The 144,179-nt window shown below is 43.1% G+C and overlaps 2 protein-coding genes and 1 long non-coding RNA gene across 8 annotated transcripts in view; all 3 read right to left on the bottom strand.

Moving 5' to 3' along the window:
- Positions 1–2,464, bottom strand: part of FOXJ1 (forkhead box J1) — a 6,364-nt gene extending 3,900 nt beyond the window's left edge. Inside the window, exons 1-2 of the mRNA XM_063425411.1 lie at positions 2,371–2,464; positions 1–315 (exon numbers count right to left, since the gene is read on the bottom strand). The exon at positions 1–315 is cut by the window's left edge and continues 229 nt beyond it. Coding sequence (XP_063281481.1) covers positions 1–284 — 284 coding nt within the window. The 5' untranslated portion in view covers positions 285–315; positions 2,371–2,464. The remainder of the gene's footprint in view (positions 316–2,370) is intronic.
- Positions 2,465–80,529: 78,065 nt separating this feature from the next.
- RNF157 (ring finger protein 157) lies at positions 80,530–135,678 on the bottom strand. 6 transcript variants are annotated; one of them, XM_063459019.1, is made up of 21 exons: positions 130,704–130,874; positions 130,365–130,538; positions 121,496–121,614; positions 111,161–111,249; positions 109,774–109,920; positions 105,691–105,808; positions 103,113–103,179; positions 96,442–96,485; positions 96,138–96,185; positions 95,983–96,054; positions 94,160–94,319; positions 93,376–93,488; positions 91,370–91,602; positions 90,847–90,952; positions 90,416–90,527; positions 88,429–88,619; positions 88,284–88,349; positions 87,810–87,855; positions 87,351–87,449; positions 82,768–82,808; positions 82,370–82,421 (listed from the first exon to the last, which is right to left on the bottom strand). In XM_063459019.1, exons 2-20 carry the CDS (start codon positions 130,450–130,452, stop codon positions 82,768–82,770), a joined length of 1,959 nt encoding a protein of 652 aa, XP_063315089.1. In that variant the 5' UTR covers positions 130,453–130,538; positions 130,704–130,874; the 3' UTR covers positions 82,370–82,421. The 6 variants fall into 6 exon arrangements, with proteins under 6 accessions (XP_063315087.1, XP_063315088.1, XP_063315086.1 ...); XM_063459017.1 differs by lacking the exons at positions 82,768–82,808; positions 130,704–130,874 and adding an exon at positions 135,616–135,678 and having other exon boundaries at positions 80,530–82,421; XM_063459018.1 differs by lacking the exons at positions 82,768–82,808; positions 130,704–130,874 and adding an exon at positions 135,625–135,647 and having other exon boundaries at positions 80,530–82,421.
- LOC134565764 (uncharacterized) lies at positions 131,908–133,042 on the bottom strand. Its single transcript, XR_010083970.1, has 3 exons — positions 132,992–133,042; positions 132,287–132,355; positions 131,908–131,952 (listed from the first exon to the last, which is right to left on the bottom strand). It is a non-coding gene; the product is annotated as an uncharacterized LOC134565764 (long non-coding RNA).
- Positions 135,679–144,179: the final 8,501 nt, after the last annotated feature.

The following is a 144,179-nucleotide window of genomic DNA, read 5'->3' as shown; positions in this document are numbered from 1 at the left end:
GGAGTGTGAGGCATCCCCAGGCATGCAGGATCAGCGGCCAATGGGGAGCAAGGGGCTCCGGAGCCTGATGTGTTTCTGTACCCCTGTGATTCCCCAGCTGATGAAGGTGTCCTGCCAACATTGGCATTCATAATAGAGAACTCTTGTAGCCATTGAAGGCTTGTAAGGCTGTCATCAAGGTTGATTGAACTGGAATGGGAGTCTTGCCCAAGCTCTCCCTCGGTCTGAAAGGCTGCCCAGCTGTCTTCCATTTCTAAGGGGCTTGAAGTTGACAGGTCAAACATTCAGGAAGCTTCAGTGGTCCGTAGACTGGTCCTATGATATGGTTCAAAAGACATTTATTAGAACAATGAAAATTAAAGAGCCCACCAGAATTCATTAATTACATTTTTGTCAATGCTCATTTTAAAAATTTGAATGTCAAAACTGGGCGCAAATATAATTATCATGAATTCCAAAATAATGGAAGATGATGATTACTCCAGGTTGATCGTTGAATGTCTTCAGGTGGAACCACTGGATACCGCTCTATATTAGCAAAAACTATGGTAGCCCCAAATATGTCAACTGGAAAAAAACATTGCCAATGAATACTGTTCTACCTAATTCCTCACTAACTGCTCAGTTCCTGCAATGAACAAAAATATATTAAAATTCTCCTTGCTATAAACTGAACCCTGTTTATTGTTGCACAATAGATATGGGGGGCCAGTAACTATTGCGAAACGTCTTAAAGAATGGGTTGCAGCAATATACAATAGGGTTTATTATGCAGTGTAAAAGGGGGCCTCTTGGCAGCAAATGCGGAGAGCTGAGTCATTGAGATGAAGAGGCCACATGTCTACCAACTTTCTGACATCGAACTCTTTCTATATTCTCATCCTCTCTAATGGGCAATTATTCACTCTGAAATAATCAAGACCCCCTGGGACACATACAATTCTCCTAGACCAACACTACAAAATAGTATAGACCTGTAATAAACGAGACTCTAAAAGATAACCATGGCACAAGTGCATAACATAGAAATAAACTTCATACTTGTGATGCAACACTCAAATACACAAAGGTTTCTTCACCAAACAGGGAACTATGCCAAACGAAATAGCAAATTCTCAAAATCTAGGCCACCTATGGGCTATTTGAGAAGTTCTGACGTAAGTGACGCAAGTGTAGATTTCCATTTACCAAAATGTACTATTTATTAAATGAACCCCACATTAATTGAAACTACTCTCTGTAAAGTTAATGAACCAATCGATTGAAGTCACAATTTTCAGTTTTCTGGTGGGAATTATTTCGGTCAATGTGTAGGTGGTAACATTCCTAGTGGTCTGTTCCCTGCTGTCATAAAAAAAAAAAAAAAAAACTACTTTTTTTTTTTTTTTTTTAATGGTGTCTTGGTGTTTCACAAGCATAAAGTCAAGGTTGGCTAGACTGCCCACCTCCCACAGACCCCCACTAAGCCACTATGCAAAGAACATGAAGAATTATTTCCATGTCTTGAAAATAATTAAATGCAAAGGTCAATACACGCACCCTTTTGTAGTTTTTGTAATACATCAAGCCCTGATTTATCACTGGCCTGCTCTTTTTTTCCTCCTGTGTGCAACAGATTAAGCACCAGTACAGTTCATGGCAATATTAATTCCCAGCAACTTTAAAAATCCACTTGCAGCTCAGTACAATCTGAAATCAAGCTCCATAGTCTACATGTCACCACAAATCACAGACATCTGATTCTAGAAAAGGTAGAAAGACTAAAAGATGGGCAATGGGAAATTACATAACCATGTAAAACATGCCAGAAATCCTGGTAAGCCACAATCAGAATTGGAAAAAATACAAAACTCCAAACTAAGGGGGCTCAAAGAAGGGGGATGATAAAGTAAACAACAATTGAGGGAAATCCTGTTTAAAATGCACCTCACAACCCACCACCCAACATACTCCCCTCCAATTTTGCAGCTCAATGCCCAGCAGAAGGACTTGAATGTCCATTTATTCTGTTCACCAGCCACAGCCTTCTTAAAAATATAGTGAGAAATACATTTCCATTAAAAAAAAAAAATAATATCAAAAATAAAATAATAATAATAATAACAAAAACAAAATAATGAAAAAGTGAAATAAACTAAGAAAATAAAATAATAAAATTCTAAAATAGATAAAGTAATTGCAGTGAAACAAGCTCACTGCTTAACGGTCAGCAGCAGCCAGACAGTGCAGTGACCCATTGAATTATAATAAATATTAGGTGGTGAGTACCCCCAGACCCTGGCTGGCACCCCCCAGCAGGTGGTCTCAGTAAGGACCCTTTCCAGGTGAGGGGGGTCAGGCAGGGAGCTCAGTGCCCCCCATTATTTGTACCTGGAGAATAGGAGCTCAGGACAGGAAGGTTCTGGAAGCAGCAGCAGTGGAGGGGTTGGTGCTGGAGTCCAAGATGAGTTATTGCCCTGCCAGGCTCTCCTCTTATCTAACCCCCTGCCTGCCCTGCCAGCCATTTAAGTAGCAGAGGTTCTGAGAGGCTTCCCAAAGCACCATGACGACGCCCCGCCTACGTAAACAGCTTTCGGCGCGCCGATTGGCTGCAGGGTCTCCATGGAGAATGCAGCTGGCACGCCCCCCGTGCTCCCTCCCCTCGTGGCTGCGCTGTGTGCAGGCTGCAGCCATCAATGGGATGGGAAGTCACAGTGTGTGGGCATAGATAGAGGAGCTGGGCAGGTTCATGGTGCAGGTATAGTGGGTGCAGGTATAGGATTCAGGTATATAGTGGGCAGGTATAGTGTGTGCAAGTATAGGGTACAGGTACAGTGTGTAGGTATAGTGTGCAGGTATAATGGGCAGGTATTTAGTGGGCAGGTACAGTAAGCAGGTATAGTGTGTGCAAGTATAGGGTGCAGGTATAATGTGTGCAGGTACAGGGTGCAGGTATATTGTGGGTAGGTATGTATAGTGGGCAGGTATATTGTGGGTAGGTATGTATAGTGGGCAGGTATATTGTGTGCAGGTATATGGTGCAGGTATATTGTGGGCAGGTATAGTGTGTGCAAGTATAGGGTACAGGTACAGTGTGTAGGTATAGTGTGCAGGTATAATGGGCAGGTATTTAGTGGGCAGGTACAGTAAGCAGGTATTGTGTGTGCAAGTATAGGGTGCAGGTATAATGTGTGCAGGTACAGGGTGCAGGTATATTGTGGGTAGGTATGTATAGTGGGCAGGTATATTGTGGGTAGGTATGTATAGTGGGCAGGTATATTGTGTGCAGGTATATGGTGCAGGTATATTGTGGGCAGGTATAGTGTGTGCAAGTATAGTGGGCAGGTATAGTGTGTGCAAGTATAGTGGGCAGGTATATTGTGTGCAGGTACAGGGTTCAGGTATAATGTGGGAAGGTATAGTGTGTGCAAGTATAGTGGGCAGGTATATTGTGTGCAGGTACAGGGTTCAGGTATAATGTGGGAAGGTATAGTGTGTGCAAGTATAGTGGGCAGGTATAGTGTGTGCAAGTATAGTGGGCAGGTATAGGGTGCAGGTATATTGTGTGCAGGTACAGTGGGCAGGTATAGGGTTCAGGTATATTGTGGGAAGGTATAGTGTGTGCAAGTTTAGTGGGCAGGTATAGGGTGCAGGTATGGAGTGTGCAGGTATAGTAGGTAGATTTAGGGTGCAGGTATAGGGTGGAGGTAGAGAGTGCAGGTATAGGGTCCAGGTATCTCATTGACAGCTCTACTGGACTCTTATTATTGTGGGGATACAGCTTATACATAGAGAGTGGAATGGCAAATAATGATATTTTTTGGGGACTCTACACCCTCTTTTATTTCATATAAAAGATTGATTTATCAGTAGCTAGATAGGCAGACAGACACACAGACATAGGTAAAGAGATAGATAGATAGATAGATAGATAAATAGATGGATGGATAGATAGATATGTAGAGAGATATTTTTTGTTTTGTTTTATTTTAGTGTCAGCAGAGTTTCCTTGTCAGTTTTGTTTTGAGGTTAGTATTTTTTTAATATTCACATATCTGATCCAGAAATGTATTAAAAATAAAATGTCAGAAGTTGTACATGAGAAGTCATAGAATGAGGAATTATATTATAATTTTCCCGCAGAGCTGTAATCTAAAAAAATCAGACTATACCAGGGTTTAGGCGTTATTATTAATTTTGGATATTTTATAATAGTGATCAGGCGGTAGTGTAAGTAGAAAGACTAAAATGCATACAAATGTGCATTACTTTTTTGGGGGGTATTGTAGCCTAGTCTGTGGTTGCTAACAGGGATCTTGATCATATGTATAGAAAAAACTAGCTTAGTGACCCATTATTTAGTTGTTATATAATTTATAACAAAATACATTAAGCAAAACATTGAACTGGGCAAGGCGAATACTTTAATGTGTGCTGATGTCTAGTATCTTATTAATATAAAAGGCCTTTTGCAGCCATTCAGGAGTTACCGATATAGAATGGGGACCCAATTTTGGGTGCCAACCCAGGGATTAAAAAAAAAAAAAAAAAAAATACTAACAAACTACTGGTATAAATATATCAAACCATTTCTCATCTCACCATAACTCCCTGTTTATTTGCACAGGAAGAGGACTCAGCAACAAAAAACACCTGTATTTGTCACTAGGGACTTCATTTATACTATACTGTATTAACTCTAGAGACTATGACTTAAAAAGGACATAATGTAGAGAAAGACTATGCCCAATTACTGAGGCCCTTTTTTGAATTCCAACAAAACATATAAAGAAAGACTTTAACACCTTAACGTGAAGTGTGAAGGCGATAAGGAAGTAAAACATATAATAGAACCTTTTTAAGACATTAAGTGAATATATAAAAGAAGTTGCAGAACTAGAGGGTATGGTTTGAAAGGGAAAGGTGTCACGTGGGAAAATACTGCTCTCAAGAAAAGGTAGTAGATACCTGGGATAGCCTTCTGGTAGATGTGGTAGCTGCTAACAAAACTGAGATATGCAATGTGCACGATCCATTTCATATTTTCTAATAGACAGATTTGACTACTTCCTAATTGCCGTCACATTATATGTGCTTTTATATTTTGTTCCCTGCTTTACAATTTATTCTGTGTGGGAAGAGGTTAAATACACAGACATCATGAGTGCAATGACTGTACCCCAATAACACAATTGCCGCTGATGAACTTATTGGCCTCTATTCTGTCTTGCAGAGGCAGTGCCCGCCCCTCTCCTTCTTTTGGTTACAGCCTTGTCCCTCTTTCTTGGGGCAGAGCAAAGGACCCATTCATTGGGGATTTTTCCCATAGGCAAAATCTGGGATCTGAAAAGATCCCCCAAAATACTACAAGAGGAGGAGGAGGAGGGCAGCGGTGGCTGGCACTGTGCCACAGACATGGCATCTATTAGCATAAGAAAGGGAGTCTGGCAAAGGTACCTGCTTAACCCATTCATTGATGTAGACACAACAGCTTTAATCGGTTAACCTTATCTGTGCCAAGCAAAATAAAAAACTTTAATTTTCCATTTGGCATTATTCACTAAATAGTTAATTGCGGCGATTTACAAGGGATTTAGGGCATTTTAGGCCCCTCCCAAAATACAAAACAAAATATGGAAATTCTCCAAGTTTGCTGTTTTCCAGTGTAGCCATTTTGACTTACAATTTGCACTCTCCTTATCAATTCGCCATAATTCACAGTTTATTAAACCCAAATTGCTTTATAAAGGGATGATAGAGAGGGCATCATAATGAGCATTTCATTTTGAGAGAGATTTCATATATCACTGGAAGCGTGTCTGACAGAGCGTTAATGACTATCAAACCATGAACAACTAATTAATTTTCTGCCTTTAAATGTGCGTGGTATCATATACGCCAACATTATAGGAAATATAAGTTCAAAGTTCATTGTACAGATTAAGATTTTTTTTGATCTGACCTCCTCTCATCTCTTAAAAGTCTTTTTGATCATATAAGACTTGTGTAAATGTATATGTGGCCTTGCTTGTTAATTTTCTATAGTCAAGAGATATATTTGCACCATTTGCACCAGATCCAATTTCTAATATCTGGCTATTTCATTAATGATATAACAGTTATCATTTTTGCAGTTTTATTCCTAGTTAAATGACACTGCAGAAGAATTCATTAAAGGAACACTTCAAACACTATAACTACTACAGCACAGTGTGGTGGTTATGGGGCCAGGAAAGCCCTAATGCTCCCCCAATGTGAGTAATCACACTGTTTTAAAACGGCCAGATGTCGCCCCCCCCCCAACTCTACTACATCTGACAGAGATTTGGTGGTGCAGGGCTTAGCTCATTGGCTGAGAGAGATCAGCTGACGCTGTAGCCATTGAGCTAAGTCCTGCACTACAGCTTTACTGTTTGAGTAAAAAAAAAAAAACTACACGTAATAGTCTAGTTTTCGGACTAAGGTCTCAATTCAATATTTTTGGATAAGGCTTCCAAATGATTTCATATATTTGAATAAACTTTAAAAAAAAATAGCAACATTAAAAATATCAAACAATTTTTCATACATTAAAAAAAATATACATTTTTCAAAAAAATCACAATATTACAACATTAAAATGTTTCTCAAAATATTAAATCATTTAAAAAGTTTGTCCAAAAATACTAAATCATTGGGAAAGCTTATCCAACAATATTTTATAATCGAGGCCGTAATAAGTTTCAAATTGTACTTTAGAAAATCATATTCTCAAAATGGTGTCAGACTGCGAGTATTCCCAATAATATTGCTCACAATCTTGTCTTGTCCTTTACCACCATTTGCAGTTTGAGGCTATGGGGATCTCCCCTGAGCTTAAAGAGGCAGATTTTATGATATCATTGTCTGTAAAGTGGTGTCTAAACAGGGATTAAAGGGACATCAATGATTTCCACACTTGCAAGAGATGTTATCAGATAACAGATTAACTGTTTTTTATTGTTGTCTAAGAGTTATCTAAGAGTTTATCTCGATAATTTTTTATTAGATATATAAGTGTAGTGCCACAGCATGCATCAGGATTTAGCTTTACGTCTGGAACTAGAGATGTTCTTTTTGGTAATGTTGCCAGACACACTACAAGGGTCTTCAAAAACCATGATTATGCATGTATTGTTAACAGCTAAATTATACATAGCACTACAGTGGAAGTAGGCCATCTCACACATTCTCTCCAATGTAATCAAGACCCTTAATACAACTAAACTGTATGAAGCTATGACGAAAAGGCTGATGTGTACACTCCATAAGAGGGACCGGGTGAGGCATGACCCTATAGAAAACTCAGTTTCCCTAGGGTGACCCTGTGAAACCCCACAGCATGGTGTTCTTACCATCTCTGGTTGATAAGATTCTGACATGTGCATAGTCGCTTATCCGGCATCGTTGCTAAACCACTTATCCTGACTCCATAAAGACACAGACACAGGTTCATAGTGTTGGAAACATTATTTGTCTACAGCTTCATTAACATATACAATAAATATAACAACTAGAGTCATTGCCAACAAATTCATCACAACATTTAAAACTACAATCCCCCCGGACATAAGATACCCCTGGCAATGACCCAACACAGATAACAATATGTAACAATATAAATAACACATGTCACTCCAAATGGCCCCATTTCCAACTGATTAAACGAGAGGGGTATACTGAGACACCCCTACAACCCCAGGTTCGGAGCCACCAAAGAGCTTGAACCTACCAACCAAGTATAACACTGCTGCCTAAACCACCCTACATTCTTGAGGCCCACATTTTTGTCTGTCATATGCCAGCTGTCCTGAGGTTTAAAATGTGTATGATACTTTGATACCCTATACTTTACCTTACAATGTATATCATGATTAACAACTGATATGTGATGCACTCTTAAGTTTTCTGCTCACTGTTTTGAAAACTCTCAATTAAGCTTTTTTTTTTTCAAATAAAGTAAAAAAGCTAGAGGTGAAAAAACTAGAGGTGTTAAGGAGTAGTTTTAATTTTTTCTTGGCATGTTTTATCATTTCTATTAATCAGATACACTCATGTAGTTGTATACAGTAAAACTGCACAAACATCACTCCTACTGTGTATTAAGTCCTTTGGGAAGATTTAGCCATTTGTGAGTTCAGTGCTCCGTAAAGCGCACGTTGAAGACTGAAATGCCCTTTTAGTCATCTATATTCCTGTATTTAAAAGAAAAGTTTTTGATAAATCTCCAAAGACATGGACATCTATTATGCAGCCTAGATTGCCAATGACACAGAGAGGGCAATGCACCATAGTCGTACAAGGACTCTGCGTGACTCTGAAAATCACGGCACTTAATTATCATTTTTGTTTGGTCCATGCATCTATCCAATGTTTTTTTTTTTTTTGGGAACTAGCCTTTCATTGAACACTTGAAAGCTACCTGACTGTAAACGTGCACTAAAGTTCAACCCAAGCCGTGAGCAAAGAGCTGCTATTGGTTAGAGTTTTGGCTCTAGTTTGTCACTATTTCCCACCAAATGGAGACTTCTGAAGAGCTTCCAGCCAATTCCCTTTAAGTCTCATTTCTAACTATCTCTGAGCATCCTCAGTACAAAAGTTACAATCAGGGCAGTTCTCTTTCTTATCTCCCGCTGGATCTGCGTTCTCTTCCCTCTCTCTCTTTGGTGGATCCAGTCTTATAAAAAAAAACAAAAAAAACCACAAAAAGCTTTTGTGTGTAGCCTTTCATCCCCCTTCCCCTGGGAATGTCCAGTGCTTCCCTCTACTTTCTTTGATCATACACAGATCAGGTAAATGATATAGTACCAGACATGGGGAAAGTGATGTCTGGTCCAAAACCATATTTAGGGATTGCCCACAAATAAAAATGTATTAAAAATACAGAAAAAAATATTTCACATTCTGATTTATATGAGTTTCTAGGGAAACCTCGCAAAACGTAGTCAGTTTTGAGAGCTTGTTTTCTTAGTCAAAACTTTATCCGTTTATTCCTGCCTTACAGGGTTTTATATTTTTTAGTCTTTGATAAATATTTGCCATAGAGCTGGATTTTAAAGTGTTCTGTTCTAAAATGTAATCTAAAGCACTTCATCCTGAGCTGGCGAAAATTGGTGAGAGTAACACCTGTAAGAGAAGGGATGAGTTATTATTATTATTATTTTATTATTTATATAGCGCCATCAGATTCCGTAGCGCTGTACAATGGGGTTAAAGGGAAACTTACACTACTCAGGATTTTTAATATTATGTGTACCCAACCAATATATTTAACAAAAATGTACTTATGAGGCGTGAAAAATAAAATTAAATATAGAAATCCACACATGTTTTCCTGTTACTGGGAGCCTCCATCTTAGCTCCCTGTCGGCCATGGTTATAAGCAGTCAACACAGAGAAAGCATATAGGGAACAGAACAAATGAAACGATGTTTCCATTTCTCCACTCCTCTTCATTTTCTATATTTGCCCTTGGCTTTACCTTGTCTGAAATGGATGATGAGATTATTTACTAGATATTTAAGGTAAATTTAAAAGAAAAAAGATGCATCTCAAAGAAAAAAAGTTAATACAAATTACCTTTAATGTTTTATTAAATTATGTAAATTTTAGCAAAGTGACAGTTCCACTCTCTTTCACTTTATTCATGGGCAGGATGGGTGTTGTAGATCAGGGGTCGTCACGCGACAATCTCTGGCATGCAGGGTGCCTTTGTATGATATGCAAAATAGATTGCTGAACCAAAATGCCAGACAGGTAAATCAGAGAATCTACTGAGCCAACCTAGTGGGCACTAGCACACCGATTGCAAGGAAGCCAGTGGTGTTCACCAACAGTGTATGCAGAAACTACAGGGGGCTCTTCCTCGTAATTTGGTGCTACTCAATAAGTCAGAGCATTGCCACGCGTTATCATTGAAATGTTCCGACACTTGTAAAGTGCTGTAACTGAGTGAAGATGCTGATTGGGAGTTGCAGCCAGTGGTGTATCCTGGTTGTGTGCTGCCCTAGGCAGGACAAAACTCAGGCGCCCCCTCCCGCCCGCACCACCCCCAACCAACCCTTCCCCCGCCACCCCCACCCAACCCTTCCCCCGCCTTCTAAATACACACACACACATTCGCTGACAGATACGCATACACTAGCTAACAGAAACACACACTCGCTAACAGACACACACACTAACAGACACACACACTAACAGACACACACACACTAACACACACACACACTAACACACACACACACACACTAACACACACACACACTAACACACACACACACACACACACTAACAGACATACATACACACACTAACAGACATACATACACACTAACAGACACACACACTGACACACACACACTAACAGACACACACACTAACAAACAGACACACACACACACTAACAGACATACATACACACACTAACAGACATACACACACACACACACTAACAGACATACACACACTAACAGACACACACACTAACAGACATACATACACACTAACAGACACACACACACACTAACAGACACACATACACACACTAACACACACACTAACAGACATACATACACACTAGCAGACACACACACTAACAGACATACACACACACTAACAGACATACATACACACACACTAACAGACACACACACACTAACAGACATACATACACACACTAACAGACATACACACACTAACAGACATACATACACACACTAATAGACATACATACACACACTAACAGACACACACACTAACAGACATACATACACACACTAACAGACATACACACACACACACACACACTAGCAGACACACACACACACACTAACAGACACACACACACACTAACAGACACACACACACTAACAGACATACACACACACACATATTTGTTTTTTAAATGTAACCCCCCCAGCCTCCTTACCTTTGGAAATGCTGGGGGGGGGGGGTTCTCTTCCTCCCTGGTGGTCCAGTGGCTGCTGGGTGGGCAGCATTGGCGGGCGGGCGGCTGGCGAGGGAGCACTTCCCCTGAGCTGTCTGCTCAGCTCCCTCGCGCGCCTCAGAGTGAGGCTGGGAGCCGGAATATGACGTCATATTCCGGCTCCCAGCCTCACTCTGCGGCACGCGAGGGAGCTGAGCAGACAGCTCTGAGGAAGTGCTCCCTCGCCAGCCGCCCACCAGCGCCGCCTGCCCAGCCTAGCAGCCCGCCGGCATGTCTGTTAGCCGCAAGGCTAACAAGACATTTGCCCTGGGCATTTGGGGGCGGCTTTTTTTGCCGCCCCCTGGAAAATGCCACCCAAGGCAAATGCCTTGTTTGCCTCGCGGCTAATACGCCCCTGGTTGCAGCACTGGACCACCAGGGACTAATGAGGATTCATGCCCCCCTCCCTGGCCAAAGGTAGGCAAGAGGGAGTGGGGGCAAGTTTGTTTTTAGTAAAGAGCCCCCAAAATCACTACAAACACACAATATACACAAAGCACTAGAGAACCCCCCCACACTCAAAGCACCACAGATAGCCACTGACACATACCCAGTACTACAAGCAACACGCATGCACACACTTAACATACCAGACAGCCCACACATACAGTACTACAAAGCGCACTTACACACACATTCTGCAAGCAACTTACATACACACAATTATCAGAGAAAGCACACGCAGGTACTTCAGAAAAGGTAATTCACGCATCTGGCAGCCCCCACACACACAAATTCCACAGTCTACATACACATGCTTAATACCATAGACAGCGACATATACATACAACAAACAGGGCAGATACATACATAACACAAAGAGGTAGCCTACACCCACTATACCACAAACAACCAACGCAAACAACAACTTCACAAACAGCTGCTGCCACACACATGCACACAATACCAAAAAACAGCCCAGACTCACACACAAAAATCTACAAGCTAACCTCTACACACACACACACACACACACACAATATCACAAACAACAATGCATACACAACACTACATGGAGCCCATATACACACTTACATAACACCACAGACACCCCACGCACAAACGTAGCACACAAAATAAATACAGCCCACACACACATACAACTTCACAAAGTATCCGCCGCACTCATACGTAAATACTGAATTCCCCAATATACATAAACGTTATTATGAAAGAAAGAGTGCTGGCATCCTAAGGTACTTAAAAATGTTATTTTGGCACCGCACCTTTTTGTGCTGTCATATATTTTAAAACGTTAACATCATGCTAATGAGAGCAGTTGGTGAAATTGTGGCTGATGGTGATGCTGTGTGATTATTAATTCTATATATTTGCCAATATTACCCATTTGGTCATTGCTTTTCATGAATTTTGTTAATACTCTACTACTCTGTTTGGGAAGCCACCACATTCATGGTAAGCTTGCCCCAGCTGATTTTCAGAGGCGCCTCTAGCGACTGTCAATGAGACAGCCACTAGAGGCTGGATTAACCCTATTGTAAACATAGCAGCTTCTCTGAAACTGCTATGTTTACAGCAGGCAGGGTTAACCCTAGCTGGACCTGGCACCCAGACCACTTGATTGCGCTGAAGTGGTCTGGGTGCCTATAGTGGTCCTTTAAGGCATGATTGGAAAGAATTGTAAGACATTGAAAGTACTCGGATTAAGCTGGATATATTATGTTCTGACTTCAGTTAGGCTATGGGGGAAAATTATCAAAAGTTCATAGAAAGTGAGTAAAATTCACAGTTCTACATGTATGGATAGAAACTATATAGAATACAAAATATCAATGGCACTTCACATTGTGTATATTTCCTTGACAATTGGCTAGCACAAATAAAAGAAAATGCTAGATCACGCTGTATTGTCATTTATGGCAACATTTAGGTGCGTGCAACTCTATTCTCTCTCAGTGACATATCAATGTGACATTGACATAAGAGGGGAAGACATTGAATTGTGATACATAGGCCTGCTGTGCTGAAGCAAAGGACCAGAAAGATTAATGAAATCACCACACAGTTTGCGTAATGGCAAGCGTTGAAAAACAAACACAAATCAATAAAGGAAACTCAGAATCACCCAAGCAAAGCTAATGAAACTCTATTTACAAATATTCCAAGCAGCTGGTTTCATAGCCTCATATTTACTAAGCTGTCAGTGTGCTAGGGATACAAAGAATCAGAAAATGTTAGAAGAGAAAAATGTAAGATGTTTCAGATCTTAAATTATAGGGTAATTATACTCACCAAAACAACTTTAGCTTAAAGGAACACAATAGTCACCTAAACAACTTTAGCTTAATGAAGCCGTTTTAGTGTATATACCATGCCTCTTAGGTTTTATTGCTCAATTCTCTGCCATTTAGGAGTTAAATCACTTTGTTTCTGTTTCTGCAGCTCTTGCCACACCGCCCCTAGCTATGATTGACAGAGCCTGCATGAAAAAAAACAAAAACTGGTTTCACTTTCAATCAGATGTACTTTACCTTAAACAATGTTATCTCTTGCTCTGTAAATTTAACTTTAATCACATACAGGAGGCTCTTGCAGGGTCTAGTTGGCTATTAACATAGCAGGGGGTAAGGAAATCAAAATTTAACAGAACTTGCACTAAAGAAAGGATAAACCTTAGATTACTTTTTACAGGAAGTGTTTAGGAAGGCTGTGCAAGTCACATGCAGGGAGGTGTGAATAAGGTTCATAAAGAAAGTGGTTTAACTCCTAAATGGCAGAGAATTGAGCAGTGAGGCTGCAGGGACATGATCTATACACCAAAACTGCTTCATTAAGCTAAAATAGTTTTGGTGACTATAGTGTCCCTTTAATGAAACAGTTTTTGTATATATATATCTAGAGACGTCCCGAACAGTTCGCCGGGAACTGTTCGCCGGCGAACACAGCTTGTTCGCGGTCGTCGCGGCGGGCGAACATATGCGATGTTCGGTCCGCCTCCTATTCGTCATGGAGGTGGGAGGGTCTGGGAGGGAGGGTCTGCTGCTGATTGGCTGGAATGTGTCTGCTGACTGTGAGGTACAGGGTCAAAGTTTACTCAATGATGACGAATAGGGGGCGGACCGAACATCGCATATGTTCGCCCGCCGCGGCGACCGCGAACAAGCTATGTTCGCCGGCGAACAGTTCCCGGCGAACTGTTCGGGACATCTCTATATATATCACACCCCTGCAGTCTCACTGCTCAATTCACTGCCGTTTAGAGTTAAATTACTTTTGTTTCTATTTATGAAGCCCTAGCAACAGCTCACCTGGCTGTAACTCACATAGTCTGCATGAAAAAAAGTTACATTTTCAATCAGATGTTACTTACTTTAGTGCACGGATAGGGAACCTTTGGCCCTCCAGATGTTTTGGACTACATCTGCGCTGGGAAAAGTTAGGTATATAAAGATTTTTTTTTTCATTCTTTATTTTGCTGTAGCAAATGCCACAGTTTTTTTTTTTTTCATCTTATAAAACAAATCAAATATGTATGCAAAACAAATATCTATGCATAGGCAAAGTATAAGGCACTTAGAAGGGGTTCATAAATCCCACAGTAGGGGGATAGCTTTGGGAGTTCTGTGCCAATCTAGTTTGTAGTAGCAATAGTATTATGATTTATATGTCCACTAAGGTAGGACTAAAAACTGGCATACAGGCTCCTGTTGAATGTGGTAAGTCCTACGGAGGATCTTGTTGTTGCCAACGGTATGCAACTTCTGCTATCTGGTTTCTGGGCACCTGCGTCTCCCCAGGAGCGTTGACAGCGGAGGTCAATATTCCCTTCTGTTTGTCGGGAGTGATAGGTGGTAGCCGGAGGCCCTTTAAAAACTGTGACTGGTCTTCTGCGGCCGACAACACGTGGACAGTATCCCCTCTTGGTAGTATCAGGGTTCCCAGGGCCCCCAAATCTGTACCTAACTCCGTGTTCTCTCACGATTCTGGTCACGGGCATAAACCTGTGTCTGTCCATCAGTACAGAAGAAGGTAGGTCATCGAATACAGAGATCTTGTATCTGTCCACTACAAAGCTGGGGTACTTTCTGAAGTGGGCTATCACGGCTGCCTTCACAGCTGCATTCCGGGTGACAGCTATAATATCCCTGGGTGCATCCGGAAGGGCAGTAGCTGCCTTCCTAATCCTGAAGCTGACACTATGGGCCTTGATTCGCCCTCCCCGGTCACCTTCATCGCCTGCATCACTCTGTGGAGGAATTCCATCAGGGCTTCGCAGACTACAGTTTCTGGAGTTCCGCGGATCCTGACATTTCTCCGTGGGTGTAGTGCAGTGCTAGGCAAAAGGCTTACCCGTACAGTATAGGGCGTTTCTCATATATAACCGGAAAAATAAAAGACAGAGAAATACAGGATAGTGCAATTTTGTTATACACAATTGGTCAATAAATTAAACGTTTATCTAGAGCCTTTTGGATGCTATGGCTCTGAACGTATGCGCTTTCTGTGCCTTTAAGGTAGCAACAGTATCCTTTAGTTTCCCCCTTCACTGGTTCAGATGGAATGGGTGTACATGGAAAACATAACCAGGCGGCAAAAACATAGTGTAGATGGTAATGAACTTTATAAAGTGTCACTTGAAGAATAAAGTGACTGGCTCCAAGTTTGTATGCTTACTTGTCAATTTGAGGAGTGACAAGGAACTCCCTTTACATCAGCATGGAACAGATTGTCCAAGAGAAAAATGTATATAATAAAAATGTATTTATTACAGAAAATTTTAAAAATCCTCCACTAAGGAGATAAAAGTAATTTACAGAAAATATAAACGTGCAAAAGTCCTCTTGGTGTCCGAGACGCGTTTCGCCCGTTGTGCAGGCTTTCTCAATCGGCATACTGTGTCCATCTTTAGTTCCATGTATATAGTGCAAGTTCGGCACTCCGTCATCCAATCAGTGATCCGTTCGGCAAGAGGAGGCGGTCTCTCCTCAGCTGATTCGTATAATCCTTCCTTAATACGGATCCTGAAACTGGCCAAATTAGCAGTAAACACAAAGTAATTCCTGTTAGTCTATGCGAACAGCTGGGAGAAATAACCTAAAACTTTCGCCCACCCCTCTGCCCGCACAGACAGAACAGGCTATCCTTCTTATCACCACATGCATTTTCATAATATATAAATATTGCAAAGCATAAATATAATATCCTCCAAATGACAATGGGAATACATCATTGTATACATATTGGGGGGAGGGGAAAGGAGAAAGGTGAGGGGGCACATATGTTTGTTAACCCCTAGAATAACTCACTGGTTAGCATTTCACTCTCCCAGCAGTGGGGGAGACGGCAGGTAGGAGCAGAGGGGAAAAAAATATTAAAAATAAGATTCAGAATATTAGTATTAAAATTTAGAAGACATATCGTTACGCTCTTTTTTTTTATGTATTTATTTAGTTGGTTCTATAGCAAAATATATTACAGGTATTCATTAATTAGCGATAGTGGAATTTTTAAAAAAAAATTAAAAAATGTATACAAAAAAAGCCTTTTAGAAAATATAAATGTTCCAGTAAATAAAAATCTCTTACTATTGGTTACCCTATAAAATATAAAGTGGAATTTAGAAAAATTTGAAATAATGATAAATAAATACAATTTATAAAAAATGACATAATTCAAAATCCACATTGAGTCCATGAGGGGTAATTGTATTAATATAAAAAATCCACCTCATCTCAGCTCTACCTAATTCTTTTGCTTTATTCGTGCAAACTTTTTGAATCCCCCAAAATTCCAGTGATTGTGGGTTATTATTGTGGTGTATCTTATAGTGTAGTGAAACATTGTGTTTTTCATACCCTTTTTTTATGTTTCTTTTTATGTTCCTCTATTCTAGCGTGGAGGGGACATTTGGTTCTCACTATATACACAAGGTTGCACGGGCATCTGAGGGCATAAACTAAATTTTTTGTGTGACACGTGATTAATTCCTTAATAGTATATTTCTATGTTCGTGAGGGTTTTTAAACTCTGTTACATGCACACTGCCAGCGGCCTGAGTCGTCTCCCTTCGTCCTGGTAGTAATCTGTGTCGCTGGAGTCATGCAGCTTCTCAGTGTTTCGGGCCTGTATTGGTGATCTCTCGAAGGATCTTCGGATATCAGAAAGAATTGTGTTTTCAGAACTGGCTGATTTTTTTGTGTTTTCGCCCCATCTCTCTGTGAGGGGGGTGCCAGGGTGTCTTTTGTCGTCAAAGTATGTGGTGGTAATAAGGTATATTTGCTGTATATGAAGCCGACACGCCCCCCTATATAAAGGGTTTTTAGCCTTGTATTTACTTGGGCAGGGGGGTGCGAGGGAGGAGGCAGAGGGAGCTATGTCTTCCTGGCACTTATAGTATCCCTTTAAGCTCAGTTGTTATCTCTGCACAAAAAAATAATCAGAATATTATGTTTTTTATTACTTATTTAGATTTTTTTAAATGTATTCTTTTTTTTTATTTTTATTTTTAAAAGATTTGTTATTTGTTTTTTTTACATTTATAAATGGGTCCCATGTTAATTTGAACACAACTTGGATTTTTGTTAAGATGTTTATGAACAGCTGGTGTTACCACAAAGCTTCTGGTCCCAATAACTAAATTAGGCTCCATAGCATGTTTTCTTCACTCCATTCCAAGTGTATGTCACAAATCCAGAACATCAGAGATTTAGATATATTTGTTAAATAACTCTCCGAAATGAATACTTAGAACCTTGTGTATAATATAATTCTTAAAATTAATCTTTTTACTTTGTGTAATGTTTCTGAAGAGTTATTTTTGATTGTGCTAGAATTTCCTTGAAATTGCAATGCAATCAATATATTATAAATGAAACAAAGTATGGACTTTTTTTTCCTGATGCAATTGCCATTCTTTGGCAAAAGATGACGATTCTGCCACCATTACCAATCAGCCATTAGTTGCGTTAGCCAAGAGAAACAGGCATCATGTTGCACAATATCCAATAGATGTTTATGGCACCTTATGGCACATGTGAAAATGTTTTTAGTTTGAGATGGGCATGACGTATGGCAGCAAGAAGATGGTGGACTTGAAAGGGATTCTGTAAGAACCAAAACAACTTAATCTTTAAGAAGCTGTTTTGTTGTATAGATAATTCTCCAGCAGTCTCACTGTTCAAGTATCTCCCATTAACCCCTTAAGGACGGCGGGCGTATTTGGGGACCAAGCTCTTAACGCCGGCGGGTGGCATAGCACGTCCTTGCAAGGACCTCCTGATCACGTGGATGGAATAGCTGTCCATAGCAGTGCCAGCAGGGGGAGTGCCTGGAATGACAAGCAGTCCACCTGCTGCCTAAAAAAAAAGTAAAATAAAGTTTTAAAACAGTGTAAAATAAAATAATATATAATTAGATAATATATATAGGTATTATATTATATTTATATGATCTAAGTGTATATATATATATATAGATAGATAGATAGATAGATAGATAGATAGATAAAATGAAGAGAGGTCCAGGCACTCCTTGGTTCAAGACATGCACTTTATTTGGAACCACAACAGCAACGTTTCAACCCAAAGGTCTTTGTCAAGCTAACACATGCACCTATCATTGCAGAATATATAGCAAAATCTAAACAATCACGAATATTCAGCACACATGTGAAAAGGAATCTTAGAACATATAGTAAGCAGCTGGAAATCGTCTACTAATTATTTGCAATAATTGATTGATAATAGCAATTGATAAACATCACAAGATTCACTAACCATTTAAATAAACCGCCAAGTTGATACATCTGTAGCTGTCATAATGGAACGCAACTTGCGTCTCACCATACACTTCCGGGTACATACGTATGGTTTCCGGAAGTGTTCACGCATGCGCACAAACAGGGTGCAGAATGCATCTCAAGACAAACTTGAGCGCATGTCCGGAAAGCACCCGCACATTCACACAAGCCTAGTACAGTGTGCATACTAAATAAGGTTCGGGCGCATGCCCGAGATAACTCGCCAGATAACTTACTATTTGGGAATCTGGTGTTTGGTTCCGGTACAGCAAGCAACCTGGTTCAGACTGATGGGAGTGAGTGCAGTTCTACACATATTACAAAAGTATATATATATATATATATATATATATATATATATATATATATATATATACACATACATACACATTCACTGTCTAAGTGTATTTTAATATTACTATATATATATATATATATATATAATTATATATATATATATATTTTAATATCAAAATAAACGTAGGATGATATTAATTAAATATATATATATATATATATATATATATAATATAAAATAAATAAATATATAAATACGTTAAAAATGGAAAATAAAAAAATAATACAAAAAAGAATAATTCAAATATATATATATATATATATATGTGTAATTTCGTGCTAACTGTATTTTGATATTAATATATATATATATATTGATATCAAAATACTTAGAACTAAATAATATATATATATCTATATACATTTATTAGTAACATTGATCCTGAGGAAAGTCCAGTTTGGTAGACTGAAACGTCGATCGTGTTTTTTTTTTAATATGAATTAATAAAGATTAGAACTTTTAAAGTCCGTGGGTGCTGCTACCTCTTTTGGATACCTGGATAATTAAGCCCTGGCTTAGCAACCGGCACACAAGGGATAATATAGCGTGAGTGAGAATTTTTTCTTTTTCTTTATATACATAAATATATATTTATATATCACTATATATATACCTATATATAAATAAAAATTATTTTAAAAATTATATATATATATATATATATATATATATATATGTAGAATTAAAATATATATGTTTATATATACATATAATGTGTTTATATATACATATGTATATATAAATATATTTTCATTCTACATAGATATTTATGTAATATTTGTACATAATTAAGTCATTTCATTCATTACAATTTGCGGGACCTGCCTGTTTAATCTAGGCAGAAAGTCCAGGGAATTTAATTTGCTAGCACTATATTTAACCCTGTAACTTTCTATGACACTCTAAAGCCTGTACATGAGGGTACTGTTATACTCAGGAGACTTCACTGAACACAAATATTAGTGTTTCAAAACAGTAAAGCATATCACAGAGATGATATTGTCAGTGAAAGTGACGTTTTGGGCATTTTTCACACACAAACAGCACTCTCTTTCGATGATATAATTGTTGTGATACGTTTTACAGTTTTGAAACACTAATATTTGTGTTCAGCGAAGTCTCCCGAGTATAACAGTACCCCCCATGTACAGGTTTTATGGTGTTTTCAAAAGATACAGAGTCAAATATAACACTTGCCTTTTAGTTTTCTCACATTGAAATTTGCCAGATTGGTTAAGTTGCCTTTGGCCAGTGTTTGTGACTAAGTGGCTATTAATAAAGATTGGACATACCCCATTTGCAATACCTTGGGTTGTCTATTATTGCAAACGGTATGCCATCATGGGGGTAATTCTCTTTCCTGGGCTACCATACAGTCTCAAAAGCAACATAACCAATCTGGCGAATTTCAATGTGAAAAAACTGAAAAATGTAACATGCTATATTTGACCCTGTAAATTCCAAAAACATCATAAAACCTGTACATAGGGGGTACTGTTTTACACGTGAGACATCGCTGAATACAAATATGTGTATTTTATTGCAGTAAAAGCAAACAGTATTATGACAGTTAAAATGTCATGCAGAACTAAAAAAAATAAATGTCTTAATTTCTCAATTTTTTTATATTTTAGTCATATTAAATTATGTTTCATAGCTAAATATTTGATGTTAAATGAAAGCCCTATTTCTTCTGAATAAAATTATATACAATAAGTGTGGATGCACGAGGTGAATTGTGGTTGAACAGACATATAGTCAAATACCAAGTTTTGTTTACGTTTTATTTTGATCAAAACGTGTACATTTGGCTCAGTCCGTAAGTGGTTAAGGAGCTAAATAATTTTTGTTTCTGTTTACGCAGCTCTAGCCACACCTTCCCTGTCTGTGATTGACACAACCTCCCTGATTTCATTTTCAATCGGATGTTTTTAATTTCTGTTCTATTGATTGAATTTGAATCTCTTGCGGGCTCTAGCAGGCTATCGACAGACCATGAGATACATTCTAAATTAAATGTAATGTGTAAACATCAAATCTCTCTGTACAGGAAATGTGTAGGGAGACTGTGTAGGTCACATGGCGGGAGGTGTGGCTAGTGCTGCAAAAACAAATTGATTTAACTCATAAATGGCAGAGAATTGAGCAGAGAGACTGCAGGGGCATGATCTCTAAACAAAAACTGCTTCATTAAGCTAAAGTTATTTTGGTGCTTATAGTGTCCCTTTGTGGTAGGAACATCTCCCATATTATTCCCCCCACACTTGGATATGCAAGACCCCAAAATGTTGAAATTCAAATTATAATTTATATTACAAGATTACAGAAAGGTGACAAAGTTCCAGCGGGCAGTGCCGTTTTTTTTTTTTTTTGCCCAGTGCAAACAAAGGGCTGTCGAATGCACTTTCTTCAATGTGACAATGTTTCCCAAGTTCATGTTTGTATGAACAGACCCCTAACAGTACTGCAAACAGCCTGCTAATAATAATAATAATGTGAGTTGGCCTCTAACAATACATGGAATAAACCTCTAACAGCAGTACAGAGTCCCCAAGTCATCATGACTTCACAATGGTCAGTGTAGGCCGAAACATTATCACCTCTTGCTTGCTTTTTGCATAAAAAAAAGCACTTACTTTGTTACTTTGTGGCATTTGGGGAATTGCCAACCTTGAGATCAGGTGTACCCACTCCTTTATTGTGTGGTACAGAGGACACCATAAATGCAGCCTCTCCTGTTTGTGCGTGAAACTAAACATACTGCAAACAGACCGCTACCAGTACTTTCAATTGACATATATTGTGATTGATGGGTGGAAGAGGCCTATGACTCAAAATCTTGTTGCCCTTCTACATTTATTCAAACACGAAGACCACCTATTCCTGCTAATTGGAATTACCTGTTACTATTAATTGTCAGGCCCAAGCTTGATATTGGAAAGTCCTGACATAGCCAAGACTTGAGATCACTTAATTCCTTTATTCCTTTCTTAGTCAAATCACAATAAGTTAGTGTTAGAATGTTTTTGTACTAATGAACATGGGACAGTACCCCCTGGGACTAGTTTCACCACCTACCAGTCAAGCTCCAATCAGGTGTCTACTTTCACAGCTAGAATTGGTACCATTCAACGTTCAACAAGCAAACAGTTCTAACGAGGCTTGCTGAGTGTTAATTAAATGCAGCCATGCAAACCTGAAACAGGTAAGTTGTCCCAAGACACTCTCCTCCCCAGTAGCTGGATTAGAATGGAGAATTAAAAAGAGGTGGCACGGGAATCCATTATTTACCTCAGTTTGTACTTGTAAGAATAATACTAACAGGAAAAGTTTGGAATTAGAAGTATATACATTGTAATCCTTTGATACAACCTATAACAGTTTATTCTAATCGTAATCAAACAAGAAGCATCAGCAACAAAATGTTATACAAGCTTACTACTGTTCTTTTTTTTTTAAAATAAAAATATAACAGTGACTATTATAATTTTCTAACGATACCACCGACACCTGTGTTTGTTTACCCCATTAAGCAGTATATATATATATATTATGTGTTCTGTCCTGATTACATTTTCCAATCTTGTTCTCCTCTGTTGATGATGTCACAACATGCACTAACAATATTGAAATAGTTTAAGGAACAGCACACACCAAAATCCACATATTGCTATAAGCACTCAGACCACTACAGCTCAATGAAGTGGTCTGGGTGCCAGGTCCCTGCTGAGAGTTAATCCAGCCTCTAGTGGCTGTCTCACTGACAGCCGCTAGAGGCACTTCCGCGATTCTCACTGTGAAAATCACAGTAAGAAGACGCTGGACGTCCATAGGAAAGCACATTGAGTAATGCTTTCCTATGGGCAGATTGAATGCGCGCGTGGCTCTTGCTGCGCATACGCATTCGGAGCTGACGTCGGCAGGGGGAGGAGAGGTCACCAGGATTAAGGTGAGTGGCTGAAGGGGGGCCCAGAGGGTAGAGTGGGGGGGGGGGGGGGGGGACCTAATAACCCTATAGTGCCAGGAGAACAAGTTTGTTTTCCTGGCACTATAGTGCTCCTTTAAGTAGCCTTATAAAATGTAACATTTTATATTTGTGTGTAGTTCCTTAATCTGTATTATGTATACATTTTGGTTTCTACAGCAGCACTATTAAAATTTATGTTTTGGGTGTGCCCCAAATTATTTTTTGTCTTTGTTAAAAACATTAAAAGGCACACTCCAAAAACCATAACCCCTACAATGTGCCATGATGAACCCCCCCCCCTCCAGGGTGCAGCTCCCCACCTCCACTACATCCACCAGAGAGTCGAAAAACACCTGCTTAGAAGTTTCTAGTAGAGCTCATCGGCTGTGAGAATTAGTTGCTCTCTATTAAGCAACGAGCTAATTCCTGGTTTAGCTCACACATAGAGTTTTTGCCTCACTGCCCAATCTATTGGAATTGGGATCAGTGCCTGGAGTCAGAGTGGTTTGACTACTTACAATGAGGGCGTGCCAGGGCAGCATACTGTAGTGGTTATGGTGTTTGCACAATGCAACTGGCACTGTACAGTGCAGACCCCTTAATCTCAGTGCAGTGACAGGACATAGATTTCCATGTAAGCCTAAGACTAGTGTGAACTACACTTCTGATAGCATCTCCTGTCATTTTCTCTTAATTGATACGCCAGAAGAGGAACTGAGAAGACAAAGAGAGTGTGATTCTCTTTCCTCAGCTCCTCTTCCAACATGTCGCTGACTCGCTGTAGAAATAGATTTTTTTTTTCAGAGTGCTAAGCGGCAGTATATCAATGCTATATAAAAGGTTACTACAGTTGGATTGAGGTTAGGTTTGGGGTATCACTAGGGTAAAGGGTAGCTGAGGGAAGAGTTGCGGTGACTTAGGGTTAGAGTTATGGGCCCAGCTGGTTTATATAAAGAGAATTGGGTTGAGATAATTAAGGGGATTTGTTTGCATTTGGCCATTTGTGAATATCCAAATTACCAGACATTTAAAGAAAATCATTTGATTTTACCACCTATCCAAATGACTGTCATATTATATTTATTTCCTCATTTATAAAATATTTTACCAGGAAGGATACCTTAAAGGACCACTATAGGCACCCAGACCACTTCAGCTTAATGAAGTGGTCTGGGTGCCTGGTCTATCTAGGATTAACCCTTTTTTCTATAAACATAGCAGTTTCAGAGAAACTGCTATGTTTATATAAGGTTTAATCCAGCCTCTAGTAGCTGTCTCATTGACAGCCGCTAGAGGCGCTTGCGTGCTTCACACTGTGAAGACGCCAGCGTCCATAGTAAATGCTTTCCTATGAGACTGGCTGAATGCGCGCGCGGCTCTTGCCGCGCATGCGCATTCAGCCGAGGAGAGGACGCGGAGAACTCCCCGCCCGGCGCTGGAGAAAGAGGTAAGTTTAACCCCTTCCTCCCGCTAGAGGGCACTATAGTGCCAGGAAAACGAGTAGATTTCTCCCATTTTCAAGTATGTCCTGGGTATATATATAATAAGCGACATGAATTCATTTTCCTTTTACAAATAGCAGAATGGGTTTCAAAATGCAAACTTTTGATTCCATTTGGCTGCAGTTCTGTGCTTATCGAATAGGCCTCAAAGATATGATTTATTAAAATCTGGAAAGGGAAGCCTAGGGCAATGGGAAGGGTTCTAAGATAAAAAAAAAAAACTAGAGAGGTTGTTTTATCAAATTCAGTAGAAGTCTTTAAACAACTATTTTAAAAATGTGTTCATTGTTAGTTTTGTTTGTTAGGAAATTACAAATCTAGAAAACTCTTTATTTTAAATAGTTTACTCCTTCCCTTGCTTTTTCTGTGAATCAAAAACAGCCGAAAACACATGTCCCAAAAGAGATGTATAAATGCATATTGAAACTCTGAGATGTTTAGATGTATATAGAAATTCCTCCAAACGCACTATTTTAGATATCAACTATTTGCAGTTTTTTACAGAAGAGCTGAGCAGTTATTGTTATATAGGTAATGAAGTTCCTGTTATGATTTATTACGACACAATGCGAGGACAGGGAACAAGTTGATGTTAAAGGAAGCCCTGCCTCACATTGAAAAATTATAAATATTTTTTTTGTTTGTTTTACAAATCATATACAACAATTTGAGGATGATATTCTAAGTCAATCCAATTAAATATTGTCCAAAAAAATCACTTCTTATGGGATATTTGAGCATCTTCACTTATAGATTGGGTAGAACAGCAAATCGGTCTAATTCACATATCAAGTCTCAAAAAATGAGTTCAAGTGTATATTATTTCAAGAATAGATATTAATTCCTTGCCATAAGGTGAAATAATATATCCCTGCACTTGCCTATTCACTAAATTCAACAGTTTTTGTTAATTCTTATGCAAAAGCCTTGTATATCCGTCAAATATTAATTCTGACCCAGCTGAGCTCACTGAGTGTGGTGTGGTCTTTCACCATCTTATATTAGGACTAGCTTACTAGCGATAGGTTTATTCACTATTGAAAAAAATAGCGGTTTCTGGGGATTTTTCTAAGTTGGCCTTTTTGTCTTCTGTCATTTTTAATTTATTATCAGTTCATTACAGTTTATTGTTGGATAAATATACATTGTGTCCTGTGAGCTCCCCAGTGTCAGTAGGACTCTATTTTCGTGCTTGGTGGTTGATGGATTTACTAAATAGCCATGTGCATGAGAAGAATTTTAATTTAGTTCAGTTTGTTTCAAAATGTATTGGTTTAGGGTACGACCGAACGAAATTTGCCGACGTGTCTATTCGTTTGGGCCAAAATTGAATAAATGTTTTAGTTGATTACCAAATTTTGATTGAACTGCTGCAGCGGTTTTAAACTACCTAAAAATTAAAAACTACTACTGAGATTAATTCTCTCCAATCTCTTCTAAGTCTACTAGCTCTGTCAAAACACAACCTGAGCCAACTCAACCAGCACGATGATGCTAGTTCACTGTCTAATACCCAGTGACATTCAGTATTAGATTGGTCTAATTTTACAGGAAATTGACAAATGATTGGCTAACACAACATTCCCTAGCACCGCGTGATGATTGGTCCCTGATTGTGCACTGTCCCTGGCTACAGCTTCACGTTCATAAACACGAGAATACTAATTAAATCGAAAAGAAAATTCAGAACCAAATGTTTGTTCAGACAAAATGACCAAAAACTGACATTTTCACTCACTTTAACATTCATTTGAAAAGGAATGCACGTCTAGTGAATAATCCTAATTTTAACTGAGACCAGATCACGTTTTAAAGGAGCAGTCTAAGTAACAGAACCAGTACAGCCCAATGTAGTGGTTCCTCTGCCAGTAGGCAATGGGCGTTCGCTGTTTTTCCTCAAACTGTTGTATGAGTGGTTTGACAACCTAATGCTCTCAACCCTTTTATTAGTGTATGAGTTGGATGAAACTTATATTTATAATGCAGAAGTGTGAATTCCTTATTATCAATTTAACTGAAGAGACGGCAGGCCACGTGTCCTAGCAGTGCCCCACTTTTTCTCAAACCTATCTAAAACAGAAGGACGACAACTATAGCTGCTAACCTAATGCTCAGACTGTGCCTTTAACTACTGTGTTAGAGTGTAGTCCATTATATGCTTTCCTTCAGCAAAGCTATATTTTCAAGTTTTCAAGTATAATCGAAGCTTAATTACAGGGACGAGACGGGCTCAATTGCAAGCTCTCGAACTCAGGTGAATACTAGAGTTGTGCATGTAAAAAAAAAAATAGGTTTGTCTTAATTCATTTGTAAAAAAAAAATGAATAGATTTGGTTTACAAAGACATTTCGTCCATGTGATATTTTTACTTCGATGAATTTCGTTCGTGTGATTGTTTCGGGAAAAATATAAATATAATCATTGTACATAAAATATAAATAATATATATATATATTTTGCAGTACACTAATAGGCGCATTGTTGGGCCATTTGGTTCACAGTTCAAGTGAGAAAAAGTGTCAATAGAGAAAAAGAAAGGAGGAGCATTATTAAAAAAATCTACATTTATATATTTGTTATTAAATATATAATATGTAAATAAATAAATATAATGTTTTATCATTTTTTTAACTGCATTTCCTTTTCTCTCCTTCTATTGGTGACTCACTTGATTTGTGAATAAGATCAACATTTATTGGCTGTCCTCTAACCATCAGTGTTTCTTTTTTTTTTTTTTTTTTTTGGTGGCACGGACAGCTTTCAAATCACGAAACAAACAAAATGGCGGATCAACTGCTCCCATTACTTGTTTTGTTTGTTTTGTAATTCAACCATATGGCGATTCAGGGTTGCTGAATTGTTTATCGGACGAGTCGCGATTCATTTGAAGCCAAATGCACAAGTCTAGTGAATACTGTAACTAGAAGAGCCATCTACCAGACACGTTTCTGGCTCTGAAACGATTCAATTGCATAAATCTTTGCATTTATGTTTCCAGCACTAAGGATGGCAACAAGGCAGTTTTAGAGCTTGGTTGCCTTAATATAAGTACTTCCATTAGGAGGGCAGAAATTTCCCCAAATCCACTAAACCAGAAGGATTAGGGATTAGACTGCTAATTAAGCACTAATAGTTCTATGCATAATTAGCAGGTAATACATTACAATCCGCAGACAAATACTTGGACTGTTGTAACACACAAATAATCTGCCTTTACAGAGCCATCCGCTGGATACACGGAGCATTGACGTTGCATTAGCATTTCAATAGGAAACACACAGGCCTAAACACTGAGTCCATTGTTGATCTATGCAAAGGGTTAACTACGTTGTTCTTTCTGTGCCCCTGAGTGGCAATGAAACTGTCACCTCTGTGATGTCACTTGTCACATCCTCTTTAGAGGATGACTGCCACAAGACAAATAAACGCACAGAGTTGTGTAAGGGGAAATTGGATGGAGCTGCCCATTGGAAGTAAACAGAATATACTAGAAAAAGACAGACAATTCCGGCTGTGGGACGTATATCTGGGCCTGACAGCTTGGTCTTTTAAAACCTCTAATGTAAATTCTACATGCTACTAGCTGGCACAGGACAAGGATATTCCCACGAATAAGGAATTTAAAAGGATTCCTTACATCATCAGCCAGACACTGAACATTGGTATTCGTTATTCCCCATAATTCCAAATATGCTAATGGTTTATATATTTCTGGGTACCCATTGTTCTGCACTAGGTAGTATTATTTCAAGTTTTGATTATGGAAACGCAAACGCCAAGATGGCACGTTTGGAATGTTGATTAATGCTGAGCTGCCTGAATATAGTATAGGTTCCATTTTAGCACCATTGATATTAAGGCCATTTGGGTCACTGAAGGGTGTAGGGTTATGGGAGTTTTGCAGTCCACAGCATTTATTCTTGCTTAGAGATAGTCAGTCAGTTATTGTAGAAAACTTACCTGCTCCATGTGCCCGTGCCGCTCTCCTCGTTGGGCCGCACAAGCGGAACACATCACGATAAATGTCAACAAGATTTGTTAAAGAGGAACTGTTGCAGTTCCTTGTTAATTCACTCCGGTAGATAATATTTCACCATTTACCATAGTGAACAAAGCAGACTAGTAGGTAAGTTAAAAAAATTGTATATGTACATGTATATATTCTTTTAAAGGGACTCTCCAGGCAGAGGACTTTACTCACCTGGTTCCAGCGCCGGGAGCCTCGTGAAGCCGCGCCCCCTATTTCGTCAAAATGACGAAATAGGCGGGCGCGAGCAGGGAGCAATCAGACGCTTCCATTTGGAAGCGTCATTGCTCCCTTGTGCGCATGCGCGGCTTCGCCGCACATCCGCACATACTTCAGAGGGCGGCATGCCTCTGAAGTCCTGAGCGCACCTACCGCGCATGCGCGCGGTGTGCACGGCCGTGAGCTGAGTTAACTGACAGCTCAGCTCGCGGTCTTTGCCCGCCCCCCTCCTCTGCTGACAGGCTGGAGAGAGAAGGCGCGCAAACAGTGCCTTCTCTCTCCTGCACACGTCAGATGTATTTTAATACGTCTGACGTGTACAGGGCCTTTTAAGGGCCCTGCATTATAGGAAGTCCCTCTGGTGGCCGTCTGAGTGACGGCCACTGGAGGTATTCCTATCAATCAATGTAAACACTGTATTTTCTCTGAAAATACAGTGTTTACATTAGATTGCCTGCAGGGAGCTATAGATAATACCTGAACAACTACATTAAGCTGTAGTTGTTTAGGTGACTATAGTGTCCCTTTAAAGGAGACAACCTAAGGTATTAAACTTGGGGTATTTTGACTCTTTTCATGCTCTTTTCATGCAACCATTTTACCACCAATCTATGCCAAATTTAAAAAAATAAAAATAATTAATGATTTTTTTTTACACACATAGCAATTTAAGAATACATGTACTGAGAACTTTAAGGGTTACTACCAAAGAACACCCCAATGTGTGTTCAGCAACATCTCCTGAGTACAGTGATACCAACCATGTATAGGTGTGTCAAGTTCTCTGGGGGGCTAAAAGACCTTATTTGGACAGTGCGCGTTCCAGTTTTCCAACTTGGAATTTTCACAGCTGGTCATCATGCACCCATGTCCTATTTAGGACATTTTTGAAGAGGGCCAATGTAATTTACCCCCATCAAACCATATATTTTTAAAAAGTAGACACCCTAGGGTATTTCAAATGGTGGTATTTTAACACTTTCCATGCATTCTATTACTGGTCTTTGTCAAACATATGGGTAGTCATTTTTTGTGTGTTATTTTTCTCTCACATAGTACTTCTTTAGACATGGATTCTCAGTTCCTGTTATTTGTTACTGACAAAAAACACTGCAATATTGTTCAGCAAAATCTCCTGAGTACAGTGATACAACCTATGCATAGGTTTGTTGGGTTGTTTGGGGGGTGCAATGCCAAACTTCTGACTTGTGTTTTTCAAATTTGACATATCTTCTTTGCCTATCTTCTTTTTGGGGGCCTTTTTTACACATCCCAATTCATTTTCTTGCCATGAGCGTGCATATATTTGAAAAGTTAACACACCAAGGTATTGTATATGGAGTTTTTTGATGCCTTTGATGCAACCGTTTTAGCCAAAAAAAATTGTAGAAAAAAAATAAATTAAAAACAGACCAATGTGTGATATTGCTTGAAGCAGTCCCCAATGCAGAGTCCAGGCTGTCCAGGGCAATCAGGACAGTAAAAGATGGTGTCCTTTCTCTGCCCCCTCTTGAAACAGACTCTGCATCTTTTTTGAGGATTCCACAGTAGGGGGGATTTTAAAAATAAAGTGGGTAGCCCCAACTCTGCTCTCTTCCATCACCACCCGGGGAGAAGGTGCATTTGGGACAAAATCCACTAAATGATCTGGAGCTGAAACTGTAAAAAAGTCAGTTTCATTCCAGGGTTTGCTTTTTTGAAGAACAAAAAAGCGTTGTGGGTTGCAATCTGCATTAAGTAAATTGCAACCTTTTTGTACCAGGCCCTTGTCTTGCATATAATTAGTTAGGGCTGCAGCAGCTGATCTGCCAGATCAACCCCACCCATAGGCCGTGCAATGGAGCTCTCAAAACCCCTGGCTGGGTACCTCCGCCAAGGACTGCTTCCTAGTTGGAACAGTAGACAAACCGCAGCACTTCTGCCCACAGTCACCATGGCTTGACTGGGCTCCTGGAACCGCTCCCTCCTGGAGCCAAATGGGGAACTCGCTCTATCCACCCCCTGGCACTGGACAACACTCAGTCCTGGGAGCTCTAGTCCTTACAAGGACTTTCCCTGTTGAATCCACCACACTGGAACAGTGATTAGTGATTAGCCCTTTCCCCTCCCAGTAACCAGACGACACAAAGTTCTGGAGTACAAGCTGGAATGTTTTAATCTGGACACATGGCCTGCTTTTATACAATATCAGACACAGTTAAGCATGCCCCTGACACTCCCACACAAACAGGATAATCCCTCACATGGAACTGAAAGGGGACTAGTTATAAATTACAAACTCCTCCTCTGTGACTGAGAGATAATTGAGTCAGGAACTGAACTAACTCAACTAACTCCAGGCACAGAAAAACATACAATTAATATTACAACACCCTAAAATACCTTTAAACCACATAAAAAACCCCACAAAATGTACCCCTTGATAGCCCTGATCTGGTTGACCAACATATCCAAAAATCACCCAGATTGGTTCAGGGGTTCGGAATTTTCATGGAAGTCATAATTTTGACCGACCGTGCACATGTTCCTAAGCCCCAAACAGTTCCAGGTCAAGTTTGGTAGTCTTTTACAGGTTTCCCTGTAAGGCCCATAGTCTTTAGGGCAGGAGGCTGTCAAGCAGGCTCCTCCAGGAGCTTGTGGCAAACTCACATGGGAAGGGGTGTTTGTCACATGCCGGTTATAGGCCTTGATGCACACTGGCTTCCTTGTGCTCTCAGCTCTGCCACGTACAGAATCCTCCACAGTCCTCTCAGTGTGGATGGTGGTAAGAAGGTACACATCCTTCTTGTCTCTGTACTTAACTTCCAACAGCTCCACTTGGTGCAAAGCTGAGATCTCCCCCCTTCGTAGCCGGGTGCGTGCAAGTTGTCCTGGGAAACCTGCGTGGTTCTTTTTTATTGTACCGCAAGCTACTGTATCAAAACAATACAGTAGCTTGAACAAAGGGACACTTGTATAAAAAATAGTTTATATACAAGTGGTACCCTTTGTTTATCAGGGGAAATATCAGGCCCCAGACAATCTTGCCAATGGTTCCCATATGTTCTGGGCAACCTGGAGGGTCAAGGTGGGTATCCTTTCACTCGTAAACCCGAAAGGCCTGAGTATACCCAGTCTTGCTCTCACAGAGCTTATACACCTTTACACCATACCTGGAGCGCTTGAAAGGAATATACTGCTTGAATCCCAGCCTTCCCTTATACTTCATCGGGGATTTATCCACACATATATTCCTGCCAGGTGTAAAAGCCTCTGCAAACCTGGCAGCAAACTGGGTAATCAGGGGGCGGATTTTATACAGCCTGTCAAACTGGAGATGCTCCCTAGGGGGGGCACAGGCTGTTGTTGCTGAAGTGCATGAAATGTAGAATAATTTCATACCTCTTCCTCGACATACACTGGGAGTAAATAGGGGGTAGAGCAGATGGGGCTACTGCTCCAGTAGGAGTGGATGGAGGGCTTCTTTATGATGCTCATCAGCATAGTGAATGCCAAGAATTTTTTTAATTCTGGCACATCGATGGGGGCCCATTGCTGCTTTGCCAAAAAAGATTCAGGCTTTGAAGCACCGAACTGATGGGCATACAAATTAGTTTGGGCGACAATGTTCCCCAATACATCATCACCAGAAACACTTCCATTGTTGGGGACTAAATCCTGCAACATTCACATTGTTGCCAGGATTTGCGGTGAAGGGTGAGAGATTAATACATTTATTTTAATAATTTTTTAAAATTGATTTGACTTAAGTCTTCATTGAGTGCCTCGCCTCCTTGAGGCACTCAGCACACAGGCAGAGCATCGGAAGCATGCCCAATGACTTCCGATGCTTTGCTACACAGTCGGGCACCACGTGGGGCAACCCGGAAGTAATCGCTCCTGGGGAGCAATCACTCGGTGGCCTGGCAGTCAGGAGAGGCATCGCTGCAATACCCTTATAGTGACTGAAAGCCTTCACGATTGCTTCCAGCTCTCATATTTGCCGTGGACGTGTTAGGTACGTCCGCAGTCCTTAAGGAACGTTTTTTGTCAGATGTACCTAGTACGTCCGCTGTCCTTAAGGGGTTAAGATATGTCATCCATGTTATAACTGAGAAATTCTGGGACTAAGTCTCTCGATTGAGCCAGAAGTTTATGAGAAGATTTTGTTTGATTGAATTTTTTACCAGAAGTGCTTGGAGTGCACATATTTTTCCATTGTGATTCTTGGAAATATATAAGTAAACAAGAGCGATAGAAGACAAATGATTGGCACTGCCCCTTGTGTATCGGTTAGGAGGGCAATCATTAACATCAACCAAAGTATATACATTTTGATGAAATCCCATACAAAATAGGGTTAAACCAAATCTTGTCACTCAGTAGATGTTACTCTGTGCTGCAGTCCCTAGTTTCTTAACCCGTGGTATGTGTACTTCGAGGGTATGCTTACCACAGGAAGGGGGTCCACCAAGAGCTTACTGGCTGGCCACATTAACATCCCCAAGGAGGCAGCAAGGGAGCTGTAATCTCTGTACTCTTACAGCACTGCTCCCTTTTGCACCCAAATGAGATGCCAGGAGCTAGGTTATGACGTCATTTCGGTGAGTGTGTGTGTGAGAGAATGTGTACAGTTGTGCTCAAAGGTTTGCATACCTTGGCAGAAATTGTGAAATGTTGGCATTAATTGTAAAAATATGACTGATCATGCAAACATTTTTATTTTATTGAAGGATAGGGATAATATGAAGCCATTTATGATCACATAGTTGTTTGGCTCCTTTTTACACATAATGATAACAGGAATCACCCAAATGGCCCTGTTTAAAGTTTACATACCCTTGAATGTTTGACACAAGGTGACACACACAGGTTAAAGTGTCAATTAAAGGTTAATTTCCCCCACCTGTGTGTTTTTAAATTCCAATGAGTGTCTGTGTATAAATAGACATTGAGTTTGTTAGCTCTCGTGTAGATGCACTAAGCAGGCTAGATACTGATCCATGGGGAGCAGAAAATACCTGTCAAAAGACCTGCGTCACAAGAAAATGGAACTTTATAAAGATCAAAAAGGATATAAAAAGTTTTCCAAAGCCTTGAAAATGCCAGTCCGACTGTTCAATCACTTATTAAGAAGTGGAAAATTCAGGGATCTCTTGATACCAAGCCAAGGTCAGGTAGACCAAGAAAGATTTCAGCCACAACTACCAGAAGAATTGTTTGGGATAGAAAGAAAACCCCACAGGTAACCTCAGGAGACATACAGGCTGCTCTGGAAAAAGACGGTGTGGTTGTTTCAAGGAGCACAATACGACGATACTTGAACAAAAAACAGGTGCATGGTTGAGTTGCCGGAAAGAAGCCTTTACTGCGCCGATGCCACAAATATGTCCGGTTACAATATGCCCGACAACACCCTGACACGCCTGACAGCTTCTGGCACACTGTAATTTGGAGTGATGTTACCAAAATAGAGCTTTATGGTCACAACCATAAGCGCTATGTTTGGCAAGGGGTCAACAAGGCCTATAGTGAAAATAATACCATCTCCAATGTGAAGCATGCTGGTGGCTAACTGATGTTTTGAGGGGGGGGAGGGGAGAGGAGTGAGCTCTAAAGCACGGGGAATCTTGTGCAAATTGATGGCAAGATGAATGCAGCATGTTATCATAAAATACTGGCAGACAATTTTGCATTCTTCTGCACGAAGGCTGCGCATGGGACGCTCTTGGACTTTCCAGCATGACAATTACCCTTAGCACAAGACCAAGTGGACCCTTCAGTAGTTACAGCAGAAAAAGGTGAAGGTTCTGGAGTGGCCATCACATCTCCTGACCTTAATATCATCGAGCCACTATGGGGAGATCTCAAACATGCGGTTAATGCATGATGACCAAAGAGTTTGCATGACCTGGAGGCATTTTGCCAAGACGAATGGGCAACTATACCACCTGCAAGAATTAGGCGCCTCATAGACAATTATTGTTAAAGGGGGCAATACACAGTATTAAGAACTAAGGGTATGCAGACTTTTGAACAGGGGACATTTCATTTGTTTCTGTGTTGCCATGTTTTGTTTTATGATTGTGCAATTCTGTTATACCTACAGTTGAATATGCATCCCATAAAAAAAGAAATGTGTTTTGCCTGCTCACTCATGTTTTCATAGAAAATGGTACATATATTACCAATGCTCCAATGCTGCAAACTTTTCAGCACAACTGTATGTGCCTGTCAATGAGTGTCTTGTCTATGTTTTAGTGTATATGCCATTTTTCTCTGTGTGTGCCAATGTGTGTGTCAGTGTGATCTGTGTGTGTGTCAGTGATAGTGATGTCACGAACACAAAATTTTCGGTTCGCGAACGGCGGACGCGAACTTCCGCAAACGTTCGCGAACCGGCGAACCGGGCGAACCGCCATTGACTTTTAAAACCCACAAATTTTAAAACCCACAGGGACTCTTTCTGGCCACAATAGTGATGGAAAAGTTGTTTCAAGGGGACTAACACCTGGACTGTGGCATGCCGGAGGGGGATCCATGGCAAAACTCCCATGGAAAATTACACAGTTGATGCAGAGTCTGGTTTTAATCCATAAAGGGCATAAATCACCTAACATTACTAAATCACAATGGATATGGATTGACACCTGACATATGACATATTGACACCTTGACATATGGATTGACACCTGTCCTCAGAGACCCTGATACACACTGACACAGAGCAGAATAGGGACTGTTACCCCTACATAGGGTCACTTGGCAGATATGGATTGACACCTGTCCTCAGAGACCCTGATACACACTGACACAGAGCAGAATAGGGACTGTTCCCCCTACATAGGGTCTCTTGGCAGATATGGATTGACACATATCCTAATGATCCCTGATACACACTGACACAGAGCAGAATAGGGACTGTTCCCCCTACATAGGGTCACTTGGCAGATATGGATTGACACCTATCCTAATGATCCCTGATACACACTGACACAGAGCAGAATAGGGACTGTTCCCCCTACATAGGGTCACTTGGCAGATATGGATTGACACCTGTCCTCAGGGACCCTGATGCACACTGACACAGAGCAGAATAGGGACTGTTCCCCCTACATAGGGTCACTTGGCAGATATGGATTGACACCTATCCTAATGATCCCTGATACACACTGACACAGAGCAGAATAGGGACTGTTCCCCCTACATAGGGTCACTTGGCAGATATGGATTGACACCTATCCTAATGATCCCTGATACACACTGACACAGAGCAGAATAGGGACTGTTCCCCCTACATAGGGTCACTTGGCAGATATGGATTAACACCTATCCTAATGATCCCTGATACACACTGACACAGAGCAGAATAGGGACTGTTCCCCCTGCATAGGGTCACTTGGCAGATATGGATTGACACCTGTCCTCAGGGACCCTGATACACACTGACACAGAGCAGAATAGGGACTGTTCCCCCTACATAGGGTCACTTGGCAGATATGGATTAACACCTATCCTAATGATCCCTGATACACACTGACACAGAGCAGAATAGGGACTGTTCCCCCTGCATAGGGTCACTTGGCAGATATGGATTGACACCTGTCCTCAGGGACCCTGATACACACTGACACAGAGCAGAATAGGGACTGTTCCTCCTACATAGGGTCACCATTTTTAGCCCAAGGCAGCTCATTTCATCAGGCCTTTTTAGTCGAATTTATCGCCCACTGTCAGTCCCTTCGGGATCCATCCCTCATTCATCTTAATAAAGGTGAGGTAATCTAGACTTTTTTGACCTAGGCGACTTCTCTTCTCAGTGACAATACCTCCTGCTGCACTGAAGGTAAAGGACACTTGAAGCGGGGCAGGCCAGAAGTTCTATCGCAAATTGGGATAGCTCAGGCCACAGGTCAAGCCTGCACACCCAGTAGTCAAGGGGTTCATCGCTCCTCAGAGTGTCGATATCTGCAGTTAAGGCGAGGTAGTCTGCTACGTGTCGGTCGAGTCGTTCTCTGAGGGTGGATCCCGAAGGGCTGTGGCGATGCGTAGGACTTAAAAAGCTCCGCATATCCTCCATCAACAACACATCTTTAAAGCGTCCTGTCCTTACCGGCGTGGTCGTGGGAGGAGGAGGATGACTTTCACCTCTTCCCCTGTTAGATTCCTGTTGTGCTGTGACATCACCCTTATACGCTGTGTAAAGCATACTTTTTAATTTATTTAGCAAATGCTGCATCCTTTCCGACTTGTTGTAATTTGGTAACATTTCTGCCACTTTCTGCTTATACCGGGGGTCTAGTAGCATGGACACCCAGTACAGGTCGTTCTCCTTCAGCCTTTTTATACGAGGGTCCCGACAGCACGACATGCACGACAGCATGAAAGACCCCATTTGCACAAGGTTGGATGCCGAGCTACTCATTTCCCGTTCCTCCTCCTCAGTGATCTCAATGAAGGTATGTTCTTCCCCCCAGCCACGTACAACACCACGGGTACCAGATAGGTGACAACGAGCACCCTGTTGTGGTTGGTCTTCCTCCTCCTCCTCAAAGCCACATTCCACCTCTGACTCCTCTTCCTCACAATCCTCTTCGTTGCCGCAGGTCCAGCAAGGTGGCCACATTCCACCTCTGACTCCTCTTCCTCACAATCCCTGCATTGCCGCAGGTCCAGCAAGCGATGCTGATAAGGCTGTTTCAGGTGGTGATGGTGACCACAACTCTTCCTCTTCCTCTTCACGCTCATCTACGGCCTGATCCAGCACTCTTCGCAGGGCACGCTCCAGGAAGAAAACAAATGGTATGATGTCGCTGATGGTGCCTTCGGTGCGACTGACTAGGTTTGTCACCTCCTCAAAAGGATACATGAGCCTACAGGCATTGCGCATGAGCGTCCAGTAACGTGGCAAAAAAATTCCCAGCTCTCCAGAGGCTGTCCTAGCACCCCGGTCATACAAATATTCATTAACGGCTTTTTCTTGTTGGAGCAGGCGGTCGAACATTAGGAGTGTTGAATTCCAACGTGTCGGGCTGTCGCAAATCAAGCGCCTCACTTGCATGTTGTTTCGCCACTGGATATCTGCAAAGTGCGCCATGGCCGTGTAGGAACGCCTGAAATGGCCACACACCTTCCTGGCCTGCTTCAGGACGTCCTGTAAGCCTGTGTACTTATGCACAAAGCGTTGTACGATCAGATTACACACATGTGCCATGCACCGCACATGTGTCAACTTGCCCAACTTCAATGCCGCCAACAAATTTGTTCCGTTGTCACAAACCACTTTGCCGATATCCAGTTGCTGCGGAGTCAGCCACTTTTCCACCTGTGCATTCAGGGCGGACAGGAGTGCTTGTCCGGTGTGATTCTCTGCTTTCAAGCAAGTCAAACCCAAGACGGCGTGACACTGCCATATCCGGGACGTGGAACAGTACCTGGGGAGCTGGGGGGGTGCCGTTGATGTGGAGCAAGACGCAGCAGCAGAAGAGGACTCAGCCGAGGAGGTTATGGAAGAGGATGGAGTAGGAGGAGTAGAGGAAGTGGCAGCAGGCCTGCCTGCAAGTCGTGGTGGTGTCACCAACTCCTCTGCAGAGCCACGCATTCCATGCTTGGCAGCCGTCAGCAGGTTTACCCAATGCGCAGTGTAGGTGATATACCTGCCCTGACCATGCTTTGCAGACCAGGTATCAGTGGTCAGATGGACCCTTGCCCCAACACTGTGTGCCAGACATGCCATTACTTCCTTTTGCACAATCGAGTACAGGTTGGGGATTGCCTTTTGTGCAAAGAAATTTCGTCCGGGTACCTTCCACTGCGGTATCCCAATAGCCACAAATTGTTTGAACGCCTCAGACTCCACCAGCTTGTATGGTAAAAGCTGGCGGGCTAATAGTTCAGACAAGACAGCTGTCAGACGCTGGGCAAGGGGGTGACTTTCTGACATTGGCTTCTTACGCTCAAACATGTCCTTGACAGACACCTGACTGTGGGCAGATGAGCGGGAACTGCTCAAGGCGAGAGACGGAGTGGCGGATGTTTGAGAGGGGGCAAGGAGGACAGCAGTGGTTGACGTGGCTGAAGATGCTGGACCAGGAGGAGGATGGCGGCTTTGAGTTTGTGTGCTGCTTGTACTCATGTGTTGATCCCATAGGCGTTTGTGATGTGCGATCATGTGCCTACGCAAAGCAGTTGTACATAGGTGGGTGTTGGACTTCCCACGACTCAGTTTCTTTTGGCACAGGTTGCAAATGGCATCGCTGTTGTCAGAGGCAAAAAAAATGCCACACTGCTGAGCTCTGCAATGACGGCATTCTGGTGGTGGACACAGCATGCGTTGATTGGCGTGCTGTCGGGCTGACCCCGGGTGCCGATGCATGCTGTCTGACTGTGCCACTAGCTCCTTGCGACGACCTCCCCCTGCTTCCAACTCGTCTCCTCTTCCTCCTCTCAGTCTCCCCATCTGAACTTTCGCCCTGTTCTTCTTCTTGCCGAGCAGGCACCCACGTGACATCCATGGACGCATCGTCATCATCAACCGCTTCACTTGTATCTGACAACTCAGCAAAGGAAACAGCAGCGGGTAGAACATCATCATCATCACACCGTACGTCCATGTGTGTAATGCTGCCTGCCTGAGACATATCCCTGTTATCTACATCCTCTGGCAATAATGGTTGCGCATCACTCATTTCTTCAAACGGATGTGTAAATAACTCCTCTGACATACCAAGTGAAGTGGCTGTGGTGCTAGTGTTGGTGGTGGTGGCAGGCGGGTGAGTGGTATCTTGAGAGGTGCCCGAAGCTAAGCTGGAGGAGGATGGTGCGTCAAGGTTCTGAGCGGAAGCTGTAGAAGTTTGGGTGTCCTGTGTTAGCCAGTCAACTATGTCTTCAGAACTTTTCAAGTTCAAGGTATGTGGCCTCTGAAAACTGGGCATTATTCTAGGGCAAAAGGGAATCACAGCACCACGACCATGATGGCCCCTGCGGGGTGGCCTGCCTCTGCCTGTCTTTTTTTTTTGGATTAGTGGTACTATGCGTGCAAGCTACTGTGAGACCAGATATGAGTGGCAATGTGCACTGGCAGAGGTTGGCAGAGTACACGCTGTAGGCCTGACACCCGCTTGAAGACAACTAAGGCAATCTATAACACACGCTATGTTCGCCGGGAACTATTCGGGAGCAAGTCAGTGAATGTGTGTGTCGAATCAGTGAGAGTGTGTCTGTCAGTGATTGTGTTCTCTGTGTGTAAGTGTGTATGTGTCAGTGTCCTCTGTGTGTAAGTGTGTGTGTCGGTGTCCACTGTGTGTAAATGTGTGTGTTGGTGTCCTCTGTGTGTTACTCTATGTGACCGTGTCCTATGTGTGTAACTGTGTCATTGTCCTCTGTGTGTAACTATTATGTGTGTATAATGTTTTTCATTTGGTGACTTTTATACTGCAGATTAATAGTTCATACACTCCTCATTATATACACAATATTCACATTATGCCATTTATTTAAAAAGTATTCTTTACTACATTTAATCAGGCTTGTTCCCCAACATGGGATTAAGTTTAATATTTGAAACCACGGAGCAACGCAGGGAGAAGTGGGCCTTGACAGAGCCAGGAGTAGGCAGGTGAAGTTTAGGTCAAGGGGATTGTCCTAAGGATTGTGCTAGGGGGCGTGGATTAGAAGGGATGTTAAATAGCGGCCATTTTAGGGTAAGTTCATTCTAATTTGAGCCTTTCTTACCTGTAAATTGTTGCAGGTCGGCTAGGCTCTTCTCTTCTTCTTTTTCAGGTGCAGCATGGCTTCTTTAGAAGAAATTTTGTCGGGTGTGCGGTCCGTGGTGAAGGAGAAGGGTATGGCGTGGCTGCAGGAGCAGTTGGGGGTTCCGAGCACGTCTGCTCCCCCCCATGCGGTTCCGGATCGGAGGCCGGAGAGGAGAGCCAGGCCGCCTCAACGGCTGAGTCCTGGAGCGGGTCCGGCAGCATGATGGAGGAGGAGCTCAGCGGGTAGCAGTGTGAGGCAGACCGTGTTAACAGCCGGAAAGCAAGGACGGGGAGCTAGCCGTCGGCCGGGACCGCCAGCTAGGCGCAACACCGGGGCGGTGAGGTTGCAGGCCAGGAGGAGGCCTCCCTTGTCGAGCGCCCCCTGCCGGATGGAGGCGGGGGGCAGGCCAGTGCTGGAGTGGACGGAGAGGATTCGGCGGACGGGTCCGGTAGCAGCCCAAGACGTCCCGGTGAGTCGCCCCCTGGGGGCAGCGCTGAGGGGCAGGGGGGATTGTGTGGTACTGGCAGTGACAGGGCAGCGGTCTCACACAACTTGGAGGGGGACCAGGTCAGCAGGGCGCAGCAGGCAGCGGCTGGAGCTAGGGGCAAGAGGGATGGCGCTGCAGATTTAAAGGAACGGAGGAGCATGACCAGGAGCATAGGAAGGAGGGGAGACGGACACAGCAGCGGTGTAGCAGGGGTCTCTAGTGAAGCAAGGAGCGGCAGTGTGGAGCGCAGTGGAGAAAGGAGTGCAGGTGTGCAGGCGGGGATGAAGACAGGCGCAGTGGCCACCGGGCGGTGGGTGGCTGGCCGGGAGGACGGTGGCACCCAGGACAGCAGCGGGCGGGAGGCCATTTGGGGTCGCTCCCAGGATCAGCGGGATAGGAGGAGCGCCAGCAGTGGGAACAGCGGAGGACGTCAGCGTGGAGGAGCAGATTGGAGGGACAGCGGGCGGAGTTCTGAAGACAGACGGAGGGAATCGGAACAGGGGGAGGAGGTCCGTTTCCAAGGACAGGTGGCCGAGGCGCAGACACAGTGAGTCGGGATCGTCAGAGAGGAGCTATGCCACACGGAGGAGGAGGAGAAGCGAGCAGGAGGGACGTTACAGGCGTGGGAGTGGGGATGTCAGGTCTGCTCACAGGGATGAAGGGCGGGTGGGACTGCAGTCGGACAGATCACCCAGGCTGTATTCTCCTTGCAGGTCGATGTGTAGGAAGCCCACGGGAGCGAAGCACGAACAGGCGGGCAAGAGTCGGCGTCCACTGGTTCCTTCTGGGTCGGTTGATGCTGTGGACGAGATGGCGCCCCCGCGGCCAGCAGCGGCCGGGGGCTCGAGCGGTGAGTCTCCAACTGCACCACACTCGGGGAATTTACTGGGGTGTTTACGATCACTGTTAGAATCATGGTCGGGGGACGGGGGGTCACCGACACAGTTTGAGAAGGTGTGGGTTGCGGATGGCGGTCGGGAGGCGGGGTCGAAGGCTGCAGCGTCCGCAGCGCCGAAAGGGGGTGAGGGCACCACAAGACCGGGTCTGGGAGCGACAGGTGGGGAAGGAGATCAAGTCGATCTCTGCGGGGAGGTGACGGATGCGGCACGGCAGAATGTCCATGTGTCTTTTGCGGGGCCGCTGGGGTGCCACTTAAAGGTGGAGACTAAGGATAAGATCTGGAGAGGGGAGTTTGTGGAAATATTTTCCCTGCGTCCCCGGGAGGAGTTTTTAGATTTGAAAGAGGAGGATAAGAAGGATGCGAAAAAGGAGGAGGAGGAAAAGAGGCGGAGGTATCGGAAGATACCCAAGTCCTTTGGCAACTGGTTGAGAGCTTTTTGTATTTTGGCGAGCGTGATCGGGGAGAAATACCCTGATCGCTGTTCGCAGCTTTTTTGTTATTTAGACGGGATTGGGGATGCGTATCGAACCTACGGGGGTTTAGCGTGGTGGAAGTATGACGAACAATATCGTCAACGCTTAGCGGCTAATCCGTCCATGCGGTGGGACCAGATGGACCTGCCTTTGTGGATGAGGCTGATGATGGCACAGAAGAGTGCCCCCTTTCTCGGAACAGCCGGCGCGGGCTCGGGTACCGCGTCGGCGGGACAGAAGAAGGGTTTTTGCTGGCTCTACAATGAGAGCCAGTGCAAGTGGGGTGCGTCCTGCAGATTCAAACATGAGTGCTCCGGTTGCGGGGGCAATCATGGAGTCTCCAGGTGCTTTAGGAAGGGTAAGCCGAACGTGGGAGGGGGGGCGCCGGTGCATCCGCCGCTGCGTCTGCAGCTGGGGGCGTCACCGGTGAAGGTAGGCGCGATGCTGCCTTGGTTAAGAATATACGATAACCAGGAGGTAGCGAGGTTTTTACTGCTCGGTTTTACAGAAGGTTTCAGGATTCCGTTTCAAGAAAGGGCTTCGGGAGCGTTGTGTAAAAACCTGCGGTCTGTGGGGGAACATCCAGGGGTAGCTCGAGATAAGTTATGTAAGGAAGTGCAATTGGGGAGGATGGCGGGGCCATTCCCTTCCCCGCCGTTGGTTGGTTTGCGAGTGTCTCCACTCAGGGTAGTCCCCAAGAAGGAGGTGGGTAAATTCCGTATGATACATCATTTATCGTACCCGCACGGGGCTTCGGTTAATGATGATATCGACGAGGCCCTGTGTTCTGTTTCCTACACGTCATTCGACAGGGCTGTTGAGTTGGTCAGGAAAGCAGGTCAGGGGGCACTGATGGCGAAGTTGGATGTGGAAGCAGCATTTCGGCTGCTTCCCATACACCCGGATTGTCATCACTTATTGGGGTGCTATTTCGAGGGGGGGTATTTTGTGGATTTATGCTTGCCTATGGGTTGCGCCATATCGTGCGCTTACTTTGAAAGGTTTAGCACCTTTTTGGAGTGGGTCGTGCGGCGGGAGTTGGCTGGGGGTGCAATAGTGCACTACCTCGACGATTTTCTATGCGTTGGCCCGCCTCACACGGAACGCTGTAGCCAGGTGTTACAGACCTTTCAGTGGGTGGCGCAAACGTTTGGGGTGCCGTTGGCTGAGGACAAGACGGTGGGGCCCACCACGTGCCTCAGCTTCCTGGGGTTGGAGATCGACTCGGTGAGGAGAGAGTGTAGGTTGCCAAGGGACAAGCTACACGCCCTTCAGCGGCTGGTGGACATGGTTGAGAAGGCAAGGAAGGTGACCTTGCGCGAGCTTCAATCGTTGATAGGTAGCTTGAACTTTGCGTGTCGGGTCATTCCGATGGGGAGGGTGTTCTGCAGGCGGTTGGCACGGGCGACGAGTGGGGTAAAAAAGCCGTTGCATTATGTCAGAGTTTCGGTGGACATGAGGGATGATTTAAGGGTATGGGCGAGGTTTTTGAGTGAGTTTAATGGGAGAGTGTTTTTTCGGGATCCGGTGGGATCCTCCGCGGACGTGGGTTTATTTACGGATGCATCGGGTAGCGTCGGCTTTGGGGCGTACCTGGCAGGTAAATGGTGCGCAGAGGAGTGGCCGGAGGCATGGAAAGAGAGCCCATTAATTAGGAACTTAGCCTTTTTGGAATTATTCCCAGTTGTGGTGGCGTTATGGGGTTCGGAGTTAGCCAATAAAAGGGAAGTGTTCAATTCGGATAACATGGCGGTGGTACAGGCTATTAATGGTTTATCTGCTTCCTCCTGGCCGGTGGTACAGCTGTTGCGGCAATTGGTCCTCTTGTGCATGTCATGTAATATTGTGTTTCGTGCTCGGCATATTCCGGGACTCGACAATGTTGTTGCTGATGCGCTGTCTCGCTTGCAGTGGGAGCGCTTTCGGGAGGCGGCGCCGGAGGCGGAGGAAGAGGGCCTAGCCTGTCCTGCTGAGATGTGGGAGCTCGGGACGTCCTGCTTGGGGAATACGTAAAGAAGTCTCTGGCGCCTGGGACGTGGTTTTCCTATGTTAAGGTTTGGCAGGTTTGGGAGGATACTATGCAGGAAGTTGGGGCAGGGAGCTCTGAGGATACTCGGCTGGACGTACTGTTATGGATACTATGCCGGTTGTTCGCTAAGCAGGCGTCGCCATCGATGGTGGATAGGCACTTGTCGGCGTTGGCGTTTATGTTTAAGTTTAATGGATGGGTAGATGTCACGAAACATTTTATAGTAAGGCAGGCGGTTCGGGGATTTAGGAAGGGTAAGAAGACGAAAGATACGAGACGGCCAGTCTCGTTTGCAGTGTTGCAAGGGTTGTTGGGCGTCCTGCCTGAGATTTGTTTTTCCGGGTTCGAGGTGACGTTGTTTACGGTGGCCTTTTCGTGGGCCTTTTTTGGGGCGTTTCGGATTGGTGAGTTGCTTAGTGCCAACAAGAAAGGGGTTGGCGGGCTTAGGTTGGAGGATGTGACGGTTGGTGGGGACAGGGTGATGATCCGACTGGTTCGATCGAAGACGGACGTCTTCGGGAAAGGTTTCACGGTGACGTTATTTGAATTGCCGGGGTCAGGGTTGTGTCCAGGGGCAAGCGGGAATGGGTTTTTGGTACTCCGCCCAGTAAGGAGTGGATGTTTCTTCATACATGCCGACGGTACGGCGCTGTCACGGTTCCAATTTGTGCGGGTTTTTCGTTTGGGCTTACAGAGGTTGGGTCTGGAGCCCATGCAGTTTGGTACACATTCATTCCGCATTGGTGCAGCGACCGAAGCGGCTCGCTTGGGCTTAGGGGATGAGCGGATAAAACGGATCGGGAGGTGGGAATCGCTTCGATTTCGCTCTTATGTACGGCCGGATAGGTTGGTATGAGGTGGGGGTTGAAAGTGGATGTGTTTTGGGGGGTGTATGTGCTGCTTCATCACTGTTATGTTTTCTTTTAGGTTGGACGGTGTGGATAATTGGCCATTCGTATATTCACTGGGCACGGAGGAGGGCCGCAGTTAGAAGAGATGGAACACAGCTGGGCTTTCCTGTGGACCGGGTGGCATTGTTCTGGTTTGGTTATCGGGGGTTTGATTGGCAGCACATTAGTATGGCACTGTTTCGTAAGGTAGCAGAAGGGGCCTTACCGGATGTGGTGGTAGTTCACGGGGGTGGGAACGATTTAGGCTTGGTTCCCCAGCGTGAACTAGTTAAATGTATGAAGCAGGATGTGGATAAACTAAGGGGGCTTATCCCTGGCGTGAAGGTGGTATGGTCAGAAATGGTACCTCGTTTATGCTGGAGATACGCCAGGGATGTAAAGGCAGTTTCTCGATGCCGGGGTAAGGTGAACAAGACCATGTCGGTGTTCATTCGTAGGCTAGGAGGAGTGGTGGTGCGGCATCGGGAATTGGAGGAACGGTTACCTGGTTATTTTCGGGCAGACGGAGTGCACTTGTCAGATGTAGGCTGTGACCTTTTTAATCTAGGTTTGCAAGACGGGATAGCACAAGCCCTGTTTCTGTGTGGTGGGGGTCGCACATGTCCTTAAGGGGTCAAGGCAAGTGCTGTGGCGGAAAAGGTCTTGGTTAAACTGGAAGTTTGGTGGGTTAAGAAATTGGTAGGCCAAGGTCTAGGCGAAAGTAGGCCGGAAGTTAAAAGTATGGAGGTAGGTTCGAGCCCATCGGTGGCTACGAACCAAGGGGTGTAGGGGTGTCTGGGTACACCCCTGCAGTTAGACAAATGGAGGTGGGGCCTCTTGGTAGGCCGTTGAGTTACGTGTAAATATTATTGGTTATGTTAATGTTTATTTTGGTAGGGTCATGATACATGATATCGGGGGTATGATACAGGAGAGAGCGTAACGAAAGGAGTACTGTTGACAATGACCCTAAATTGTTAAATTATATATTGATATTAATTAATAAAGCTGTGGACGTTATACCCCAACAGAAAATTTGGTGTCTGTGTGTTATTAAGGTTATGGTTGGCACATGCCGAATAACGACTGTGCAATAATGTCAAGTGTCTACACGTTTCATTTTGAATTTAAATCAATATAAGTTACTTTCTCGAGGCAGGGATATTTAGGAATTTGTTTTAGACCAGCAAGGGTACTTCTCTGTAAGAGGTAGAGAGACACTGCCCTAGACAGTGGATTGTGGTTGTAGCTGGCCACCAAATGAGTAGGGTGGCAGTAAAAGATTTAAACCAAATCTAATTTTTTTTAAACAAAAGTCCACTGGGGTATTTACAGCCCAATCTACAGGTGAAGGGGTCCTACAATATTGCAGGCATATATCGTCCTGCAGTGAGTTGAAGGTGTCAGATGCAGTGACTTACAGATGATATCCAAAATTGCCAAATTTTGAAGCAGCTGGGCTCTGCACCTGAGGTTGGGTGGGCTGGAGTTTCATTGTTGTGCGGTTCCTTTTTATTGGCCTCAGCCAGGGCCGTCCCGTCCATAGCCCGTGGTGAAGCCACAGCTCCAGGCAGCACTCTGACAGGGGCGGCATTTTGCCACCCCTGTCAGTGGCGGGCCGGGGGCTCTCTAATTAGGTGAGTTAAGTGTAGAATATTGCATATTCTATGTTTCTATTGATTATATATGGATGTCTGGCAGAAGTCCAGCAATTACCATCTGCTGTTGAACTTCCATTATCCTGTAACATCCTTTGTTGTTTTATTATGTTTCAGTAACTAAGAATAAACCTGGAGATGCCTGAGAGAACTCAGCGTGCACGCGAAAAGGATGGCGTGCACGCTCGAATACAGCGCACATGCGCAGACAACTTCCAGGACGCCAAAAGGCATGGGGGGCGGAGCTAGCGGCGCAGCGGAAAGGGCGCCATCTCCAGCAGCTCTGACTACCGGGAGCGGAAAAACGGCTAAAAGGCGTAAAAATACTCCTCACCGAGGAAAACGAGCGGCGGGTACATACTCCCGACAACCGGCTGATTCCACAGATGCCGTTTATGCAGAAATCGGACACGAAACGCCGCGCCAAAGGTACTGGGGCCTACCAAACATGCGAGCAGACCCTTAACAGGGAATTAACATCGTGGCTCGGGGCGAGCTTATACTCTGCCGACGCAGACTTCTACTCCCAGGAAGAAATGGGACGGAGGTCCCAAAAACCAGCCCAGAACAACCCCTTACCGCACAGGGACATAAGCAGCATGCTGCAGACTCCCACGCAACAGCGGACTCGAACAGCCACGGCAGTCTCACCCGAGCGGTTTAGAGAACGGAGACTCTGCACATAGCGCAGCCCAGGCTGCCACTGACAGCACGACCATGCAACCCGCCGAAGAGTCAACCCCGGCCACAAAACAGGACATTCAGATTATGCTGACTGGCCTCCAGCGAAATCTCCAGCTCATGTGGCAGGCGGACTTAAGAGGACTAGCAACTGAAGTACAAGCGGTATCGGCCCGTACCCACGCTGCAGAGCAAGAAGTGTGAGAGCTACGCCAAGACCTCACATCCCTAAAAGACACAGTCACTCAGCTGCAAAATGCACAAGCTAATGTCAATAGACAAATAAATGTACTGGAGGACAGGGGCAAAAGAAAGAACATCAAAATACGAGGTGTACCAGAAGAGGTACCACTGGACGAATTGCCCCACTATATAAGGCGTTTGGTGGCCTCCCTCCTACCAAATAAGCAAACCAAACACTTTACATTTGATGGCGTGTATCGCATCGCTAAACCTCGACTAGCACCACAAGCAGCCTCACGAGACGTTATCCTGAGATGTCAGTCCCTCACGGACAAAATAGCTCTGATGACAGCAGTCAGAGGGAAAACACCGCATGACTTCGAGGCACACCAGCTTACATTTTTCCAGGACTTAAGCAGAGATACCTTGTTGTGGCGAAAGAGCCTACAGCCAGTCACGTCCATCCTCCAAACAGCTGGCATTGCATACCGATGGGCGACTCCAAGAACACTATGGGTGACCAAAGGCAACAACCACTATAAGATTTCCTCCCTAGGGGATGCTTCAGCCCTAATGGCCACACTGGAGCTACCCAATGTCACCGCGGACATTTCTGCTGAACACCCTGAGACTGTACCATGAAATCGGTGGAGACTATATGCCCAGATTTAAGTTAACGTGTGCTTAGCTTTAGATTGCACTCTTACTGTTATACCAGTTATCTTATTTGATGTTATTTTATAATGTTTATAGCCTAGACCCCAACTTACCAGTCGGCCTAGGCCAACACGCCCCGAAAAGACGAGGCGAATGCCCAGTACATAGAACAGACCTCTCCCCCCACCCCCTAATGCCCTGGGGTTAAAGGGCATAGTAACTACTGGAGCACTTACTTTACTTACAAAGCATAGCAACAACCCTTATCAGCTGACACTATCAGCTCAGACCAAGGGACACACAGTCGACCAAGCTCTGATACACGACTCGATTACACAGCGACGAACCAAGGACGCCCAGCCCATACATTGACGCCAAACCTAACAAACCTAATACCCCGTTACAAGCTGGGAGCCCATAAGCTAATCCCCTATGCCAGTGTCAAACTATTACGCACCACCGTCACGTCACTAGAGGCACAGACAATATATGCGCTATGACCGACCAGCCCATTATATCCTCAAAAAAGTGCAGACTATACTTCAGCCCGACTTACAGGTTGACTGTTATGCAGAGGTAGCTTAGGGTGGCATATGTTAAGGTGGCATACTTATATATACGGCAAGATCGCATTGTAAAATTGAATGTTATATGGTTTGACTATCACTACTTGTAACACTGGGGCTAAAACCACCAACGTTACGAAATTGTACAAAATGTTATTATTGTGCCTGCATAAGCTGTTGGGGCTAAGGAGGCAATATTGTTGGATATTGCACAATGAAAATAAAGAATAAAAAAAAAAGAATAAACCTGAAGAAACCGTAAGTCAGATTGCGTATTAGTACTTTTCATTAATATAGACATATATTAATGTGGCGAGCAAATTTGGCCCAAGACTATATATACAAAAGACGTATAAATCAATCAACTGAAGAGAAGAAGAAATTAAGAAGATTTAACGTTGACGATCGACTCCAACCAGATTTTACATTAAGCGGCCGCCTGATTCACCATAGGACAGGCAGACTGTGCCAGGTCCTTGGTCCCTCACGAGGACCCGACACTAGGAGGGGGCCCGGCGGCTTGCCTGGTACGCCGCCAGGGCGAGACTGTGAGAGGCCAGAGAGCCAGCACAGTCTGCAGCTCCGCCAGGTGTGAGCTGCAGACTGTGCAGTGTCTCGCAATCTCTGGTCAATCAGAGCGTTGCCGTGGGTTACCATGGCAACGCTCTAACTTTTGGATATCGCGAGACACTGCACAGTCTGCAGCTCACACCAGGTGGAGCTGCAGACTGTGCTGGCTCTCTGCCTCTCAGGGCAGATTGGAGAGACAGCCCACCAGACCTCCAGGGATTAAATACACTAGACCACGAGGGATCAAAGTCACTGGACCACCAGGGGAAAAAATAAAGGTATTTTTTAAATTACAATCCCCTCCCTCACTCTCACGCCACCCCCACTGTGTCACCCCTCCCTACCTCAGTCACTCTGCCACCCATCCCTTACTGTGTCACTCCCTCCCTTACTGTGTCACCCCCTCACTCCCTCAGTCACTCTGCCACCTTACTGTGTCACCCCCTCCCTTCCTCAGTCACTCTACCACCTGTCACCCCCTCCCTCCCTCTGCCACCTGTCACCCACTCTATCACTTCTGTCACCCTCTCCCTCCCTTAGTCACTCTGCTACCCACTCTGTCATCCCCTCAGCCACTCTGCCACCTGTCACCCACTCCCTCACTGTGTTACCCCCTCCCTCAGTCACTCTGCCACTTGTCACCCCCTCCCTCACTCCATCACCTGTCACCCCTTCCTCACTGTGTCAACCTCTCCCTCAGTCACTCTGCCACTTGTCACCCCCTCCCTCACTCCACCACCTGTCACCCCCTCCCTCACTGTGTCAACCCCTCCCTCAGTCACTCTGCCACTTGTCACCCCCTCCCTCACTCCACCACCTGTCACCCCCTCCCTCACTGTGTCAACCCTTCCCTCAGTCACTCTGCCACTTGTCACCCCTTCCCTCCCTCCCACAGTCACTCTGCCACCTGTCACCCACTCTGAGGATGGGACAGGGTGACACAGGTGACAGAGTGGGTGACAGGTGGCAGAGTGACTGAGGGAGGGAGGGGGTGACACAGGTGACAGTCACTCTGCCACCTGTCACCCACTCTGTCACCCCCTCAGTCACTCTGCCACCTGTCATCCCCTCCCTCGCTGTCACCCCTCCCTCCTGCATCCAATATACACACACACAGACTGCATCCACTATACACACACACTGCATCCACTTTACACACACCTGCATCTACTTTATACGCACACACACACACACATTGCATCCACTATACACACACGCTCTGCATCCGCTATCCACACACTGCATCCATTACAAAATACACACACGCAGCATCTACTATACAGACACTGCATTCACTACACACACTGCATAACATAATGGATGTGGGCTTTTTTGCTTGGTGTGGTTTTGTTGGGGATGGGGGACGGGGGGGGGGGGGGTGAAGGAGGGAGGAGAATGAGGGGGGAGCATTTCATCCATTGATCAAGGCAGCATTTTATCCTTTCATTCAGGCAGCACAATGCCTTGGACCGGCCCTGGGCTCAGCCACTTATTTTGGGGTTTAATGCCAGACGAAATAAAAAAAAAATAAGGTCTGAAAACAGTCGATAACCATTGACTTTTTTTGCCCATAGAATTACATCAATGTGACTGCTTTATGTACTTGCAGCTGATACAATCTATATGGTTTAGGTATACATTGTTACAGTTCAAACAGCAAAACATGAGTCGCTCGGTCAAAAAAAGGGTTAGTTTTATAATAGGACAGGCTTGGGTTCATGTCCCAGTAGAAGAGCTGGAAAAACAGGGTGAGCGCTACAGCTAGGGTTGGGAAAAACAGTCAGTCACCACTGATGCTATCTAAGATATTGGCTTTGTAGTGCTGACCATTCGAACTACAAGTCATATTAACTGCCCTGAATTTTTAGTCTGAAACTGGAAACATTATTAAAGGACCACAATAGTGCCAGGAAAACAAACTCATTACTTAATGCTTTCCTATGAACGTCCAGCGTCTTCTCACTGTGATTTTCACAGTAAGAATCGCGGAGGCGCCTCTAGCGGCTGTCAGTGAGACAGCCACTAGAGTCTGGATTAACCCTCAGTGTAAACATAGCAGTTTCGCTGAAACTGCTATGTTTTCAGCTGCAGGGTTAAAACTAGAGGGACCTGGCACCCAGACCACTTCATTGAGCTGAAGTGGTTTGGGTGCCTAAAGTGGTCCTTTAAACTAAAGAAGCAAGATTGAAAGGATGCCAGATTGGATGATTTGTAGAGTAATAATTATAAGGAAATGTTTTTTCACTGATGCAGTAAAGGAATTCAACAATGCTGGGGGCTTCCAAAGAACAAGTCAACGATATAAGCAAGGTTTCAAAATGGCTAGAATGGGCCAGGTGATAGGTATCTAACGTCAAGATCTATGTTTCTCTATCCAAAACCGTTGTATTGTTTCAATCCATGTTAGCATTTCAAGCTACAGGTGATTTTTAATATTGTAATAGTGGAAATACCAGATAAGTAACAGTCCTTTACAAAATGGTAAAAATAAATAGAATACTAAGAACCACGAAGTGCCCCGATGCCCTCCCAGCGTAAATAGTGAAAAGAACCATTTGAAAAAGCGTTACATGTAGCCACACTTTCTCATATCATCCTAGCATCGCAATTGATATGGCCTGCAACTTGTCTTCCAACCTGCCTCAATTTGACATAATTTATTTTGCCCGATGCTCAGAACCTGAGTATTTTTAATGTTCCTATGCCATGCGTCAAAATGAAGATACAGGACCAGGGCAGTTTGAAGGAATTTGGGGGCCCCAAGCAAAATGGACATGGAGGCCCCCCCAACTCTCCCTCCCCACCCCCCCCCCGCGCCACCCCTACCCAACCCTTCCCCCCTGCCACGCCTTCTAAATACACACACACACACACATTCACTGACAGATACGCATACACTAGCTAACAGACACACACACTAACAGACGCACACACTAACAGACGCGCACACACACAGACTTACAGACAAACACACTCACTAACAGACACACACTCACTCACTAACAGACACACTAACAGACACACACAGACACACACACACTAACAGACACACACACACTCACATTAACACACTCACTTTTAAAAAAAAATGTATTTACCCCCCCAGCCTCCTTACCTTTGGGAATGCTGGGGGGTGTTCTCCCTCTCCCTGGGGTCTAGTGGGGTTGCTGGGCGGTTGTTCGGGGCTGCTGGCGAGGGAGCTGAGTAGAGCGCCCAGGCCAGCTCGGGGCCCCAAGCAATTGCTTGGTTTGCTTGCCTTGTCGCGACGGGCCTGTACAGGACAGTCTGAGTCATTCCGGGGACAAGAATGACGCACAAGCAATCATACCATCAGTCACTAAATAAACACCTCTAGCCCTGGAGCACATAGCCCTGTTGTGGTTCCCTGGTGATCCCAATGGAGTGTTCCTTGCAAATGTGATTTATCCTGGTTTCTTTTTGCCACTTCTTAGTCCGGATATCTATTGTCCCTCAGTCTGACCCAGCTGTCTCTCCATTCTATCTGATTTCTTCTGTACATCAACATTGACCTGTCTGTGACTATTCTTTCGGTATACAGTTTCTCGATAGTATTAAGCCTGGCCTTTCTAATGGCCGCTTCTATGCTTTATATGTATCTAAATTCTGTGAGTTCTAGTATTGTGCGTTGAGGCATACTCTACTGTGACACTGGGTACTGCCAGCCACTGTCCCTCCATTCAGTGTTAAACCATTTTTGAGAAGTTTAACAGTGAACGAGGATCGCTGGCTTACACACTTCCTTGTAGCCACACAATGTGGTTAGGTGACAGTTTGAGTCAAGCACAATCGCCCATTGTTGCTCAGGATAATGCTTCCTCAATAACTAGAGCAGCACTGTGGGGATTATTGGAGACTATTGTTTGGTAAGAAAAATATTAAAAATTATTTAATACTTGGAAGGACAGCACAAGGGACTTCAGACACTATTACCACTTCAATTAGATGAAGCGCAGTTCATGTACCCTACACTTTGGGAAGCAGCCAGGAGTCTCCTGGCATCATAACCACGGCAACAGGCCGCATTTGGAGTATTCCTTTAAGTCAAGCATCTTGTTTAACCATGCATTATGCATTATTAAGAAACGATTCCATCTTACATAGCTACATAGTAATCTAAGCTGGAAAAACATAGGCTTATACGATTTGATTTTTCCCATTTTGGGTGGTAGTTTGTGTATTCCACATTCTCAGATCCTCTACTACTGGCCTGGGAGTCTGAGGGTTCTACACAGTATTTTAGTTCTTCCTAGAATTGCAGCCTACCGCACCAAGATCTCCATCTGGAAAAAGCTAAAGTCATATATGTAAGTAGCGGGGAATGTGGTGCGACTAAGAGTAAGGAGACTACCCCAATTCTCCCCCCAATAATGACAAACAACGAATATTGGATGAAACAGGCCACAGCATTTATTAAACTTACAACTGTAGGACTCATCCGAACTTTATTCTTTTTCTTTAATTCAAATATAAATAAACATATAAATATATACATATACATACCATAATTAACATATAAATTACAATTCTTGCCCTACAGCCTCCAACTTAAATAACCGTCCTTGCCAACTAACTTAACCAGGTGCCTATGCACCAAAACTTTACCCACTGGTGTCTCGCCTCCCCCCTCGTCCAAACCCAAAATTCCCATCATCTTAAATGCTCTACCACCAGCCGGCTTTTTGCTCGGTGGGCACGTCCTATTCGGTAACTTAAAAGTTTACCTTACAGAGCAGGGGAGGTTGAGACCCACCTTGTCCATCTCCTGACATTCCATCTGGTCCCCAACCCTGTTGGCAAGGACACGCTCCCCGCTAGCTGTGACGGAACAAAAACAGAAAATTAGGGTGGGTGGGAGGGAAGATGTTTGCTGGCCAGAATCCCAAAAGGCACTGAGGTAGGATGATCCCTGCCCCACTACAAACCCATAACCACTCCCCTAAACACATATAGCCAATTACTAGCACCATCCCCACACTCATACATGTGCCCTTGTCCGTTTAGCTGTGCTGACTCCCCAGGGCCTTTCTCCCAAATGTGGGGTTACAGCATTAAGTGCTCCTATTCCCTGAGAATACTACTGCCTTCACTTTAACAAATCCTTTCTCGCTCCCCTTTAGTCCTTAGCATTTATCCATCTTCTCATAATCCGTCTTCTTGATATTATTGCCACATATTGTATTTAAATATAGCTGTGTATGTCATGCTTGACATAAGATAAATAATGATTTATGTCGATAAATGTAGCAAATGCAATGCTAGCTAAAAAGAAAGACGGGGAAATAACATTTCTAGCTATGGACGCCCTCTAGTGCTGTCATGTTGGTACTGCATCTTCCTTCTTTTCATACCCCCATAGAGACCATACAATTAGGTAACAATCAAATGATCAAAAAACGAAATGATCTTATTGAATCTAACCTTCAGTCTGCATTCTTTTTTCCTTATATATAGCATTGTTAAATAACTGTCTGACAATAATTCCCTTACAAACCAAGAGATTGATATCCTTTTTCTTTTTGACTGTTCAAACTTTTTTTTGCGGAGCATTGAAGTCCCTTCAATGTAAGGTCTAATAAAAATGCTTTATAATATATGTCAAATGGAATATATGGCCTTTTCGGCTATTAAATCTCTGCCTAAGTTCTCAAAAATGTGGGGTCTTATCTTAGAGGAGAGAGTGAAGAAAGAGGATGACTGGCTTAGAATAAAACCAAGAATAATATTGGGTAATAATGACACAAGGCAGGTATTAACATCGAGGGCATTTGGAATTAAGATGGATTTGAATCATATTGTATCATAATGAGTTCAATTAGAAAGTCCCAGGTTCTTAATATTAATTTATATATATGTTCTTAATATTAATTAGAATATTATACGTATATTAAATTAATTAATTGATATTAAGAACATATATATATATTTATATTGTTTTGTGTATTTATTTACTAATGATTTAATTTGAATTGTAACACTCTTCGAAACAATCTTACGGGGCTAAGGAAGGGTAGGTTGGCCCTTTCCAAGGGAAAGGAAAAGAGGGAAAAGGAAGGGGGATCTTTGTATCATACTACTCAAATTAATCATGTTCAGTTATATTTTCTAAATCTGTAATGTTTTTGATGCTTGATGTATAGTGATGTCCCGAACGATTCGCTGGCGAATAGTTCCTGGCGAACATAGCTTGTTTGCGTTCGCCACGGATGGCGAACATATGCAATGTTCGGTCCGCCCCCTATTCGTCATCATTCAGTAAACTTTGACCCTGTACCTCACAGTCAGCAGACACATTCCAGCCAATCAGCAGCAGACCCTCCCTCCCAGACCCTCCCACCTCCTAGACAGCATACAATTTAGATTAATTCTGAAGCTGCATTCTTTTTTTTTTTTTTTTATTATACATTATCCTCCATAGCCAGTAACCTGTGTTTATTATACATTATCCCTCCCATAGCCAGTAACCTGTGTTTATTATACATTATCCCCCCATAGCCAGTAACCTGTGTTTATTATACATTATCCTCCCATAGCCAGTAACCTGTGTTTATTATACATTACCCCCCCATAGCCAGTAACCTGTGTTTATTATACATTATCCCTCCCATAGCCAGTAACCTGTGTTTATTATACATTATCCCCCCCATAGCCAGTAACCTGTGTTTATTATACATTATCCCTCCCATAGCCAGTAACCTGTGTTTATTATACATTATCCCCCCCATAGCCAGTAACCTGTGTTTATTATACATTACCCCCCCCATAGCCAGTAACCTGTGTTTATTATACATTATCCCTCCCATAGCCAGTAACCTGTTTTTATTATACATTATCCCCCCCCCTAGCCAGTAACCTGTGTTTATTATACATTATCCCTCCCATCGCCAGTAACCTGTGTTTATTATACATTACCCCCCATAGCCAGTAACCTGTGTTTATTATACATTATCCCCCATAGTCATTTATCGTTGGACCTAGGCAGCATGATGTCTTAGGCCGGCCCAGAGAGTGAGTGAATAATATAATATATATGTTCAGAAACATATTAGTAATATATGTAAATCGGGTTCATGCAAAGAGGGTGAAAAGGTATTAAAGAAAAACACACTTTGCATCAAATTTTCAAAGCCAAACTTTTAAAAGCTTTCCTCATTTCTTTCTCGGGATGAGGAATATATTGGTTGTAGACTGAGGATTTCCATCTGCCCAATCTTTTAATAATATGCACTGGAGTGTCAGTGTTGAAGGAGACCGAAGCTGCCCCTATTCTAAATGAAAGACCCGAGACATGGATACAACCCAATCTTAGGAGTAGTGTTCTGATGTAGAAGATGAATTTAGCCGTAGTCAGAGGAATTCAGTGAGAGTAGTGGTGAAATGTGTGTGGCATGACTGAGTGTGGGTAAGTAAGAGTCAAGTATTTTAACTGGGCACTAGTTCTAGGTGGGATAAAGTGGTATAGCGGATGGATGAGTAGTTTGGTTCGTTTTAGAGGCTTGTAGAGAAAGTATATAGTGATCATGATTTTTAGCGATATCCAATATTTTTAAGGTGGTCTCAAACAAACATAAAATGCTAAATAAAATTTGTGGGAATATCGAATAGTCGTGTACAGTAAATCAGAGAGGGCTCAGAATATCGAATCATCGATCGGTAACCTGGATGAAGTAGGGGGTCTATCTGTTTTATTAAATACGCGGTAATATGCTTTTAATGGGATAGGACGTTAGGAAAGGTGTGTGATTGGGATAAGTGGTTGTGGCTGTATTTACCTTATCCTGGGACCGACCTGGCTCCTAAGCTTGACCCGCGCGTGGCTGGATCACTCCTGCCTCCACACGAGCCGCATGCGGCTTGATCTCCTCTTCTGACTTAGCCGCGTGCACTGACCATAGTGATCGGTCACGTGGCCCGCCTGGCACTAGGAGCACGGCTCGAGTCACGAGCTCGCTCTTAAAGGGGCAGTGGGAGCCAAAAGTTGATTCAGGCTCCCATTGGCCCACGTCATTCCAGCACCCCCACACACGAACATTTTGGGGGCGTAGGCATGACGTGGGCCAATCAAATGTTAAAGGATATTTAAACTTCCCTAGCCCTATCCACTTTGTCCTATCGTGGTTTCTGTGTCAGTACCCTTTATTGCGTTCCTTGATCTATTTTGTTTATTTTGGTATTGACCATGGCTTTGTTCTTGACTCTGAATTTATCTTTAACCCTTTTCTGTCTTGTTTGTCCGTGTGACTGATTACCATCTACCTGACTCTGGCTTGTTTTCGTAGTCTCTCTGTTACCATGACCTCGTCTTGTTTCTGATTACGCTTTATCTCTGTCTGACGTTTAGTCTGGCCATTCTAAGTCCAGGTAATAAGTTATATCCTAGACTTGTCCCTTGCTATCCTAAACTCTGCGTGTTGGGGTATTACATCATGACATTATGATAGGACCATGGGCTCTGCAGGTTTAGGACAGCAAATGGCCTCCTATGAGGCAAGATTTTAAGAACAGGATCACCGTATGGACCAGATTGCCCAGGCCCATCAGACACTTTTGTCCAGAAATGCTTATTTGGCCCCTGAGACACTTGTATGCGTACCATCTCAACCCGTACCTCCCATTCCAGAGGCATCTATCCTGACCAGAGATGTCCCGAATAGTTCGCTGGCGAATAGTTCCTGGCGAACATAGCTTGTTCGCGTTCACCACGGATGGCGAACATATGCGATGTTCGGTCCGCCCCCTATTCGTCATCATTGAGTAAACTTTGACCCTGTACCTCACAGTCAGCAGACACATTCCAGCCAATCAGCAGCAGACCCTCCTTCCCTCCGAGACTCTTTCACCTCCTGCACAGCATCCATTTTAGATTCATTCGGAAGCTGCATTCTTTTTTTTTATTTTTTTATTCTTTTTTTTATTATTATTTTTTTTAGACAGAAGTGTGTTATATTTGAGCATGCTAGGCTGAACGTGCGTGTATCATGGCTAGTTGCACTGAGGGTATTGGTATATAGCAGTACATTGTTGTGAAAGATGACTGTCATGTTTAGGGTGTAGCTCGCACGTTATCAACTGTGTATTTATACCAGCAGCTCCACCGCTAGTTATAAATCAAGTGTGAGTCGCCCCATGAGATGAAACCAGTGAATAACATAATACATGAACGGTTAAGGTAAAGGCATGTAAGGAACTACGACAATAAACTCTTTAGGAGGTGAAATAATGACATGTTTAAACACTTGCTACTTTACGATTAGTTAATGTGCAGAGAGCAGTTCATGTGATCAAAGGCATGGTGTGGAGGATCGGCTATTTGGACATGCTTGGCAGGCTGCTGTTTACTGCTTGTGCTCATCCGATCCCTTCTGGGTGCCAGGTGCAGACCCTGGGAGTCCCTGATACCTGGAACAACAAAGACAAGTCTCTGGCTGAATGCCGGGTTCGCGGCTTGAGGTGGTGGAAGCTTGTTTTGTCGGGTGGTCGGATCTGTCCCGGTGGTGCTTCACGTCCGGTGCGGGATTGTGGTGGCTTAAGGTGGAGGCGAGTGCTTGACGTGGGGCATTTATGTTTGTGCCTCCGGTCCCGTCTTCGATGCCTTTTGCGTTGGTGGATTTTAATGGGGACTGCTTCGCTTAGCTGTGGTGGAGCTTGTTGGGGCTGTGGTGGAGCTTGTTGGGGCTTCCTGCTTGTTATTTGCTTCCAAAATTGATTAAAGAGTCTGTCCAGCTTAGACTCAATATCCTGCCATGCTTTGCTGGTACCAGGAGGACACGCGGCTGCCGCCATATTGGGAGAGTCGCAGATGAGTATGTCAGCCTGGGCGGCTGTGCTCTGTGCGTCCATTAGCTCCAGACAGCCTCTCAGGGGTGGACCGGGATAATCCCACCGGTCCGAGGGGGGGGGTAACGGAACTCCTGCCGGGAAGTAACTGCTCCTGGGCCTCCCAGGATCGGGAGATCGGCCGCCTCTCAAACCCGGTGAGCACCAGGCCACACTTGCCACGCGGAGGTAAGTAAGACTCTGTCGAGTTGCTGACCGCTATTAAGCATGTCGGGTCGGTCAGGTAGGAGCAACATTGCTGGGTCATCCCCTTCTGGGGTGAAATTCGCTTGTTGATAGCTGCTTAAAGTGAGATATTGAGGGAGCTCACATGAAGTGCGTCTTTCCTCCATGACAGCTAGACCCCGCTACCCGGAAGCTGCATTCTTAGTGAGAGGAGGGACAGTGTAGCTGCTGCTGATTTAATAGGGAAATCGATAGCTAGGCTAGTGTATTCAGTGTCCACTACAGTCCTGAAGGACTCATCTGATCTCTGCTGTAAGGACAGCACCCCAAAAAGCCATTTTTAGGGCCAGAACATCAGTCTGCTTTTTTTTTTTTTGTGTGTAATCTAATTGCAGTTGCCTGCCTGCCAGCGTGTGTGTCAGGCTCACAGCGTATACTGTGCCCACTTGCCCAGTGCCACCACTCATATCTGGTGTCACAATAGCTTGCATTTAAAAAAACAAAAACCTTTTTGACTGTAATATAATAGCAGTCAGTTTCCTTCACACGTGTGCGTTTCAGAGCCTGCCAGGGCACAGTGTCACACCAGTGCAACTCATATCTGGTGTAACAGTAGTGTACAATTTAAAAAAAAAAAAAAAAAATACAGGGGGCTTGTTGTCACCTTTCGGGGACCCTTGGTGTTGTACTTGGCTGGGTGGAGGAAGAGACCTTCAATGACACAGTGAGGACAAGGAACGGGACATGACTAGCTTGGTATCCAACCTTGTGCAAATGGGGAGTTTGCGGTTGTGCAAATGGACTGTTTGCGGTTGTTTGCGGTGCGTTAAACGGGGAGTTTGGTCTGTCACTGTGCAGCGGGCGTAACCCTTACACTACCTGATCGATACAACATCATACCTGATGTTTTAAAGCACGTTATTCCAAACTATTTAGGAATGTTAGGTGATTTATGCCCTTTATGGATTAAAACCAGACTCTGCATCAACTATGTAATTTTCCATGGGAGTTTTGCCATGGATCCCCCTCCGGCATGCCACAGTCCAGGTGTTAGTCCCCTTGAAACAACTTTTCCGTCACTATTGTGGCCAGAAAGAGTCCCTGTGGGTTTTAAAATTCGCCTGCCTATTGAAGTCTATACCGGTTCGCCCGTTCGCGAACATTTGCGGAAGTTCGCGTTCGCCATTTGCGAACGGAAAATGTTATGTTCGCGACATCACTATTGATGTATCATATTGATCTATTGTTATAATTGTTTTTGTATATATATATATATATATATATATATATATATATATATATATATACACACACACATACACCTTAATCAAATTATTTGGAAACACAATCAAATAATACTTTTGTAGTTGAATACAAAGATTCTAAACACATCTTGTTATCTTGTATCATATAATATTGATGATAAACTTAGCACTTATGTACAGAGATACTTTGTGGAATATTCCCAATGCATCCCCCATGTATTGTGAATATATAGCAAGCATATTATGATTGGGGCATTTTTAAATTGTTATATTTTGGCAAGTTATGCCCCACTGTATTAGTCCCCCAATTAATTCTGATGTCATATCTCCTCAATTCATCTTCCTCACGTTCTTCTTATCTCACACAATGCATCCTTCTTTTACCATATTCTCCATTGGATTTTGTTCAATTTTTTTCTAATTTTCCCCTGCTATTGGTTATCTTTCAATCTTTACATGTTTCCCCATCATCAGCTCAAAGAATTCCCCCGATCCAACGTGTTCCATCTGTTTAAAAATATATACACCTTCCTCCTTTTTGAACAGCACCAACATGTATCTACAAACACTCTCCCATCCAAAGTAAGAACACTGTACCAACAGTTCAAGACGCTTGCCCTACTGCCCATATCAGCTTTGACCCCACTCCTTCCATATCCAAACATCTTATTTCACTAATCTTGAAAAATCAACATGACACTTAATTGTAGTTTTTATTTACATTTATTGAGTATATTTGACAGAATTTGTGTTACTTTACAGTCTCTGTAAATAAAAGACGTAGGGATTTTAAAATATATCTTGAACATTGTGACATATTTGACCAGAAAATCGCCATGGTGTGGGGTACCTCTGGACTCACGAAGAGTCATCCTTCAGCACTCAGGAAAGGAAAAACCCCCTGTGGAGGAAACCTCTGGGGAACCATGGCTTGAAGGATTGCCCTACCCTCTAGGCATTAAGAGGTAAGTGCATAATCTTTTTATGCAGCGTTTAAACAAACAGATGGAAGGAAGGGGGAAAGACAAAACTACAGACACAAAGACAAACATACAGGTAGGCATACACATCAACAGACAAACAGAAAACTGAATTATTTCAATCGATACACAGACAGGCAGATGACAGGAAGGAAGACAGACAGGCAGAAAAAGAGACAGATTGGCAGGTAGAAAGACATTCAAACAGAAAATATACATACGATAGGTACTTTTCGTCTCCTCTTCCGTATTGCAAACTTGACAAAGCAGCTTAAAAAGTTAAAAATGATGCTCATCCTCTCTGAAGAAACTCCATGTTATAAATGGTATACGAGTAATCATGTAAAATATAATGCTGCCCTGCTAGATCCTCCATTGGTCCAGATCAAATTGAGGGTCGTTAGCTCCAAATCGTCAGACACATCCAGTTAAGGCATAGATGCCTATGCCATTTAGAAGATACAACACCTCTGGATACAGTGTGTAGCTCAGTCGGAGCCTCACATACATCTGGGAGTTTAACAGAATGTTCAAGCAAAAGTAGCTGTTTAACATTTATGACATCACAGTCTGACTCTGACATCATCATCTTTGATACGTTTATTTCTAGACCAATATTAGTCATCATCCTGAGCATGTATTGTTTCGTATTCCATCCTCACTTCCCCCTATAATAATTGTGGTTAACTTGCAATTCAGTATTAGTAAACAAACATCATTCTCTTGCTCCAAAGATTCTCTCTCGCTCCCTCTGTCCTTTTCTTTATTAAGCTTTTCAACTTTCATTCTTTTACCTTAGTGTCTTTTCAATGTACCTAGAACTCTTTTTATTTCTAAATCAAGATAGTAGTTGGTAAGCAGCTTTTTAAACATCTCTCAAACATCTTCCATAATGCTACCTTGCTCTCCAGTAGTGATTTGGCTTTTGAATGAAATAGTAGGGCTATGACATCATCACATGTCCATAGTGCAACAAGGAAGCAGGTCTGTGTGACTGCAAATAACAAGAAAGATTTAAAAAAAAAAAAAAAAAAAACAACAACTATCTCCCTATGCTACCAAAGATTGAATTAGGGGAGAGGTTTGTATGTATGTATATATATATCTAATGCCCCTTGGTTTCTTCCAGGTAACATATTCTCTTGCATGAATGCGTCCAGGCAGAGTAGTTTCTCTACCTGGTGCTGTCATCTTTAACCGCCAATCTTCTTCAGATCCGTTGCTGCACCTGGAAGGGGCCATCTTCACTATTGTACACGCAATGCTTGTGCAAGAGTACAAAACGTAGTCTGTGAAACCTCCTGAAGGCCAAAGGACCTTATATAGAAAATTTTACGCTTGTGCTATAAAGTACCGCAAGCATTTATTGTGCATTGCGTTAAATTATGTCAGTTATTTACGTGTTTTAAAGGATCACTATAGGGTCAGGAACGCAAACATGTATTCCTGATCCTATAGTGCTAAACCCACCATATAGGTTTTTTGTCCTCCCTTGCCCCCCCCCCCCCCCCCCACTACAAAAGTTTAAAACTCGCCTTATTTCCATCACCACGTGGGTCTGCTGGTGCTGGCCCTGCCCCCTTTGTGACATCATCAAAAGGGCAGATTTTATTTACCAATTCAATGCTTTCCTGTAGGATTGGCTAAAATCGGCACAGGGACGTGGCCAAATGCCAATCAGGACCTCAATTCAGCATCTCCATGAAAAGGCAGTGTTTACATGAAAATGCCTGAAGGGAGCTATTATACTCACCAGAACAACTGCATTAAACGGTAGTTGTTCTGCTGACTATAGTGTCCCTTTAAAGTAGTTTGGAAAGTTTTTTTGCTCCCCCATGATTTTGTACCATTAAGTAAGAACACGGTATAAATTCTGCACGTATATTACTTGCATTCGACTCCAAAATAAAAGTGTCATAACACAGAATAGTATATTATTTTTGCAGCAAAAAAAAAAAAAAAAATGCACTGCACACACCAATAAGGGAGGTCAATATGAAAATCATCGAGAAAATCACCTGATGGATCGCCTGACTGCATTCGTTCATAACAGGGCCGGACTGGGGATACAAAGCAGCCCTGGAAAAAAAATCTATGCCAGCCCCATAAGTCACTGCGCCACGTATTGTCACATGTAATACGTACGGCTATGTCTTGCCACCCCAGACGATTGAGTCCTATATAAATACATATTATAATATGTATTTATATAGGACTCAATCGTCTGGGGTGGCAAGACATAGCCCCTTACATATTATTGGTCAATATATATATATATATATATATATATATATATATATATATATATGTTTTTTCTAATATAAAATATTCCTTTCAGAGTCAAACATTTAATTATACAGTAAGCATACTCACATGCAGACACAGACAATCTCACTGACATACACAAGTTCATTGATACACAGCGTCATAGACAAACAATCTCACTGATATCTATCAACTCATTGACATAAATACACAAGTTTACAGATGCACACAAATAGGCTCACTGACAGACAATCTCACTGACATGCACAGACAAGCTTATTGGCATACACACACACAAATGTAGTACAGACAAACTCTGACACGCACAAGCTTACTACAGGCAAGCTCTGACACGCACAAGCTTACTACTGACAAGCTCACACACACACACACACACAAGCTCACTCACTAGAATGCACACACACACAAGCTCTCTCACTAGCAGAAATATACACACAGACAAGCTCACTCACTAGCAGGCACACACACACACACACACAAGCTCTCTCACTAGCAGACACACACACACAGACAAGCTCTCTCACTAGCATACACACACACAGACAAGCTCTCTCACTAGAAGGCGCGCGCACACACACACACACACACAAGCTCTCTCACTAGCAGACACAAACAGACAAGCTCACTCACTAGCCGGCACACACATACACAGACAGGGCTGGTGCCACCGTTAGGTGAACGAGGCATTCGCCTAGGGCGCTGGCCTGCTGGGTGCGCCCACCGGAAATATCCTGGTGGGTTCACCCTGTCTTGGGCCGCAGCGCTGGGTGTGTGGCTCTAGAGCCGCGCCCCCCCCCCCCCCCCCCCTCAGCACCGGGCCGCTCCTCCAGGCACCCGAAGGTGGGGGCGCCCAGAAGAGCCCTGTCACAGTATGGCAGAGCAGGCACCTTCTTACCTTGATCACAGGTGCCTGCTCTGCCATCAAATCCCGGTGACCGGAGGAGAGGGGGGAAGGAGAAGGCAGCGAGGGAGGCTGTTCTTGCAGCCTCTCACTCCTCCCTCACCTGCACTCTGTGATGCCGTGAGCCGGAATATGACGTCATTCCGGCCCTGGCCTACTAAACGGCGGGCGGGAGGAGTGAGGAGCTGCCCCACACTGGATCCTAGGGAGGTGAGTGTTTAAGTGTTTGTCAGTGAGTGTATTTGTGTGTCACTGAGTGTCTGCCTGTGTGTGTGTGTCATTGAGTGTCTGTGTCTGTCAGTAAGTGTCTGTGGGTCCGTCAATGAGTGAGTGTATGTCTGTCACTGAGTGTCTGTGTGTGTGTGTCTGTCTCTCAGTGAGTGAGTGTATGTCTGTCACTGAGTGTCTGTGTGTGTGTGTCTGTCTCTCAGTGAGTGAGTATGTCTGTCAGTGAGTGTGTGTGTGTCTCTCAGTGAGTGAGTATATGTCTGTCAGTCACTGAGTGAGTGTATATCTGTCAGTGAGTGTGTGTGTCAGTGAGTGAGTATATGCATGTCAGTGAGCGAGTGTGAATGTCTGTCAGTGAGTCTGTGTGTGTGTCTGTCAGTGATTGAGTGTATGTCTGTCGGTGAGTTTCTGTGTGTGTGTGTTAGTAAGTGAGTATGTGTGTCAGCGTGTGTGTGTCTGTCAGTGAGTGACATGAAGGGGCGGCAAAATGGATCTTTGCCTAGGACGGCAGAAATCCTTGCACCGGCCCTGCACACAGACAAGCTCACTCACTAGCAGGCACGCACAAACACACACACACACACACACACACACAAGCTCACTCACTAGCAGGCACACTCACACAGACAAGCTCACTCACTAGCAGGCACACTCACACACAAAGATAAGCTCACTCACTAGCAGGCACACACACACACAGACAAGCTCACTCACTAGCAGGCACACACACACACAGACACGCTCACTCACTAGCAGGCACACACACACACAAACAAGCTCACTCACTAGCAGACACACACACACACACACAATCACTGTCATGGCTGAAGCTTACCTGGTAGGTGAAGTTTCCATTTTGTAGCCTCCTTCCTTCCAGCGAGCACCGTGTGTGGGGGCGGGGCTTACGTGAGGGAGGTGGAGCTATGTTCAGGAGGCGTGGCTTGTGTGCGGAGGCGGGGCATGCGGCCGAAATTAAGGTAAATGGTGCAGAGAGATTGACAGGGCTGTCAGACCGGCCCCAGGTGCCGCGGCCCACCGGGAATTTTCCCGGTAGGCCAGTCCGGCCCTGGTTCATAACACCTTACCATTGTTTTAAAAGATATGGAAACCTTGGAGAGAATACAGTTAAACAACTTTACTGATAATGTTCCTACTACTAGGCAATATCGCCGCAGTGGGTTCCCCTTCTCTTTCTCATATCCTCTTCTTTTTCTCGTTCCTTTTCTTTTTGAATCTTCTAAAATATCTTCTAAAATATTTATAATAAACGTTTGAGCGTTTTACGCTATGGTACAGATGTACTGTTTATATGTCTGCTTTCCTCATTCTTTAAAACAAAATAATTTGTTTTTATATGCACTGCATTAATAGGTTAAATGAACTGCGCAAAAATTAAAAATGGAATAAAATAATAAAATAGAATTAATAATGCACATAAAAAAATGCCAAAAAGGTGCATATTATTCAGCGACACTCTGATAAAACTCCCTTAATGTCTCTCAACATTTACCACTTTGCCCCAGATTAACACCTGCTGCCTTGACAAATGTCCCCATTATCGTATGTTCCAATTATACCTAGAGGTACACGTTCATAGCACTGTAACTCATCATGATGGAACTCAGAGACTTGGTACAACTTCATGTGATATACATAAGCTGAAATAAAAAAATAAAACACTTAATTTTTTTTCAAATTTAACTCAAATGTTACTTATACATACGTGGTTATTCACTAAGGTGAGAATTCAATGTGAATTCAAATAGAACTTCAAATTTCAGGCCAAAGTAGTTGAACTGGAAGCATAGCTGACTTAGAGAATTTTTCCAATTCAGCTATTTTGGCCTTAAATTTGAAATTCACTTTACATTTTCTCTTCATTGAATAAACCTTATAGAGATTTTATATTCTTTGCTATTCATTTCACCCAGTACTTTGATTTAGTCATTTTTATGTCCCAGCATTTAATATCCTCTCCATCTCTTGCACCTGTTCAGTATAGTAACTTGGACATTTTTGATTAAAAGGACCACTATAGTGCCAGGAAAACATACTCGTTTTCCTGGCACTATAGTGCCCTGAGGGTGCCCCCACCCTCAGGGTCCCACTCCCACCGGGCTGGATGCAGAGGAAGGGGTTAAACACCGGTGCTGGGGACTCTCCTCCCTCTTCTTCCGTCATCGGCTGAATGCGCATGCGCGGCAAGAGCCGGGCGCGCATTCAGCCAGTCCATAGGAAAGCATTCTCAATGCTTTCCAATGGACGCTCAATGAGACAGCCACTAGAGGCTGGATTAACCCATAGGAAAACATAGCAGTTTCTCTGAAACGGTTATGTTTACAGCAGAAAGGGTTAATCCTAGGTGGACATGGCACCCAGACCACTTCATTGAGCTGAAGTGGTCTGGGTGCCTATAGTGGTCCTTTAATCATTAGCAACTATAAAATGAGGACTCTTTCTTATGGATAACACGTAAATCGACATCAAACACTGTCTCATTTAATTTAACCCATTCAGTACCAGAGTTCTAAAAAGGTTGCTCTACTTGTTTCTGCGCCTGTAATCTGATAAGTCCCTGATTCCCTTTTAGATGTGATCTATGAAAAGAGATCTGGTACATGCACAGTTATTCTTGTTAAACTGGAAGAATTACATTTCTGGTGTTTCAAGGTATATTAACTTAAATAGAGAAGGGATTCCCTTAATTACAGGACATGACTGTTAAGAACAAGGCAAGTTGTAACAGGCCATCTAAATGACCTTTTCCATCAATAACATTTATGGAAATCATTCTAAGATTAACAGGGTTATTCGCCAAAGGGGGATTTGTCTTGAATTCAAAGCGAATTTGAAATATTTGGACAAAATAGCGCAAATGACAACATTGCTGACTTGGTGGTATTTTCACATTGCTATTTTGGGCTGAAATCACCTTGAATATTCTTTGATCTCCTGACAAGTAACCCTTTAGAAGACTTATTTAAAAAAAATGTGAAGATTTGACTGCTGACTTGTAAAAGGTAAGATCACAATAGCCATCGGCTTTTTCAAACTCAATGTAATTCCAAAATAGAAAACCCATTTTAGTTTCGAAATTGCACTTTAATGTTGTGAACTTTAGTTTTTAATTTAATTTAGTTTTCTTTTTTCCCCTTAATCCCACATTCAAAGAGAACTATGGGGAAGGTTAGAAATTCTTGACCAAATGGTTTAAATACACAATTTACCTACTTATTACAGATCCAAGCAGGGTTTTCAGATCCGCCAGTTTATTTGTGGTCACATATCACATCTTCATGTTGGTTGTCAGAAAATTAAAAGTGCATTTCTTTGGTATATAGCATTCAGATGCTGCAGACAAACTATGACATGAATGATAACTTCACTGCAGTGCCAAGTTAACAGCATTATAGGCCCCTGGGCAAAGCAGTGTACTCGGGCCCTGACTACACAACAACTCACAGGAATAAAAATGTAAATTATCGATAAAATTAAGCTTATAATTATTGGTACCTTCAACAAATGCAATGCATACACACACACACAAATTGCTGAATATAGTCACAGACTGCTGAATACAGGCACACACAGACTGCTGGACACACACACTGACTGACCGCTGGGTACTCACAAACAGACTGCTGAATACACCCAGAGTGCTGAATACAAACACACACACACACACACACTGCTGAATACACCCAGACTGCTTTGAGAGGTGAGGTGTATGTGTTTGTGTATAAGGGGTGCTGTGTGTGAATTAGAGGGTGCTGTATATAAGGGGTGCTGTGTGTGTGTGAGAGGATGCTGTATATAAGTGGTGCTGTGTGTGTGTGAGAGGGTGCTGTATATAAGTGGTGCTGTGTGTGTGTGAGAGGGTGCTGTATATAAGTGGTGCTGTGTGTGTGTGAGAGGGTGCTGTATATAAGTGGTGCTGTGTGTGTGTGAGAGGGTGCTGTATATAAGTGGTGCTGTGTGTGTGTGAGAGGGTGCTGTATATAAGTGGTGCTGTGTGTGTGTGAGAGGGTGCTGTATATAAGTGGTGCTGTGTGTGTGTGAGAGGGTGCTGTATATAAGTGGTGCTGTGTGTGTGTGAGAGGGTGCTGTATGTAAGTGGTGCTGTGTGTGTGTGAGAGGGTGCTGTATATAAGTGGTGCTGTGTGTGTGTGAGAGGGTGCTGTACATAAGTGGTGATGTGTGTGTGTGAGAGGGTGCTGTATATAAGTGGTGCTGTGTGTGTGTAAGAGGGTGCTGTATGTAAGTGGTGCTGTGTGTGTGTGAGAGGGTGCTGTATATAAGTGGTGCTGTGTGTGTGTGAGAGGGTGCTGTATATAAGTGGTGCTGTGTGTGTGTGAGAGGGTGCTGTATATAAGTGGTGCTGTGTATTTGAGATAGGGTGCTGTATATAAGTGGTGCTGTGTGTGTGTGAGAGGGTGCTGTACATAAGTGGTGATGTGTGTGTGTGAGAGGGTGCTGTATATAAGTGGTGCTGTGTGTGTGTAAGAGGGTGCTGTATGTAAGTGGTGCTGTGTGTGTGTGAGAGGGTGCTGTATATAAGTGGTGCTGTGTGTGTGTGAGAGGGTGCTGTATATAAGTGGTGCTGTGTGTGTGTGAGAGGGTGCTGTATATAAGTGGTGCTGTGTGTTTGAGATAGGGTGCTGTATATAAGTGGTGCTGTGTGTGTGTGAGAGGGTGCTGTATATAAGTGGTGCTGTGTGTGGGAGAGGGTGCTGTATATAAGTGGTGCTGTGTGTGTGTGAGAGGGTGCTGTATATAAGTGGTGCTGTGTGTGTGTGAGAGGGTGCTGTATATAAGTGGTGCTGTGTGTGGGAGAGGGTGCTGTACATAAGTGGTGCTGTGTGAGAGGGTGCTGTATATAAGTGGTGCTGTGTGTGAGAGGGTGCTGTATATAAGTGGTGCTGTGTGTGTGTGTGAGAGGGTGCTGTATATAAGTGGTGCTGTGTGTGTGAGAGGGTGCTGTATATAAGTGGTGCTGTGTGTGTGTGTGTGAGAGGGTGCTGTATATAAGTGGTGCTGTGTGTGTGTGAGAGGGTGCTGTGTGTGTACTGGTTGTAAAGTGTGAGGGGTGCAAGGAGCAAATGTTTTTTATTGTTTTTTTTAAATAGTAATAAATAATGATTAATACATTTTTTATGTCCCTCCCCCCTTCTTCTTACCTTTGATGAAGAGGGGGGGGGGGCACAGCCAGCCAGCCAGCCAGCCCTGGTGGTGAGTTCTGTACAGTCTGCAGCTCCTCTGGCTGCAGCCTGTCTCCTGTCCTCCCTCGCGCAGTATGCTGCGAGGTGCGTTGCCATGGCAACGTTCCACACAGCCTGCTTGCGCGAGTAGCGCTCTTCCTACCAGGTCCAACCCCCTGCCTCTAGCGCTCTCTCTCCGCCAACAAAGGGCCCACGGGAAGAAAACAGGGCCACCTCTCCATGGGCTGGCAAAAAAGGATTCTCCCCTGTTGGCCGGGCACGCTGTGTAAAAAGACGGCCCTGTTTCACTAATGCGGGAATCATATTACTAATCATGCTATTCTTAATATCTCCTCATACGGTCACTTACAAAAGTGGTAATTGTTTATTCAGAGAGACCTATGGTATTATTTTTAAAGGGAAATCATTACTGCCTTAAAAACTACATAATTAGTTAAAACAATGAAATTAACCTATAAGTCGTGTTAACTATTTAATGTGATGTTTCATTTTGTTTAAAATTTATATTAAAGGAACTCCTTAGGCACCCAGACCACTTCATCTCAATGAAGTGATCATGGTGCCATGTCCCTCTATTTTTAACCGTGGAGCTGAAAACCGTCCTGCAGGAACAGCAATATTTACACTGTAGGGCTGTAAGTGAAACCGTCATGCTGTTTTTAGGTATGCACTTTTAAATATTTTTTCTCCCATTTATATTTCAATTCATAGGCAAACACAATGTTGAAGAATTGAGAGACGGGAAAAGCAGAAAAGACCTCCCGCAGGGAGAACAGGAAAGGTCTCTGTTCCCCGCCAATTGCAATTACAGTGATATGATTTGTATGGTCACTCAATTCACACGCCGGCAATGAAGCCAGTGTGTCGGTGTTATGGTGAAGGTATGCGTGGCTTGGGGAAGTGTACCCAAGCAGGGTAAATCAGAGAAGAACTCAGCAGTGCAGGCAGGCAGATTGGAGGTGGGTGTTACAGCCGTTCAGAGTACGGTGGGAGAGCCAACCACTAGCTATGTGTTGATAGTTTCACTTTAAATGCCTCTAGTAACTGTGACTAACAGCCACTAGAGGCGCTTCCAACAAAATAGCCTACTTCAATTCAATCAGATGATCTCATAGCGCAGCGCAGTGTGCAGCAAAGGCACACTAGTCTCCAATGGGAAAGCTGTAGATTGGCTGAGATCATCAATCTTGATGCGCTCAGCCAAGGAGGCGTGTAAGCAGGATGGAAACATGTGTTGCAAGGGCTAAAGGGTAAGTAAAACTGGCCCTTCAAGCCCTCACACGGCAGGGGACATTCGTATAGTTTGATATAAACCTCACCAAAGAGGTTTGCCTTGATGTGGTAAGTGAGCTTGCACTGGCCATTGGAGTGATACTAAAAACCTCCTGTTATTTAAATGTGCACAGGAACACCCCAAGGGTGCCCTGTTAAAGGGTTAATAAGTGTGTAGAGGGTTTAGAAAAATACCCCTCTCTGTCTCAGAGATTTTACTTTAGCTGAAAGCAGCAAGGGGAGTTATTAGTGTAGGACTGACCTAGGAGGTTTGCTTTGATGGGACAGATGAGCTTACACTTTAATGGCTATTTTGCTTTCCTTTGGAACAAACGTGTAAAAAAGATGGGTGGAAAGGTAGCTCTTGATGGATTTGAGTTTTTGAACCTAGATTACTATGTAAATATAACAATTATGTTGTCATTGTGCCATAATTATATGGAGGACATGATGCAAGCTTATGGTTAATTAATGTAGCACGCACCTTCCCTTCCTTTTCCCCAGTGGCTCTACAGCCAGGGAAGGGAATGGTCACTTAAGACATGCCTTGAATTATTTTCTGTAGAACAGTTGATAACTAATTCTAGTCCAGTCCCTCTTAACAGCACAGCTGACTGGTATATCTGATTGGCTATCCTACTGATCCTTTTTAATTGCTTTGTTGTTTAAAGTCCTTATTAGACTTTGCATGGGCTTGGCTAGAAGCAGTCAGCGGCCTTCTGTCTGACCAGGTAGAGGATAAAGAAGCTCCTCTATTGTAGTCCGCAAGGCCATGCTATAACAAGAGGTGAGATCCATGACAAGGGAGACCGCTAGAGCCATGAAAGGGGGGAGACAACCACGAGTGATCCCTTTAAGTAATACATTAAGAGAAGTAGTGAATAATGTTCCTTTATGTATAAATTGCTGGTGGACAAAGGGTAAAGCTTTAGTCAAGCTCCATGTTCTTTGCCAACTTCGTCATTGGCTGTCAACCTTGTACTCACCCCCTTCCAGGGGTTGTCATTCTGTCAATGTCACTTCATGTTTTTGATGCTTATGGGATCACATGAGTCAACTCCGTTCCATGGAAGCCACCCACTAGGTAAGCCCAAGGAGTTTAGAGGTGAAAATTTCGGGTGGACACCAACTTAGAAAGGGTAACCTGAAATGGGATAAGTAGCACTGATCATGGGGCCACTAAATATTGTTTTGGGGCTAGAGGGAAGCATCGAGAGGGTGAGGAATGGGATGCACATTTAGGGACATAGCTGCTTTAAAGGACCACTTTAGGCACCCACACCACTTCAGCTCAATGAAGTGGTCTGGATGCCAGGTCCCTCTAGTTTTAACCCTGCAGCTGAAAACACACTGACAGCCGCTAGAGGCGCTTCCGTGATTCTCACTGTGAAAATCACAGCTGACGTACATAGGAAAGCATTGAGTAATGCTTTCCTATGGGCGGTTTGAATGCGCTCTTGCCGCGCATGCGCATTTGGTGCTGATGTCGGCAGAGGGACGAGAGTTACCCAGCGCAGAGGGATCCCGGCGCTGGAGAAAGGTAAGTGGCTGAAGGGGTTTTAACCCCTTAAGCCCAGCGGGAGGGGGGACCTATAGTGCCAGGAAAAAGAGTTTGTTTTCCTTTAATATATTTATTTACACAGTAACATAGACTAAATATGACCATTAAAGCGGCACTGTCACGCTGAACCTTTCCCCAATCGCTTCTTCCTCTCTCAGGATCTGTTCTTCTTTTCTTCCTATCTGATCTAGTTTTCTTTAAAACATAAGACAAAGTAGGAACTACTTTGTCTTATGTATTTTTCCTACGCTTCACCAGCTTTCACAACTTTCCTGTGGTCAAAGAAATTTTCCCACAATGCTCAACCTTTCCTCTTATCTTGCGATGCTTCCAATCAGTATTCCCGAACATCCTGTTTTTTTCATTGTAGTTGTTCTGGTGAGTATAGACAGTCTCTGCAGGCATTTTCATGCAAACACTGTCTTTTCAGAGAGAAGACAGTGTTTACATTAAAGCCTAGGGGCACCTCCAGTAGCCATTCATCAGATGGCCACTGTAGATGCTTCGTGGGGCAGTGCTGCAATGATGTAAACCAAAGAGGTGGATCGGGGCAGGGTTAATGCCAGCGGACCTGGGAGCAGGGCCAGATTAAGAGCCCAGTGGGCCTGGTGCTGACAATTATGATGGGCCTAATTACAGAAACTTATCGACCAAAAACACTCCCAAGCATCATGTATCTGACGGAGATGGTGCTGGAGGGAAATAAAACAGCAGCTATAAGAAAACACATACTCTATGCTAATCTCTCTCTAATTTATGTTTTCATCTTTCAAGTAAATCCAGAACCCCTAACATCAGTGTCCAGTGAAGCAGGAAGTCAATGGGCGGGGTAAAAGGGTGTGCCATGGACGCAAATCACGTAACCAGTCAAAAGGGGCGAACATGCCCAAAAAGTGAGCATGTCTGCCCAAAGAATTGGAAACTCAGCCTGGCATAAGGGCATACTACGCAGACAGCACCCTGAGCTTGGCATAAATGCGTCTAATGATGCTCTCGCTCAACGCTTTCTAAGGACTGTCCCCTAGCACTTGCTGGTCCACTTGTCTCCTTACCTTCTTACTAGCAGGCAGAAGTTCCTGGTATATAGTCTGGGACAGAGTAAAACTGTATGTAGTGAGTGTAGAAGAAAGGGAACATGCCACAGTGTTAGAGAGACCAAATTCAGCATTACCTTAACTAATTTCATTGTCAGCCAGTCCTCACAAGTTTTGTTCCCATACATCCCTCTTAACCCCTTAAGGACCAAACTTCTGAAATAAAAGGGAATCATGACATGTCACACACGTCATGTGTCCTTAAGGGGGTTAAAGGGACACTCCAGTGCCAGGAAAACAAATTGTTTTCCTGGCACTGCAAGTCCCCTATCCCTCCCACCCCCATCCCATGTTGCTGAAGGGGTGAAAACCCCTTCAGTGACTTACCTGAGACCACCGCCGATGTCCCTCGGCGGTGGTTTAGAGTCCGCCCATGCTCCAGATTCCGTAGCGCTTTACAATATTATGAGAGGGGATTTAACTATAAATAGGACAATTACAAATAAACTTACTTTAGCCAGCGGGATGAGACCGATTGCGCGTGCGCGGCTGCCAGCGGGATGAGACCTAATGCGCATGCGCGGCAATGATTAGACCTCCCCGTAGGAAAGCATTGAAAATGCTTTCAATGGTTTCCTATGGGGATTTTAGTGACGCTGGAGGTCCTCACAAAAACCTGTGCTATAGACCAGGAAGTGCCCTCTAGTGTCCTCTGTCTAGTGGACAGCCACTAGAGGAGGAGTTAACCCTGCAATGTAAATATTGCAGTTTATGAAAACTGCAATATTTACAGTTGCAGGGTTAAGGGTAGTGGGAGTTGGCACCCAGACCACTCCAATGGGTAGAAGTGGTCTGGGTGCCTGGAGTGTCCCTTTAAGTTTCCATACTTAGAGAGTATGTGAAAAGTAGTGAGGGTTGCCACCTTTCTTGGAAAAACATACCGGCCTTAGTAATTTGCATAATTAATTATGTATGGGTGACATGATATAAATCACAAAGAGTGCCATAAGAGAAAATGCTGTAAAATCACCAAAAACTACTTACAGTTTGATTCCGCTGTATAAATGGATTGCTCCCAGTGTCTCCCTGTCCCCGAGTGTCTCAAGTCTCCCACTGTCTCAGTGTCCCCATGACTCCCAGTGTCCCATATTGCCCAGTGTCTTAGTCTCCCCTAGCCTCCCAGTGCCCTCATGACTCAGTGTCCCTATGTATCAGTGTCTCAGTGCCCCATGTTTCCCAGTGTTCCCTAGTGTCGTGTCCCCAGGTATCCCAGTGACCCTATGTATCACAGTGTCTCAATGCTCCATGTCTCCCAGTGACCTCTTGTGTCACCATGTCGCCCCCAGTATTCCCATGTCTCTCAGTGTCGCCTAGTGTCTATGTCCCCAGAGTTCCCATGTTACTAGGAACACTGAGAGACATGGGGACACGGAGACAGGGGACATTGGCAGACCTGGGTACACATAGAAATGTGGACATTGAGACACTTAGGGCACTGGGAGACATGGGAACACAGACACTAGGAGACACCAGGTACACTGGGAGATTAGGGGACACTGGGAAAATAGGGGACACGTTAAGACATGGGGACACAGACACCAGGGAAACTGGCTGGAAGACATGGGGACATTGAGACACTTGAGGCACTGGGAGACATGGGGACATAGACACTAGGGACACAGAGACTTGGGAACACTGAGACACTAACGGGGACATTGGGAGACTAGGGGGCACTTGAAGACATGGGGACACTGAGACACCAGGGACACTGGAAGACATGGAGATACTGTGTCCCTAGTGTCTCAGTGTCCCCATGTATCCCAGTGTCCCCAAGTGTCTGTCATAATGTCTCCTAATGTCCCTTGGTGTCTCAGTGTCCCCATATCTCCTATTGTCCCCATGTCTCCTTGCAGCCCCTTTCCCCCATGCCTCACTTCCCTGAGCTGTAGGTCTTCTTTGCAGGGTGGAAGTTGCTGTCTGCACACTCTGTAGCTGCTCCCTTGTGGATCAGTGATTATAGATAGGCAGGGTGGGAGTTGCTGGAACTTCCTATCCCTGCCTCTCTCAACACACACAGTGAGCCAGTGCTAGTATTGCATCGTAATCTTTGTTTATACAGAGAAAAATACCAGTATTTGTATTGCCAGTATGACTACAATATCGGCACCGGCCAGACAGCCTCAAATACTGGCTGTGCCAGTAAAATACCAGCCAGGTGGAAACCCTAAGAGTAGTGTGTAAAAAAAAAAAAAAAATCAATGGGCCATTTTCATGGGCATGGGCCTGGAGCTGCAGCTCCATCAGCCTCTATGTTAGGTAGTAGTTACATAGGTACATAGCTGAAAACAGACTTGCGTCGATCAAGTTCAGCCTTCCTCACATTTGTTTTTTGCCGTTGGTCCAAAAGAAGGCAAAAAACCCAGTTTGAAGCACTTCCAAGTTTGCAACAAACTAGGAAAAATATTCCTTCTTGACCCCAGAATGGCAGTCAGATTTATTCTTGGATCAAGCAGTTATTATTTTATTTATTTATTTATTATTGCCATTTATATAGCGCCAACAGATTCCGTAGCGCTTTACAATATTATGAGAGGGGATTTAACTATAAATTGGACAATTACAAATAAACTTACGGGAACAATAGGTTGAAGCGGACCCTGCTCAATCGAGCTTACATTCTATAGGAGGTGGGGTGTAAAACACATTTGGACAGGAATTTGCAGTCAAATAAGGTGGGCTGCCCGGAGAGGGCAAAAGACAGGTATGTGAGGTAGGGGTTAGTCTTGGAGGCCATAAGCTTTCCTAAAGAGATGGGTTTTAAGGCACTTCTTAAAATATGCAAGACTAGGGGAAAGTCTGATGGCGGTAGGCAGGCTATTCCATAGGAAGGGACCGCCCGCGAGAAGTCCTGCAAGCACGGGTGCGGACAACGGACAGGAGGTGGTCACGGGCAGAGCGGAGAGACCGAGAAGGGACATACCTATGGATCTGTGAGGAGATATAAGAGGGGCTAGAGTTGTTCAGTGCTTTATAGGTGTGAGTTAGTACCTTGAATTGACTCCTATAGCATACAGGAAGCCAATGTAAGGACTGGCAGAGGGGTGAGGTGTGAGAGAAACGACTAGAGAGGAAAATCAGTCTAGTAGCAGCGTTCAATATGGACTGTAGGGGTGCAGTACGGCTTTTGGGAAGACCAATCAGGAGAGGGTTACAATAATCCATGCGGGAAATTACTAGAGCATGGACAAGCTCCTTGGTAGTATCTGGTGCAAGAAAGGGGCGGATGCGGGCTATGTTTTTAAGATGGAATCTACAGGATTTGGCAACATGCTGGATGTGAGGCTCAAAGGTGAGACCAGAGTCAAGTATGACGCCAAGACAGCGCGCTTGCAAGGATGGACTGATGTGGGTAGCACAAACTTGAAGGGAGAGCGAAATTTACCCTACATTGAAAGATTATATCCTTGAACATTCTGTTTTTGCAAGTATGCATCTAGTAGCGGTTTGAACATCTGTATGGACGCTGATAAAACCACTTCTTCAGGCAGAGAATTCCACATCCTTATTGTTCTTACAGTAAAAAAAAAACCTTTTCTTTGCCTTAGACAAATGTTAATCCGGTCCTGCCTGCGAGATGCTGGATAAAAGATCAGCTTTAACCCTCTCTCTAAGGGGGAGGCAAGCCACCTAAAATGGTGGTTTTAACACTACAGGGTCAGGAATACATGTTTGTGTTCCTGACTGTATAGTGGTCCTTTAATGTATTTTATATACACATTAGAACACCTTCATTTGCTTAAATATGTATAATATTGTGTAACCTTCTGAACAAATATTTGAAGGGACGCTAACTACTTTATCTCATTGAAGTGGTTTTAGTTTCTGAAGACCCTAGAGCTATCGTTCCTTTCCGCATTAAACTATTTTTTAATGCTAAACAAATGTCCTCAGCAGCCCATCCCCTCTGTGCAGCTTGGGATACTGAAAAAGCATTAGCCTGAGCAGCAGTGATTGGATAAAAGTGTCAGATGACCCATCACAGCGCCCATTGCGGATATGAATTGGTATGGCTAAAAGGAAGTGTTTAATCTCTGCCTTTGCCAGTCCCCCAGTAAGGGCTGGTATGTGAATGACCAGGGACCCTTATTTAGTCATAGACTGCTCAAAACTGGTTTAATGCCGAGTAGAGGGACAGCTCCTGTGAACTCCAGGTACTTAAACTAGATGAAATGAATATAGTGCCTATAGTGTCCCTTTAAAACACAGTTCTGTTATATATGCAGTGAAGCATATTTTCTTGCAGATAAATTATTTCGAGTAATATTGTATGAATACAGTTTCATTGCTCACTATCTGAATACCTTTCCGACACAGTGTAACTCAGAGTGACACTGATCTTTGATTGCTGAGTGCATATACTGGAGGTACATTTATTGTTTTAATGCATCCTTGTGCCGCTCAATGGCACAAGCTCCAAACAATCTGTGTGGACACTAGAGAGCAGTGTTCTTTGCATATCTGTTCTCGCACAACAAATGTGTTTGGTCAAAATCCATGCATATCCATGTCCACTGTGTTGGCACTACAGCTTCCCCCTCTGTCAAGGCCCCCTCCCGCAGCACTGAAAAGGTTAATAACCCCTTCAGTCAATGAGCTTAAGTGGTCTGTGTGTCTACAATGTCCCTTTAAGTACCAGGAGCAGAACATGGTCCTCAGATGAGATGGTGGTCCTGCGAGATACAGCTTCATGTATGTAAAACCTACCTTCCCCTGCCAAGCGGTGATTATACTATTGGGGGGTCTTAAATGGAATTTCCAATTTTAGGACAAAATAGTCTAACGGGAATTTTTCAATTTAGCAGTTTTCAAATTCTGCTCTTTTGATCTAAATGTGAAATAAACTGCAATTAGACCAGGTTTTGTATCTACACTCACATTGCATGTGAATTTACAGGATAACGTACAGTCTTTGATGGGAGGCTAATTATATCCCAACCTGTGAAATACATACATCAAAAACATCCAGTCTGCATTCTATCCTCTGAGTTATTGCTTCATTGTTCAAAGACAGAGGAAAAGGAGCAAAATGTTGTGCCTGTCCAAATATGCATGGCCTGCATTGTGTGCATATTACGTGTATACCCATCAACCTCTCTCAGTATTGGTATGAGGATAGGAAAAGTTTGTTATCGAACAATGCAGTACAACCGGCCAAAAGAAGGTGCTGCTGTCCTGAATTTTTGGCTGAAATCAAGACTGATGATCTCAGCCAATCCAATGCTTTCCCATGGGAAAACAATGGGAGGATAGTGCACATGTGTGGCAAACTGATGCACCAATCAGATGGTCTTGATGATTTTTACCCAGCTATTTCGGAGAAAGCGCCTACAGTGACTGTCAGAGTGACAGCCATTAGAGGCATTTAAATCCTGCAATGTAAACACTGCCATTCCTACAAAACAGCAATGTTTAACCCCTTAAGGACACATGACATGTGTGACATGTCATGATTCCCTTTTATTCCAGAAGTTTGGTCCTTAAGGGGTTAAGCAGACAGGTGCATGGGACCCATAGTATAAAGTGGTCTGGGTGCCTATAGTTTCACTTGAATTTCCTTCAGATCTTGGTTTGGAAAACACTTACTTTAGCAAACATATAGTTCCTCTAAACTGCACAATGTGCACACAACTACTTTCCTTCTGCAGCTAATATTGGCTCAACTTGACCCAGTTTCCTTCTGAAACTCTAAATTGAACCATGTTCACAATAAACCGTGCAGGAAAGTTCACCAATACAAATAATTACATGTATTGTTTATCTCCAGCCAAAAATCTGCATTGTAATAATGTTCTTTAATACCCATCACTTATTCTTGGATGGTCAAAGCCATAAGCATCTACCTCGAATTTCTACACCTACACCCCATGTGACTAACCCATTCACTAGTAGTAGTGATTTGCCTAATCATGAAGTATAAAGAAAAACAGACTTGTAAATGCTAATGATTTATATTATTTTACATTTCCCTGAATTTGGAATTCGGCATCAATGTACTCTTACCCATTGCCTTTTCTCCCCTCCCAATCACATTTTTATGTTGGAGGATAGACAAGAGACAATACGGTCACAGGGTTTATTTGCTGAATTATGAATTGGGGAAAGTTGAAAACACCCTTTTGACAATTGATATATAATTGGAAACTTGGACAAAAATCTCTGTTGAGCTAGAGCCATTTTTCGGATGTTTACTTTCATCATTTAAGTTTATTTTTCAGTTGTAAAAATGGCACAAATCCATCTTTAGTGAATAAACCCTAAAGCAGGGGTACCCAGGAGGTAGAACCCCAGATGTGTTAACACTACAGCCTCCATGATGCTTTGTAATTCTAAAACTGTGCAAAGTGTGTGAGAGTTGTAGTTCTACAGCATCTGGGGACCTACCTTTTGGGCACCTCTGTCCTAAAGTGTATGTGACATTGGGGGATCCTGTCTGAATGGTCTAAGAGAGGGCAGAGGCAGGGTAAGTGTTCCACTTTTTAGTTTTTACAATAACAACGACCACCAAATAAATATGTGTGATTTCTGTTTAATGTGGTGATATTCTTACAACCTTACATTCTAAATGATACCTGATCAGATCAGGCCTTGAACAGCTGAGACCCCATTTGTCGACCACCTACACTTATTATCCTGAAAGTTGTGCACCCTTAGCTTCAGGTCGGGTACCTCACTCCTGCTTAATCCTCTCATTGCCTCATCAGGATGTTTTTATTATCATGAACCCAAGTGGATCAGAAGAAAAGCGTCTCTGGGTCTGTCAGCCCTATCAGACTAGTGGAAGGGACAAATAATCAGAAGTGCAGGCAACAGCTAGTAAGACTTCAGTAGAGCAGACGGGCTATTTTTGGGATGATCTACTGTTTAAATGTCACATTGCTTGGAAGAGCCTCCCAGGACAATGAGGCTGTGAAGTGAGGATTCTATGAACAAAGCAATTAATTAATTTATACAACAGTCTGCACCACCTCCCTTGAACTGCTAAAGCACAAGCGGTACTAGGCTCCTTGCCCCTCTTGTTACACAGAACAGGCACACTATTCTGTCCATCTTTGTTTACATAACACATGCATAGGCCCCCCCCCCCACCCCTTCCATTACCAGAAATCAATCATACAGTCAAGTTTCTGGGGCACACCAACACAGATCTTCATCGACCAGTTTCACACTGGTACAGCCCCGGCTGGTTTCATCATTTGCTATTAAAAGCTCACTGGGAGTTTAAATCCCAGAGTGGATATTGCACACTCTTCTGTGGTCAGTCTCGCATCATTCCATAAAACAAATAATATTACATCTTTACCTCCCCTGTACTTTACATACATGCGTCCACTTTGACCCCCATACTTCCTCACAGATACAGAACTAAGCTCCCACCTTGTTTGGTCCCAAATGGGCAGTGCCAGCCGATGCCCCATGACTACACAGAATATGCACATGGAGAGCAACAGTCCCAGCCAGTTCACTATTGCTAAACAGGCACGTTCGTGTTAGTGCCATCATCCCTTTGATATATATATACAGTCTGGGAAACGAACGGAATAGTGCTACCTTGGCCATACGTCTATACACAGAATATATACATCACGGGCCAAATACAAACAGAATATACAGCAGTGGTACCAGCCACCCCTTTCTGCTGTGATACAGGTACATCATTACACTTCCTGGTGCACGGGATGTGAAACATTGTGAAGAAGGTGGGACGGCTGGCACCAGGAGCAATCTGTGGGGTGTCCTGAGTGACGGTAGGGTGGTGGGAGCCTCTCTTGGTGATTTGTGGGGTAAAGTGTCCACATTATAAGCAGCAAGTTTGTTGGGGTAAGAGGCTACTACACATCCAGAGTTCCCAGCCGGCTTTGCTTGTCACCCACCTCCTTTAGAGAAATGCAGGTATCTGACCCATGGCATGGGTGCTTTGCTTTCTGTCCAGGGGCAGCAGGATAACAGACATCTAAAAAAAATAGTAGGAGTTAAGAAACACAACTAATGACAATAATAGTAAGAAGAATGGGAATAGGTTAACAAAGTTCAAAGAAAAGTAGGGAGAGAGACAAGTATAGCAACTTTCCATTGACTAGGCTTGAGCCAAATGGCACGTATCTCAAAATGTTGATGTTCCCAATTAGAAGACCCTCATATCCGTCTATAGATATTGAGATTTTAATATTTTTTCAGAGACACTACTAAAGAAAAAGAACATAAGAATACAAATCCAGGTAAAATAAGACATCATTCAAACTACCCATGGGAATAATAGGAACGAGACTAAATCAGGGGTTATTGTCCACCTTCCGTACCTAATCTCCTATTGGTACGGGCTCATGGTCTGGAACGGCCACTGTGGATGAGGTAAGAGAGAGAAAAGACAGAGACAAGACGCAGTTGAACAAGGACAGGTAAATGCATGAATATAGGGGGCAAAAAAGACAACACACAATGTAGCTTAGATAGAGTGATATATGCTGGGACAATAGCGTTATCCTTATTGAAAAGAAAGTCAATAATTGGTCATACATGCACTGCAAAGCTAGACTCAAAGACACTTTTTAAAACAGCTTTCTACTAAAGGAAAAAAAAAAAAGTACATTATCCACAAGAATCCCAAAAGAACTGTCTAAACGTGTTATTTAAATGTTTGAAACTGCTAAAATATATAACATGGAGACTATTTTATGCTTTATTGATCATCGCAGTTCTTTTTCATGTGACATACACGTTACATATACTTGAGAGTTCTAATAAAATTTCAGTTATAATGCTAGCATATTCAGGAGCACTTAATGGTATTGAAATACAGTCTTTAATCAGTATACAGCTATAACAGAGTACCATTCATATACTTATGTAACACTTTCATATCGTTCCGACTTATCATTATGTCCATACTACTGGGCTTTAATAACATTAGGACGTATTGACATGTCCCAAGTACGAATCAATACCTGGGGGCTCCTCTCTATCTGCTGGAGCCTTTTAGTGGCCCCAGACAAACAGATGAGCTGTATGCAGTGTTCACAGTGATAGTTGCATACAGACCTTTAAATGGGGATTTAAATGCCCATTGCTGCAATGGGGTGTGAGCAGGGTTAAAATCTCTGCACTCACCAGAGAACCCCACATCAATTTATACCTGGGACTCCCCTCTGTCGGCTGGTGTCATTTTTAGCGGACCCAGGCTGACTGGTGAACTGTATGCTGCTCTCAAAGTGAGAACTGCATAATGCCATTTAAATGCATCGAAAACAACACAGTTGAGTAGACTGAGCAGATTGAGTTCAGTCATGGTTTCATCATTATTAGGAAATATTCCTGTAATGTTGAAAACATCCAGTAGATGGCGGTGACAGACCACTTTACTGTTTTAACTAATTAAACCATCTGCTGAGATCAGTACTGATATTAGCAGAGTGTTTCTTTAAGATTAAGTGTAAGGTTTAATGCTGGTTTCAGGTGAGGGATGGTGTACAGTTCAGCTCACGAGTAAGGTTAGAGTAAACATACAGCTAGAGTTAGTGAAAGCATACGGTTAGGGGTACCGTTAGTACAGCATGAGGGAGTTCGTATTGGGTTAAAACCTAATTTAGTTCCTACATATATGAGACATTTAAGGTATGTAACTATATTTGAATATTTTGATAACAGTTCATTTTTTTGTTTTTCTTCAATATTGCTTAATTTACAATGATAATTTATACATGTTAAGGGTTATTTATCAACGTGTTCTGTTCTCAAAAGTGATGCAAAATTTTAAAAGGGAGGAGTCACAGTGGGATGTGCTTGCTGGTTCCACTGGTGTCCACTTTTAAAAACAGAACAATTTCATAAATGTATTTTGTGTGTTTGTGTATGTGGGGGAGGTGTATCATTCATACATGTATTGACAGAACTGGCAAAGTATGTACCCTGAAAGGAGCTTGCAGTATGACATCACAGTGGGTCATCTCATTCAAACAGTTGAGTTCAAGTTCAGGAAATCACAATTCTTTAAAAACGCATAAAAAATGTGGGCACAGGCACAGGCAAAATACTTAAACGGACAAGGGACACCCAGACCACTTTAGCTCATTGAAGTGGTCTGGGTACTGTGTCCCTATTGCCCTTAGTGGTGCAATGTTAAACATTGCAGTTCCTGAGAAACCACTGGAGGCGCTTCCTGGATTGAAACTGACCTTTGGTCGGGTATCTGGCACTGGACGTCCTCATGCTCTGCATGTCACGGGAGATGGGACTTCTCGTACAGGTTTCCTTAAGTGCACTTTGTATCGTATAAGGTCTCCCTGCATTCAAATAGAATTGTTCCCTTTTGTTCTATTACCGAACAGATTCTTTGTGGTCTCTCTTGTTAACACCCTGTACTCACCGACCACCCCTTGCTGTTAACCACCAAAACAAGCATTCCCTGGATGGCCTTATTTGCATGGCTTGCATCACCATTTTTGTGACTGTTTCCAAGTGTCTAGATGTCACTGTGTTGAATGCCTGTATTCTACATAGAGCAGTGTGTGTATCTATATGCAGCTGTGGGTCAACAAAGGGGGGCAGCAGGTCTATAGACTGTAGAATATAGTAGGTGTGGAATGTATTCTGTGTGTAAATCAAGAAATGCTGCACTGAGTGACCACCTGATGTGGGAGTCAGCAAGTCTATCTGCTACAACAAAGGGCTGTGTTGATGTAACCAGAGATTGCTCTGAAGGGACAGGGGGTCCCAGCTTCAAAGAGGAATTTGGGTTGTAAGTTTCCGACCGCCCATGCAATCAAATTAGCCCCCTTTGTAAATGTATTTTTGGAGTGGTTTAGAATATGGTATTTTTTTCTGTAAAATGATTTCTCTGTACCTGAGAGGGGACTGAATTGCCTCTCAGGCACAAAGAATCATGGGAGGGATTGACCTGTGGGGTTGGGTTGGAAACCCTTTGCATGGGGCCTTTGCATAAGTGCATGTGTTTTTCTCTGAAATAAACAGTTCTCTTGTTTTACCCAATACGATGGTCTTGTCCACTATATTGGGGAATTTTACAATATTCCAGAGGGCTAGAATCACTGTATGCTGTAGCTGAATCCAGGACCGGGGGTGGGGGGGGAAGATTAGAGAAACGTCGACCAAGGGATACTAAGAGACTCTGCAACCCATGACAGTATTTATTTATTTAGAGGTGCCCTTCCTTAATTTGACAAATGTTACATTTCAAATGCATATAAGCCCCCCCTCCCCTAACTAAATATAGTAAAATCTTACTTGTATTCAAATCTACAGCTGCTGCCTCTGACCCTGATCAGCCTGCATACAGCTGACATAATCAAAAGTGATTCTGAAAGCCAGTCACAATGATTTGCCATAGGATTGGCTTAGATGGTCAAGGAGGCAGATCAGGGGCAGAGCCAGCACAAGTCAAACACGGCCCTGGCCAATCAGCATCTTGTCACAGAGATGCGTTGAATCAATTCATCTCTATGAAGAAACTTCAGTGTCTGCATGCAGAGGGAGGAGATACTTAATGGCAGTCCCAGGAAGCACCTTTAGCAGCCATCTGAGAAGTGGCTATTAAAAATATTCCTAGGCTGTAATGTAAGCACTGCCTTTTCTCTGAAAAGACAGTGTTTACATCAAAAAGCCTGAAGGGACTGATTCTACTCACCAGAACAAATACAATAAGCTGTAGTTGTTCTTGTGACTATAGTGTCCCTTTAACTACCACTTTACAGTGGTAAATACAGGCAATAAATTACTTTCTTCTTTTATATAAACTGTCCCTCAAGATTCCCTACATCCAGCCTCCCTTTCACCACCCGTTCACACAAACATCTCTCTTTCCAATATCCATTCTCCCACGTTTACGCTTTCCTACATTCAGCATCTCTCCTCCTCTCTCAGTCTGTGTGTAGGAACAATGGACAGTGAAATTCTCCCACAATAGGCTAATTAGAGGCTGTTTTTAGAACAGATTAAAAACGCAGCTATCACTACTCTATGGTGATTATTGCCTAAAATGTCATATACGGCCTCCATCTACTAAATAGCCTCACACACATACACTGCACCTTCTACTTGCAGTCTCTCTTCTCCTTAGCTTCTTCTTGCACTGTAACGTTTATAGCCTTTTCTTCTGTCCTGTTTACAAAGTTTATTTATCGTTCTTGCTGTCCTTTGGCCTGTACCTGGTATATAAACCCAGGGCTAGATAAGAAAAGCAGGCGAAGGCTAACAATCCCAGATGCCTCCCACCCGAGCTACAGGCTGAATGGGGCATGCTGTGGTCCAAGGAGCTGAAGCGGGAGAGTAGCGAGGACAAGCAGAGCAGGAAGCAGTGAGCACAGCTGACACATAGTGAACATGAACTTTTAAAGCAAACAAGGGACATACAGAAAAGACAGGATTATTAAGAAAAATGTGAAATGGCAACAAAAGAGAAATGTACCTATTGTAAAGGCCATCATGGAAGAAGGGGAGTATGTGTAAGGGTAAAAGTATGTGTACATCTAAAAGATATTACAAGTCTTTTTTTTACACAATACTATTTTTAAAGCGCCTCTATATCATGTAGCGCCCAAGATTCATTTAAAAAAATTTAACAAAAAAATTAAGTTAAAAAAAACCAAACAAGACTTGAAAATAATGAAAGGTAATAGAAACAATGTGCGTTCTAAAGGGGCAAAATATATAAAGAGGTAAGTTGGATGAGACACATAATAAAAAAAGCAGAAGGAAACGTGAAGGAGGAACATAGAGTGCCATGGCTATAAATTTTGAGACCGACATAGAGTAAGTGTGATGCCCACGGATGGGGCTCGGTGCTCAAGGTTTGGTCTCCCTGCAGAACAGGGGTATTTAGAGATGAATAGGAAATTGGAGAGTTCATGTTCAGGATTCAGCCACTCACCGGCCAGGCAGCCATCAGAGCCCCGCACATTGTCCAGAGTGTCCCTCAACGTGACCCGCGCAGCATTGTTATTGTCACACTCTCTGCCAGTCCTCTGCCCTGCAACAGAGTTAAGGAAATTAGAGATGGGCAGAGGGGGGGCACCCAACAAACTGCCACACACATGAGTTAACGTGGCTCAGGTAATTAGTGTGCACAATAAGAAGAAGGGACGGAGCGTATGCCCACAGCGGGTTCAATGCCACTGCCATGCAGGACACGGGGGTGGCTGCATGCTATCACTCACATACGCCACGGAGAGGCATTCAGGTAAACATGGTTTAATGGAGCTATCTTTAGTTGTAGGGGTTCACTCTAGCTCTCTTATGCTGGTGGAGGGGCCTTACAAGCATTATGCACAATAAAGTAGGGTGCATACGCCAATTTAGTGGGCAATGGGTGAAATGCCAAGAGTGTTACCATCATCTTCCTCTGGGGATGCAAACTCTTCCTCTGTGACATTCCCCTAAAACAGAAAGCAGCATTACAGAGTAGCAAGGGCCTCAGCCTGAATGCCACTTCAAAAGATTGTTTTTCTGTTAATATGTATATACATGAATCTATGTTCACATTATAAATGACGATAAATATAGAATTTAATGTCAGGAGTAAACACCACTAAAGGTTACACTGTAGCTAAATACTCTACATCACAGAATGGTGTCATTTACGGGTCTTGCGTTATATTTTATTAAATGGAGAGGTGAGGGTCAACTCATCACGGTCCTTTATCCAATTCCCAGTCTCATTTTCCCCATTCTCTTTTTTTATCCTAAATCTTTGTGTAGTTCACTGACCCAACAATGTCTCATCCCTTCAGTTTTTGTCCTCCTCCCATCTAAAGCATTAGGTTGCATCACCTCCCACCCCTCGAGAAATTGTCTGAACAAGTACCTCAGCATCCATCTCTTCTCCTGATACAGTGACAAAATGTCCCTCCGGTGACATGACTGGTGACAGCTGTAAGAGGTTAGCAGAATGTGGTTAGATGGCCTGACACTATCTGTAGGCTTAATGGCAGTAATGGGTAAAACCTCACCTCACCCTCCTCTGAGGGAGATCCACTTGGAGCTGCTGGAGGTGATGGTGTGATGTCCACTTCTTCATCCATTCCACCTGCTGTGTAGGAGCCAGACATGGAAGACACTGTGTCTGTGCTAAGCTGAGACTGCTGGCTGTGGGATGAGGCCATGGACATTACGGACTGTGCCAGGCTGCTGCTTAGGGGGTCTGTGCAAAAGATGGGAATTAAAGAGCAATGGGTTAGGGGAGGGGGAATTGTAAAATAAAGAAGACATATAGTGAAGAACAAAAGGATGTTTTATTTAAAAGCTAAAATAAACACAGAAGCAAAAAGGGGAAAAAAAATGGAGCACATGTCGCAAATTAACAGGAGTGCACTGATCAGGCAAAATATGGTTGATGTCAGTTTAAATTGCAATAAAATGTTATCTACACATTCGGTCGGTCACATTGCTACCATAGAAACGGATGGTAACTTATTAAAATTGTGCCTTTAAATATCCACAAAAGTCAGGAAACAGCATTTATATAACAAATTACTTTGTAGGAGGTATCACACTCCTCAAACTGCACATTTAGCTTTTCTACTACAAGATCTTATGCTGGAGATGTGGCAAAGCACCTGAATCCCTATGCCACACGTGGTGCCCAGTCCTACAACATTTTTGGGCCGGAGAATATGTTCCTACAACACACCCAAGCGCCCACCAAATCGATCCCAAAGCACCTGTCAAATGCAGCTAAACCCCTGATACTTCTTCATTGAAAACAAGTGCTTCCATTGCTAACACGGAAATGGATTAGCAAGGATATCAAAAGGTATGGAGTGACTGGGCTGGTCTTGGATGAGGTGGTGAAAATGCGCTGTGTTCTTCAGTTTGTAACGCCCACAACTGACAACTGACTGCTTGATCAACCCTTGCGTGGTGTGAAAAATGAGATAAGAAAATTATACATAAGTGACTAAAAAGTGTGCAGGAAGGTGTGATTCATATTTTCAGGGTTACTAAAGTGAGAATTCAAGTGAATTTCAAATTTAAAGCCATAGTCCTCTATGCTTCCACTTCAGCTACTACAGCCTAAAATTTGAAATTCACGTTGAATTCTCATTTTAGTGAATAATCCCGTTTATGTTTCTCTGCACACAATGAAAAGTTTATTCTAAATAACATCACTCACATTTTACCCACAACTTAAAAAAACAAAAACAAAAACAAAAAAACCTCAACAGCAGCATATCTACATAATAGAATGCTATTTAAACGGGTTTATGCACCAAACATCAAGTGGAGAGAAAACTTGCAAAATTTAGCTTAAAAATACAATAGCTGTGAAGCATTGTCGAACTCTCCCCTGCTCAGTTTTGCTATTTTAACCAAATTCTGCAAGTCTGTTTTCAACTCACAGCAGCTTGTTGTTTCTGTGATCAGATCTCAAAATGTTATCGAGCAGTTGTAAATAGTCCACTCATTGCTCCAGGTGTTTCTGTAGGACATCTTAGAAGGACCTTTTATAGTGATACATGTAGCTGGAACTTGACAATGGGAGCATCTCTGTCTGGCCTAAGAGACTATAAATAGGAGCAGGCTTTACCATTAAACTTGAACCCCTGTACATATCGCTGTGTAAGAGGCAGAAACACCTGCTGTGTGGTGAGAAATATGCCGTTTGTCACCATATCACTCTCTGCGGAGATATTTTCAGATGTACCTGTGTGTCTTATTTTTTTAGCAGCAGCAGCGTCCTTTGATGGGACACGCCATTCACAACATCCTGTGAAGACGTACAGTTTGATGTGCATGCTACAAAATCTTTGTTTCCCATATGTGTGATGCTTTGTTTACAGAATGAGTAGCAGGGTTACATTACAATCTGTCTCCAATAACCCCCTCAATTGCCTTTTGATATGAATGCATTATGACTGCTTTTTGACAGCCATTAAATGTGTTTATCTGTGGTTATTGCGACATAAAAAGCCATAATGCAGGATTTGGAAATCTGACCTTCAGGGGAAGTAATGGTGGAGGACAGGGGTGTCCCCGTGCAGGAAGACTGATCGATGGCCCCTGATGAAGACAGCGTGATGTTCTCGCTTTCCGGCGTGGCTCCACACTCCTTTAGACAGAACATGTAGAATAATTAGATTTCTTTGTTTTCGCATGTATGCAAAGCGTATATTTCCCTATTGACTTTCCTTCCTTCGTAGACTTAATCTTCACGCTTACATTCATAACCCTATACACTCCTCTTACACGAGCCTTAATTAACATGCTATTGCTTCATCATTCATTCACGAGACTTCTGTACCTTTTAATTTTTTACTCCCCATTGTCTTGTTCCTGTGCCAATACATTTGCCAGAATTATTTTCTTCTAGCTCTCCAACTTTCTCTTTAAGACATTTTCATTCATTCAGAGTTCTCTTGTCACATTACCTCTGCCAGTTGGGGAGTTTTTTTTCTGGGACTTAAAATCTCGGCTTCACTGAAGGATTTCTCCATCTCATCTTCCTGAAGCACTGAAGAATTCTGGGAAATCGACCTGCAAAAATAAAAACACTTGCACTCACTGTCCAAGTTCCCGCATGATGTGGACGGACAGAATCACCTATTATATTGCACCCATGACAAAGTATGGAATGAGGTGCATGTTACCTCTAATATAACATGAGTTGGCAGAGTAGGTGCCATTAAAGAGCCATGATTATTGGCTGAAAATCTCTATATATTTCTACAATCAAGTGGTTAAAAAGGAAACATACAGGTGTATTTTTATTTATATGTGGCTCATTGCTTCTTCTTAGAGGCGGGAGACTTCTTGGTGGAGGAAAGGAACTAGTGGTTTGTTTTTGTGTTTTGTTTTTATTGCAAAAACACAATCCGGCATCATAAAAAAATATATATACATGCTTTAGGAAGAGTGTAACCACAATCTAATCAAGTCATTATGCCATCTCACCTTGAAATGCTCTTCTTTAGCTTTAAGGCCTGGCTTCCACATAGGTGTTGCAAGGGTGAGTGCATTCGGAGATGGGGCAACTGGATGTCACTGCCATAGGAAGGAAGAGCACAAGGGCGTCTGTTATCCCCAAGAGTATGCAACGGGGGAGCAGAAGGGGATGGTGTGAGTGGTCCATTCAGGGCCTCCAGAAGAGAAACCACTTCGTACCCTGGAGGTACATGTTCCGAAGACTGTATGATGAGCAGAAAGACCCAACATCAAATAAGATACACAAAGTGGGAATGAAACTGAAATACAACATCCTGCAATATGGTTAGTTCCTACTGAGGAGATCCTAAAACTAAATCTTGACGTTTTAGGATTATGGAAAGAACCTTTGGTATAAGCATAGCAGACTAACTCCAGCCATACAATTAGGCTAAACGTAAAATGCCAGGCATGCCGAAACTACACAAGTGATCTAGAAACCCCCGAAGCATTGCTTCAGGCTGGTCAGTGGAATATGTGGAATATTTCCCAGTGTCTACAGGACTATGTGGTTTTTGTTCCAAAATGTGTCACCTCGATATTGTGCTAGCTAAATGGGCAGCAAAATGAAAAATTGCAGGTAAAATAAATATTTGAATAGAATTAGATTTAGAGAACTCCCAATAGGAGATCTCCAAATTGGTATTTTAAATAGAACAATGTGGCAAAGCTGGAATAAACTCGACTGCAGCAAGATAGAGGGAAATAGATACAATTTAGCAAGAGTTATTCACTTATTCAGTGATTTGTTAGGCTTTGTTAGTTTCTTGCCAAAATGAACACTGTGGTTAAAGTGTATCTCTGTTTGCTTATTGAAATAGGGTATCTGTTAAACTAGTAAAGCTCTCAATACCTCTGTAGATCAATCAGGCTCCCAAAATCTCCCTAATTCGTTATATAAGGATGAGGACAAAGTAGTCCATCCCAGTACTGGAGTGGGGTCTAATCTCTAGTAATGAGTACAAAGGGAGTACACACTTTTACCGCACTGTTCATTTTTGCAACAAACCAATAAAACCTAACAAATCACTGAATAAGTGAATAACTCTGTTGCTAAATTGTATCTATTACCTTCGCTCTTACTGCAGTCAAGTTTATTCCAGTTTCGCCACATCGTTCCATTTAAAATGCTAATTTGGAGATCTACCTTTAGAAGTTCTCTAAATCTAATTCTATTCAATTAAATCAGGGTGAAGTCCTATGGTGGAATTGGTACCACCGACACCGACCTGCCCTTGTCAGTAACAATTATTTTTTTATTAATTTCTGGACGTAAAATACATATTTGCCTGCCATTCGATTCTAAGGCAACCACATCCTCTCTAATATCTCCCACAATGTTTTGGCTTTCAGGACAGATTAAAGAGGATTCTGGGTGACGCACTGGACTCCTGTGAGTCGACTTGTTTCAACAGCCGTATACCAGATATCAGGAAATTATTTTAATGATAACTTAAAGGGCCAGTTAAAGTGCTCTAACCACTATAGTGCCATAAGTCATCTGGTGTCATCAAACAGGAGGCTGTAAACCTGTTTCTGAACGGTTTGATGCTTACCCGGGCCTCCTGGTGCCTCTGGTTCGGCCTCCTTTTTAGATCTTGTCACTAATACTTCTGCATTAGTGACATCAATTCCACCCATGTTTGGAAAGAATGTAATGGCTAAGAATGTCATCTGACACTTTCAACCAATGAATTTCGGCCAAATAGGTAGGATATTTAAATGTCTATTGCCCAAGGGAACTTTTGCTTTAGGCACATCAGCATCGAGCGAGCCCAGAGGACCCAGGTACTATGGGACAGTGTCAGGTGACCCCACTATAACAGTTATGGTGCCTAGACTGCTAATTTAAAATGAATACAAATTAAAATGAATACACTTGAATATCAATAGCATTGTAGCAGCATTGGAGTGTGAGCAAGTCTGAAGAGAAAAGGTTAAGGCCAGAGAGATGGACTGAGACAGTATGCACTTACTGTGTGTTCCTCCGAGTCAGAAGATGGAGCTGCAAGAATTGGACTGAATCCTGTTGGGGAGAGAGGGCCCGGAACCTTCCTCATTGCTCGAATTTGGAGGAGAGCTCGAAATGCTGTTGAGGGTGAAAAGGAATGGAATAAACTAACTGCATGTTTAACTGAAGAAGAAAATTAATAAAAAAATAAATAAATACAAAAAAATATATGGAGAAAAACGTACATAAATAACTCACAAGAACCCTCACATAATATAACGCAAGCGGAACCTGATCTACACATTGCAACCAGTATGTGCTCCTGCTTAAACTGACCATTAAAACTTTGAGTGTTCTTCACTACATGCTGTGTCCAAACCCACCACCACATGTTATTACACCCAATGGAGAGATAGAACTTAATGATATTGGAACCTGGAAGGGAATATGTTAAGGCCACCAATATTTTCCTCAGCATTGCTGAATGAAACACAGATCCAATAAGCTGAGAGTGGGAGGTTAACGTGGCATTAACATTGCAACCAGTGTTTAAGGGGAATGGAGAGAAAGCACTGGAATGACTTTGATGGCAAATATACGAGTAGTGGGATCCTAGGCCTGACAGTGTGAGGGTGAGAGGAGGTGGAAGATACAAGAAGAGTTATGAAGAAGGTTTTCATAAATACAGAAAAGGGAAGGGATAGGCAAGGTGAATAGAGTCTGTATAAAGTGTGAGAAGATGTCTGTAACACAGGAGAAAAGCGTCAAAGACTCTGACGCATATGCGAAAATCTGTGATTACTACTCACGCAGCCGGCAGATTGGGCAGTTGCTAGCCTGATATCGCAGGGTGTCAGCACATGTGTTACACAGACAGAGGTGTCTGCACGGAAGGATGAGTGTGTCCCGGACATCAGACAGACAAACAACACACTCAGCGCTGTTGTCACTAACTTCATCCTCTGTCACCTGAGATAGGACCAAAATCAAGTGAAATGAACCCAGCGCTTCAACATTTATACGCCTTTATTCATATTTCCACACACAAGTCTACTTTATCTATAAATATACAAAAAAGTAACTATGTAGAAACATATAAATTCAGAAAACATGGAAATAAATATGTTTACATGTGAAAATAGTAAATTTAATCTGATCTCTGATTTAATGGTAACAATGCGAAAAAACATTAAAAAAAAGTTTTGACTTATGACTTTAAAGGGACACTCCACTTCCCAAAGTAAGAAATACATAAAATAAAAAAATGCAGTTTAGAAGATAAACCCCGAATGAAAACATACATGCATTTAATTATGCATTTTTTTCATTGGGATATATCTAAACAGATTGCTCTCCTCTTATCTGCAGCTTTTGCAAGTCCTCCCCTTTTTCCCTAGCCCAAACTTTCTGTGGCTGTCCAATCACAGACTTCCAAGTTCAGCTCAATGAGAAGTCTTTGCAAGGGAGGTGCCTTTGGCAATTGCCTCTTGAGTTTAGTTCCACTGAGCTAAACAAACCAGGAAGTAACAGGGCTTGTTGTCTGGTTAACAGCCAGGGGTGGGTGTAACAAGGTGAATTTATAAATGTGCCGATTTCTACTGAAATCTGCACTTTTTCCAAAACGGAAAAAAAAGCTAAACCATTCCAGCAAGCTAAAAAGCTTTAGGGGTCTGAAGTGTCCATTTAAATCTGGTCTGCATAGAAAACAATCTTTAGTCATAAATATAGACAGAGGTACAAGAATGTTTTGGATTTCATTAAGGTGTTTCTGTCAGCCTGCATCAACTCGAAAGTTCTTGTACAAGAATAATATATGGGCTTCACTGGTGACAAGACAAGAGGTTTGGCTGCAAGGAACATTTCTTGCACAAACATTGCAAATAGTGATTTGTGCAATGATATGCCAATAACATGAGATTAAATTTCACAACAGAAACTGAAGACTACTTGCATAACAGAAAGCAACTAATTAACGAGTAGCAAATTACTAAAAGTTGAGCTTAATGTAGTGGTTCAAGTGTCTATAGCCTGTCCCTGCAGGTTTTTCAATGTACATTGCCACCTTGCAACACCTCTAGTGCCAGTCACTCAAACAGTAACTAGAGGTGCTAAATATCTCAGTGCTGCACAGTGTGCAGCACCCACATTCAGGGTCTCCACGTTCTGCTTGGAGATGCTGAATGCTCCCCATAGAGATGCATTGATTCAATGCATCTATCACATGAGCAATAGTCTACCAATGCTTTCCTACAGGAAAGAATTGGATTGGCTGAGATCATCAAGACTGATGATCTCAGCCATGGAGATGGGAATAGCCAAGACAAGACCAGTGCGGCAAGGGAAAAAAGGGGAGTAAAAATTTCATAGAAATCTGAACTTTTCTAAACTGTGGTTAAAATAGGATCGCAAGCTGAAGTGCTTTTGGTGTGTGGAGTGGTCCTTTAATAAATGTGGTTCATTTATAAAAGGAGTGGGCAATATTGAGCATCTATGCATTCTCACACAGCCAAAAGATTGACTGGGCATCATAAAATTGGAGTACAAAGGTGGTATTTTGGTGCATGGAAGCTATGAGGATATCGCTCATCTGTTGTTCCTTGTGATGCAAGTCAACCCACATTTAACACATTACCTTAGAATCATGAGAGTTGTACTTGTTTTCAATGCCGTAGATTTCCTGCAGGAGGTAACTGACGCCATCTACCTGCAGGAGGTAGATAAGAGCAGGTATTCAGGGGCAGTTCTGTCTGAGGCCAGATACAACCCCTGCTGTGACTTTCTACTCACCACTTGTTTCTGTTTCAACGGCTTCACACAAAAACTGCCATCTGCATGCTTCACAATGAGAAAATAAATGAGGCAAGAGATTTGGGCAAAAATGAATAAATAGATAAAAATACAAACACAAAAACATAAGAAAAAAAAAAAAAAACAATCAGGCTATACTTTATAACACAACATAATCAAACAAGCTCCATTCATGGCACACCATGCCCATGCTCATGTAGAGCTCTCAACACACAAATCAACAAATGTAACTCAACTAACTAGAAGAATACACACTCATATATAGGCGCTAGAAGTTACCTACCTTTTCAAATGTCGCCATCAAAACATGACAGTGCCCGAGATGTTCTGTAAGAATCAGAAGATAAATAGAAACATTAAAGCAGTCTAACTACACACCTGACCATGCTGATACACATAGGCGTGGAATTCCCACATCCGGGACATATAGCAGAATTGGTTAGAACATTGGGCAGGCAGATTCTTTCTGCCTTAAGACACGCCGCAGGCGACTACAGGGGATGTGGGGGAGGGTTGATGCTGGAACAGGGAGCATGTGATCTGCACCTCCGGTGGGTACAGACTACAGTAATAGTTCTCTCGTGGTCTAGGATTCAATAATGGGTCAGAGGGCAGGCTGGAATTAGTGGCGGTTGTGCTATTACGCACAAGGTGTCAAAGCTGCAAGGGAGTGATTACTGTGGTTTGCACTGGCTGGAGGTGCAGACCACACACACCCCCACTAAACCACCGGGACTTTAACCCCTGCTAGACCATTGAAAAGGTATAACTCCCACTAGACTTTTCTGGTCATAGTGCTGTCTTTGCAGAAACTATGTAGGAGGGGAGGGCAAAGAAAAGCACACACACACACACACACACACACAAACACTACCAGCAAACATATCATACATTCAAACTACACAGAGCCATAAAACATCACAAACACATTGACATTACACACAACCAAACATCAGACAAGACAGTAAACATCACACATCACACACCACATACACATTAGATATAAATGGAACAATTGAGATGAAAAGTTGTGAATAGCTGAGCTGGAGTTTTTCCAAATTAGATTTTGTCTCTGTTTTTCCATTCGTATTTTAATTTGCAAAATGGGAAGTTCAGTGAATAATCCTGTCAATGGCAATTGCACTAGGCAGGTACCCCAATCTGAAATTATTGTCAGGTCAAGTAGACTGTCATTACAGGCCATTAGTTGGCTACCACTATAGTCCTTTAGACAGGTACATTCAACTCTTAAAAGAAACACACCATTCATCAACACAGAGGAAAAGCATGTCCATGTCAACCACACAGCAGCCAGAGATAGCTTCCTCACTCTCTCAAAAAAAATGTTATTCCTATCTTGGCACGTTGCTAACAGTGATCACATTCACTCTATGAGTCTTCACTGCAGTTAGAATGTTGTCTTGTTAGGATAGAGCTTCTGCATAAATCTTGGAGAACTATGAAGTCATATGTCCTTAAACTGCGCTGAAGTGGAAGGACTGTCCTTCAAATTCAAGAATGCCTCAAAAACCGTCGTTCCCTGAAAATAAGACTGGGTCTTATATTAATTTTGTGCCCTGTAAAACCCACTAAGGCTTATTTTTGGGGGATGTCTTATTTCACATGTGCTAGAAAGCAGGTCTACATTGGGGGGAATTCCCCTGAACCAGTTCACTAGGGCTTGGGATCCCGCAAATCTATGTTCGGGGAAACTTTCCCAAACATAGATTAGCAAACTAGCGACTAGGGCTTATTTTTTGGGGGTAGGACTTGGATTACGATCATCCCCCGAAAATAAGCTATTTTCAGGGATGCAGGGTACCAGTCTGCTCTGTGTTCTATACTCCCTCTAAGATAATAAGCTGGATAACTTGGGAAGGAGAGGTACGAAACAAAGATGGCTGGACATGGAGGAATGTGAACAGGGATTGGAAATACTACTGAAGAGAAAAAAAAGAAAACAACTATCTTATAGATGAAAACATATATATACATATACACACTAATATATATATATATATATATATATATATATATATATATATATATATATATATATATATATATATATACACACACACACACACATATATACACACACACCAATACTTATACAGCCTTCTCGACAGATGACATCTGTTCTCTGAATAGAAAGGAACACAACTCCCATTCTTCACATTATAAAGCCATCCTGTCACAATAATGGAATCTAGGAAAAAACTCACAGACACTGCTTCAATTGTGCTACCACCACAAAGTGAAGACATATCACTCAGTCACTTGAGAAAGCTACATCCAAGACTGGATCCATAACTACCATAAACCCACCACTAGATGGAGCAATAACTCTCCCATCCATCAGAGAAAAAGCCCATATTCCTGCTAAAGGAAAGGATATAAAAACTAAAATACGTTTCTGATACATGATTAAGGCTTTTGGGGCGGAACATTGTATTTTAATTTTTTTGTTCCGGTTTCCAGTAAATCCACATTTATGTACCTACCCACTTGAACGCATGGATTATCATTTATATGCAGATTATACACAAATCTACCCGTCTACTCCTGATCATTCTCCGCCCATCTTGACTGGTGTCTGACTGCCTCTCTTCAATTTCTAACTGGATGGCTGCCCACTTCCTTAAACTCAACCTATCCAAAACAGAACTTCTGGTCTTTCCTCCCTCAAGTGTTGCTACTCCCGTGTCTGTCTCCCTCCAAGTCAACAGCGCCACCATCACCTCTGCCTCGCAGGCTCGCTGCCTAGGTGTTCTCTTTGACTCCGACCTCTCCTTCACCCCTCATGTCCAGTCGATCGCCAAATCATGCCGCTTCCATCTCAAAAACATAGCTTGCATTCGCCCTTATTTAACACAAGACGCAGCTACGGTGCTGGTCCATGCCGTTGTTCTTTCTCGCCTTGACTACTGCAATCCCCTTCTCAGTGGTCTTACGTGTTCCCAGATAACACTGCTGCAATCTATAATGAATGCGGCGGCGAGGCTCATTTTCCTGTCCGCTCGCACCTCCCACGCCTTCCCCCTCTGTCAATCCCTACATTGGCTTCAAGTTAGATATTGGGTTAAATGTATGATTGCTTACAAGTCCCTACATAATGCTGCTCCAACCTAACTATCCTCTCCAATACACAAATATGTCCTGTCGAGGCCCCTGCTCTCTCCCGAAGACCTACGTCTATCCTCTGTCCGTACTCCCACATCTGATGCTCCAAGACCTTTCCAGGGCTGCACCTTTTCTGTGGAACTCCCTTCCCGTCTCTGTTAGACTTTCACCCAGTCTCCCCTCCTTCAAAAAAATCTTTGAAAACACACTTCTTCAGGAAGGCATATCATTTAAACTGTAAGAGGGCTTTCATCCCCACCCCCATGACTCCTCTCCTGCAACTGTCAAAAATAACCTACTAATTCTCAGTGATTACTTTTCTAGCAAACTATTTTATTACCCTTACTTGTACCCTTTGTGTCACTATACCCCACTCCCTCTAACATGTAAGCTCATTGAGTAGGGCCCTGAACCCCTCTGTACCTGTGCATCTATTTGTCTGGTTACAATTACGTGTCTGTTAGTACACCCATTGTACAGCGCTACGGAATTTGCTGGCGCTATATAAATAACAAAATAATAATAATAATTCTCTACTTTTAACAAACAATACACCTATAATATACATACAAGTAGATCAAGCATGAGGAAGGTATTCATGCCGGATTACCCATAACTCACATCACAGTGGAACATATGTACTTGGGTGTAACCAATTTTTTTCTTCCTGTAATTAGACCCCACTGCCTTTAGAATTTGAAGTCGTTTCTGCGGACCCCTCACCATCTTCTCTTCCTGGACTTCTAGTTTGTCTCGCTGCAAAGACTTGTTGGCTAGTCCAATTATTTTACAGCGCTGCAGAATATGTTGGCGCTTTACAATCAATAATAATAATAATAATAATAATTGATATTGCAGTCAAGTACACACAATTTTGTAAAGTAAAAATACCCACAAAGGAACAGGAAACCAAGATAATGTGAGAAAAGTGTCGCAATAAATTTGCAATAGACAACCATAATCAAACACCTTCGGGCTGTCTATATTTGTGTGGAACTAAACAATCAAAATACATAAATATACAATACATAAATATTGATCATGTTGGAAAATAAGAGCTAAATGGTCCATTTTGAACTATGTTTTATTTATTTGAACTTAAAGGAACACTATAGTCACCTAAATTACTTTAGCTAAATAAAGCAGTTTTAGTGTATAGATCATTCCCCTGCAATTTCACTGCTCAATTCACTGCCATTTAGGAGTTAAATCACTTTGTTTCTGTTTATGCAGCCCTAGCCACACCTCCCCTGGCTATGATTGACAGAGCCTGCATGAAAAAAAAAACTGGTTTCAGCTGTAATTTACCTTAAATAATTGTATCTCAATCTCTAAATTGAACTTTAATTACATACAGGAGGCTCTTGCAGGGTCTAGCAAGCTATTAACATAGCAGGGGATAAGAAAATCTTAATTAAACAGAACTTGCAATAAAGAAAGCCTAAATAGGGCTCTCTTTACAGGAAGTGTTTATGGAAGGCTGTGCAAGTCACATGCAGGGAGGTGTGACTAGGGTTCATAAACAAAGGGATTTAACTCCTAAATGGCAGAGGATTGAGCAGTGAGGCTGCAGGGGCATGTTCTATACACCAAAACTGCTTCATTAAGCTAAAGTTGTTCAGGTGACTATAGTGTCCCTTTAAGGTTAATGTTACCCATGTCCCAAGTCTTCTTCAGCTTCTCTGCTATTTTAATTAAAGTATACTGCAGATACATGCACACATTACAATCATGTCCTCTTGTTCCTCTAACTCTCAGATAAAAAAAAAAAAAAGGATTTATTTTTGCTTTGCAGAATCTTTTTTAAATGTAAATGGAAGACTTACATTGCAAATCTTTGAGAATTTACTAGGGACTGTTACATTTGTCAAGCTCCTTATTTCTGAACCGTATCTCATCATCACTTGAATATCGCCAACTTACACCACAGCGCTTTGCAATTATAAAATGGGGATATTTGACAAGTCATTTACATATGGAATAGAACAGAGACAAGAGGTCAAGAAAGTCCTGCTCAAACGCGCTTACAATCTATCCTGCTATTGGAAGAATGAGTAAACACGTCTGAGCAAGTTTCTAAAACCCAACAATCCACACTATGGCGTATCCATAGGATTGTGCAAAACAGTAGAATCTAATGCTTAAAAGCAGAGGCTGTTAAAAAAAACACTGGTGGCCATTCACCATGTGTGCAAAGATACCCACTGTCTACAGTATCTCTGACGACAAAACAAGACACTAAAAGTAGTCAAACATATTCTATAGCTGAAACGCCCGAAACGTAACCACCGTGCAAAATGTAATCTGTGCAGGAAACCAGGTCTAATTCATTAAATAACCAGTTATATAATTAACAAATGATGAATCACAAAATAGATTTGGAACCTTATGTGCTTGATGGCTGAATTTGTACTAGTAGCATTTTGCCAGTGAGATAGCTCAGTGGGGCTAATGCATCACCAGTAGAACCTGTTCAAATCCCCGCAAGGATGACTCAGTCCTTCATCCTTCTGAGGTAGATAAAATGAGTACCATTAAATTGGGTAATCGTAAAAACCCCTGGATCTTGGGCAAAAGTAACATCCCCAGGGCGTACTTGAAAACCAGAGTAATCTGAATGTACCTTTCCTGGTTAAATACTTCTTCTTCCTATTATTATTATGTGGGGATCTAGGAGAAGGACTCCCGTCTTGAGTACATGCTTTCCAGATTTTTGGATTTCTGAGTGTCCTCTACAAAATTGTTTTGTGAAATATAAATTAACGACTTGACATAAACCAGCTTTGGTTAAACAGTTGCCAAGTCTCTTCGAGTGGAATAAAGGTCGACATCACGGAATCTAAGGTGTTAGCATGCTCTATTAAATTTGTTATACTAACACTGGGCCTAAATTAGAGATGCTGGAATCTGTGCCTGTACTCACGTGTCTTCTTTTGAGTGCAGGCTTCTTGACGTCTAATTATCTAATTACAATAGGGGCTGAAATCAGCTTGCCAAAAATATATCAATCACTCAACGCACCTTCTCCAGTAACAGTGTTCAATATTGCAGTGTATCTCGGGTAATTGAATACAGCCCTAAGCTACATTATAAACCTGGTGTGCTAAAATTGCCAGAGCTAAAAATACATGAAGTCAACGCTCAGTTTGATCAAATACAAAAATCAATAAAAGGATAAAATGCTTCACAAAAATAATAGGATTCCAACAACGGACATGTATGGAAACAAAATGCCTGTGGTTTAACAGAGATGGTTTCACGGCGATAAAAAAAATATGAAAGACGGTGATTAGCACTCAGACTGCTCTAAATGTTGAGGGAGACTGATTGCTTCACACATGAAATAAAGCTGGATTTTTGCATTAGCAACCTGGACCGAGTTGAGCCAACATTGGACTATACTAGAATATGAAGGATGTTAAAGAGTATAGAACGGTAAACACGAGCTTGGGTTGATCCTAGTGTTCATCTCACGAATGTGAGGAGCACTCAATGCACGAATCAGGAGCAATGAGTGGATCCACATTCGGTTTTCATTTGTAGAAGACTGGGTCTGATCACAAAAGAAAGCAGGTTCTATTTAAAATGTGCACATTGCTGTCTCCAATCAATAGCAGGAGAGCACAGAGTACCCTGCCCTGCCCCTGCTATTGTTAATGCTTTTCCACTTTATTGTTGTATTACGATTTGTTATGACATAGCCACAAAGGTTACCATCATATTACCAAAGCTGAAGTAACAGAAGCCTAGAGGATAGCTCTGGGCAAATTAGAATGTAAGATGAAGGTATGAAAACAATGGTATAACCGTCATAAGCGGTACATATCTCACCTTCTCCTTCCTCTACCACCGCATGGACCACCATGGGATAAACCTCTCGATCCAGGTCAAATGTAAGCTTTAAAAAAAAAAAAAAAAAAGTAAAGATGAAAAACAAGTTATAGAAAGTGTAGCAACAAGTTTGCTAAACGGAAACTAATTTGGTGATCATACAAGAAGAAATTATTACGGATTACAATTATATCAAATATTTTCATTATTCACTTATTCCATGTCTGCACTCTTCCATGTTTTACACAGAATATTCAAGGACATAATGATTCCTATGTAGGGTTACAACTTATTGATCAAAGGAGAAGTCATTTCCCAATCTGTGGCAAAATCTGAGATCACTTCATATTGCCTTTCTCGCCTGCTTCTGGATGAACAGCAGTAACGAGAATGTGTGAAAGCCTGAATTTGACGAACTTGACTCATCTTTCAGCCTACATATCACCATCTCTCCGTCTCATCTCTATGGGGGGCTGCCACCTACTTTGCTGGGCACCTCATCCGCCAGGAGTCCATGTCGCTGTTTTATTCTCATGCATGCGCAAATCAATAAAAAAGAGGTCGATGGAATATCATCCCATGAAACCGCAATGTACCAACGCTTTTTATTTTAGCTACCTGCTTGTACTGTCTGCATGCTCAGATAATTTATGGTGTGCCAAGATCTTCTTAATTAATTCGCAGTGTGATTTATATTCCTTCCAGTGCATATTAATGAGAAATTCTGATGGTGTATGAACTTATCACCATCTCTCCGTCTCATCTCTATGGGGGGCTGCCACCTACTTTGCTGGGCACCTCATCCGCCAGGAGTCCATGTCGCTGTTTTATTCTCATGCATGCGCAAGTCAATAAAACAGAGGTCTATGGAATATCATCCCATGAGACCGCAATGTACAAAACAAAGTCTTTTCCCACTGGTAACTGCTGATATGACACAACAAACCTTGACAGCAGAAGCTCTGCCTATTTCCAATCTCTGCAAAGTCCATAAGATAAAGTTGTCTCTCGGTTGTCTTACATCTTTTGATTTCATTGGAATTTCAGTCACTGTGAGTTCATGAATATTATATTGTTATTACATACTCTAAAGTAACAGTCACACTTTTACAGGAGCTTCAGACTCTCCTTCAGGCAGTGACAGGGGCCTGGCGGACCCTAGGTAAGTTGTCAAACTGTTTGCATATAGTTTTACTACTTACCCCCGGGAGGGCACTCATGGTTTCTTAACCACAGTGCACTATAGTGGTTATTGTGCTTGGAGTGTCCCTTTAAATAATGCCATGCTAAACGTCATGTATTTAACCCCTTAAGGACACATGACATGGGTGACATGTCATGATTCCCTTTTATTCCAGAAGTTTGGTCCTTAAGGGAACTGATGGATGATCTATCAGCCCCGGTTCACTAAACTTCCAGATTTTTCAAGGTGTGGGTTATTTGGCCCATATACCATATACCAATAGAACAAATTAAAGCATATATTTCATTTTGTCATTAAAGAGCCTCCACACTTTGTTTATTTTTGTTATTTTACTTTCTGTATTGTCTGTGGACTCCCAGATCATTGACATGCTAAATTTCACGTTTTCAGGGTCCTAATGCACATGCACAGCACAAGCACACATTATACCTTCCCCATAGGAAATCATTGTCTAAAATAGCAGCTAAAGGCAGCATTAGTACCACATTGTAAACATTGACATTTGTCTAAAATGGCAATGTTTTACATTGCAGGACTAAGAGGGACAGGGACAGTGCGTCCAGACCACTTCAATGAGATGACGTGATCTCAGTATCTATAATGTCCCTTTAAATCTGAAATTCACTTTGAATTCTCAGTTGAATACTATAAATAACTGTTAGTGAGATGTTCATGAGAATTACATTAATATTATAGACAAAGGTGTTTGTAAAACACTCACTCACCAACAGAATATAAATGTTTTACATTGTATTCCCCCCGTTGCCAAACATAGATATGGATTGAAACTAGTTGGAAAACACAAAACAGCAATATGGATTACTTCTATTGATATAATTGGTTTTGTTATCCAGTGGTCCATTTTTAGTTTAGACTGCTTAGCAAAGTTTATTAGTATTCATTAATTACAAAGATTAGATCAGCTACATTCATTAACTCCATATAACCTTTGGACCAGGCAAGCCAGTGACGCATTGCGAATTGCTATGTTGGACAAAAAAAAGGGAAGTATGAAGGCACTCACTTTTATGCAGTTCTATAAACAAAGAAACTCTTTAAGTAGTACTGCCTCGTTGCTCCACAATGGAACGTAAATACAATTCAAATATTAGAGAGAAATGGGCACTCGTAGGACTTTGTTAGAAAAAAGTTTTAATTGTGCAGCGTCAATGTTTCGGACCCACTCGTGGTCCTTTCTCAAGATCTTGACATTGACGCTGCACAATTAAAAACGTTTAAACTTTTTTCTAACAAAGTCCTACGAGTGCCCATTTCTCTCTAATATTTGAATTGCTATGTTAGGCATGTACCATAAACGTGCTCGCAGGGATAAAAATCTCACACAAATTGCGTAAATATAATGTTTGGCTTTACCTCCTCTTCCCTCCATTCAGAGGGATCCACCATGTGAGAAGGAAGGCAGAACTGCTGGCTCACCCCTCGCTTAAAATGCACAGTGTCCGACTGCAAGCTGCTGGATTTGGGGATGTAGCTGCAGGGGACAATAAATACAAAACATGTTGACTGTACTCGACAGATGCTCACACATCAGTGGAAAGAATAATTAATTCCTTAATAAACTCTTAAAGATGCTTGAATCTGGTTCGAAAGTATTTTTCTTACAGGGTTTTTCACTATAAATTTAAGGTCAAAGTAGCCGACTGAAAACCAAAAAAAAAAATCTCTCAAGTCAACTGCACTTCCAGTTCTGCTACTTTGACCTTGTATTTGTAATTCCCTTCAAATTCCTGACAATTCTCACTTTAGTCGAAAACCCTTTTAGTTTTGTGTATAAAGGAAATAAAACAACAACCCCTATAGTCGCCAAAACAACTTTAGCCTAATGAAGTCGTTTTTTTTTTTTAAAGATTCTTTATTTTTTCATTTTTAATTTTTCATAAACAAATGTTGATGAACGTTTTTACAGAAAAAAGAGGTTGGTTAGTCAGGGGGTAACAATATGATACGACACAGTTTCATTGGCACATAACTCTGGCATTGTGTTTTGGTATCTCATACATTATTGTCCATTGGGGACCTGTGAGTTAAGAAGGTCATGCGTATGACCTTACAGGTCATGTTCTCTTTGGTCAGGTGTTGTTGCGGAGGTCTAGGGTTGGTTACGCTGTTTCTGACCAGGTAACGGTCCCGGAGTTTGCCAATTAATAGAGACAAGTTAGATCGTAGGCTTGTTGGGTCAGGTATTTTGGTGGTGGTCGTTCTATTGTTGGGGAGGTGGGACAGTTGTCTCGGAGGTTACGGCCTTTGGGTCGTTCAGTGACTGTGGCTATGGCGGCAGGGCCTGGTAAGTGGGTTGGGTGCTGTAGGGAAGGGGAGTGTTGGGTAGGAGGGGGCGTTAAGGGTGGGGAGAGGGTTATGGAGAGGGGGATAGGAGGCTGCTGCCCTCCTGGGTGTTCCCTCGGAGCCCAGGGTAGGTGGGATTGGTTTGGGGTTGGTTGGTTTGGTGCGTGTCTTCGCGTTCGTTTTACGTTGGTGGTGTTGGTTGTGTGATCTGGTAGGTCACCATGGGAGGTTACTGTGTCCTTCTAGCCATGGGTCCCAAACTTTGTGAAATGATTTAGGGGTGTCGTGTATCTGTGCTGTTATTCTGTCCATATCTATACTATCCGTGATTTTTGTGTGTATTTGGGGGTGAGTGGGTATACGTGATGTGGACCAGTGTTCCGCAATTGCTCTACGTGTAGCAAGGGCCACTCTTGCTATAAGTTTATTTTCATTGCGGGTGAAGCTATCCAGGGGTTTGGAGAGTAGAAGGGCCCACGGGTCAAGGGGTACTGGCTTGTCCAGTAGTCTGGATAGGAGGGCCGTTATCGTTAGCCATAAGGGTGCAAGTTTTGGGCACGTCCACCAGCAGTGGAGGAAAGTGCCTGTTTCACCACATAATTTCCAGCAGAGGTTGGTGGGGCTTTGTTTCATGGTCTTTAGGCGGTAGGGAGTGAGGTACCATCTGAAGAGCATTTTGTATGCCTGCTCTTGATGGGTGACGCATATTGAAATGGATTTGGTAGATGCCCAGATGTCTGCCCAGTGTGAGGGGTCTTCGGGGGGTCCAAGGTCTTTCTCCCAAGCCGCGATGTATGGGAGGGATACCTGTGTATGGTGTGTGGTTAGTGTCTGGTATATGGTTGATATTTGGCTCTTTCTGTATGGTGAGTGGAGGGTGTCCTTTTCAAAACTGGTCAGGGACGAGGTGGCTGCTAGGCGGACTGCGTCTGTTGCTGCGAAGCTTCGAAGTTGGAGGTAGCGAAAGTAGTCATATGTGGTTAGGGTTTCGGGATTGGGGATGTCGGTGTATTGCAGGGGTTTGCCATTGGGGTAAAGGTGTCCTAGTCTGACTATGTCGCGATCTTCGAAGTGGGCGTAGTCTTGCGGGGTGAGGCCTGGTGGGAACATTCTATTGCGGAGGATTGGGGTAAGAGGTGATAAGCCCGTGGACAGTTCGAATTTGTCGCTTAGGTGGTCCCAAAGATCTAGGGAGTGGGTGATTGTTGGGGAGGTGGGGGGTGGCAGCGGTCTGTATTGTTTTTGGAGCCACATGTATTGGGAGGGGTGGTCTTTACCAAAGATGAGGTGTTCTAAGTCTACCCAACGTTTGTGTGTGGGGGGAAGGTGCCAGTGCTGAATTTGGGTGAGGTGAGCCGCATGAAGGTAGAGTGTAAGGTTGGGGAGGCCTAGCCCTCCGGAGGGTTTGGGTACGTATAGTGTGGATCTACGGACTCGGGGTTTCTTCCCGTTCCAGATGAATCGGTCTATGGCAGTTTGTAGTTGTTTGAGGTCTGTTTTTTTACAGGGGATGGGTAACGCTTGGAATGCATAGAGGAATTTGGGTAGTAGGCTCATTTTAACTGAGGCTATCCTTCCTAGCCAGGATATGGTCATCGGTTTCCAGCGTTCCAGGTTTAGGAATGCTCTTTGGAATAGTGGGGGGTAATTGGCTGTGTATAGGGTGGAGGTGTCGTTGGTGATTTGGACCCCTAGATAAGTGATCGCTGATGGGCAGATTCTGAAGGGGAATTCCCGTTTCAGGGTGTGGATAGTTGATTCCCAGAGGTTAAGCGGCATGAGGTCTGATTTAGTGGCGTTGAGTTGATATCCGGAGATCTTTGAGTAGCTTTGTAGGGTTGCTAGAAGGGTGGTTAGGGTCGGGACGGGGTTGGTCAGGGTAAGGAGGATGTCGTCTGCGTATGCTGCGATTGTGAATGTTTCGTCCCTGATCCGGAGCCCTTCTATGTGTGGGTCATTACGTATGGTCTCCAGCAGGGGTTCGAGGGAGATGGCGAATAATAAAGGGGACAGGGGGCAACCTTGACAGGTTCCATTCAATATGGGGAAGGAGGGAGGGGTGATGTTGGGGATTAGGAGGTGTGCAGTCGGTGTGTGGTACATTGCTTGTAGAAAAAGGGTGAATTCTTGTGGGAATCCGAATTTGTGGAGTACTGTAAAAAGATATGGCCAGAGAAGGCGGTCGAAGGCCTTCTCGGCGTCTAGGGAGAGTATCGTGGTTGGGAGGCGTTTATGATTGGCATACCAGATGAGGTCTATAGCTCGTCTGGTGTTGTCCTGTGCTTGTCTTTGAGGGATAAAACCTACTTGGTCTGGGTTGTAATGAAGTCGTTTTGATGGTTAGATCATGCCCCTACAGTCTCACTGATCTATTATTTGCCATTTAGCAGTTAAATCACTTTTGTTTCTATTTTTGCAGCCCTTGTCACGCCTTCCCTGGCGGTAACGGACACAGCCTGAATGAAAAAAAATGGTTTCTTTTTCAATTTAGATGTAACTTACTTTACATCTCCCTGCTCTGTAAATTGTACATTAATCACACACAGGAAGCCCCTGCAGGGTCTAGCAAGATATTAGCAGAGCAGGAGATAAGAAATTCTAAATATTACAGAAGGAAGTGTAAACATTAGACGACTCTTTACAGGAAGTGTTTAGGAAGGCTGTGCAAGTCACATGCAGGGAGGTGTGACTAGGGCTGTATTTCAAAAGTGATGTAACTACTAAATGGCAGAGAATTGAGCAGTGAGACTGCAGGGGCATGTCCTATACACCACAACTGCTTCATTAAGATAAAGCGGTTTTGATGTCCGTTTAATGGGGAAAAAAAGGGTTATAAAAATCATGTAGTCAACTACAAAACAAAAATCTTTAAAAGTAACAGAATCACATGCCCGTTAATAAAAACAGCTAACCAATAACAGAGCAGTGCCTCCCATCCCTGCTGGGAGAAACCAATCAAATCACTAGATTCAGTACTCTACTAATAACCTGCTAATGAAACAGGCCGCTGTTTATCCCATTAGATCCAGGTAAAAACAGAAAATAAGGGTTGCTAGACCAGACTTCCCCCACTCATTTATAGTGAGATATGTTCCTATACTCAGCAATAGAACCACCTGATCATTCAAAAAAATGTATGTTCTGGTAGTTCACCTGGCAATGCCTCCCTGGAACTCCTCTGATGCCTGGTAATAAATGGTTATTGCAATCCGCGCATCTGTGTCAAAAGTGAACTCTACATTGTATTGAACTTTGGGTTGGGTTCCCTCCACACCGCTCGTTTTCACTTCTTCTGTGCACCTGGAACGAAAAGGAATGTGGATGTGACAAGGAAGGTTCGTGGTTTCATTTCATGCTGTTGTACAGTAAACTTTGCTGTTCTGCACCTAAAGGCGTTTACACTGAAAATGACAGGTTGTTTGGTTACATTGCTCGAAATTTATATTTTTTACTAGAAAAAGGAGGACAACTGAGACGCTAAGATTAGCTAAAAAAGAAGATTAATGGAAAATTAGTGACAGTGGAGATAAACCCTGGCCCACATTAACCATCCACCAGAAATCCTTTTCCAGAAATATAATTAAAGTTTTGGTGGAATTTAAGGGTTGGTACTCCAGATACTTTTGACCTCAACATTGTATACCAGTGAAGATCAAACTTGGCATTCTAGCATTCCTTCCGTAATTCACAATAGTTATGCCAGCAACTATATGTAACTATATTGTAAGCGCTTTCGAGCAGGGTCCTCATCAACCTGCTGTTCCTGTAACATTTTTTGAATGGACTCATTTATTGTTAAAAATGTTCCCCATTTATAATATTGTAAAGTGTGGCGGAATATGTTGGAGCTATATAAATGATGGTAATAATAAGAATAATATTTTATAGTATTAGTATTTTCTTTTCCAACTACTGCTACATATTTCAAATGTTCATTATTCAAGAACTTCTCTCCCCTAGATTCCACTATAAAATGCTATTTTACTATGTATTTGCTATATGCCCTTCATATAATTGAAAGGCGGTAGCGCTTGCTTTGCCAGGATACTCTAGAACTACTTATCTGATTAACCTGGATTCCAAAATATTTTAAAAATCCAGTATACTTAAACATGAATGTCAAGAGGGAAAAAGTGGCCTCTTAGCTACAGCCTTTTTATTTGCTTTTTATACAAATGGTGACTTATAACAGCCCATGGGTTTCACAACTATATAAAGAACAACAAATGTAAATTATTTAACCACGACATGCTAGAGACTCTGATTCACATAAGTTGCCAACATTCCTCCAACTCACCGAACATAGTGGCTCTGTCAAACAGGTTGGGAGGAGTAGGGAAAGTAACAATACGAGCGGCAGTGGGCACACTAGCATTTTACTTGTGATGAATTACAGGGCAGTTCAACCAACATGCAGTCACTTTATCTGTGCACAGTGTATGGGGAGCCTAATCATTATGGGCAGTCTGGCATTCTGAAGCGGGTTTTCCTAGATCCAACTGTACAGGAAAAAGATTGTTACAAGTAATCTGTGTCTTACCTTACGAGACGCAGAGTGTCCTTACGGATGTTAATCAAGCTGCGCAAGGTTTTCACAGGTTCTTGTGGGGAGGGGGCAGCATATGGAAACTGCAAAATTAAATATATATAATAATAAAAATGTTATTTTATCCGCAAAAAACAGGGGGACTGGCTGCAATACATACACTGTGGCTTGTATAATGCCATTATTGCACAACACTAAGAATGTCAGATATTCTACACATACAGATATACCACAATCGGCAAAATCATATAATTCAGAAAGTATGTATATATACATATATATATATATATATATATATATCAAAATAAAGGATGAGAGCACTCGTCGGATTTTCAAAAAAGGTATATTAGGATTTAGCACATGGTGACAATCGACATTTCGAAGGTCTTGATCAAAATTTGCTAGACCATTTGCTAAATCCTAATAATATACCTTTTTGAAAATCCAACGAGTGCTCTCATCCTTTATTTTGATACATACAATGCTGTGTAGCACCATGGGAATTATTATTATTTTTTTTGCAGTTTCAAGGCAAAGTGCCAGAATCTTTAATTTATATATATATATATATATATATATATATATATATATATATACACACACACACACACACACACACACACCAATTTATGACGCAATCCGTTTGCACAAAAGACAGGGAGAGAAGTTTAAACTATAAAGAACCCTTCACAATTATGATTAAATTGTTGGCTCCTGCTCTTCTTCTTTAGCTAGCTATTACTAGTCGTCTCTGGTAAATGCAAAGTGTCTCTTGACAATTCTTGGTCAGAGTTCAGCCCACAAAAAAGTGAATGTAATATTTAGAACTTGGTTGTCTAGAAAACCGGATCATGAACCCCTGCGTTGTGTTGACTTGAGTCCGTTCAGTGTTGACCCATCTGTCATGTTCAACTAAAGGGACAATACATCTCAAACACGCTGGTGGTAAGGTTCTCTTTAGACCTTCTGCAAGCCATGGCTGGCAATATGACTAGCAATAACAGACGGGTAGTCAGGCATGCAGTGTTTCTAAGTCACTGATCTAGACGGGTTTGAAGAATTTAATAGCCAGACAGCTGTTATTAACCAAGTTAAAGAACACCTGTCAAGCAGAAATGACAGCTTTACGTGTTAGAACTGTCTAATTGGCCCATTCTGTGAGCTAGCCATATGCATATACCATCCATTTATTTGATGTAAAGATTTTACCTTTCACTTTAGTTCTCTAACCATATTGGGGTACACACTACCGCTATTCAATTTCTGGAACAATACTGACCATCTATATGCAGACACACTTTTACAGTCCCACAATGCACTTTGTTTGGGAGTATACTTGCATTATAGGCTCACGTAGCAAGGCACACACATAACACGTAATGTGTAGCAGATTTAACCCCTTAAGGACACATGACGTGTGTGACACGTCATGATTCCCTTTTATTCCAGAAGTTTGGTCCTTAAGGGGTTAAAATGGTTTACAAAAAAAGCTATACTGTTCTACTTTATATACATGTCCATTTTGGCAGCCATCTTTTACGCGAATTGTTCCGTTTTATTATTTATTTTTTCAATTATTATGCAAAAAAAAAATCTATTTAAACACTTGAGGCGTGAGTTTGCTTTTTCTAGTTGTAGGTTTGAGTGTTGCAACATCAGGAATGAGGAAATAACGCTTTTAATAGGTTTTGTATCGTGTAAATATTTTTTTTCACAAATAGGTGCGGCACACTGACACAACAACCGTCATGAAGCTTGAATTTTGTAAACATGCTTTTTGTAAACTTTGAGACAGGTGGCGGTAAAAAACAAAAAAAAAAAAAACAAAAACAATCTCCCATAAATAACCTAATTAGATTTAAGTAACTTAAAACAAAAGTCTGCGGATTGAACGAGTACAGCTGAAGCCTTTCCTCGCCAGCTATGTGATCGCCTTAAGGCTTCGGCCATTTGTGATGGCAAGATTAGCATTTTCCCAGTGGCTGAAGCTATATATAGTCTCCTGGTTATGTGCCGAGCCTGGGGGAATGTAACCTTTTCATGTTTCTATGGATTAGACTTTCATAACATCTATCTAGGGAATGCTTAAAGAGTTACTGCTTTATACTGCCACAAAGTGTTTTAAAATGAGTAATGTTATCTTGTATTGTTTTTTTTAAGCCTTACCAACAGATGTATTAAACATTAAATAAAAAGGATTTATAGTTAGTTTTTACATCCTGAGAGTTAAAGGAACACTGATTTGCCAAAAATAAAACATCACTATTTAGTAGATATGCCACAAATGAAACCATGCATGCATTTAGTTCTGCATTATTTTTTTTTTTTTTTACTTCTTTGGGTTATATCTAAAAACAGCGTGCAAAAGCTGCAGATATCTTGCGCACATGCGCACATCTTTTCCAATCCATAGACTTCTCATTGAGCTGTAGTCATTACTAGACAGGAAGGATGCAGAGCTAAAGGTTTGTGGATGCACGTGCAAGCGCTCATATGGCCATTGTGACTGGGGGAAAAAGGACATGCAGATTCTATCAGAGCTCACTTGCCTCTTTCATTAGCTGTATAGAACTAACGGAAGCAGAAGACAACCTCCCCAGCTGTCAATCAAAGACATTTCTGTAGAAGTGCCCATTCAAACATAAATCAGAACTTCTATAAACTACAATGAAATGAGAAGATCCTGACACATAAAGCACTTCAGCAAGCTGGATGCAAGACACCAGGAAATCAACTCTGGATGATGGAACAGGATCCCAACTTCCCGATGGTCCCAGTGAGCCGAGCAAATTTTGGGAAGTGTGGGCTGTGGTAAGAGGGAATGGGTGGCAGCTATAGTCCATTTGTGCAATGCAGATGTACTGTACTAGAATCCTGGCCTATTTTCTAGAAAATACACCACTAAACAAAACAGCAAAAAGCACATGTAAAACGTTCTGGGACTGGGTGGCTAATGTGCATTTGTGGCAATTTCCACACTGTGTTAATCAACATCTACTCATGGAGATCCATTAGCTCAATGCAACTCTCTAGGGAGCGTTCAGAATCGTGAAGACGCTTAATTTTAGTCTCGCAAAGTTTGCAAGATTGAGAGACTGAATTAGAAAGCACCTTTAGTGACAGTCTAAGAGACAGCCAAAAGAACTATCCTTAGTGACAAATGTAAACACTGTCTTTTCTCCGAAATGGCAGAGTTTACAAGCGTTTTCAGATGCTGCAGTTAGAGTCTTTTTGCATCAGAACCACTAGATTAATCTTGTGTGGTTCTAGTCCTTAGAGTGAGCCATAATTATAGATTTACCATTGTCATAACAGACAGAGCGCCCATTCTCAATTTCTCAATCATGACTGACAAGTGCAAAGGGTAAGGCTTCTAGCAATGGGAGCCAAAATGGAGCCATTCATTGCCAGGATACAGATAAATATAGAGCTGTGGAGTAGTATTATTTATTTATTGCATATAGTGGATAAGAACGCATAATATAAAAAAAACAAACAAACATGTTTAAGCCATGTGCTACAAGGGTGACCATCAGTCACTGCTTATCTTTGCCAGTATTTAGTGTACTGACCTACCTTGCAATTTAATTTGAATACAACCTGATTGATATAAGAGAAGATCTAATAGCTCAGTCAAATGAACAAAAAGTGCAGACTAAACAAGTTATAGAATTTTCACCTGGCCTTACAATAACAGAATGATAAGGCTGTAACTCATCAGTCCAATGGGGAGTATTAACAAAGTTGCATTAAAGCTTGAGTTAAAAAAAAAATTACCCTCTTACTAATGATGCACATTATGCTATCTTATTTAAAGGGACCCTATTGTCACCAAAATAACTTTAGCTTAATGAAGCAGTTTTGGTGTATAGACCATGCCCCTGCAGTCTCACTACTCAATTCTCTGTTATTTAGGAGTTAAACCATTTTTTTATACAGCCCTAAGCACAGCTCCCTGCATGTGACTTGCACAGCCTTCCTAAACACTTCCTGTAAAGTGTCATCTATTGTTAACACTTCCTTTATTGCAAATTATTTTTAATTTAGAATGTTTTATCTCCTTCTCTGTTAATAGCTTGACCATACAGGACCCTCCCGTGTCTGATTAAAGTTCAATTTACAGGGTAGGAGACAAACATTTCTTTTTTTTAAAATTCTTTATTTTCTTAGTGCATGGCTTAATAACATACATGCTTGTCTTGCCACGACAGCTGTGACAAGCAGTCTCAAGTATGCATGTAAATACAGTGTCAAAGCATGTGAAAACATTATACAGGTTTATAAGATTGGTATACAAGTTAAACTAAGCACTTTTTTTTTTTATAGTAGACAAGTTAGGTGACACGCCCAGGGTTGTGCTGTTGCAGACAGGTGTGGTGGGTTGTGTGTTAGTTCCCTGGGATACTCCAGGTTTGGGTGTCTGTGAATGCTCGTGGTTACCAAGTGTGGCTTTACTTGGGAGCCTAAGAGCATACATGCTTGTTACAGGTTTGGGTCAGGCTTGTGGTGTCAGATGTCAGTGAGTACCTGTCTATGGGCCCCCGTTAGGTTCTAGTTTGTGTTTGATCAGGTGTGTGTGGGGTTCCGCGTTGCAGGGTACTGCCTGTGGCATCTTGACTATTCCCCTTACCTTGGGGGTGGCGGGGAGACGGAGGGGTGTATCTAAGGTGGGTGCCATCAATTTGTCTGTTGCGTAGGTCTGTTTGGTATGGTTGGGTGCATGGGTACCTCATGTAAATAGTGGTAGTGTTTAGGAACAAATTTATACTGGTGTTAACAGAGAAACAAAAAGTAATAATACGTGCATATACATCTCATGGGGAGGGGGGGGTGCATGGGATGGATTATGCAATGGTGTAGGCACTAGAGGGGATCTCAACCGAGTATCGGTAAAGTCTTGGTCCACATCAGAAATTGTTCCCGAGGTATATGCGTTGTTTTTAGGCTCAGCCTTTGAACATAGTTAGGTGTTTGTAGATTGTCGGTTTCTCGTTATCTGGGTCGGCGTTAGATCGTCTTCTGGTTCCCGATTTTCTATTTGACTTGCAGGTGCGGGGTTAAGATGCGACGGTTGCAGTCCCAGTGCAGATAGGAAGGCTGGTGCTCCGGACAGGGTTGTGAGGTTATGGGTAGTCCCATTGTGGTGTACTAGCAGTGAGCCAGTGCGTCCCCATCTGTAGGCTATGTCAGCAGCGCGTAGTGAGGCTGTGACTGGCCCGAATGTTTTACGCCTTAGTAGTGTGGCTCTGGTGAGGTCCTGAAAGAAAGTTAATTGAGAGCTCTCGAAGGCCAGAGGCGTTTTACCCTTCAGGGCTGTCATTATCTGTATCTTGTCCTGTATCGACGTGCAGCGCAGGATTACATCTCTAGGTGTGCTGGGGGGGATTCGTACCGTGCTTGTGACCCGGTAGATCCCGTCTAGGACTAGTTTCTTGGCGATAGCTTGAGGGAGGATCGTGGCGAGAAGTCGGCTCGCATAGTGTGCTAGTTCCTCGGTTGGGACTGTGGTGGGTACTCCCCTGATTTTAATGTGGGTTTGGCGTTGTCTATCCTCAAGGGACATGAGTTGAGCAGCTAGGACATGTTGTTCCATTTGTATTTGTTGGACTGTGTCTTTAAGGCTGGAGACCTCGTCCTGAACGACTTTGATGTCTGCCTCTGCCGTTCCAACATGTTCTGTTACTTGTGATATGTCTGCCTTAACCCTTGCGACATCGGCAGCTAGTAAGTTTTGTATATTTGCCCATAGTGCTTTTAAGTCCCCTTTGGTGGTGGGGGCTGAATCATCTAGGGGTTCTGGTGGTGGTGTTTGGTCTGCCAGGGGGGTCGCCGCTGTGCTCGGCTCTTCTCCGTGCGGGTCGGAGGTCAGGCTGCTGGCGTGGAGTTGAGCGGCCTGGGCCGGTTCAGGGTGTGTAGGCCGGAGGAGCATCTCCCCGATATCCCTACCTTGTGTGCAGTAGCCGGTTGCGGGTTTTTGTGAGCGGCGGCCCATTTCTGTTTTGCTTGCGGCCGCGTTGAGAGGAGGGAGTTTCGGGTAGATCCCGCCGAGGAAGGCCTCTAGGCCCAGGACTGGAGTGGCGCGGTAGGCCGCAGTTTTGAGTTTGCGTCTGGGTTGTTTGGGTGCCTGAAAGAAAGGCATGAAACGGTGCGGGGTGCTTGCTGGTAGGTGCTGGGTGTTTTTGGAGGGTAGATGGGGCTTGATGTTGTCGATTTTTGGCAGATTGTGGTAGATTTTGGAGGAGCAAGCTTTGATGGCGTCTATTCAGGATGGCTGCCAGGCTCCGCCCCCGAGACAAACATTTCTGAAGCAAGTTACATCTGATTAAAAATGAAGCCATTTTGTTTTCATGTTGGCTGTGTGAGTCACAGCCAAGGGAGGTGTGGCTAGGGCTGCATAAATAGAAACAAAAGTGATTTAACTACTAAATGGCAAATAATTCAACAGTGAGACTGTAGGGGCATGATCTATACACCCAAACTGCTTAATTAAGCTAAAAGTTGTTTTGATGTCTATATAATATCCCTTCAATAATTAGTGATGATGGTGCCACAGTAAGCAGTCAAACCATATTAGTACAGTTTGACAAGATACTTGGGCCCATGCTTCTGGTCTTCTTCCGCTGGAGAATTTGGTTAACTATACAAAGTTTAGGAAGGCCATGTAAGACATGTAACAACAGTGTTTATTTTACACTGCAGTGACAAGGTCTATGCACAAAAACAATGTCATTAAGATGAAGAGGTTTTGGTCATTAGTGTATCCCTTTAACTTTAATATCTCCAAAAATATGGTATGATTTGTGGTCACCATATCAGCAGTTAGTTAACTAGATTAGTTAATTTAAGAATGGGATCGATAAGTAAAGGAGGGTGCACGCAGGAGACCTGACACAGGGCATCACTCGCCAAAGCAAATATGACACATGTAGGATTTGTAAGTGAATAGAAATGGGCTAGCATATGCAAGCATATGCAAATGTTTTTTGTTTAAAGGGTTTAAAGGAAGAATATAGTTATGAAACCACATTTTAGGTCACCGACTACCTTTTCAGCTAAGTGGAAGTTGATTTTACTCACCTCTCTTCCAGCGCTGCGCAGGTCTGTTGAGGATGGCCCCGTCCATGTTCTGCCCCCTTGGCGGAGTTTATCAAACTTTATGATCTCAGCCAATCCAATGCTTTCCCATAGGAAAGCATTGGGAAGCTATTACGCATGCACGGCAAAGTGCCCAGTTTCTCCTATCAGCATCTCATGTGCAGCATTGACCCAGGAAGCAGTGGTTGTCTTAGTGACTGCCTCTAGAGGTGTTCCTAGGCAGTAAGGTTTCCATTGAAAAGCCTGCAGGGACAGGCAATTGACACCAGAACCACTACATTGAGCTGTAGTTGTTCTGGTGAGTAGGTGTCCCTTTAAGCTAACCTGCCCGCAGCTCTCCTAGCCCTAAATTGTTATTCAAGGTTGGACAGATTATCACTTAATAATAAGGAAATGTAATTTTCATATTATCAGTGGGCCTACAGAGGAGCTGGCCATGGGTGCCAGTGAGAGCCCCAATATTTGTCAAACTGCTTGTAACCAGTTTGAGAGTGGTTATACAGCTTAGTTTGCCCACTCAAATGTACTTGCCAATGATATAAAATGATGCACAGACATGGCATTAGCACAGCAACCATTTTTTTGAATTGGTAATTTAGCTGACCATTTTCCAAGTGTAAATAGCTTTTCCTAGTATCAAGTGGGGTTCCTGCACCATTAGTTTCCTAGATGGGTAATAATTATAATGAGCCGATTTATATAAAATTGGGACCCACTGAAATGACAAGGGGCCTATTGTTGAGTACTGATCCAGGGGTTAGTACAATCCTATGCTGTAATCAAATACATCTAAAAGTGTGTTAGCAGTACCTAGAGATGCATCCAGACTAACAATGTTTACAATGCAGCTGCTCAGAAGAAGCAATCTTCGTGTAACTAAACATCTAAAATGAATACCATGCAGTGATTTGACTAATACAAAGTATACATTCAATGTAATATGAACATAGAGCGGAACTAGGCATCCACCGTTTCTGGGAGTTACTAGTGAACTATATAAAAGAAGAAAAAAAAAAAACAATAACTAACTTAAAAGATACTCCCCGCATCCCAAAAAAAAAACAAAAAACAAGCATTTCATATTTTTTGGGGTATTTATCTAATGTTTAGCTAATGAACATTCTCCCCTTTTTGTTCAATTCTGACATTTCTGTGTATGCTTGTTATTGTCTAATCAGAGGGTCTTACTGAGAAGCATTTTGGACAAAGCACAGCTGGCCAATTATACACTATCTAAATACAATGAATAAACATAAAACCATTTACAAAAAGTAAGTAAAAATTGCGTAACGAGTAACCATGCACTGGTCAGTTCTATAGTATTTGGGGGGGAGGGTCCCACCACTTGACCCCTGAACAGAGCAAGTGGCTTTTAAATGCCTCTTGCAAAGATTTAGCATATATGAAAAAAATGAATATAAAGAAAAGGGTTTACACAAAAAAAGGGGGAGGTCGTGCTGTGACTTTTAATATTATTTGTCAGGTGTGAACAATAAAATTAAATATAGAAATGATCAACTCTTTATCCTGAAACTGTCCTTTGCACCTAACAGTCTGAGAGAGAGCGAGCGAGCGAGCGCGAGAGAGCGAGCGAGCGAGCGAGCGAGCGCGAGAGAGCGCGAGAGAGCGCGCGAGCGCGAGAGAGCGCGAGAGAGCGCGAGTCTAAAACTTAACTTTTAATGAATACATATAAAAGTACACTACTACTAAAAAGGAAAAGAAAAACAAAAAAGGAAAACCAACAATGTACATACGTGATTTAAAAACAAATTAAGTCCTAACGTCTTAATAGTAGAAGTCAAATAAATAGTGGACAATCTACTAAATAGTGACAACTTAAATAAATCTCTGTACAAAACGGACACTGCTATCCCTAAAGGATCAGGCTGTACTAAATAGCTCAACAAAATGATCAGACTCGCGCGCTGGGGACCATCTATTCATATATGCAAAAAATGCGTGCGGATACCAAAAATAATATACCGATATCCGTGCTTAGGAGAGGGTTACTCCTATACGTCCAACCATGTAGGAACAAATGATAGCACTAGCACTCAATGTACGCTTGTAACATACATTTTCCCTTAAGGGTTGACTGATATTACTCGTCAGCATCTCCTTAGCGCCCTATGAGTTGCCCACTCCAAATGGGATATTATTTATTATTATCCCATGTCTCCTGCCAATTGCGCTTTAAGTTTACACTGCATATACAGATTCAGGCACAATGACCTGATTATTATTTATTATTCTCCCAAATCACTGAAGTGGTCATGGTGTCTGGTGTTATCCTTTAAACATTGGAAGTTATGGATGTTAAAAAAATAAATAAAAATTACATCTTTAATGACAAGTGGAAAAAGCGGCAGAGTCTCCAATCCAATGTGTCTGATCGTTTCCGTGGTGACTGCCTCACGCTTAGTAGTTTAGAATACAACCCTTTTTATTCAAAATCTATTCTGCTTCTATTTCTCTTTCTGTATCACAATGTGTGCCTTGGCTGTGCCTAAACCGGATTCTAATGTTATTTGCTAAATCTTAAATATACAAATTGGAACATCACATGAAAAAAGGTTAAAAACACACGTTCTTATGTTTTACATTATCAGTGTAAATTCCAAGACAAGCAATGGTTTCCCTTTAAAGATAAGAACTGTCAACATGCTGTGCAGGCAACACTTGTGTTGTTTGTATGAGCTTAGACTCAATAGCACTGAAGGCTTAGAGTGAGCTACTGAGTAAAGATGTGATAATGACCATGTGTACAGCTGCAGTACGGAGTGATTGATGTACTCTGCCTGCATGCAGTGACACCTTTAGCTGAAGAGTTAATAGTTTGTGTACGCCTGCTCATAGGATTAGCCATGCACGTGTGAACACTCTGATCTGCTGTTGCTCATAGTAGGGGGAGGGGGGTGCTCTATCCTGGCGTGCTCCAAACAAACAAATACTAGCACAGCACAAGGAGTACTGTGTGCAAGGCTAGCAAATTAGTGGACGAAGATGGAAATGGAAAATTAAGGGAATGTAGACAAAGTCGCAAACACATATAGATATTGAAGTATGTGGATAATAAATATTTTGACTAAACTGGTACATGTACAGTGATGTGCATGCATCAGCAAGGAAGCAGTCTGTTTACATTCTACGTCAGTGAAAATGGTTTACCAGGAAAGTGAGTTTACAATGCAGGTCAAGGTCCACAGCAATAAAAGCGATTATGGCAGTACATACCGTTACAGGGCGGCTCCCGAGAAAGTTCAGATCGCTGTTTTCTCCAAACAGGTATCCTTCGGGGTGGCTGGACTCAAACTTTTCTCCACCCATGATGAAATGGCTGGCAAAGTAACTGCCTAAAGGGAGAAGAGAGTATTATCCGTAAGAGATAAGAGACTAAAAAAGGGATTTTCGCTTATACAATAGATTGCATTATTTACAGGGGATTAATTACGAAACCATGGAACACGCTAAAATTGTCATGGAGGGAATATAGTAGAATTGCATAATCAATCTTTGTTATTTTGCTTTCTAATGTCCTCCCCTTTCACAATATTGTAAAGCGCTGAGGAATTAGTTGGCGCTATATAAATACCAATAACTATAATAAAATCTGCAAAATCTTTTCTTCCCATTTCAAAACATTTTCGTACAGAAACTCCAAACTGGTAATAGCCAATTTATCTTATAATATCCTGTTAGTGTTTGTTTTGGAGTAAATGTGTTAATCTGATGGCCCAAGATGTTACCATATCTCAATCTCTATTTACTCTGTTTATCACTGTCCAATATTTGATTTTCTCCGTTTGACACCCCTCTGTAGGCCTTCTTATTTATGGTCCAAACGTATTCATTTTTTTGGCCCTTTTCCAAAGTTAGTTGAATACCGTTTCCAACTTTTCAAGTTATATAATTAAAGGGACACTATAATCACCAAAACAACTTTAGCTTATTGAAGCAGTTTTGGTGTATAGATCATTTCCCTGCAGCCTCACTGCTCAATCCTCTGCCATTTAGGAGTTAAATCACTTTATTTATGCACCCTAGTCACACCTCTCTGCATGTGACTTGCACAGCCTTCCTAAACACTTCCTGCAAAGAGTCAGCTAATGCTTTGACTTCCTTCATTGCAAATTCTATTTAATTTAAAATGTATTATTCCCTGCAATTTTAATAGCTTGCTAGACCCCACAGAGGCATTCTGTGTATGATTAAAGTTCACTTTAGGGAGCAGGCAATAAGAACTTTTAAATTAAGTTACATCTAATTGAAAGTTAAATCATTTTTTTTTTCCATGCGTGGTGTGTGAGTCACAGACAGGGGAGGTGTGACTAGGGCTGCATGGACAGAATCTAAAGGGATTTAACTCCTTAACTGCAGAGATTTGAGCAGTGAGACTGCAGGATCATGATCTATACACCAAAACTGCTTCCTTAACCCCTTGAGGACGCAGGACGGTTCAGGACCGTCATCGGCATTTTTGCGTTGCCGACCGACGACGGTCCTGAACCGTCCTAAATTTAAAATGTACTTACCCGATCGCCGTCGTTCCCCCGGCGGCGATCGGCGGTGCTCCCGGTGTGGGGAGACTGCCTGCAGCCCAGACAGTCTCCCCATGGCGGTTTAGGACCCCTGGGGCCATGTGATCGCCCAACAGGGCGACCACATGGTCACAATAGGTGTCCTAGACTCTGCCTGCAGGGGGACTGTCTGTGCTGACAGGCAGTCTCCCTGCAACTGTAAAATCATAAAAAAATGTAAAGTTATAGTTAATAAAAAAAAAAAATATTATTATATATGTGTATATATATGATATATAGACATATATTATACCTATATAATATATGTCTATATATCATATATATAATGTCATGCTAAGTGTATTTTTATATTAATATGTACATATATTAATATAAAAATACACTTATAATTAATTTGCACACGTATATATATAATATATATAATAACTATATATATTGTATATATATATATATATTATAAAATACGAATAATAAATAATTTAAATTAAATTAAAAAAATTAAAAATAATAATAAAAAATTGAAAAAAAATTATATATCTATACGAAATTTTATTCTAACTGTATTTTGATATTAATATATATATTTATATCAAAATACACTTAGAATGAAATTGTATATATATCTATGTATATTTAAATAAATAAAAAGAATGCGAACTATTCATATGTCGATATACAAAATTACATAAATAATTATATAAATATACACGTAGACTTCAAATATATAAATATGCATATATATTTAAATTCTACGTGCGTATTTAGGTAATATTTTTACATAATTAAGTTATTTTATTGATTGCAATTTAAGGGACCTGCCTGCCAACCCAGGCCGAAAGACCAGAGAATTTAATTTGCTATCACTGTATTTTACCCTGTAACGTTCTACGACACCCTAAAACATGTACATGGGGGGTACTGTTTTACTCGGGAGACTTCGCTGAACACATATTAGTGATTCAAAACAGTAAAACATATCACAGCGATGATATTGTCAGTGAAAGTGACTTTTTTTGCATTTTTCACACACAAACAGTACTTTTACTGATGATATAATTGTTGTGATACATTTTCCAGTTTTGAAACACTAATATTTGTGTTCAGCAAAGTCTCCTGAGTAGAACAGGACCCCCCATGTACAGGTTTTATAGCGTTTTTGAAAGTTACAGGGTCAAATATATAGGTCAAATATTTTTACATTGAAAATGGCCAGGTTGGTTACGTTGCCTTTGAGAGCATATGGTAGCCCAGGAATGAGAATTACCCCCATGATGGCATACCATTTGCAAAAGAAGACAACCCAAGGTATTGCAAATGGGGTAAGTCCAGTCGTTTTTAGTAACCACTTAGTCACAGACACTGGCCAAAATTAGCGTTCAATTTAGTTTTTTACTTTTTTCACACACAAACAAATATGAACGCTAACTTTGGCCAGTGTTTGCGACTAAGTGGCTACTAAAAAAGTCTGGACATACCCCATATTGAATACCCTGGGTTGTCTACTTTTAAAAAAATATGTACATGTGGGGTGTTATTTAGCAATTTATGACAGATAACAGTGTTACAATGTCACTATTGATACATTTTAAAAATGTATGTTTTGAAACCGCAATATCCTACTTGTACTTATAGCCCTATAACATGCAAAAAAAAAGCAAAAAGCATGTAAACACTGGGTATTTTTGAACTCAGGACAACATTTTGAATCTATTTAGCAGTTTTTTTCATTCGCTTTTGTAGATGAGTAAAAGATTTTTCACATAAAATTCAAAAAACGTGTATTTTTTTCAATTTTTCATCATATTTTTTCATTTTTTTAAAATTAAATTAGATGAGATTATATAAATAATGGTATGTAAAGAAAGCCCCTTTTGTCCTGAAAAAAACAATATATAATTTGTATGGGAACAGTAAATGAGAGAGCGGAAAATTACAGCTAAACACAAACACCACAAAAGTGTCAAAAAGATGCCTGGTCGCAAATGTACAACATCGCAAAAAAAGTCCAGTCCTTAAGGGGTTAAGCTAAAGTTGTTTTGGTGACTATAGTGTCCCTTTAAAGGACCACTATAGGCACTCAGACCACTTCAGCTCAATGAAGTGGTCTGGGTGCCAGGTCCATCTAGGGTTAACCCTGCAGCTGTAAACATAGCAGTTTCTCTATGACAGCCACTAGGGTTAATCCAGCCTCTAGTGGCTGTCTCATTGACAGCCGCTAGAGGTGCTTCCACGCTTCTCACTGTGATTTTCACAGTGAGAAGACGCCAGCGTCCATAGGAAAAGCATTGAGAAATGCTTTCCTATGGACTGACTAAATGCGCGCGCGGCTCTTGCCTCGCATGCGCATTCAGCGGATGATGTCGGAAGAGGGAGGAGAGTCCCCAGCGCCGAGGGAGCCTGCCACTGGAGAACGGTAAGAATTTAACCCCTTCCTCCCCCTTCAGCCTGGCGGGAGGGGGGGACCAAAAGACCCTATAGAGCCAGGAAAACAAGTTTGTTTTCCTGTCACTATAGTGGTCCTTTGAGCATAAAATATAAAAATATGTATCAAATTTAAACAAATAAAAACGCACAGCACAATAACTTGCCCGTGGTGTCTTAAAAAGCAAACCAAACCAAACCAAACCAAAAAGGGAAGCTATGGGCGCTATACATGCAGAAGAACGTGCATTCTCCCAGCACATCCTACAACCAAGCTGCCATGTGTTATGTAGAATGGGCAATTCTGGGGCAAAATTGTATTCCATTGGCTAACATTGCGATTGCTCGACTTTTACAGCTTTGCCACATATTGATATTTTATCAACAATTAAAAAAACAAAACAAAAAAACAACAAAATACAAGCAAACAATGTAGCATGGCAAGGAACAGAAATGTAAAATCTAGCAATGAGGCTACAAATAAACCACTCAACTACAGCACAAAATGTGCAGATTAAAAACAGCAATGTAAAGCGTCTCCAATGTGCAATTAAAAAGTTTGATTTTCAGCTTATTCCATAACCTTTTGTCATTTAATTTTTTTTATCAGGAGACCGTGATATTTTTCAATCCACTGCCAAGCAGCATGATAAGATTTCAGACTTTTTCAGAATCGGAAAGGATAAAATCTAAATCAAATAATTTTCTGCTGGCCAGCATAAGATCTGGTAACGTTGGTGATAATCTAGCACAGAAAAATGTAACGGTTATCAAAATAAAAAAGTGTCAGCTATATTTACCATATTAGATGTAAGTTGCCTGGAATTCAAATTGAATTGCAAATTTTAAGTCAAAACAGTAAAATTGAGAAAATGCAAATCAGCTATGTCGCTATTTTGACGGAAAAAAAAAATATATATATATAAATTAAAGCAAGCAATCAATCTCACATTTCAGCAGTTGGCTGATCAGCTCATATTGTAGAAAGCTGCCCAGTCGATTCTAACTTCACTATACCAAGTGCCACCATCTCAGAAGTAGAATAGACTGTCACCTCTAATAATGATCAGCATTCTACTCGAAATCTGTGTCACAACTGATTTTGCTCTTCTCAGTGACTCTGGAAGATCTTCTGTTTCAGCATTTTGGGCTATGAAAGCCATTAAAATATGCTGTGGCCAAATAACCGTTATCTCAGCTGCTAATGGAAGGCATAAGCAACCTTCGGCACTAGAGATGTTTTGGACTACACCTCCCATGATGCTTTGTCAGCATTATGCGTGTAAGAGCATTATGGGGGATGTAGTCCACAACATCTGGAGTGCCGAAGGTTGCCTATCCCGGTATCGAGTCCATCTGCAGTGCATCAAAAGTCAACCCTACCACAACATCAAGTGTAGTGTGGCCAGATAGGGGTTAATTCTCATCACAAGGCACCAACACTCATACAACACAAGGACTTCCTTTCTAAGAGGTATGCATTATTCATGCCGGCTGATTTCTGGAAACATTGTATTATTAAACAGAAGAGGTAGGTTGTCCGTACTAGGGAGTGCTCGGGCAGAGCAGAAAGGACAGGAAATAGTGAGCACAGTACCGCTATATCCATTGTATATTGTTGACATGTAATCAATACCGTAGTTAAGGTTACCCAGCAAATTAAAGTCTGAACAGATAAAAATATATAAATAAAAGAACCTTGCAAAGTCAAAGCTGGACTTGTGAATACCTAATAGATAATATTGCATTAAACTGAAATTCAGAACTGGCTGAGCTTGTCCTGATAATCTGAAGTCCAAAGAGGTATTCACAGTACAATGCCAGGCTGTCCTGATAATCTGCAGCAAGGAGGTTAAACTCAATTATATATGAATCCTGCACTGCCTGAGCCGGTCCCTATAATCTGCAGGAGCCAGGAGGTTAGATCTGTTTTCAACTCCATCCATATTTTTAGCTCATTGTTTGAACGGAAATGGATCACAACTACCCTTTGAGAACCTTTTTGATGATAGCTGCGTTAAGACGTATACCCAGCAATTTATGAGCTCATTTGTGATCATCCGAAATGTCAGTCCTTGCACAGTACACTGATTAAATGACAACAGTGCAGCAGCCACCTCGTGCCCCTATGTGAGGCTCTGCAGGGCTAATGCAGCGAGCTAATGCAGTCATACAAAATGAAGAGACGTGGTTACTGTATAGGATGTCTCGGTCTACTCTTGCAGAGCATCTAACCAGTACATGTTATTTAAGAATACACAAAATACAGAGTATATGCATTGAAATACTGTAGATTGAAGATTTGTTATATGCACACACACACACACACACACACACACATCACATTATTTTCTTTTTAAAGTACAAACATAAAGCAATGAATGGCACAGTATATGTTTATATTTCATCAGTGTGCAGGGCAGTGTATAGTAATTTTGATTTAAGAGGGGGGGGGAGGCGCAAACCATACACGGTTCAAGTTCTTTGACTTCACAAAGATGAAAGAAATAGTGAATAAAATAGCATATGGGATTACATCAAAGCTGAAGCTCTGACCTAAAAGGCTATTAAAGGGATAATAAAATGCTGAAGGTAATCTTAAAGAAGATTGCCATAAATCAATTGCAGTATGTATAAAAAAAAATTGCACTAGAAACAAGGCTGTAAATAAAACAGGTTTTTTTCAGTTGAGGACAAGGGGCACAGTAGGACATCTGATTAAAGAACAGCACTTGGCTTTCCATAGTATCTTCTCTTAGTCTGACATTAACACGTTCAGCTCTAGTAAGGCTAGCAATGTTCTGAGCTGCAGGCTTCCTTTGTAAGAAATATTCAGTGTTAAGTCTGGCATCTATTAATAAACTACAATTCCCATAATGCTCTGCCCAGCCATTGAAGCAGAGAGTTGCAGGAAAATTACTCTAGCAACAGCTGGTAGGACAAGTCTGATCATCCCTGTTTCCAATTGAAGGAGTTACAAGCCTACGTGTGACCAAACAGGATCTGAGCTTTTACAACATGATGCATCGCATGTAATAAAACCGCTTTCATGTGCACTTACATGCTATGTAACCACAAAGCTGCAATTGGCATTTTTAATCGACAATAAATGAACAACAACTAGAGCAGGGGTCCTCACACCCTGGCCCCCCAGATGTTGCTGAACTACAACTCCCATGATTTTCTGGCTATGTAATTCAAAGAATCATGGGAGTTGTAGTTCAGCAACATCTGGGGGGCCGGAGTTTGAGGACCCCTGAACTAGAGTGTATTTGGGAAATGTGTATAGTGCACACATCCAGTGCAGTTATGCCATAGACAGCAAGGACACACGGAGTTTAGATTTGCAGCCCAGCTATGCAAATAAACAAACATGACTATCAAAGTCATCAGAGATGAGACCACAATTATGAGCCATGAGAGATGAGTCACCTGCACCCAAAGGTACACCGTGACAATGAACAAATTCACCATTTTCTGGATTCCACTTCTTTGAACGCAAAAGATGACAACTGGAGTGAAATGACAATTAGCTGGGCATGAAGGCTAATTTGGCAAAAACTCGCAATTCAACTTGGTTAGTAACTTACTACAACTGCACTATTTTGACCTAAAATTTAACAAGTCGGGTGCTAGCTGTCTGCAATGACTACCTGAACAATTGACTAAATAAGCACCCATGTTGCAACCATGTATTATGATACAGTTATCACATAGATATAAGCAATCTCACAACATGCTGCTGGGGAAACAGAATTATTTTGGGGAGGGATTGACTACTTTGGCCTAAAACAAAAAGGTAGGCAACCTGCGGCACTCACCAAATGTTGTGGACTATATCTCTTATGATGCTTTGCCAGCATTATGGGAGATGTAGTTTACAACATCTGGAGTGTCGAAGGTTGCCTACCCCTGGTCTAAAATGTCAAATTCCCTTTTCTACAATGTATTGTTTAGTAGATAAACCCCAGCATGTATAAAGACACATCATATATATGCACAGGGATCATATACATTGAAAAAAGCTACACTACACATAAAGTAGATAAGTAGTTTAAATATATAAACACATTTACCACGTACTTGGGATTAAGTCCGGGTGGCAGAATGCAGATCCCCATGTGGAGATCTACCTTTTTGTCACTTCTGAAATAGGCTACACATTAGGAAGTAATCCCTAAAAACACATAATGCATGTCCATAGCATCGATTTGCAAGATACACAGTTGCAAGACGGCAACATAAAATCTCAAAGCAGAGCCATGTGTCTGATAGCAGTATGGTCTGCATCCATTAATAGTATAGGAATAATGAAGGCTTCACATGGAGAGCCAGGCTAAACACGAGCATTTTTATTGGTTTCCATGGTGATTGCTCCATTGTAACAGTTTAACACTTTATCCATACCCACCAATGTATAGACCTACATGTCACCCACTGATACAAAGAGACACTGCAACAGGTTTTATTCATAAATAGTGACGGTTTAACAATTTCAGTATTGGACAAAATATCCTAACGTTGATTGAATGTGAAATAGAGAAATCTAATAAATTATAGGTCACGGAGAAGTCATGAAGAACAATCAGGGTGGGAATTGTGAAGAATTCAAAGTGTTCGAATTTTAGGCCAAATTGAAAACATATCGACACTGAGAATACATATAAACATTTTAGCTATTTGGCCAAAATGTTAATATTCCCTTTGAATTTCAAATATATCACATTTTAGTAAAAATACTTACTTGTGATTGATGCACTGCAACTGGAATCAATGGAATTGTAAATTGTAGTAAAAGATAAACAAATATTTTCAAGTTTGGCTATTTTGACCCACAGTTTGCAATTCCCTGTTAGTTATTCCTAATTCCTGGTTTCGTTATGCTATGATCTGCCACTTTGCTGTAAGCACCCCTTATATTTACCACCCCCTCCCTTCTGGATAAATGCCTATTCAATGATACAGTGAATTCCCTATATATTTCCAGGTGAAATTTTAGCACTAGGAAGGAAGTCAAAGCAAGCTAATTAAACAATAACAGCCATGGTGAAAAAGCAGATAGGCAGGGCAAAGTCATTTTTGGTTTATGGTAAACAGTGCACCAATATACAATATATCACATTTCCCTTTTCTTGGGCACTCACCAGACTTGGGTGGGTATCTGTAGATGGAACTAGATGGCATGTCCATTTCTTCAACTCCTGCATGCTGCCGGCTTGTGAGCGCCCCCATTCTCACTGCAATTCAATGGAGAGCGCCGCCTTAGTACAGTCCTGTTACCCCACCTAGGGTCATCACTCTTCTTTACCGGTCATCCACTGATACAAAGAGAATAATATGTAACTTTCAAACAACTCAAGTATTACTGACAAGGTAAAACAACCTGACGTAATATTTTAATTCAGATCCGTCAATAGAATTCCCATATACTCTGAATGCTTCCTCTTCATTAAATCTGGAAACTGATGGATGTGTCCCTCTACCTGTCCATCTTATAGCAGCCCTGTCATAGGATGTGTCCCTCTACCTGTCCACCTTATAACAGCCCTGTCATAGGATGTGTCCCTCTACCTGTCCACCTTATAGCAGCCCTGTCATAGGATGTGTCCCTCTACCTGTCCACCTTATAGCAGCCCTGTCATAGGATGTGTCCCTCTACCTGTCCACCTTGTAGCAACCCTGCCATACTATGTGTCCCTCTACCTGTCCATCTTATAGCAGTCCTGTCATAAGATGTGTCCCTCTACCTGTCCACCTTATAGCAGCCCTGCCATAGGATGTGTCCCTCTACCTGTCCACCTTATAGCAGCCATGCCATAGGATGTGTCTCCTCTACCTGTCCATCTTATAGCAGCCCAAAATAGGATGTGTCCCTCTACCTGTCCAACTTATAGCAAACCTGTCATAGGATGTGTCCCTCTACCTGTCCACCTTATAAAAGCCCTGTCATAGGATGTGTCCCTCTACCTGTCCACCTTATCAAAAACCCTGTCATAGGATGTGTCCCTCTACCTGTCCACCTTATAGCAGCCCTGTCATAGGATGTGTCCCTCTACCTGTCCACCTTATAGCAGCACTGTCATAGGATGTGTGTCCCTCTACCTGTCCACCTTATAACAGCCCTGTCATAGGATATGTCCCTCTACCTGTCCCCCTTATAGCACCCTGTCATAGGATGTGTCCCTCTACCTGTCCACCTTATAGCACCCTGTCATAGGATGTGTCCCCCTCTACCAGTCCATCTTACAGCACCCTGCCATAGGATGTGTCCCTCTACCTGTCCACCTTGTAGCAGCCCTGCCATAGGATGTGTCCCTCTACCTGTCCACCATATAGCAGCCATGTCATAGGATGTGTCCCTCTACCTGTCCACCATATAGCACCCTGTCATAGGATGTGTCCCTCTACCTATCCATCTTATAGCAGCCCTGTCATAGGATGTGTCCCTCTACCTGTCCACCTTGTAGCAGCCCTGCCATAGGATGTGTCCCTCTACCTGTCCAGCTTATAGCAGCCCTGCCATAGGATGTGTCCCCTCTACCTGTCCACCTTATAGCACCCTGTCATAGGATGTGTCCCTCTACCTGTCCACCTTATAGCACACTGTCATGGGATGTGTCCCTCTACCTGTCCACCTTATAGCACCCTGTCATAGGATGTGTCCCTCTACCTGTCCACCTTATAGCACCCTGTCACAGGATGTGTCCTTCTACCTGTCCACCTTATAGCACCCTGTCATAGGATGTGTCCCTCTATCTGTCCACCTTATAGCACCCTGTCATAGGATGTGTCCCTCTACCTGTCCACCTTATAGCAGCCCTGCCATAGGATATGTCCCTCTACCTGTCCACCTTATAGCATCCCTGCCATAGGATGTGTCCCTCTACCTGTCTACCTTATAGCATGTGTCCCTCTACCTGTCCACCTTATAGCAGCCCTGCCATAGGATGTGTCCCTCTACCTGTCCACCTTATAGCACCCTGCCATAGGATGTGTCCCTCTACCTGTCCCCCTTATAGCAGCCATGTCATAGGATGTGTCCCTCTACCTGTCCACCTTATAGCACCCTGTCATAGGATGTGTCCCTCTACCTGTCCATCTTATAGCAGCCCTGTCATAGGATGTGTCCCTCTACCTGTCCACCTTATAGCACCCTGTCATAGGATGTGTCCCTCTACCTGTCCACCTTATAACAGCCCTGCCATAGGATGTGTCCCTCTACCTGTCCCCCTTATAGCACCCTGTCATAGGATGTGTCCCTGTACCTGTCCACCTTATAGCACCCTGTCATAGGATGTGTCCACCTTATAACAGCCGTCATAGGATGTGTCCCTCTACCTGTCCCCCTTATAGCAACCATGTCGTAGGATGTGTCCCTCTACCTGTCCCCCTTATAGCAGCCCTGCCATAGGATGTGTCCCTCTACCTGTCCACCTTATAGCACCCTGTCATAGGATGTGTCCCTCTACCTGTCCACCTTATAGCACCCTGACATAGGATGTGTCCCTCTACCTGTCCACCTTATAGCACACTGTCATAGGATGTGTCCCTCTACCTGTCCACCTTATAGCACCCTGTCATAGGATGTGTCCCTCTACCTGTCCACCTTATAGCACCCTGCCATAGGATGTGTCCCTCTACCTGTCCCCCTTATAGCAGCCATGTCATAGGATGTGTCCCTCTACCTGTCCACCTTATAGCACCCTGTCATAGGATGTGTCCCTCTACCTGTCCACCTTATAGCACCCTGTCATAGGATGTGTCCCTCTACCTGTCCATCTTATAGCAGCCCTGTCATAGGATGTGTCCCTCTACCTGTCCACCTTATAGCACCCTGTCATAGGATGTGTCCCTCTACCTGTCCACCTTATAACAGCCCTGCCATAGGATGTGTCCCTCTACCTGTCCCCCTTATAGCACTCTGTCATAGGATGTGTCCCTCTACCTGTCCACCTTATAGCACCCTGTCATAGGATGTGACCCTCTACCTGTCCACCTTATAACAGCCCTGTCATAGGATGTGTCCCTCTACCTGTCCACCTTATAACAGCCCTGTCATAGGATGTGTCCCTCTACCTGTCCACCTTATAGCACCCTGTCACAGGATGTGTCCTTCTACCTGTCCACCTTATAGCACCCTGTCATAGGATGTGTCCCTCTACATGTCCACCTTATAACAGCGCTGTCATAGGATGTGTCCCTCTACCTGTCCACCTTATAGCACCCTGTCATAGGATGTGTCCCTCTACCTGTCCACCTTATAGCACCCTGTCACAGGATGTGTCCTTCTACCTGTCCACCTTATAGCACCCTGTCACAGGATGTGTCCTTCTACCTGTCCACCTTATAGCACCCTGTCATAGGATGTGTCCCTCTACATGTCCACCTTATAACAGCGCTGTCATAGGATGTGTCCCTCTATCTGTCCACCTTATAGCACCCTGTCATAGGATGTGTCCCTCTACCTGTCCACCTTATAGCAGCCCTGCCATAGGATATGTCCCTCTACCTGTCCACCTTATAGCAGCCCTGCCATAGGATGTGTCCCTCTACCTGTCCACCTTATAGCACCCTGCCATAGGATGTGTCCCTCTACCTGTCCACCTTATAGCACCCTGCCATAGGATGTGTCCCTCTACCTGTCCCCCTTATAGCAGCCATGTCATAGGATGTGTCCCTCTACCTGTCCACCTTATAGCACCCTGTCATAGGATGTGTCCCTCTACCTGTCCACCTTATAGCACCCTGCCATAGGATGTGTCCCTCTACCTGTCCCCCTTATAGCAGCCATGTCATAGGATGTGTCCCTCTACCTGTCCACCTTATAGCACCCTGTCATAGGATGTGTCCCTCTACCTGTCCACCTTATAGCACCCTGTCATAGGATGTGTCCCTCTACCTGTCCATCTTATAGCAGCCCTGTCATAGGATGTGTCCCTCTACCTGTCCACCTTATAGCACCCTGTCATAGGATGTGTCCCTCTACCTGTCCACCTTATAACAGCCCTGCCATAGGATGTGTCCCTCTACCTGTCCCCCTTATAGCACTCTGTCATAGGATGTGTCCCTCTACCTGTCCACCTTATAGCACCCTGTCATAGGATGTGACCCTCTACCTGTCCACCTTATAACAGCCCTGTCATAGGATGTGTCCCTCTACCTGTCCACCTTATAGCACCCTGTCATAGGATGTGTCCCTCTACCTGTCCCCCTTATAGCAGCCCTGCCATAGGATGTGTCCCTCTACCTGTCCACCTTATAGCACACTGTCATAGGATGTGTCCCTCTACCTGTCCCCCTTATAGCAGCCATGTCATAGGATGTGTCCCTCTACCTGTCCACCTTATAGCACCCTGTCATAGGATGTGTCCCTCTACCTGTCCATCTTATAGCACCCTGTCATAGGATGTGTCCCTCTACCTGTCCCCCTTATAGCAGCCATGTCATAGGATGTGTCCCTCTACCTGTCCATCGTATAGCAGCCCTGTCATAGGATGTGTCCCTCTACCTGTCCACCTTATAACAGCCCTGCCATAGGATGTGTCCCTCTACCTGTCCCCCTTATAGCACCCAGTCATAGGATGTGTCCCTCTACCTGTCCACCTTATAGCACCCTGTCATAGGATGTGTCCCTCTACCTGTCCACCTTATAGCACCCTGTCATAGGATGTGTCCCTCTACCTGTCCCCCTTATAGCAGCCCTGCCATAGGATGTGTCCCTCTACCTGTCCACCTTATAGCACACTGTCATAGGATGTGTCCCTCTACCTGTCCCCCTTATAGCAGCCATGTCATAGGATGTTTCCCTCTACCTGTCCACCTTATAGCACCCTGTCATAGGATGTGTCCCTCTACCTGTCCATCTTATAGCACCCTGCCATAGGATGTGTCCCTCTACCTGTCCCCCTTATAGCAGCCATGTCATAGGATGTGTCCCTCTACCTGTCCATCGTATAGCAGCCCTGTCATAGGATGTGTCCCTCTACCTGTCCACCTTATAACAGCCCTGCCATAGGATGTGTCCCTCTACCTGTCCCCCTTATAGCAGCCCTGTCATAGGATGTGTCCCTCTACCTGTCCACCTTATAGCACCCTGTCATAGGATGTGACCCTCTACCTGTCCACCTTATAACAGCCCTGTCATAGGATGTGTCCCTCTACCTGTCCCCCTTATAGCAGCCATGTCGTAGGATGTGTCTCTCTACCTGTCCCCCTTATAGCAGCCCTACCATAGGATGTGTCCCTCTACCTGTCCACCTTATAGCAGCCCTGTCATAGGATGTGTCCCTCTACCTGTCCACCTTATAGCACCCTGTCATAGGATGTGTCCCTCTACCTGTCCACCTTATAGCACCCTGTTATGGGATGTGTCCCTTCCCTGCCCCCGTTCCTTACCCGGCTCACCGGTTCCTGCAGCAGCTGCAGGACACTACGTGACGTCTGTGAGTGAAGAAAACCCCGCCCAGAGACACTGGCCAATCGCGAGCAGCGGGAGGGATAACATCCCCATGGCAACCACCTACCATCACCCGGGGACCACGTGTTTAGAGTCTAACACGGGGGAAGATACCACTCACTGACGCGGGGTGAGGGGGTAGGGAGGACTGAACCACTCGCGAGGTCACCAACATAATAGGGGTGTCTGAAAAAAATCCCAATTGCTTGCTGAAGGAGTCAGGAGACTGAGAATAGGAAATCACAACAGGCTGTGATTAATTCCTTAGTATTTAATGATTGACATGACTACAGCAGCCTTCTCTATTAGTAACTATCATGAAATAATAATAATAATAATAATAAAAATGGCACTGGGTGGCTGCCCAGCATCAAAATAGCTGAGAGAACAGGCAGACTAGTGACCCTGAGCCTGTGACCCATTAACTGCAAACTGTGAGGGGTAAAGGAAGGTCATTGTCAGACCAGTAAGGGTTAATTCACAATGCAGACACTGGGAGGCAGCGCCACCTGCTTGTATAAACTGGCAGTGCAGCCTTGGTGTTGGCATGTCCCAGTATTAATGGAAGTGTTAGAACAGAACAAAGTCTATTTATTATTCCCAGCTATATAGAGTGATAGCTGTAAACATTATCACTGCAAAGACAGGCATAGAGATCTGTTTGCGGTAATGAGAAAGCTTAGTGCACGCGTAATAATAAATAGTGCTGCTAAATGGTCAAAAAAAAAAAAGGTTTGGCAGGCGGCGGCTGCGCATGAATAATTCAGCGCTGGTCATTTCATATCTTGAGGTTTTGTGTTAATTTAGGATTATTCACTGAAGTGTGGATTGTTAGGAATGCAATCAGAATTGTTCGCTGAAGGTCAAATGTCCCAGATAATACAAACTTGTTAAGGAACTTCCAGATCATTTGGATCAAAAAGTACAGAGATGGTTCTGATGATTTGTCCATGTTTGGATTTTGCCATTCACTATCCAGTGGACATCATGTATGTCCATTAGATTTCAGACTGTCCGGATCGGATGCCGCTGAATGGCGGAAATCTGTAGAAAAGGTATGGAAATCCGGGAGCTCAGAACTAGCAAGCGGTAATACGCGGAATTACGTATATCAAATAGATTTTTTTTTTAAAAGGCTGTATTAGTATCCTTTACTAACTCCTGGGGAGAAAGAGTTGGCTTCAAAGAGAAGTCCAAAGCTTAAAATATATTTAAAAATGTAAAAAAATTATTGAAACAAACAAAGTGAAAAAAAAAATAGTTGCATGCAATTTATGTGATTCGTAGTAATTATTGATATACGCTGATCAGCCACAACAATAAAACAACTAACAGGTGAAGTGAATAACATTGATTATATTGTTACAAAGGCACCTGTCAAGGGGTGAGATATATTAGGTAGCAAGTGAAGGTTCAGTCAGTTTTGAATTACATGTGTTGAAAGTAGCAGAAAATGGGCAAACGAAAGGATCTCAGTAACTTGTTTGACAAGAGCCAAATAATGATGGTCCGAGCATCTCCAAAACGGCAAGTCTTGTGGGGTGTTCCCGGGATGCAGTGGTTAGTACCTACTAAAACTGGTGCAAGGAAGGACAACCGGGGAACCGGCATCAGGGTCATGGGCGCCCAAGGCTCATTGATGCACGTGTTGGGCGAAGGCTAGCCTGTCTGGTCCTATCACACAGAAGAGGTACTGTAGCTTAAAATGCTGAAAAATATCATGCTGGCCATGATAGAAAGGGGTCAGAAAACATAGAGCATCGGAGTTCGATGCGTATAGAGCTGCATAGCTTTGGACTGGTCAGAGTGCCCGTGATTTCCCCTGTCCACCACCGAGAGAGGCTTCAATGGGGACTGGAGCATCAGAACTGGACCATGGAGCAATGGAAGAAGTTTGCGTGGTCTGATAAATCATGTTTTCTTTTAGATCAGGTGGATAGCTGGGTGCGTGTGCATCATTTACCTGGGAAAGAGATAGCAGAAGAATGCACAATAGACAGTGTTATCCTCTGGGCAATGTTCAACTGGGAAACCTTGGGTCCTGGCATTCATGGGTGCTACTTTGGCACATACCACTTACATACAAACTGTTGCAGTCCACTTCATGGCAATGGTGTTCCCTGATGGCAGTGGTCTCTTTCAGCAGGATAATGCACCCAGCCACACTGCAAAAATTGTTCAGGAATAGTTTGAGGAATATGACAAAGAGTTCAAGGTGTTACTGTGGCCTCCTAATTCAATCCAATTCAGCCCCTGTGACATGTGATGGGACGACAAATCTGATCCATGGAGGCCCCACCTCACAACTTGCTAATGTCTTGGTGCCAGATACCACAGGATACATTCAGAAGTCTTGTTAAATCCATGCCTTGATGCATAAGAGCTGTTTTGGCAGCACGAGAGGCACCTACACAATATTAGGCAGGTGGTTTTAATGTTGTGACATACACAAATGTATGCAAGTGTTTTACACAAGTGCTTGCTAGCCAGCCACCACATTAAAAAATATATTGGGCTTTTGCGGAGAGTGGTATTATTACCTTTGCCCACTTCTCAACAGTGAAGGCAAAATTACTCCTCTCACCATCGGTGGCTCGGGGTCCTCAAGCCCCTAACCACCCTCACAGTGAGGGTGAGAATAAATCAAAGGGGGGTGGGGCCTAATTGGTATGTGGGAGAGGCTACTGTAGAATTTGATATTTTCAGCTGAAATTTCGGGCTCTCTTTTACCATATAGGCCAAGAAGCTTACCGCTGTGTATGGGCAATTGTTGGTGCTACCGCAACCTCCAAGACTGGGAGTTTTGAGGTCCCAGAGGGCGAAACAAAACTTTGGTGTCTGCGGCCTATTTGGTTGGACAGGGTGAAAAGACACCATCCTGTTCGCATGCCTGGCTGCCATGTAGCTGTCCTCACAGGCCCCGCTCCCCACCTTTGGGTCAGAGGTTTATACTGGTCCCCACTGGACGGATCCAAAGCTACAAAGTCATCTACCCCAAGTTTACCCAGCACGTGGATTTCTGCGCCTGGTTGACAAAATGGCGGCATCACATCCTACACTGAGCACAGACAGCTGTGATGCCACTGACACCTGCTGTCCACATCTCCAATTCATGACCTATAGGCACAATCATCGGTTACTTTCGGCTGCCCCAGCCAACGTACCGGAAGATAGAGCCTGGTCCCCACAGCTCCCTTCTTGGGCTTCGAGCACCCAGAGGATACACCTTAAACCAGCCCCATACCTGGTGAAACCACCTTCACCATGATCCCCGTTATTGGCCCCTAGTAGAGCCAGAACCGAGGGTGCAGGTTGTGGATTCTTGCAGTGCCTAGGGCTGGCAGTGTGGAGCATTCCAGACTTTTCCTCATGCTGTAATTATGCTACTACTACCCTAGTCTGGTCCGAGGCAGAAGTGGGCTGGAGCCAGAAGATTTAGTGGACCTATTGGCATCCCTACACCAGCGGTCTTATGTTGCTGGGCCAGGTGGACTGCGAGCCTAGCTTTGCAAGGCTCCAGTGGATTCTACTAGTTGTGCAAGCATACTCAGCTGACTGCATATTTTACTTTATTTTAATTTGCTTTTTGTTTATTTCCTCATGTTGGGCAATGGTTTCCATATTGCTGAGCTTTCATAATTCTAATAACATTCAGCATGTCTAGAATCTATAATTTACCTGTGCACTCTACTTATACAGGTGATACTCAAAAAATTAGAATATCGTGCAAAAGTTCATTTATTTCAGTAATGCAATGTAAAAGTGATAACTAATATATTGTCACGGTAATATACCGTATTTTTCGCTCCATAAGACGCACCTCACCATAAGACGCACCTAGTTTTTAGAGGAAGAAACCCAGAAAAAAAATATTCTGAACAAACTGTCCCATAGTGTTTCTTACTATGGGACAGTTTGTACAGAATATTTGTTTTCTCCCCTGTCCCATAGTGTCCCCCCTCCCATAGTCTTCTCCTCTCTCCCATAGTCTTCACCCACCCCCTCCCCATAGACTTCACCCACCCCCTCCCCATAGTCTTCACCCACCCCCTCCCCATAGACTTCATCCACCCCCTCCCCATAGACTTCATCCACCCCCTCCCCATAGACTTCATCCACCCCCTCCCCATAGACTTCATCCACCCCTCCCCATAGACTTCATCCCCCCCTCCCCATAGACTTCATCCCCCCCCTCCCCATAGACTTCATCCACCCCCTCCCCATAGACTTCATCCACCCCCTCCCCATAGACTTCATCCACCCCCTCCCCATAGACTTCATCCACCCCCTCCCCATAGACTTCACCCCCCCCTCCCCATAGACTTCATCCCCCACCTCCCCATAGACTTCATCCCCCACCTCCCCATAGACTTCATCCCCCACCTCCCCATAGACTTCATCCACCCCCTCCCCATAGACTTCATCCCCCCCTCCCCATAGACTTCATCCCCCACCTCCCCATAGACTTCATCCCCCACCTCCCCATAGACTTCATCCCCCACCTCCCCATAGACTTCATCCACCCCCTCCCCATAGACTTCATCCCCCCCTCCCCATATACTTCATCCCCCCCTCCCCATATACTTCATCCCCACCCTCCCCATAGACTTCATCCCCCCCTTCCCCTCCCCCCCATAGACTTCATCCCCCCCTTCCCCTCCCCCCCATAGACTTCATCCCCCCCCTCCCCATAGACTTCATCCCCCCCCCTCCCCATAGACTTCATCCCCCCCTCCCCATAGACTTCATCCCCCACCTCCCCATAGACTTCATCCCCCACCTCCCCATAGACTTCATCCCCCCCTCCCCATAGACTTCATCCCCACCCTCCCCATAGACTTCATCCCCCCCTTCCCCTCCCCCCCATAGACTTCATCCCCCCTTCCCATCCCCCCCATAGACTTCATCCCCCCCTTCCCCTCCCCCCCATAGACTTCATCCCCCCCCTCCCCATAGACTTCATCCCCCCTTCCCCTCCCCCCATAGACTTCATCCCCCCCTTCCCCTCCCCCCCATAGACTTCATCCCCCCCCTCCCCATAGACTTCATCCCCCACCTCCCCATAGACTTCATCCCCCACCTCCCCATAGACTTCATCCCCCACCTCCCCATAGACTTCATCCACCCCCTCCCCATATACTTCATCCCCCCCTCCCCATAGACTTCATCCCCACCCTCCCCATAGACTTCATCCCCTCCTTCCCCTCCCCCCCATAGACTTCATCCCCCCCTTCCCCTCCCCCCCATAGACTTCATCCCCCCCCTCCCCATAGACTTCATCCCCCCCCCTCCCCATAGACTTCATCCCCCCCCCTCCCCATAGACTTCATCCCCCCCCCCCCATAGACTTCATCCCCCCCCTCCCCATATTCTTCTCTCCCATACTGTCCTCCCCTTGTCCCATAATTACTTACCTGTCTTGCAGCGTTGGCCGGCAGCACAGGGCGCACCGCGGTAGTGGAACTTGAATTTCATGTTCCGGTTTCCGGCGGGACTGAAAGGAAGTGCGCACTCAGCTTGTGCACACTTCCTTTCAGTCCCGCCGGAAACCGGAACATGAAATTCAAGTTCCACTACCGCGGTGCGCCCTGTACTGCCGGCCAACGCTGCAAGACAGGTAAGTAAAGCTTCATATTCGCTCCATAAGACGCACAGACATTTCCCCTCACTTTTGAGGGGAAAAAAAGTGCGTCTTATGGAGCGAAAAATACGGTACCCCAACACGCAGGAATAGTCCAGATAGTCAAGAGACAAGAAACCAGGATTCGTCTTACCGGACCTTAGAATGGCCGGACTAGATGAGTACAAGAAAAGACAGAGTCCAGAACAAGCCGAGGTCAAGGGAACGGAGAGACAGCGTAAAGTAGAACAAGCCGAGGACTGGTACACAGAAGACAAACCAGCGGATAAACAAGCAAGGATAAAGAGAGAGCGGAGTCAGGAACAAAGCCAAGGTCAAGCACCAAAAAACCAACTGAACGATACAAGCACTAAAGAGAACTGGACAGAAACCACGATAGGGCAAGGTGCAAAGGAAACAGGTGAGTATAAATACCCTAATGTTCACTTTGATTGGCCCCTGTCATATCCACGCACCCAAAATGTGAGTGTATGGGGAACGTGGCATGACAGGGGCCAATGGGAGACTGATTCTAATTTTGTCTCCCACTGTCCCTTTAAGAGCGCGGCCGAGACGCGCGGCGCGCTCTTAGTGTCAGGCGGGACACGTGACCGCTTTTCGCGGTCACTGCCCGCCCGACTGATCTCTCGTCGTTGGATGAGCCGCGCGCGGCTCGTGCAGGAGCAGGACCGCGCGCGGCGAGAAGAGAGGACCCCGGCCGGCCCCTGGAGAGGGTAAGTACTGCTACAGTACCCCCCCCTGAAGACACGCCCACCGAGCGGGGAGGAGCAGGCCTGGCAGGAAAGCGAGCGTGGAAAGAACGCACAAGGCGAGGAGCGTGAACAGCGCCAGCGGAAATCCAACTGCGTTCCTCAGACCCATAGCCCTTCCAATGTACCAGATATTGGAGGCGACCCCGAAGAAAACGAGAGTCAAGTATAGCAGCCACTTCCAATTCCTCATGGCCCTCCACAGAAACCGGAGGGGGAGGAGGGACATGCCGAGTATAACGGTTGCACAGGAGGGGTTTTAACAAGGAGGTATGAAACACGTTAGGAATGCGTAGATTCCTAGGAAGATCCAAGGCATACGAGACAGGATTAACCACATGCAAGATACAAAAAGGACCAATAAAACGAGGAGCCAACTTCATAGAAGGCACACGAAGACGAATATTGCGAGTAGAAAGCCAAACCCGGTCCCCCACAGCATAGGATGGAGCCGCCCTGCGATGCTTGTCTGCCTGAACCTTCTGGCGAGCAGCGGAAGCCACCAAAGAACACTGAACCTGCTCCCAAGTATTACGTAAACCAGCCAAATGTTCATCCAGAGCTGGCATGCCCTGTAAGAAGAATGCAGCTGGAAGAACCACGGGATGCCGGCCATAAACAACGTAAAAAGGGCTGTTACCGGAGGATTCATGAGCAGCATTATTACGAGCAAACTCAGCCCAAGGAAGAAGGTCAGCCCAATTGTTCTGATGGTGGGACACGAAACAACGAAGATACTGCTCTAGAGATTGGTTGGCACGTTCAGCAGCTCCATTAGACTGGGGGTGGTAAGCGGAAGAAAACGAGAGGGAGATACCCATCTCTGAACAAAACGTTTTCCAGAATCTGGAGATAAACTGGCTACCCCTATCGGACACGATCGAAGTGGGAATACCATGCAACCGAAACACCTCCCTGGCAAAGATAGAGGCAAGTTCCTTGGATGATGGCAATTTGACAAGAGACACAAAATGAGTCATCTTAGAAAAACGATCCACAATCATCAGGATGACAGTTTTACCATTCGAAGGAGGTAATTCAACAATAAAATCCATGGATAGATTGGACCACGGCCTCTTGGGTATGGGCAACGGATGCAACAACCCACAAGGAACTCTGTGGGAGGACTTCATACTGGCACAAGTAGTACAGGCATTAACGTAATCGGTGACGTCCTTGCGTAAGGAAGCCCACCAGAAATATCTAGAAACTGCTGAGAACGTTTTAGAAATACCAGGGTGTCCAGCAGTTCTAGTGTCATGATATAATGACATAATGTCTCGTCTCTCGGGTATATCAACGAACAGTTTATCAGCAGGCCTCTCCCCAGGAGCCATGTTTTGTTTAGCCTGTATAGCTTGTAAGAGGGAAGAAGAAATAGAAAGAACAGTAGTAGCTATTATTCTGTCGGGAGGAATGACAGGGGTAACATCAATTTCTAGTTTGTCAGTAGTCTCGAATTGTCTGGACAGAGCGTCAGCTTTAGTATTACGATCACCTGGTCTGTATGTGATTATGTAATTAAAACAAGACAAAAACAGAGACCACCTGGCCTGCCTAGAAGACAATCTTTTTGCTTCACTAAGGTAGGAGAGGTTTTTGTGATCCGTTAAAATGAGGATGGGATCCCTAGTACCTTCTAGTAGATGTCTCCATTCCTTGAGCGCCAAAATGATAGCAAGGAGTTCACGATTGCCTACATCATAATTCTTCTCTGCTTTGGACATCTGTCTGGAAAAGAAGCCACAAGGGTGTAACGGCTTTTCAGGTGAATCTCTTTGAGACAAGATAGCACCTACCCCAATCTCAGAAGCATCAACTTCAAGAATAAAGGGTAGTGAAGGGACAGGATGCTGTAAAATAGGGGCAGAGGCAAATGAAGCCTTCAGGAATTCAAAGGCCTCAAGTGCTTCTGGTTTCCAGACATGAGTATTACCATCCTTCTTGGTCATTCTGGTTATAGGTGCTACAATGGCAGAAAACCCTTTAATAAAACGCCTATAATAATTTGAGAACCCCAGAAAACGCTGAATGGCTTTCAAACCCTGAGGTAGAGGCCATTCCATAATGGCAGAAAGTTTCTTGGGATCCATACGAAAACCCTTGGCAGAGA

Source organism: Pelobates fuscus, chromosome 6, assembly GCF_036172605.1.
Source record: "Pelobates fuscus isolate aPelFus1 chromosome 6, aPelFus1.pri, whole genome shotgun sequence".
Taxonomy (NCBI): Eukaryota; Metazoa; Chordata; class Amphibia; order Anura; family Pelobatidae; genus Pelobates; species Pelobates fuscus.
The sequence above is the reverse complement of the archived record's forward strand: the minus strand, read 5'-3'. Positions and strand labels throughout refer to the sequence as shown.

Excerpts from the sequence above, each read along its gene's own strand:
- RNF157 (XM_063459017.1), bottom strand. The coding sequence starts at position 130,452 with ATGGGGGCGCTCACAAGCCGGCAGCATGCAGGAGTTGAAGAAATGGAC. Across the intron at positions 91,603-93,375 it reads CTGACTCGGAGGAACACACA|TCTTCGGAACATGTACCTCC; the intron begins GTAAGTGCATAC and ends CTCATCATACAG. Across the intron at positions 90,953-91,369 it reads CTAAAGAAGAGCATTTCAAG|GTCGATTTCCCAGAATTCTT; the intron begins GTGAGATGGCAT and ends TTATTTTTGCAG.